Here is a 144,179-nt window from a genome sequence, read left to right as displayed (position 1 = left end):
GTCTCCGGATGCGACGCAGTGGACAGGGCCTGTTTAGTGCCAACCAGTTTCAAAAATGCCCTCCAAAATTGGGAAGTAAACTGTGTCCCGCGGTCCGTGACCAAACGGGAGGGGCTACCGTGAATCCGGTAGATATGGATTAGGAAAAGACGTGCCAATTGTGGGGCTGAAGGAATGGAAGCACATGGAATGAAATGGGCTTGCTTTGAAAAATAATCCTTGACCACCCAAATCACAGTCTTTTTCTGACTAGGAGGGAGATTCACAATAAAATCCATAGAAACCTCCTCCCATGAATCAGAAGGGCTTGCAACAGGCTGCAAAAGCCCCTGCGGTCTACCCCCCTTCCTCTTCGACATGGCACAAACAGGGCAAGAAGCAACATAATCTTTTACATCACGCCTCAAAGTAGGCCACCAAAACTGGCGTCTCACCAAATGTAATGTTTTCACAAACCCAAAATGCCCAGCCAGTTTATCATCGTGAGACCTGGTTAGAATTTCCTTTCGCAAGTTCTCAGGCACATAAAGTCGGTTTTGCCTCCAAGCCAACCCCTTGTCAAAAGTAACATTGTCTCTATTTCCCTGCAACCAAGTATTGGATTTCAGTTCCTGGAGAAACTGTTGTTGCAATTGAGAGGGAACTGACATCCTCCTCCCAACCGGCGAGAGCGAAGCCGTCGGCTGCTGCACACGGGCTTGGCTGCGAGTGACAGCTTGGAGCCCCAGCTGAGGCTCCGTCCACACAGTACCCACTATTTCAGCTGCTTAGACTGAATCTTGGGGTAAGCGAGACAGAGCATCAGCCAGGAAGTTTTTCTTGCCTGGAATAAACTTCAGCTGAAAGTCAAAATGACTAAAGAATTGAGCCCAACGAATCTGTTTAGGACTGAGCTTGCGAGGGGTGCGGAGCGCTTCTAAATTTTGATGATCAGTCCAAACCTCAAAAGGGCATTTAGCCCCCTCTAAGAGGTGACGCCAGGCTTCCAAAGCTGCTTTGACTGCAAAAGCCTCCTTTTCCCAAACGTGCCAGCTCCACTCAGTTTCAGAAAACTTCCTGGATAGATAAGCACAAGGCTTCAACCGATCGTCAGAATTGCTCTGCAGCAAGAGTGCCCCAATTGAAAAGTCAGAAGTGTCCACCTGAACCACAAAGGGTCGCGTGGGATCAGGGTGCTGCAAAATGGGTTCAGCTGTGAAAAGGCTTTTAAGTTTGTCAAACACCGCCTGGCATTCAGGAGTCCAATTGAGTACTGCCCCCGGGTTTTTCACCTTGCGTGTGTCACCCAACCCCTTGGTATGTAGTAAATCAGTAAGGGGCAATGCAATTTCAGTGAACCCCTAGATGAACTGGTGGTAATAATTAGCAAATCCAAGGAAACTTTGGAGGTGCCTTCGGGTACGAGGGCACTCCCACCCCAAAATGGCTCGAACCTTCCCAGGGTCCATCTCAATGCCCTTGTCCGAAATCCTATACCCCAGGTAGTCAAGTTGAGTCTTATGAAATTCACACTTAGAAAGCTTAGCAAACAGTTCAGCATTTCTCAATTTGCTAAGCACCTGTTTTACCAGGCTTTCGTGCTCCTCTTCAGTTTCCGTATAAATCAAACATCATCTAAATACACCAACACACCTTTGAACAAATGGTGATGTAACACTTCATTTATCAGTTGCATAAACACCCTGGGTGCCCCCGCCAACCCAAAAGGTAAGACCTTATACTGGAAAGAACCCAGTGGACAATTGAAAGCAGTTTTCCACTCATCCCCCTCCCGTATGCGGATGCGGAAATAGGCGTCCCGTAGATCTAATTTGGAGGAGATTTTCCCCTTTGACAGATGTGCTAACATGTCTTTTATTACCGGCAAAGGGTACTTGTTTGTTATGGAGACCGCATTTAATCTGCGGTAATCTGTACAGAGTCTCAGAGTCCCATCCTTCTTTCCCCGGAACAACATGGGGGCGCCAACCGGCGAATTTGCTGGTTCAATGAAACCCCTGGCCAAGTTGTTATCCACAAAATCCTTCAATGCTGCAAGCTCCTTTTGAGTCATGGCGTAAATCTTCGGCTTAGGCAGCTGAGCGTTGGGGACCAACTCAATCGCACAATCAGTTTTCCGATGTGGCGGGAGTTGGTCCGCTTCCATCTCACCAAACACATTGGCAAAGCCCTGGTATCTCTCCGGCAAGCCCTCCAGTGGTGTCACATTGAAATGCGGGGTTGCTGCCACAGCCCTCCCCACCGCAGCAGACGGCACTTGTTCCGCTGCAGGAGCTTGGTAAAAGCCATCAGAAAAAGTCAAAGTCCTGTGGACCCAATTTATGTGGGGGTTTTGCTGGACTAGCCAGGGAATCCCCAAGATGACAAGGGGATGACCCACAGGTGCTACCACAAATTGTAACCCCTCACGGTGGCTGTCCAATTGCAATGCCACCGTTCCCATGAAATGAGTCACCGGTTTCCCTCCCGCCATTGAACCATCCAGCTGGGTGAAGATCATGGGCCGCTGCAATGGGAAGCTGGGTAAATCCAAACCAGCCACCACGTCAGGGTGCATTAAACATCTGGAACACCCTGAGTCGATTATCGCCCAAACCTCAATGGCCTTAGTGCGGGAGCCTAACTTCACTTTCACATTCAGCGTGGGACAATTTGCACTCACCAAAACATCTTCATGCCCGTCATCCACCACCTGCCCACAGGTGCTTTTTAGAGCAGGTGGCTGGCGTTTCCCACCGGCTCTGTTAGATCATTTTCCTCCTCTCCCCCAAAGTAAGGAACCTCCTCCACCTCAGTCTCCGCCTTGGCTGCCTTCATTTTCCTGGGCAGTGAGGGTGATTTGCCCGCCGCTTTTCTGGACTGATCATCTGACCTGGGTTTTGGGCAAGCAGCCGCCCTGTGGCCCTCCTTCCTGCACCGAAGGCACTGCCCTTTGGCATAACGGCACTCCCTCTCCTCCTCCCAGGCATGTTTCCTGGGTTTTCCAGTCATGGTAGTGGGTCTGGATCCCTTGCTGAGCACCGCGTGTCTCAACGCCTTCCTACTGTGTGCAAAAGTCTCGTGGCATGTTCAGTCTTCCCTGCCAACTGTATCCATTCATACAAAGTATCTGGGTTGTCTCTGCCCAACGACCACTGCAGGACCTCCATGTTCAGCCCGTCCTTAAACAGCTCTATTAAGGTAGCCTGGGACCAGTCCTCAACCTTTCCAGCCAAAGCCTTGAATTCCAGAGCGTAATCGGCTACGGATCTTTGCTCCTGGCTGAGCTCTTTAAGAGCCCTCTTCGCCCTTTCTTTGGCTAACGGGTCCACAAAGTGCAGCTTTAATGCCCAGAGGAATTGTTTGAAATCCTCCAGCTCAGGGGCGTCCGCCTCATTTAACTGGACAAACAAGTAAGCAGCCCGCCCCTTTAGTTTGGTGGCAATGGCATTGATCTTGGCCCTTTCGGAACGGAAATATGGTCCGAATTCATCCATATAGCTGCTTGCATTGGTAAGAAAGAATGACAGCTTAGTTGGATCCCCGTCAAATTTGACTGTAAAGTCCTTAACCCCCGCTCCAGGCAGGCCCCTCACCCCATCTGGGCGGTCTGACTTTCTTTTGGGTACTGGGGATCTCCGCTCTCGAAGAGGGACCTCAAAATTCTCACTCTGTGAGATTTTGGCTCAGCCCTGTGCCGTCTCCTTTTTCTTTCCACCGATCGAAGGGGGGAAGAAGGGGACGGATACCTGGGGCTGTGAGGTTGTGGCTCAGCCCGGTGCCTTCTCCTACCTCTTTCCACCGAGCGAGGAGGAGGAGGAGAAGGGGACAAATACCTGGTGCTTGATTCTCCTCTTCCCCTCTCCCGAGGCCCCCAGTCCATTGACAGTTTCTTTAACATATATTCCACCGACTCAAATTTGGCCTCCAATAGTCTTATCCTTTCAGGGGTTTGAGAATCCTCTTTCCCTCCCCCATCCTGCCTCACAACGATTGGGGACATCGGGTACCGCTGCTTCCAAGACGTCTTGGACATCCCTGGTAGGAGTCCCCCTGCTTCATCCCAAGTGATCAGCTCGCCCGGCGATCCTTCAGTAGGCTCAGAGGCTCCTTTTCCTCCAACCTCCTCTTCTTCCGGACTGGAACACGACATCTCCTTTATCTCTGATAATTCTCGAGTAGGGACCCTCTCCATTCTCCTCACCGTGGAGTCGGGTTCCCCATCGCTCGTGTCCTCGCTTTCCCCGGTTTGGGGTTTTGGTTCGGTCATCGCTAGCACTACTCCCTCACAAGATAAATCCGGAAAGGGGCTAACGGTAAATTTTTTAGATTCTCAGGTTTATGTAATGATTGCCTACCCTAACAAAACCAGACTCACAAGTAGAAGCTTAATGATATCTGATTTATTAAAGAATAGTATGCAAATACAAAGAAAGCTGAGAATGAGGAAAAGCGCGCCAAATACAAACTAAAAACCCTCGGCACAAACGTAATCCCTCCCCTCACCCAACCGCTTCAAATTCCCCACCCCAGGTGCTGGTAACAATTTCTGCTGATGTCCTGGGAAGAAAACCTTGAACACACAACATAACCCAAACACACTCCAGTCCTGCTGAATACAGATAACATCCCAGGAGACAGAGTCCTCCTCCCCTCCCAACCGAAACACGCATCAGCCAAATGACATGCAAAACGTTACGATGCACTTTAACATTGAAACGATGAACATGACACCGAGGATTTTTAGTTTGTATTTGGTGCGCTTTTGCTCATTCTCAGCTTTCTCTGTATTTGCATACTATTCTTTAATAAATCAGATATCATTAAGCCTCTACTTGTGAGTCTGGTTTTGTTAGGGTAGCAAATCATTACACCTCCTGGCTGGTGAAGCCACCTTGGAGGTGACATGCAGTTGGCTCCATATTGTAGTATCTCCATCTTTGAGAGAGGGAATTGTGCCCTCTGCTTTGAAGGAAGCAGTGGTACACCTCCTCCTCAAGGAACTCTCACTGGACCTGACAGTTCTGGTCAATTTTTGTCCAGTCTCCAACTTTCCCTTTTAGGGGAAGATGGTTGCATTGTAGCCTCAGAGCGCCCTGCAAAATATGGATTATCAAGAGTCTTTCCAGTCTGGTTTCAGACCAGGGTATAGTACTGAGACAGCATTGGTCATGCTTGTTGACCTCTGGAGAAGCTGGGATGGGGGTGGTCCAACCATGCTAGTTATACTTGAGCTCTCATTGGCTTTCAATACCATCAGTCATGCTTTTCTTCTGGACTACCAGCAAGGAGCAGGAGTGGGGAACATGGTAGTCTGATGGTTCTTCTCCTTTCTCTGTGGTCTGGTCCATTCAGTATTGACAAGGGGGAGATTTCAAGCCAGAAACCCCTCCTTCATGGAGTGCTTTAGGTCTCAATGCTCTTACCCCTCCTATTTAATATCTACAGGTAGGTTGCAACTAGTGCAAGTTCAAATAATGGAAGGTTCTGTTAATGTAGCCTTACAATAAAGTAGAATTAGCTCATCTGGTTGTGTTTCCTGTCTGGTCTACCTGGTAAGGCTGACAACAATCTTGCAAGTCTGGAAGTACAATTCTCCTGCCATCTCCTTTACAGCCCGAGAAGCTAGGGAGGGTCCCTTCTGACCTCTTGCCTCACCCACTGTCCAGCTGTGGGCTATGTTGTCTCTTATCTGCCCATTTCTTAGGCAGCATTTCTTCGCTTTCCCACATACCATTACAAGCTCACAGTCAGGAATGCTTGTTTGGAAAAAGGTGGAGAAACTGAACTTCTTCTAAGCAAATCTGACTTAAAGAATGATCATTCAAAGAGGGAACTCTCTCCACACTGCCAGCACATTTAAAATAGGCTCTTTAAATGGATATATTCTCTAACCACAAGTGGAAGGAAAATGCCCTTAGGCACTAAAGCCCTGGAATCAAACAAAAATTGAAAATCAGAAAGAACAGAATGACAAAATCAGGGGAGGAGGGGAGAAACTGTGTCATCTTTTGTAAGAAAGACTCAGGAGAATCCTCCCAATCAAGTCCCATTAGGAACATGAACGAAGGAGGAGAGCAATTAGGCTGACATGCTGTGGAGAGAAGACAAAGCTCCTGCCAGAAGGAAGTTTAGCCCTGGAATGTTCTGAGTTGGGCAGTGCAGAGACATGGAATGCCCATGTGTGTGAATCAAGGCACTGAAGATTTCTTTGCATAAATGCTATAATATAACAAAGTCAGCGGAGATTGGAGTCCAGCTCATATTTGGTCACTAATTAGAATTTATCAGCACTTTTTCAGTGCCATTGGAAAGCTGGGAAGGAGAGCCAACATCATGAGATTAAACCAATGATTGAGGGCCAGCAGAAATGTTTCCTAGAACTCTAGCCCTCTGCTTTTGTGGAAAAATATAGGTCTACAGAGATTTTTGGTTGGAAATATCTGGTTCCTGCAATAAACATAGCTTTGTGGATTTATATAAAAAATGTATTGAATTTCTGTTTGTCAGGTTTACTTATGAGAGATAAACTGGAGTTGAGAACATTCTTACAGTATTTTGTTCCTTATTTATAATTATGTAGGACAAGCATTATTTACCACATATCTCTTCGAGCCAAGTGATAATTAAAGAGAGCAAATCCATAGGATGACCGAGTAATTATGTTTTCCTACAGCCCTGCACTATTTAAAAATCACAATTGGAACAAGGGGGAGAGAGAGATAAATGGCAGATTAAACTATACAATAAGCTAATAGAGATAAATTTAATTATATGTTGTAGGTACTATGTATTATAATTTTACCACCAGTTTCATCCTAAAACTACTAACAGATGGATATAATTGGGTCTTAATTATACAGAGATCTAGTAATTATTATAGATTCGAAGCCTCCTGAGGGAACCCCATGTTAATGGGCCAGTATGGGGCAGAAATTGTTGGTTAACATCATTATGAAGTATTATATAATTATATAATATGATATATTATGGAGCATTATAATTATATAATTATAATGAAGCACTAAAAGCATTAATATAATTATTATTCATCCTAAATGCATGCAGATGCATTATGTTTGCACACGTGGCAGCATCCATCTTGCAATCTGTCAAGCCTATGGTGTTACTTTTTTTTTTCAAACCAGAGTGAATTGATAAGAATTCTCTGAATATATTACGTGGGCATTTTATGTTTTTGTTTTTAATTGGGTGCCCACTGAGTCTGATGTCAAATGAAAATGTGTATTGTCCTTGCCATAAGAAACAGTGAAGCAGCAAAGGCTGCCTTTTTTTAGGAGGCTGAGTTAGCACTTTGGTTTTGTGTTCCTAGTTTGATGATTACATGATTAATAGGTGATACTAGTTTATTTTAAGAAATTATTTAAAGAAGAGCTGATAGGGTCTCTGAGGGTTTCCATATTTCCTAATTAGTCAGAATGAGAGGTGGAGCTAGAAACAGGGACTAGTACCTCGATAGCATACTAATCATGCCAAACTATTCAAAAGAGTGGACTTCAGTTCAGGGTCTCACAGACAAGTAGAAACATACTAAAGAGGGAGGTGGAGAGGTAAGCTATCCCCTCAAGGGGCTTAATTTTAAGACAAATTATCCCATTTTCTGTATATGTTCTTTTCTGTCCTCAGGTAACCTGTCCCCATGCCATGTAGGGCTTTATAGGTGATAACCAACACCTTGAATTGGACCCGGAAGCAGACTGGTATCCAGTGCAGCTCGTGTAGTAGAGGTGTTATGTGCGCCCTTCTAGGGACACCAAAAATAACCCGCGAGGCTGCATTTTGGACCAGCTGTAGCTGATTATCTATCAGGAGTAGTAACAACTGTGGGTGAGACATTTTACTGTATATGTCTGTGGGGAGCCAACCTTCACTGTGCTTTAGATCAGAAACCAAACATTAATGCCTAATCATAATCTCATCATGGTAGCAGCAGCTGCCAGCCCTTTTGTTTGTGCTCTATCTATAGGCATCAAGGTTAAGGGAAAGAAAGAAAGAGGAGAGATTCAATCTAAGTTCGCTGACTGTCTCTTCGTCCAGAGGAAGAGACAAGAGAAGACAGTGATCAGATATGCTATATGTGCTGAAATAGCTATAGGTAGTACTCACTTACTGACTGCTTGTTCAGCGACTGTTTGAAGTTACAACGGCACTGAAAAATGAGATTCACAACCAGTCCTCAAACTTGTGCCCATCACAATGTCGCTGCAGTCATGTGATAATGATTCGGGTGCTTGGCAACCGGTGCACATTTACAACAGTCACAGCATCCCTCAGTACACATGATCGCCATTTGCGACCTTCACAGCCAGCTTCCGACAAGCAAAGTCAATGGGAAAGCTGGCAGGAAGTCGCAAGTCACAGTCATGTGATGTCATGCTTAATGACCGTGGGTGATTTGCTTCATGATCACAGCCAGAACTGATGTCATAAGTCAGACATGGTCACATGATGTTTCACTACAATCATGTTGCTTAGTGACAGAATTGCCAGTCCCAATTGTGGTCAGTAAGTGGGGACTACCTGTACTGATTGCAAAGGATGGCTCCTCAGAATTTTTGATGGGTAAATGACTGACTACTTCCTGATGAGTAAACTGAGGCTGCTGTTGAAACTTTAAAAGGAATATAAAGCACCCAGTTTTCAGCGGGTGACTTTTCCAAGTGAGCAAAATGAGATCTAAGAGGGATTTGGTAGGGGAGTTCAAGGAGAACAAATCTAATTTCTAAGTGCATAGTACAAGGATCCGAAGAGAAAATAGTTGGAGGTAGCCTTGTAGTTATGGCCTATAATGATTTTGCCAAGTTTGTGATCATACCTGAAAAGAATAAAATCTACATATGGAGCCAATTATAGTGCTCAAGGAATAATTGGACTGGAGCAGTGAGTGGTTACACTACAGAAGATGTAATTTTCTTGGTCAAAACAAAGGAAATAGTACTTTGAAAAAGTGGAAGTACTGTAGCAGAAACACTGGGAAAAACTGATAATATAGTACTGAAGGTTTTGAATGTAAGAGAAATTAAAACTGAGTATATTCAAATATGTGTATTTGCTTCAAATGTTTCAAAATAGCAATTTTCATAAAACCATGGAATGGAAAGTTTGGAAGGGAACTTGAAGATCATCTCGCTCAACCTCTGCCTGGCTCAAACTGCTGGTATTGGCTTTAAATAAACCCAGAGCAGTAATAAATAAGAGTCTATGTCAGGAGAAGCAAATGGAAAAAGGAAGGAACATCTAGCTGATCTTGGCTAGTCTTCAAAAGCTAAGCTGAACTGGAGATTATTAGTACGTGGAAGGGAGACTACCAGGAAATCCCAGGGCTTCAGTCTAGAATGGGAAGAGAAAAAAGGCCCTGAAAAAGGGCATTTTTGTATTGTTGCCAGGAAAATGGGTATCTCCATATAGTCACCAGAAGTTAAGCTCAGCTCAAGGGAGAATTAATCTTATCATTTTTAATTACCAAAAATGAACATGGATTTGGAAAATGAATCTTCTTTCATTCTTAAAACCAAGTTACCACTTTACTACGTTTTGGAAATGCTGTTAGACAACATAACATATCTTACTCAGCAAAACATCTGACAAAGTATCTCATGACTTTCTGATTAGAAAACTAGTCAGGCTTGGGCTGGAGGGCATGAGAATTAAGGGGATACACAGAGGGCCTGAAAATAATTCTCAGCATTCATCAAAGATTCTGCATTAAACTGGAACAAGGTATTTAGTGGTATTCCACAAGTTTGAGTTCTGGGGCCAGAATGCTCTAACATTTTCATTAATGATTTGAATTATGTGGTGGAGAGAATGCTCGTCAGATGCATAAATGATGCAAAACAGTGTGGGATAGAAGTCTGAAGCAAAATTCAAAAGAATCTTGCCAGATTACAGAAATGGGTTGAAAATATCAAAATGAAATTAAGAGAAACAAATACAGAGTTCATCCCTTAGGGCCGAAATTAAAGGCATTGTCACCGAATAGGGGATTCTGGCTTGCCAATCATACCTGTGAAATTGGAATATTATTGGTTGCAGGCCACTTATGACTCAGCGGTGTAACATGGCTGCAAAAAATCAAATCGAATACAATAAACAAATCAAGTTTTTGATGCATCAACAATAGCATAGTTTAGAAATCACAGAAATAACCATTCTATTTTATTTTGCACTGGACAGTCTTACCTCAAATACTGTATCCCATTCTGAGCACTTAATCATTTGCCAACCATTTTGCTTTGAGGCAGAAACCAGCTAACTGGTTTTCACAGTCCTTGCTGAGGAAAAAACTCTTAACAGCCTCCCAGCCTCAATTCCACCCTTGCCTCTCCCTGGAAGAGGATAGTGGTTTTTAGAGTCACAAAATTCTCTATCAACCAGCCCACTTTTAAACTGAGATTAGGGAGTGGAAGCTAACTTCACTACCTTTGTCAAAAAGCAGCCTGTTCCATCTGAGTCCCCAGTTCAGAGCAGCAATCCCCTCCCCACACACATACATTTTCCAAGCATAGCCAGTGGCATAGCACTCCTTTTCCAATACAGCCAGTATAATTCCCTCTCTGATAACATGTTGCTGGTAAACATTATGGAAAAGTGCCAATATCTGTGAAACTTCTGTAATCAGAGTAAACGATTGACCATAGTTCGTGTTTTCAGCACAGGGAAACTGCTGCCTTCAGCTGTTCAAATGTAGCCTGCCATTCACTCCTCCACATTATAACACTGGATTTGGCATTTTTGCTTAAATCAGTGAGTGGGGCAGCTATTTTGCGAGAGTTGGGCACAGCCTTGAGATTTCATTTGGCCAGTCTTATGGCAAGGTAAGCTTCCATGTTTGATTTTTTTCAGAGAGATCTCATGACTGAGTGCGAAAAAACCCTATTCTTTCTGGAAGCACCTGTAAACCGGCACACAAGCAGGCCACAGATAAGGTATATAGGCCGAAGAGGAAGAAAGCGGGGTGGGGGTGTGGAGATGTTCCTTCTGATTCTGCAGGAGATGCTGAAAAGGTGACCAGGCTGGACACAGATTGTGAAGGAGAGAGGAAAGCAAAGAACCAGGGAGTCCAGACCATCCACGGCTGAGCACTGTGGGAGGACAGAGGAGAAAAAGTTGCGCTGGGAAGGTTGCAGTGCAGAACCTGCAGGGAGGGGGGTTGAGTAAAGGGGATGCAGTCTCTTTGGTTAGAGCAGAAGCCGTCAAGCTTCGAAGGAATGAAGCAGGAATGAAGCAGTTGTGGGGAGAAGGGAGGAGGCAAAAGAAGTTTGCAAGCTAAGAAATGCTAAGGTATTATTTAGGAGTTCACTTTGGCCCTTGTTATAAAGATACAATATCTTTGTATTGTATAAAGGTACAATATTGATTTTACACTCAAACTACATCATTTCATCATTGTAAATAGGAATAAATAACACTTTAGTTGATGATCTAGTTCTGTGTGTGTTTGCATCAGTCCCTATCCTTAACTGCCTTCCGACAAGGCCCCCAAAGACTTGATGTCTTTTCTTAGGGATGGGCACTGCAAGGTAGCTTCTACCTTGGCTCTAGAGTGTTACAAGAACCAGAGTGACACCATGTTAAGAGAAGTGAGAAGGTGACCGAGAATAACCCTGGAGAAAGTGGTCTTGGGCACAGGCCCAAGCAAGCTGAAATCAGCTGAAGCTGGAAAAGACCAGATGACAGCCAGCAAGGAATGAAAGTGACCCTCAAGCAGCAAGTCTTGCTTAACCCAGCCACAGCAACAGCCAACGACCCTGATGGAAATGACAGCTGAGGGCATCTGACAGCTGGGCAGGGCTGAGCTAGTTTCCCATTCCAAAAAAAGGGGGGGAGGCTTTTTTTTTTCCAAAAAGGAAAAAAAATATGAAGGAGGAAGAAGAGGAGGTGGAGGAGAGCAGTGGCAACAGCAACATAAATTCAAGCGGAAAAAAATACATACAAAGCCCAGCAAGTAAATTAGGAAGTCCTAATTCTGGTCTTCCTTCCAAAGCCAAAATTCCCTGAGGCCTGTGATCAATTCTGAACAATTTTCACCATTTTTGTTCACAGTCTCAAGGGACTGTAGGTACACTGGGTGGTGAATCTGTCAACCTGAATAACTGTCATGAGCACTGATGGCAAGCAGGAGGGGGCCCCTATCCAGGGGGGAAAATGCATGCGTAGTAATGAGGAGTTGAGCAGCCATTCAAAGAGACACAGAACAGACCCACCTTGACTTTTGGGGTTTATCTGTCTGGGTTTTCCCACGCTTCTTCAGTTTGTTAGGATTTTCTGTCTAATGTAGCAGTAATAAAACACTAGAGACCTATTCCTCGTCTCAGCGTGGTTCCTGGCTGTTAGGACAATAACTGTCTAGTTCCTTCTTATAACTGGGCTTATGAAAACATTCAAACGTTAATGTAATTCTTTCACTGGAAAGGAAATACCTGTAAGATGTCTGAGTCTTCCTGAGTTGCTTTATATCAGTGTTTTTGGAGCGGGGGTGGGGTGAGGGATGGGTGGGATTTGTGGAGGCTGACTGTCTCTGTTCCTCAGCATAGTTTTAATCGGCATTCCCTCAAGCAGGGTGGTAAGCCGTCCCACCTAGAAGGCTCAGAGCTATAAAACAACTCGTCCTTAGCCTCTTCTTTCAACTGCAGAATGTGTGGCTTTGTTTGGACAGCTGCTGCTCTCTCTGAACCCCTCAATGAAAATAGGTAAGGCCAAGCTGGGAATTTTAAATATGTGTGCAGGAGTCATATTGCCACTTTGACATTGTGGTTTATTTATAGAAAACTAAATATGGTAATTATTTTGCTCTGCAAAGACTTTCAGTCCACGTGCAGCTGAATGCACTGCAGGAATCTGCATAAGCATTTTATTATAATACTGTAATACATCACTGACTCATAGAGCACATGACACTTTGCTGACCTGTTCTCCTGGTGCTGTTTTTTCTTTTATATTCCGTTTCCCCTTAACTTTATTTTATCACCTCTTTTCCCATAAATGTTGTTTCCATGCTATCAAATTATGTGTATTCCAACCAAGCGAAATCTAGCTACAGTACAGTGAAAACCCTTATTAGTACCATGGCATGCGATTTAAAGCTTAGAACCAGTTGAAACATTGCTCTTCACTTCTCCTTAGACCTCAGGATGGAAGAAGGCATTTCCAGGAGGGAGGGTTTTTTGTTTTTACTTCGCCTGTACAAAACTATGCATCTTTATCTATAATTTAAAATCTACATTTCTGCACAGCAACAGATCTGTATTGGTAATTATTTCTCCAACTTAACAAAAAGAGCAAGTTGACATGCCAGTATGAATGCAGAAGAAATTGAAAATTTGCTCATTGGGCTTAACCGGGGAAGTGAACTTACAGCTCCACTTACTGCTCATGTAAAAAATCTGCATTCCACCCCCCAAAAAAGAGGGGGGGTAAGGCTTCAGTCTTTTCCAGTCCCTCTACTTCTCCTTCAGTTACAATAATATACATTGGTATAAGACACTATGTTCTGTTATAAAGATAACACACTGCATTTATTAGCCTAGACCCACCAAACAGCAATTATGATTGGTTAAATACTGGCTCTGCGGTTCCTCAGCAGTAAAAAGGGTCTCTATCAGTGGAGGCATCACCTACAGGCTCCTGTAGGTCTGGATAAGAGGTTTGGCATGAAGAAGACCAGTTCAACTGCAGAAACATTCTCAGCCATCACTCTGCACTTCGAAATGTTAAGGAGACATATGGTCACATGTCTTATTATGTCATACATGGCTATCTGCTGCTGAAGATGCTGCTTGAACATCAGGTAGGTGAAATTCTGTGGATAGGGAGTTGCTGTGAAATCAAGCATGAGGGTTGGTGGGGCTCAGCATCCACCACTCCTTCACATTTCAGTAGATGCTACTAGTGATCACTTGCCCACAAGAATTCTGGTGACAGTCTGGGAACCAAGTAAGATGGTCTTGATGTTGGCTTCTTACAGACTAGTTGCTGTAAGTAGTTGTTGCTGAAAAAGAGCACTAGACAGCTGCATGTTGGTTCCCTCTCCATAACCACAAAGCCCCAGCTGAGATTTGGATGCCCACACAGCCAGCTACCCATCTTGTAGTTATGACCATACTAACCTCATTTGCTGTGTTAGCCAAATCCAGTGGTTTAGGCTGTAGCAGCTCCCTTTTCTATCACAGCAGAACTCCCTCCGGTCTTCCCCCCCCCCCCATACACACACCAATGCACAGGAGAAGCACATGCGTGTGCACCATTCCACTTGGACCACTGAGGTGAAGTGAATGTGCTGGTTGCAGAAGTACTTCTGCATACTTCTCTGCATCACTGAGGAGGGGCACCACCTGCCTGCTAAAGGTGGCGGGCAAGGGATTCCGGTAGGCAGAGACCATGATGAGGTGGAGGAGGCATTCTGCATTTGCTTCTGTAATGAAGGCTTAATCACCCAGAGTTATCCCTTGTGCAATAGCTTACCTTTGGGGCACCCTGTTCCCTCCCTTCCCCATCCTGCCCCCCTGCTTCCACAGCCTCTTCGGTCACAATGCAGGAAACCTGTTCTGCTTGACAGCAAATGGTCTTCTGCTAGTAGCCAACACATGTTGCTTATTTCTAAACAAACCCTTAAAAGTAAAGAACACAGGGCATAAAAATCAGAACGTTTGCTAATACGTAACTTAAAAGGTACCTTACCAACAGTTTTAAAGCTGTATGTAACAAATTATGGTCAAATAAACATTCCAATAATTAAATATTTTCACCCAATATTTGGAGAAAATATGTTGAGTGTTAATAATGATTAGTACTACAACAAGCAAAACATTTGTAAAGAATAGATGTTACAATACTGTGTGCCATTTAGATCTTGTCCAGTGTGCTATTACAAATGGTGGATCGTTTCAAATTTTAGGCAAATTGAAATAATTTTATCTGCATTATGTTAAGAACTTACATGATTGTAACATCCATCATTTCATAACACTCTAGCAGCAAGACAGTTTATTTTATCTTAATACAGTAATGCTCATTTTGCCTGTAAGCTTCTTATCAAAATGTCCTTCCTAAAAGTTTATCTAATATCTGTCTGCGTCGCAGAAGAAATCTAATCTCTCCAGAGACTGCTGTTTAAAGCGTCACTATCTGCAACTACTATTTTAGTTGGTTTCACGGGACTTAGAAGTATTATTATTATCCCACCTTTTTTATATATAACTCAAGGCAGGGAACATACCTAATACTGTACTGCTGTCTACAATTACCTCCACAACAACAACCCTGTCAGGTGGGTTGGGCAGAGAGAGAGTGACTGGCCCAAAGTCACCTAGCCAGTCTCCATGCCTAAGGGAGGACCAGAGCTCATGGTCTCCTGGTTGTTGAGCCCAATTTAATTTTATGATTAAAAGACTAATACAGAAACATTGGCATCTCATTTCCCACCCCAGCATATAATTGGAAGTTTCCTAGTCATACATAAATAAAACAACCCAACTCCATCCCAGAGACTATGGGCCATTACAGAAGTGGACATTGCAGTATATACTCAAATGTTAGAAACAAAAGGGGGTTCTAACAGATGGTTAACAATTAATTCATTTTACTAATTGCATCCCAGGTAGACTTATTTAGGAAGGAAACAGACCACCTACACATCTTTTTTTTAAACAAAACTTTATTATTTTCAGAATATAATTAAGATACAGAAAAGAAAGTATAGAATAGATCTAAGACAGAGCTAAAGAAAAAAACTATACAAGTGTCAATAGAAAGAAAACAGAAACAGAAAATGACTTCCAACTTTCTCCAATACAGATATAGATAAATTTACAGATCTAATCTCTTACAATTAATTAACCTATCATAACATTATTTCTATTACAACAGACCATTTAATCACTAAAACCCAAAGTCAAAACATCATTTTTTTCTGTTACAAGCAAGTACTCTAAAAGTGGTTGCCAAGTAGATATAAATCCAGAAACAGAATGTTCTCTTATTAAAACTGTTAATTTAGCCATTTGAGCCAAATCCATTAATTTAACAATCCAATCTTCAACCGTAGGTATTTGTGGATCTTTTCATCATTGTGCATATAACAGTCTTGCAGCCATAATCATGTATAACAGCAGAACTCCATGTTGTTTCTCTAACTCCTTCTCCATCAATCCCAGAAGAAAAAGTTCTTTTTTTTTGTATATTTACTTTAAGAATCTTTTGGAAAGTAATACATATTTGATCCCAGTACTTTTTAGCCTTCTCACAAGTCCACCAAAGATGATAAAAGATTCCTTCACCTTGTAAACATTTCCAGCAGATGTTGGTTACACCATTATACATTTTTGACAACTTATCAGGAGTTAAATACCAACAGTACATCATCTATAAAAATTCTCTTTCAGGTTATAATTCAACGTAAATTTCAAACCTTTTGTCCACATGTGTTCCCATTGGTCCAACATGTTATTATATCCAAAATTCTTAGCCCATTTAATCATACAGTCCTTGACATGTTCATCCTCCATATTCATCTGTAACAACATCTTACACATCTTAGTAATAACATGATCATCATTTATACAAAGGTCCATTTCAAGCTGAGTTATTTCATTAACAAATTTGTAGTTCTTTTTGTCTAGTTTAAAACGTTCTACCAATTGTACATAGGTGAACCAGGCCAGCTGTAACATTTTCCTTGTTTTAATTTTTGGATCTCCCTCCTCAAACTTTAACAAATCTTTGTATTTTAACCAGCTTATTCCTCCCATATATTCTCTTCTAACATATGCTTCCTGAGGTGACAACCATAATGGTACATTTGGAGACAATCTTACCTTATATTTATTCCAGATTCTCAGTATGGCATTCCTAATGAAATGATTTTTAAAATCCTTGTTAACTTTAACTTTATCATACAATAGATAAGCGTGCCACCTGAATCTTAATTCATGTCCTTCAAGCTGTAGTAATTTCTTGTTCTCCAAAGTAATCTATTCCTTCATCCAAAGTAAACAACAGGCATCAAATTCAATTTCAAATTAGGCAGGCCCAAACCTCCTCGTTCTTTGGCATCTTGTAACAATTTATATTTAATTCTTGGTTTCTTGCCTTGCCAAATAAATTTTGAAATATCTCTCTGCCATTCTTTAAATGGTAAATCTGTTGACTAAATTGGTAGAGTCTGAAAGACAAACAACATCCTAGGCAAAACATTCATCTTAATCACAGATATTCTTCCCATGAGAGACAGTTGTAATTTCCCCCATCTTACCAAATCTTTTTTCACATCATTCCAAATTTTAGCATAATTATTCTGGAATAACATACTATTCTTGGTTGACAGAATTACCCCCAGACACCTGACTGTTTTTCAATCTGAAACCCCATCTTACCCATCAGTAAGTCTTGATTGGACAGGGTCATATTTTTAGTTAACATTTTGGTTTTTTGTTTATTTACTTTAAGACCCGCCAGTGACCCAAATTCTTTCAATTTCTTCATCAGATGTTCTGCAGTATCCAAGGGATCCTGTAATACCAAAACTAAGTCATCAGCAAAAGCCCTTAATTTGAACTCCTCTTGTTTGATCTTTAAACCTTTTATTTGTTCATCTCTTCTAATGTCTCTGTTAAGAACTTCCAATACCAAAATGAATAACAAAGGTGATAGAAGACATCCTCATCTTGTTCCTTTTTGTGTCTGATATGGTTCAGTTAGTTCATCATTCACAATGATGTTTGCCTTTTGCACTTACACATCTTCCAACAAAATGGATACCCACACAACTTTATCAAAAAGTGCCTGATCACTCAACCCACTACAGCACAACCAACACCAGCTATGAAAAGGATAACACTGCCATACAACAGAAACATCTCACAAACAACAAACTATTGCAACCACACAGCATCACTATAGCTCACAAACCAACTAAAGCCCTCCAAAACACCTTAAGCAAACCAAAAGACCTAGTAGCCGAAGAAGAAAAAACTGGAGTCATCTACAACATACAGTGTGAGGACTGTAACAGCCACTATGTAGGACAGACAGGCAGAAGACTAGCAGAGCACACCCACAAACGCCAACTAGCAGCCAGAAGACACAATGAAAACTCAATCTCACAGCACATGGGCAGACTCAACCAACTGGGAAACTGTGAGCATCCTAGACCAAGCTAAATCCAAAAACACTAGGAAATTCCTGGAAGCTTGGCATTCAGACAAATTAGCCATCAACAGACATATAGAGATTAACCAGATTTATACACCATTCAAAGGAGGCAATAAAAAAGCTAAGAAGGAAACAAAAATGTCAGTACACATTTCCTCCAGCAGGCAATATCCAGATAAGCAAGGATTAACACCAGGCAAACAATCAAGCAGAAAACAATACCCTCATCAAGGAACTACCAAGGAGAAAACCCCCACCCTCACTGGCTGGGCAAGCTACTGTATATAAACAGGGACTAAACTCACTTGAACTGATGATATAACCTAGTTGGGTAATGAAATGTCTGCAAGCAAACAAGCAAGCTTAGCACCAAGGACTCCACCGTCTTCCTTCCTTCCTTCCTTCCTTCCTTCCTTCCTTCCTTCCTTCCTTCTTATATCCTATAATGTCCATGTATTCTTGTACATGTTGAAAAATGAAATGCCCTTTGATTCAACATTTTACAGGCTTTCCCTTTAAAACTGAACATACGATGTGTGTAGAAATAGAGAAAGTAATTATAAGCAGTGGGGGTGGGCAAGAGATGAAATGTTGTCATGATTTGGTGATAAGAATGTGAGAGCTATAGTCATAGAAACAAATCATAGCAGCAAAAATGAGATCAAAATCAAAAGATTAACTGCACTCTAAGGATATACTTTTACATTTAGATGTGTTCAATTAGTTTTCTAGCCAGCTTTTCCACCCTCAGAGGACGCTCAGGGAGGTTAACAATTAAAATTAGCACATCTGGGTTAGAAAGCCCCAGAGGATTCCTAGGTGTCAGCAAAGAGATGCAGAAAGTCCTAACTCTGCTTCCTTTTAGAACTGCCTGAATTCTTGCAGCCCTGATTTGGTACCCCCAGAGTAAAGCCACATTTCCTGGCCAAAAAATTAGCAATCTCTGAACTCAAATATCAGTCTTCTCCAGGTTTTTTTTCCTCCAGATTAGAGACAGCTGTGTGATCCAGGGGTGGGGGAAATGCAGCTGTTCCATGAGCAGCCCCCTCCCCAGGCCCCAAAGCTCTTTCTCCCTTTGGGGTCTGAAGTGCTGCATACAGTACAGCATCCCTCCTGATTATGACATTTGGGACTTGGAAACTTTTTAGGATCATCTCTGCCCAGTCCACCTGCCTGTCTTCTAGAAGATCAGCTTCTCCATTTACCACTCCCTTGGGAGACAGAATAAGCACTGATGTCCTCCAAAGACAGCCATAGTCCACCAGCTACTGCAACTAACTGATGGTTGTTGTGGGCCATGCTAGGATGAGCATTTTGCTGCTGCTCTTAATTTACTGATGTGTATTTCCTGAATGTGCATACTGTATTTATATCTACATTTTGCTGTAAGCTGTCTTAGGGAAGGGAATGATGGGGCAGAAATATTCCTACCTCACAGGAAGAGAGACATGGATTTAGCGTGTTAATCAAGTTATGCCTTTTACCAGCACCAGATTAATTGGTGGAAGTCCAAGAATAAATAAAACCTTTCATGGCTTGGGCAGTGTTGATTTTAATAAAACCATACTACCTAAGGTAGAAGCGGCTTCATCCTTGCGCAGTGTTGATTTTAAAGAATGCCACTGAATCCCATTTAAAGATGAATTCCAAGTTTGGTAGTTTACTTATTCTCCTCTTTAAAAGTGATGGTTACATACCACATTCTTTTTGCATGTTTTTCTTGAGCATAAGGACATATATGCCATAGACAGTATAAGACTTTTGTTTTGTTTATTCAATTTCCCATCCAGAATTCAAACTGGCTGCAGAAGGCTGTATGGCTGCAGTCCAAGAAGCGGGGCTGGGGGAATGGGGGGGAGAGGGGGAGCATTTTGAAAACTTCTAAATTCTGTTCCAGAATAAACACATGTGCTTTTTGGGAAGCCTTGGGATTCTAAATACCTACCATAAACATGACCATTTTGCAGCACAAATTATTATTGCCTCTCTCAAACGCATATCACTTTTGAACTGAGGAAGGTCTAATACCTTGCAGAGGAGATTTGGATGCCCATACCAGTGAGATCCCCTCAATTTAAAAAATCCCTGCTTTACAGGCATACCTTGAGATTGCATCTTTGAAAATCTCCGTCCGTCATTTATTTGCATCAACTACTCTTCTACTGCTTGCTCTACAATTGCACAAGAATCCCTAGATAAAAATTGCCCTGAGATTGAGATGGCAATCTCTATGGCAAATCAATACACAAAAAGGGAAGTACTGTTCACACAGATACAATTTCCATTTGAAGACATTGTAGAGAGAGACTGTTTTAGCCCAAACTGGAAGAAGTCTTGCAGCACCTGTTCAAACTAACAAATTTTCTTAAGAGGTATAAGCTTTAGCAAAATCTAGCCTTTTAATAAATTGGGTTAATCTGAAAAGGCACTACCAGATTCTTTGAGCTGTTTATTTCCACTTGATGGCTCTTTGAAAGGAAGAACCTGAATTATTAGGGAGTTCATTCTCAGTGATTTCTTTAGATTTTTGTGCCATGTTATTGTACACCAGAAAAGCCTGCTGTCCCCACATATCCCAAAATAAATAACCTAAGTCATGTGCAATTCAAAAATACCATCAGACTACTAGTCTTCCAGAAAATACATAAATCAAATATGAGTTGGACTCTTCAGAGTGGCAGTATATTCTCACCTTGTGCATTTAATGAAAAATTAGGCCTCTGTGAATTAGCAATGTCTGATTCAAATAGTAGATTCAAGGTTCCGAAATGGCTTGATTCAATTTGATTTTGCTGTTTGAGATTCAAAGGCAAAATTATTTATTTCTAACTGTTTAATTGTGTGCCCATTGGGCTGGGCTGTTGACTTTGATGGTCCAAAGAATAGGCAAAGGTGTCACTGCTTGCTCTTCCTGTGTCAGCCTGTCTACTGTGTCCACTACCATCTCTTAATTCTAACTGGCATTATCTCACAGTGCCATTCTGCTCCTGCCAACCTTCTCCACCTTGCCTGATCACCAAACCTGACCCAAGAATGTGTAGTAGTTACCCAGATATGAATTCAGAACTGAGAGACTGTGCCAGACAAGCAAGTGGGCTTTGGCAAACAAGCAGATAATGTTGCTGGCAGAAGCAATCAGCTGGCACAGAGAAAGTGCCAATCATATTGGAAGATAGTGGAGCTGGCAGGCAAGTGGGTGGGTAGAAGCAGGAAAGGCAGGCAGTGAAGCTGGCAGAGGTGGGCAGGCTGGCAAAGAGACACTTTGACTGCACAAAGTGAAGCTGTACAGGAAGTGGGCCTTTGCAAGCATGGAAAAAGCAAAAAAAAAAAAAAAAGACACAACCACCCATTTCTTGTACTCTTGCAGTCAACAATCCAGCTGGATCATTATGACAAGGCAGGCACAGAGAGATAGATATTCTTCCATCACAGTTGTAGATCCTGCAACTGAACAGATCCAGCAAAGAGGCAACAGTTGAGTAGCTGTCTTTCTCAGGCTCTTTTGAAACAAAGCCACTGCAGAAGCAAGCCAATTCTAGAAAAAAAAGAGAAAAAGATTAGCAGCATAAAGAAGCAAGAACACAACTCATCCTAAAGTGGAACTGAGAGTCAGAGGATTTACTGAGATGATGAAACGTATTGGCCAGTGGGTCATGTCTGCTCAGAGAACCCATCATCCCCACTCCACTGCAGCTTTCTCCACTGCAGGAGCAACTGCTCTATTACTGTATTGCCAAGATTAGAAGTACCAAAAACTCCATTAAAGCATCAAACTGATTTAAATTGGTGGCCTACAATTCAATTCAGCTCTTAGAATGGATTCAGTGCTTTCATTCAGAAAGTCAATTGGATTTGAAAATTCAGTTGAGGCACCATGTTCTGAGAAGTCAATAATCTGCAGTAAGTATACTTTTTCAAACACTGCATTAGTATAATTTTTTTCCATATAGATATAAAGTATTTCAAAGTAAAATAATTTAAACAAATTAAGCAGTCACTTTTCTTATCATGGAATGTCCCCCAATTGTAACGTCTCATGGTTCCTTTCCTTTCTGAATCTTACAACTTTTGCAAACTGTCTGCTCCTCTGCTACCATTTCCTCTCTTTTGCTGTTATCTCACTCACTTCTGGAGTGAAGAACTTATCAGGAGGCCTTAAATTAGGCTGTTCCCTGGAATCCCTTTGATGTAAACATTATGCTTCAGGCCCCTCTAGACTGTATGAACTATGTTTATAGCTGTTATACGATTATAGAAATAGTAAAATCATTATTAGTTCGTACAACTCCATTATAAACAACAGTCAAGTAGACAATGAACATCCCTGAAATAACTGTTAAAAGACCTAAAATCAGGCTCTTTTCTGGAACCTTTTGAAGTAAAACATTCTATTTAGCCCCCCACTCCCAACCCGATTCAGGGAATTAGGCTTTTTTCCCTTTATTTTATGACCACATAATGGATAAGTTCTCCTTGCTCCACCCCCCCGTCTTTGTATTCTAACCATCAAAACAACGAATCCAGGAGGACATGGCTAACCTGGTTAAATGTCTCCCCTGATCTTCTTTTGAATAAAGGCACAGGCATGATGTGAATGAGACCTCTCTATGGTATATACAGGATCCCCGCACAATTGATAGTTTGATTACTATATAAGAGAAAAGTTAAATGTGTGCTAAAAGAGGAGCACTTAGCTTGCATCAGGATAGGAAAGAGGAGATCTTCTTGCTCCCTAATAGTAGGAAGAGGATTTCTAAGAAGTTTCTAAGCAAGAAAAAAAAGCTCAGGAGGGACAGTACATGTTCAGGGACTATGAAAAGCTGTCCAATCGCTAGAGGCAGAACACAGGAAAATTGTGAAAGAGAACATGCAATGAAATAACATGGATGAAGGAATGGCTGGTTGACTGAAATTCTAAACAGAAGTGGAACATTTTGTTACAAATTCCATTTACCAGGGAATGAGTTAACATTTTATTTCTAGCTGTATTAGACTAAAGCTAATACTGTACAGTACTGTACATCAGCTGTAGAGCCAGTTTGGTGTAGTGGTTAAGGCTGCTGGCTAGAAACTGGAAGTGTGTGAGTTGTAGTCCTGCCTTAGGCGGAAAGCCAGCTGGGGGACCTTGGGCCAGTCACTTTCTCTCAGCCCTAGGAAGGAGTAAATGGCAAACCACTTCTGAAAAACCTTGCCAGGAAAACTGCAGGGTCTTTTCCAGGTAGTGTCTGAGAATTGGGCACGACTGAACGGATTAAAAAAAAATCCTCAACTGTAGGGGCTCGTATTAAAATTAGTTACATTTTCTACCCATTATGCTGGAGAGCCTAAACAGCTGGAGACAGAAATGCTACCCAGTGGTCTTTCCGATCAGCATAAGCACTGCAATTTTTAGCACATGGATTCCTTTTCTGTTTCTCTGGCAACTCTGCTCTAATTGCACATAAATGGTTCCCTGACATATGAATGTCACCATCATATAATCTGTACAGAATCATGGAAGGAATCAGGCTCGTTAAACTAAATAGTAGCTTATCAGAATTACAAAAAATCACAAGACTGCTCAGTAGTATATATAGATTTTTTTTTAGTAAAGTAACTGACCATGTCGTGGCAAATACATTCATCCAGAGAACATCAGTTTGAAAAGCACATCCAGATTGACTGAGTCACTCAGATCTAATTTAAGGTGGAATAGGGATTGACAATGTGGGCAGAAAATTTCATACTGATCATTCTATCAACTCAGGAATGGGTGGTTGGCGTCTTAACTCAAGAGTGGAGACATGCCAAGTTCTAAATACAGTAGCTTGGATTCAGGGTACTAAGCGGGCTGTTTTTCCATATAAACTACCCCACTCCTTAATACCTGAAGGAAAAGCTATTCTGGCTACATCTGAGAGCAGACTGGTTAAGACACAGGAGAGATCCTTCTCTCTAAGTGCATTCAAACCTTGTAAACATTCCTTTAAAACTCTGTTTGCTTTTTTTTTCTTCTCTTTTTATCTTTGGTTAAAGCATTTTTATTTGAACGAGATTTTAATTTGTCTGGGCAGCTAATAGCTGACTCCTGTATTTTACTAGTTTTCATCTGCTAACTGTTGTCTCTTATATTATTATTTTCAACTTGATTTTTAGGATATATTGCTATAAAATTATACAGATGCCTCAAATACTGCTTTTGGTACACTCGCAGAATAACAGCAATGTAATATGAAAGTACTAAGACTGGCAAGTGAGCACAGGGGTGCTGTGCAAGACCAGCTGTAGCTTTTGGATGATCTTCAAGAACAGCCCCATGTAGAACAAAATATAGTAATCCAATTAGGAAGTGACAATGGCAGGAGTGATATCCTCAGGACACCCTGTTCAAGGTAAGGTCACAACTGGCACTCTAGTTGGAGCTGGCAAAGGTCCTCCTGGCCACAGCTTCCACCTGCTCCTTGAGTAGGAGCTGTGAGTCCAGGAGGACTTCCAGGTCACAAAGCTGCTCTCTCTGTTGGAGCACAATCTTGTCAAGTGTTAAAGATGGTATAATCCTTGAATCAGAAGGCTTCTGAGATGTACTTTTTGGTATCATAAAGATATTGATGATACCTTACCCTGAACCATCAGATGATCTCTTCCAACCATTTCATGTGGAGGTTAAACACCTATTTATGGATGTTTAATGGAACTTCATCTAGCTGGAGGAGCAAAGAATTCCTGAAGATCATATCCATAGGCATTCACAGGAAGGTGAAAGAGGGGTAGCCAATAAAACATGTGTTGTGATACATGTTTTATTATAATTTACGGTGAAATCTTGACTCTTGAATCAGTTCAACTCAAAATATGTTGCCTTTGAACCTCAGTCTGAATTGAATCATGCCACCGGCACGTCTCAAATTTGACTTGGAACTTGGCTCATATGTGACTAGGTACCAAATAGTAGAGTTTGGACAAAATGTTATACATGTATTTTTCTCCTACAAGGATTTCAGCCAAAGTTTCAGCTAGTCATTCCTTCTAAAGCCCCATCTATTCCATCCAAAGGATTGCAGGTTCTTGTCCAACTGTTATTTTATGTTCCATGGCTATGGAGCTTTTGAAGAAAACAGTTTTGTATGAAACTTTGGCTCACAATTTTTGTTGGCACATTATTCCTGCCTTGCTAGACATTATTTCCTTTTGGTGGGGTATTGGATTTTTCATGTGTATAATGTGGGTTGGCATTAGGTGATAAAGCGCACAACTAATAACTGGACAGAAAACCCTGAAGAATCCTCTGCCTCTTCGAGAATTTTCAAAGGCCACCCCTGTATCCTTAAATTTGATCCAGGCTCAGTGTCTGGGTAAAGGAACAATGAGGGAAATGATGTTCTAGCATCTTAGGCTGGCCTCTTGCATAGAAATGTGACTGTTGCCCAAAGTGAGCAGTTAGATTTGTTGGAATATTCTACTTGGAGTCAGCCATGTTGGCAGAGTGCTAGAAAGCCTTTGGCCCAGGAGAGATCAGAAAAGTCACACACCAGGCATTTCTATAAAAATAATTGTATTTACAGAAAGCAAACGTATTCACAGGCTCTCAGTGAGAGCTGCTTAACTCCCTACATGCCTACACAGAAGGGAAACTGCAACTACAACAAGTCCAGGCAAGATCTTCTCCCCAGGTGCAAAAATTAACATCCGAAAAGAGGACAATTAAATTCAACCTCTTCACCCGGCCAAAATGATTAGTTACCATAGTAACCTTAATCTGTAGTAGAAACCATATTAACAAGCCAGACTCCATTAAGCACTTTATTAAAGGGTGTTGGTTTTTTGTTTGTTTTTGTTTTTAAGGTATACTCTGTCATGCCAGACCAACCTGTTCTGAGCAAGGAAGAGGTGGGGCAGCATTACATGGTTACTGTTACTATTTCCCAACCTTTCCAATCCTCTATGGACAAAGCAATGGAAAAAGGACCTCAGCTTTCCCCATAAAACAGGGAAATCATATGCACAAGTGCTACCCTGAATTTATTCTGCAGGAAGGGAAGCATATCAAAGGTGTGGCACCCAGCAGCATCAGAACACTGTGCATTTGTCCCCTTCCATCCCTGCCTGTCTTTCAAGGCAGCCACCCAACATCTCTCAAATGGCAGAGAATTCAGGCAAGATTCCCAAGAATGATGAATAACTTGCCTCTGCCCGTGCTGGCTATTGCTCTTTTCCTACTAGAATTCAATGTCCTTGGTGAATAATTTGGAGAGGAAAAAGAATTAAGCTCAGGGCATTCCTCCATTGTAAACAGATTGTAAAACACTCCCTTGTCATGGGGAAAGAAACAACTGCCATGATGGATACAAATTATTGTAGATAAAAATGAGTTTTTTTCCTTTTGTTATTTGTACAAACAGTACTAATAAAGACTTTTTAAAAGATGTAAAATAAAAATATTTTGATATGATTAAAAATGGAGCCAAAAATTTGAATATAATGGACAGATTTTTCAAGATTTTTTGCTGTTGTGTTATTTTTTTCAGCAAGGACTCTTTTAAATACTATTGATGCAATGAAAAAATGTACAGCACCCAGATTTTCTTTAAATGATAGCGTTCATAAGATGATGGAGGTTTTAACTTCTTGGATTTTCAGCTTTATCACTAGACATATCTTTGACTTCATTCCTCTGTGGAAAACAAATATTCAAATTCAAACCATTATGGGCATAACTAGAAAGCAAATCTATGATCCTTCTCATACCTTCACAGATACCTTGGTTCCTTTTTTAGACAACATGCAGTTGCAGGCCCATCATAAAAAGCTGAAAGACATATCTAGAAGAAGCTGGGATGGAGATATATTTTGACCCTTATTCTTATATACTAGTCTTATATACTGTTAAGGTAAGATTCAATCACCTAAAGAAGAAATTACTGAATTTGGTTCATTTGATACCAGGAGCAGGTTGGAAAATGCAGAAAAATTGTATTCAGCAGAGATAGCTTTCCCATTAGCAATTCTACTTCAATGAAGTCCTCTGTTTTTCTGTTACTTGCTGTACTCATATTTATCTGCAAGTTTAAATTTTGGGTGATCAGTGTATGGGAGAAAGGGAGAGGAATTGGGCCACAGCCTAATTCCACTTTTGTCAAACATAAGTTTTGATGTGTTAGAAGAAAAAGGAAATGTTCCTTGAGTCAAGCTCAGTTCCTGGTGACTTCATAGATACCTCCATATAGTTTTCTCGGCCATTGTCCAGAAATAGTTTGCAATTTTTGAGATGATGATGATGATGATGATGATTTTGTTACTTCCCAGCCTTGTTTTGAGATTCTTTGGTAGTACTAAGCCTGACCTGACAGAGCTTTGCTCAAATGGCTAAGTCAATTTCTTAATAGGGGGAAACATAGTTATTGTCCTAACAAATATAATGCTATCTCAGTTTATACTCACTGAACATTTTTTAGTTCCTAACATCGTAAAGTGTTTGTTTTAACTAAAAAGCATTAAATTAATGTTTGAAGAATGGATAGAAGACTTAGGTGTAAGCCTGGAAGTACAGCTTGCAATTGTCAAGGCTAGAGACGATCAGTACATGGACCAGGAACACTGAAGCGGAGAAAAGAGAAGAAGCCGGTGGCTTTGTGCACCAAGTAATATGGTTCACTAAATTATTGAGCAGAGGAAGCAAGGAGAGAGAGGTAGCAAAGATAAAGTCAAGGAAACAATCAGGAAGAAGAATGAAAGACAGATATACATATGTAGTATAGCCAAACATGGTGTAATGCTAGAAACCAGGAGACTGAGAGTTCTAGTCCCGCCTCAGGCATGAAAGCTAGCTGGGTGACCTTGGGCCAGTCTCTCTCTCAGCCCAGCTCACCTCACAGGGTTGCTGTTGTGGGGAAAATAGGAGGAGGAAGGAGTATTAGGTATGTTCGCTGCCTTGAGTTATTTATAAAAATAATAAAGGCAGGATAAAAATAAAATAAATAAATAAATGCAGAGGAATAATTATTCCCTCTGTACAATACACTTTCATAAAAGGACATCAAGTATCTGACAACCACTGATATTCTGGCTACATATTAATCCCAGCAACCAGCAATAATATTGATGGTTGTCAACCTGTATGAGGCAGCACTGAAGGATGTGTCTGTGGGTGTATGCATATCAGAGCATATGTATATTCTTGTTTTTCTTTTATGTCTTTTTTTCTTTTTTCTTTCTTTTCCTTTTCCTTCTGCTTTTCCTTTCTTCTTTTCTCTTCTGCCCTGCTTTTCCTCTTTCTTTCCTTAATCCTTCTCTGTTGGCATAAAAAGAGAATATGTACTAGTTTCCCTTTAGAAGATACAGAATGTATAGTTGCATAAATACTTGAATGATTTGGGGGGATAAAATATAGAAAATAATGATGAAGTATAGAATGTTCTATCAGAGTTCTGAACTTACAGATTCAAATAAATGTGTATTATTCAAAAATATATTCATATAAACTGTATTTAGAGAGAAGAGGGTGTGGATTTTTGATTTTTGAACATTTGGTGATTGATATACGGGTGTTATGGTTACTTTATTTGAAACAATTAGTTGCCATGGACTAATGTATGAAAAACACTAGTATAAGATGAATATAAATCAGCTATCCCAATAATATTCCAACAATTACTCATGAGAAATAATTTTGCCAGCAGATTTTGGCCACTCGTCCAGATCTATATGCCAAAGACTTGAGAGACATCAAGCAATTGAGATTTCACCTGTGGTTCTTTTGCATTTCCTTGAGTTGTTTTAAAACAAGATTTTATTCTCAGCTTTTACCATGGTCTTTTTATTTGTTTGTTCCAAATCTGTATTCAGCTTTATAAATTAAATGCTCTGGGATCTTTTAAAATTAATGTTTTACCATAATTTCTAAGGCTGTGCAGCAGTCCAGGTTTGACAGGGAAAAAGTGTGTGGCATGTGGGTGGGCACTCATGTTGTTCTTGTTAGCAATTGCTTAAAGGAGCTGCTGGGCTGTCCTGGGCTCCCATGGTTGCAAGGAAATACTTGTTTGATTTAAGAAGGTGCCAACAGGTGCAAAGTGCACACCCATTTACACTCCAATTCATCTTTTCCTCTTCAAATTCAGATTGCTGCATTAATCTCTTCCCTGCACACAAGATTCACATAGAAATGCAACAATTTTAGCAATATTTTAGCTAAAATGAGGAAATATGAGAAGCATTGCAGATATAGTAATTGCTATATCATTTACTGCTTTGGAAATCTATATGGCAATGATGATAGGATACTTCACCCTCCAGTGCTTTCTCCAGTAAGGTCCATTTTTCTAACTAATCCATCAGTACTGCAGAGATGAATGTCAAGTAGAGTCCCATCTTCATGGATTGCCTCTTTTTCTCAATTCCAGCTAAGTATAATTTCCCACTGAGGAATCTTGAAGTATAGTTATCATCAGGTGAAAGGAAAGAACAACCATGAAATAAGCATTAAAAATGTCAAGTGGTATGCATTAGCCTGCTTAACAACAGTACTTAGGTCCTTCTGCCAATGTAGCATCTCAAAGTTATTAATTCCTTTTAAAATAGTATCTGTTTTCTTTCTCTCTCTGCTGTTCAAGAAGAGGTTTATTGCAGGAGATGAGGAGTCCCTCATCCTGTATTCTTCCATGTAGCTAGAACGCGTTCCTCTGTTCATTTAAGTGAAAGGCTTCCCCTCTCATCTGTAGATTTCTTTGAATTCTTATCATCTCACAAGATGCTTCTTCAACTGGTTAACAGTTTCACCTCAGTCTCAAGATGCATGGCTTCACAATACATAAATAAGGAATACCAAATTTCAAAACCACAAGCAAAGCCATCATCAGATAGAAGCACAGTTAAAAATTACAAATTTGAACATGCTTCAAGCTGTACAAGTATTCTGAAATGTATATGCAAATGTTTCTGCTCGGCACTAGAGGCAAAAAAAAAATCCACATTTGCTCCACTTACAGCAAATTTGACTGACCTCTGTACACTGATTGTTTTTTTTGCACAGAGCTATGAGTGCAAAAATATGTAGACATTGTCTGGAATGTTTTTATCATCTATTTTTATAGATGCATGAAGTCCATGTCAAGGGTAGATAGCCTGTGCTATTCCATGTAGGCCTAAATATACCATTCCCAGCAGTCCCTGCCAGCATACGAGTTATGAGGGATGCTGGGCGTTGCAAGTCAGTAACATCTGGACATAATAGATTGCCTATATCCCTGCAGTGTTCAGAAAGTCAGGTAGACACATAGAGAAAAAGGCCAAGGCAGAATTCTCCCTCTTTGCATTCATTTATTTTATGTCATCTACACAAGACTTTTATCAAGCCCCAATGGAGTAAGTGATAGCAATTCTGACCCTATCAGGGAAACTGATCTGAAATAAATTTCTCAGAGAAAATAAAAACCCTTTCATAAATTCTCCACAAAACTATTATTTACACAACAACCAAGAAGTGAAGATTTTTCTTAATGTTTATCTAGAGTTCTTTATGCAGAAATGGTTTGCCTCCAAAATATAAAAAGTACTATAGGAATTTTAATCACAGGAAATCCCTTCTAGATCTAGCCAACCTGGCACAATTTCTTCTCATCCCGAACCAAAGGATTGTGAAGATGGAGCACTCTTTTTTTTCCTTCTACACTTTTTAAAATGTTCCCTAATGTGCAGTATCCCAAATGGCCTACTAAATATGCTCCAGATGGTTCAATTTATGTTATAATTTAAATGATGTTTTTCATTTCAAGGCTTTAAGAAATTTGAACTCAGGCTGCAAGGCACAGTCCTCACTGAATTAGTCACATTGAGATTCTTCTGAGGTTTATGACAGAATTGTTCTGGACTAAAAGTGACTGTGAAAACCAAGGACAGCATTTTTTTTTAGAATTTTTATTCCCCCCTTTATTATTTTTATAAATAACTCAACATGGGGAACATACCTAATGCTCCTTCCTCCTCCTATTTTCCCCACAACAACCACCCTGTGAGGTGAGTTGGGCTGAGAGAGAGTGACTGGCCCAAGGTCACCCAGCTGGCTTTCACGCCTAAAGTGGGACTAGAACTCACTGTCTCCTGGTTTCTAGCCTCTGCCTTTACTAGACCAAACTGGCTCTCAATTACAATTATTTGAATTGTAAATGTACATCTTATGTTCTAATACTGGGGGAATAGCAACCATGGTCCACCTTCAAAATGCCAAATGGGTCTTTGTCCCCAAAGATTTGCAATTTCTGGGATGCTGTGTGTTGAAACAAGATGATCAAGCCAACATGGATGTCTGAGCAGAATCACATTGAACTCAAAGTAATAGATCAGTCCTTTAACCTCATCCAGCCTAGCTTAGCAGGGTGTATAATCCAGTGTGTATAACTCAGACCCTGCTTTGCCCTGAGGAGGGTGTTTCCCTCTCAGAGATGTGCCCACCTGGGTTCCAGGTTTGGCATCAGCCATGACTCAGGGCACTGGGGGTGTCATCCAGAAAGCCTTGAAGGATTTCAGGGGCTCTGCACTGCAGATAACCGGATGTGAGACCTATGGCTGAAGTTGAGCCATAGGGAGCAGCTGGGTTTGTTGCTGCTTTTTAGCTAGCTAGTGCCACCTTCTCCTGTGAGGAGATAAAACCTACTAGATCAGGTACCTGATTGACTAAAATGGATTTCAGAGGGTGCTTAGGGTGTTTCCCAAAATCTGGTGGGCAATTCCTCTGAAGCCTTAGTTGCTGTCAGGAATGGGCAGGTGATGAGGGCCTTGGATTGAATTGCTCCTATGGAGCCTGTCATTGCTAGTCAATCCTGGGGCACACTTTGGTTTTCTAAGGAGCTCTGGAGAGAAGAAATGACAGAAGAGACACCTACAGCACCACTGGAGGCAGGTGAAGAGTGAGTCTGACTGAGCATGTGGTAGCTATTTTGCTGCTCTTATTATGTCTGCTCATAGCTGTCTGGCAGCTTTTCTTTTCTCTCTCTCTCTCTCTCTCTCTCTCTCTCTCTTTCTTTTGATTTGTTCCTCGCTGGGGAGGAAAGAGCTTCAGAACTAACTGTCAGGTTGCTGTGAGGAATATTCTAATCATTTGGCAAGTTGCTTGGAGTTGGACTCTGACTGGGCCAACTGGGCCAGTTAGTGTTACAGGTACAGTCTTGCTGGGAAGAATATGGGAAGTATTCAATCCTGTAACTCCTGAAGAAACAGACAGGATCTTCTCTGCTGTTAGCCTGGCCACCTGTATACTTGGTCCCTGTCCCTCCAGGTTGGTTAAGGTCACCTGGGAGGTGAGAGGCAGCTTGCTTTATGCCATCGTGATGGCCTCTTTGAGAGAAGGAGTGGTATCAACAATCTTGAAGGAGATGGTAATGCGCCTTCTCGTCAAGGGACCTTCCCTGGGCACAACTGTTTTAGAGATCTTCTGCCCCATCTCCAACCTTCACTTTTGGGGGAAGGTTGTTGAGAAGGTAGTTGGGTTATTGTTACCCTTTTCAGTCAGGTTTCAGGCTGAGGCATAGTGCAGAGATGGCATTAACTACACTAGTGGATGACATGTGGTGGAACCGGGATGGGAGAGGTTTTTGATCTTTCACCAGCTTTCAATACCATTGGTGGTATGGTGGTTCTCCATAGCCAGTTCTAATGTTGGTAGGAGGAACAAGCTCAAGCCTAATTCCTCTGATTTGTGGGGTGCCATGCTACTCCCTTTCCTCCAATTTAATGTCTACATGAGGCCTCTGGGTCAGACCATCTTGTTTCAGCATCAGGTATCATCAATATGTTAATGATACTCAGTTATACACCTTGTCCCCAGGCCAACCAAATGATGCAGTCGAAATTGCATCCCAGTGTGAGGGTTTTTAATCTCTGTGGGTGGGGGAGACAGTCAGCTGTTGTTCCCCTCCAATGAAGCCATGTTTGGGGGGGGGGGTTATTTTGATTTTTTACTGCCTTAAATGTTAAGCTGCCCAGAGTCGCTGGAATTGAATGATCTAGAAATTTGCAATAAATAGCCATTGTTCCTTCAGTGACTTAGCCAAAAGGCTAAAACAGAAAGCAGGCCTTGTCCCTGTATCAAGGCAACCTTTCCTTATCCTCTGCCAGATGGACATAAAACTGAGAGAGTAAGATATGCCCAGAGATTTTCTTGTCCTTATGGTTTACCAGGTTTTATCTCATCCTGTATTCCTGTTGAAGGCCGGCAGCTCTATTTTTTAATTTAATTTCACTTTTAAGCTGACACATACATGTATAGGCCATGAGAAAATCTCCCCAGTTTATATAACCTCTCCAGTTAGGGCTGTGTGGCAAATGCAGAAAATAAACACTTCATGAGCTCCTTTCAGCAGTCTACATACAGTATGCATAATGCAAGCAATTCTATATAAGCAGCATAATCCTAAACCATAATACATGTCAAACAGAAGAAAGTACAAAGAACAGAGGTCTACGTCCCAAGAATTTTACTAAAGTTGGATGGCTTAGAAATTTGCAATAAATAGCCTGTTGTTCCTTCAGTGACTTAGCCAAAAGGCTAAAACAGAAAGCAGTCCTTGTCCCTGTATCAAGGCAACCTTTCAGGGGGGATGGGCAGTGGCAAAATTTGATAAATAAATAAAGTTGCCGCTGGATGCTCAACTGACCAAACTGGCAATCACCCAAAAGGATGACATATAGTTGGCATGTACAGGTGCAGAGAAGCAAAGGAGCTGGTTGGTGGAATGGGTGGGCACATGCCTGGAGCACACAACTGATGGAAGATCTTTTGAGATGAGGCCCAGAAAGAAGGACTTTTTTCTTCACAAAGTACAGGCTGCCAGTATCATATTTCCTGGATCTGGATTCCAATTGGCTGTCTATTGTGGGCCTCTTATCCAGGATTTGATGTCTGCTGCAGCCACCCAACTTCTGAAAATGGTGGTTTAGCTGGTGCACCCATAGTAAACTTGGATCCAGGTCATTTTGGAGGGCCCAGCCCAGCTCCCTCCCAAAGTCTTGTCTACTCTCTGATCCTAACAGCATCCTTCCTTACAGTTTTGCAACCTCTGTGTCTCTTTGGCTTTTTGTACCTAGCAGACTTTAATACAGTAACATGAACAAAGTCAGAAAAGAAAAAAAGTACAATAAGTATTTATCCTCCTGACCACATGCAGCTTAATATTCCAGAGTTCAGCAGGCCCTATTACAGAATTCAGAGGTATAGCATAGACCATCAGTTGGCAAATGAAATGAATGAAAATTCAAAAACTCCCAACAATGTAAGCTTCTTTTAGCTCAAGGGCCGCAGCAGACTTTGCATGGAATGTCAAGGAATACGTGTGATGTGAGGGCATGGCTATTTATTTATTTATGGCTGGGATTCAGGAATTTTAAGGAGCAAACTAGTGCCCAAAACATCTGTAAAGTTTAAAGAATCCATTTTGCTCCTAAAACCGCCCAGAGTTCCTCTTCTGGAGGGAGATGGGCAGTGGCAAAATTTGAAAAGCAAGCAAACAAACAAACAAACAAATACATACATACATACATACATACATACATACATACATACTCTTCTACCCACTGTCCAAAATTAAAAAAGAAGCCATCTATCTTCTATGGGGAACCACACAGAGGATGCTGTTGGGTAGCATGCTTTGCAGTTCTGCCATACAGTGTCCCATAGAATCAGTTTTCCCCTGTTCCATTTAATATTTATAGGAAACCAGTGAGAGACACCTTCTGGACTTTTGGTGGGCAGTACTACTAATACATTGGTGATAGCCAGAATAATTGTTTTTGCAATTTTGATCATTGTCTAAATTAAATGATGAGCTTAGAAACATTAACAAGTTGAAATTAAATCCAGACAAGACATAGGTGCTGCTTCTCAGAAAGGACCAGACTTAAGCCAATAGGTTCTAGATGGGATTATGCTCCCCCGAATCAGCAGTTTTGTGGTCTGGGAGTGTTCCTTGATCATTAGCTGTCTCTGAACTTCAAGCTGGCAGTCACTTTGAGGAGTATGTTTGCACAATTACTTCTTGTGAGCCAGCTGTACTGTTTCTGAGCTAGCCAGATCTGGCAGCCGTTGTCCTTGCATGTCACTATTAGGCTACTGCAATATTCCTCCATAGAAGAAGGCTGCTATTGAGACTACTCTTCTGTGGCCAGAAGCTTCAGTTGGCACAAATGCGGCAGTCAGGATGAGAATCAATGGATGGCACTTAAATCCCTATACTGCCCATATTGAAAGTTTTCTGGGTACAGTTTAAGGCAGGGGTAGGACATCTTTTTTCAAGCATGGGGGATCAGAATGCAAATTTTGGTCACAGTCTTGAGGGATGCATTCCAGTTTTGGTGAAACCCCTTGCCAGTGGGTAGGCACTCAAGGACACATCTCAAGGGGCTCCCAAAAGCAACAACAGCTTCTTGCGCAAAGCTGTCCAGGAAGCAGTTCAACATTACAGGCACTGTGCATGACTACTTAGGGGCAACTGGAATGCCATTCAAAAGCCTATTTCTAGGCATACTGACCCAGAACTAAAACTCGTCTCTTGCCTTAAAATCCAAGCCCTGTGCATGTCAGTGCAGAAAAGAGAAAATCAGTTCAGTACCCAAGCACAGCTGTAAGCTGGCTCAGGGCTGAGGTGGACATTCACTGTGGAGGTTCAGGCTGCTTTGGCCACACAGAAAAGGCTGGCCAAAGGATTTTTTAACAATTAGTAAGTTGTTTTGGAAAAAACAGGTGTCAACAGAAATCACATTCAAGATGTCTTTTGACCTTGTTTGGATCCTAACCACTTTTAAAAAGTGCTCTTGATTTCAAGGGCTCCCTTTTCAAAAAGCCGGGAGAGGGCCACCTTCTCGTTGCTCCCAAACTGAGGAACGCAATCCTTCAGGCTGTTTAAATTGCTTTAAGGAGGCTCTCTATACTTGGGTTGTTCTTAGTTTGTTTCTTTACCTTTAACTGTTTTCTTTTAAAAACTTATTTTATATTTGTTAGTTACTTTGCCTGCCTGGGTCAAAAGGAGCGAGATAAAACAAATAAATAATAAAATAGAAGATAAAAGAAAAGAAAACTTCTACCCTGCAGAAAATGATTTTGTATGAGCCTTTCAAGCATTATGGTATATTGAAAGGCTAACGGAAAGCTCTTTGGTTCCAGATTTTATTCTGCAAAACAGTGTCATGGTCAAGGAAGAAACAAATAAGACAAAAGCAAGAATTGTTCACAGAAGTTATTTTTGGCAGTATTCATGTAATTTCAGTGACATTTATATTGGTGCATTCACATAACACTCTTTTATTCCTGGTCCTAACAGACCTTTCTCTACAATATCTATTCAGAAGGTAGCCCTACTGGATTTTGTCCCAAGTTAAGTAGATGTTACTGGCAATCCAAGAATCTTCAACTGTATCTCTCTATAATGCTGTGCTACATTTCTCTTTCTCTTTTATTTCCTATTGTCAAATTTATCTTATAAACTCTGTGGGAACAGGTACTACCCTTCACTCCTTCCAAACTTTGCAAGACACAAAATATATGATGGGACTGTGTTTATAAGTGGGCAAATAATAACCAGAGTCCTTTGAAATAGCATCATATTTTCCTAACTTCATTTCTGCCCTCAACATACAGTAAATGTTCACTCATGAGGCATTCTTCACTTCTTCTCCTTTAATTTTCTTTAATTTTCTGTTTTAACAGAGGCTTGCTGTAATCATTTTCTCTTTCTAGGACTCAGGATAAAAGCAACTCTTCCACAGCTGTTCTATGCACATTTCTAGGACTCAGCCATTCACTGAAGACAACTCTTCCCACATTTCTGTTTCTGTTGTTTCCTTTCCCATATATTAACATTCATTCATGCACCCCATATTCTCTTCTAAGAAATTCATTCCTTTGAAGATTTAATTCCTCAGGCATAGACAAATTCTTTCCTTAAGTCATTTGATTTAGTGATCTTAAATTAGCAAACCAAAAGCTGCTCCATTCTTTGTCCACATGTGTTTTCCTTTATATGTGCTCTAATACCATTGATAATTTATAAAGTAAATTAATTTGACTTGAAAGAATCTGTTCAGCAAGCAAGCAAATATATGTTCCTGTATGCATGGAGAGATACCCTGACCATCTAGCAGCAACTGTCACTACTAAGAATATTATCATATTGTTCCTTGTGAGTTGTGTTGCCAGAGGAAAAGAGGCTGTGCCTTAAGAGAATCCTAGTCCCCTGTGGCAAAGTACCATTGATAGTTGGAGAGCACAGCAAGAGAAAGAATCAAGATTTCTATACATTGTGGAGAAGACTGATGTGCATAAAACAGTGGCTGAGTTGCATGTCACATTAAACCAAAGTCAAATACCGAAGCCTTGCACCTTAGAGAAGTTTGTGAACCCACCCTATATGTGTCAGCAATATATGGGAAATTTCATGCAGCAGCTTTGTGTTAGAATGATGAGGTCTTCACCTTGGACAAAGTATGTGACAGCAATTAAAACCACCACTTAAAAGAACATGGCATTGAAAGTAACTCTAGGAAGACTGTACGCGATGACCGTAACTCAGAAGTACATTAATGCCCCTGCTCCAGGGCCTGAGGATCAAGCATCCACTTGCTATTTAACCCTACTATAAACTCTGGTTGATGCAAGTAATGATCAGTCAAGAATCCAGGATGATCAACCATTTTATTAAATAGAGCATAATATAAACGAAGCACAATTTGTCATTTTAGTCATTATTATAAATTATTGCTAGTATTAAGCAGATAATATTAATCTTCCTCACACTCACACTGAAGACTGAGGGGAGAAAGGAGTATACAAATTTGAACTTGCTCACATTTGTTCACGTTATATTAAATCATGGTTTTGAGTTATTTACTAAATGGGCCAATCATATTAAAACACAATTTTCCAATTTAGTTCTCCATCAGGAGTTTTTGGACATATAATACGGTAATCACATCCTTAATCATAGATAATGCTGCAGGGGAATTAAAATGCCTTTTCTTCTGCTCTGTGTTTTTGTCTTCCTTCCTTTTTCTTTCCTCCTGTTTGAAGAGACTCTTGGTAAATCCTCAGAATGTGTGGACTTTTCTGACTTCAGAAGAAATATTTATTTATTTCAAGTTATGTAGCTGCTCATCTTGTTCTGATGATGAGCAGAACTACCAGAATTGAAGCAGATACCACCAGAAGTATTTCCCTAAACGATTTGTTTTTATATCCTGGCTCTTAGCCACAGTGTTTCTGTACATATGTTTGTTATCATAGACCAGGAAAAGAAACCATAAACACTATTTTGAAGTTCAAACCCATTGCTTGCTAATGGCAATCAGTATTTAGCTACTTTTAGGAACTATCCTGCTAATAATAATCTCTTCAAGCCAGCCCAAACTTAGTAAGGAAGAGTTGATGAGCTTAGATCTACTTAGCCTAAAAGGACACCACAGCAGTATATGGGCAACTGTTTTAATGGCTTCATCCAACATGGATATAAAAGCTCTGAGGATGAGAATGGAGGGCTACCTTCCCTCCAACACCCTAGAAGATGCTAAGAAGAAAGAACCCTAGCTCTTGTAAGGAGGAGAAAGGGATTGGAGAAGGGTATATAAATTAGGCCTCTGCTGTGATGCTCCAAAGCCTTAAGTCTGTCTCTCACTGAGTCCAAATCAAGGACTCTTGGTTGGCCCCTATAAAGGCTTTTTCAGGGCCAGATATGATCAAAGATTGAGCACCAAGACCCCAACAGGCTAAATACTTGGCTATTTGAGATCTTTTTCACAAAGAGACAAATCTAACAACAGGGATGGACTGAACAAGGGATCAGCTACACATCTAAGGCTACAAGGGATCAGCTCCCAATATCTAGTTTTAGCCAATATCTTCATACATGAGCCTCAACAGAGGTGAAGGCAGGCTCCAAGTGAAGAATGGCTTTAAGCATGCAACAAGGCAATTGCTTTTCATCCATTGGCTAAGATCACCTGTATTTAATTTGTATGGCAAACATTGCTTCCCCAAAATTGTCACATTTCCTCAAACTATTCTTCTCTGGAGTCAAGCTTGGATCTCATCATTCATATTTGTATTAGAAATTTAAGTTTGCATTTTGAATATACTTATTTTGATCCATGTTTCAAAACTCTTAAGCTGCTGATTGTACTATTCAGTGCCTTTTTTAGGGCCAGGAACAGACTGAGAATACTACTATAATCACCTATATTGTATTTTGAATATCATTCAATTTTTAAAAAATTAGGGTTAAAATTATTTTCATTCATTCATTCATTCATTCATTCATTCATTCACTGAGGTCCTTTGCAACTTAAATGCTCTTACTTAGTGTATTAAGAAAGGAAACATGGGTGCAAGACACCAACTCTGACCTGATCATGCTAAATAACAGGATGGGAAAATCCAGGCTTGAAATTAGCATGGAAATCCCAGTACAGATTGGCAATATCTTCCAAGCTGGATTGCAAATACTAGCTTATATGTTTATATATTTATTTTTAATGTTATTAAAATTAATAAATGTCCCATTTATTTTTTTTAATGTTCAGTAGAGTGAATTAAATATTAATAATTATATAACTAGACATGTATATGTAAGGACAGGTTTTTTTAGTATATAAGATATGTGGTTTTGTGGGTCCTCCCCCTTTTAACCTTGTCTTTTTGCGTATAGAATAACAAAAAGAAAACATTGCTCTAAATTAACAGGTTGTTCACAAAAACATGCATCAGCTTGTTGACAAAAAACAGACTGAGAAAGCAAAGTATTGAAAACTTTATATTTTGAGTGGTAAAATGTAAGTTTTTATTTAAATATGCGTCTTATATTCTGGGATTGCACATAGTATAACAGGGTCAATTCTGATCAGTTACGTCATTTTCTCCTTATAGTTATTTTATTTCTAGAAAGTGAAGTAATTGGACACAGGCAAGGTTTTTTCTGGAAGCAAGGAAGTATGTTGTGTTAGAGCAACAAAGTGTTGCTTATGTGAATTCCTTCTGGGAAGACTGAACCGACGTGCAATAATGTAGGCAGCAGAGTACACCTTGTATGGTGTTTCTCTTCTGGCTTTGTCCTAACTATATACTCTCAATTTCTCAGCTGATCTATATATTTCAGTAACCTATCATTAATGTCCCTTTTTCACTCTGCAGAAATAAAGCTGTCAACAGAAAACATCTGGACAATCATCTTAGCCAAAAGCATTCCCCAGATAAAATATAAGCAATAAGAAAAGTATGTAAATGTATGTAGTAAATTGAGAAATTCTCAGCAAGGCTGTGATGCATTACTAAGAAAGTAAAATGTGCTCCAAGCTGAATCTACTGCAGAAATAGGAGATGGCAGAGAGTAGACCCAGGGATGGTTCACTAGCCACTACTACACATGATGCCTTTCTTTTTTCCATGACATGATAGCTTAGCACAGTAATATTTCTCCACAGGGTGATGCTATCACACTAAGTTTCTGGTAGGTCCATTTGTTTCATGGTGAATTCAGTCATGATCAACAATGGCTGAGGCAAGTCCTTTTTCTCTACTCCTTCAAAATACACTGGATTAGAAACAGGGCTTAATTTGCAACCTTTGGTGGTATTCTAAATCATTATATCTATAAATTCCAAGTAATCATTGTTGGGGTGGGTGGACATTGAACAAGGGCTATAGGATGGAAGAAAAGGATAGTCCTTCAAAAAGCTGCTTCCTGTGTAGATTTGGAAGGAGAACAGGGTACTTTAGCTTTTCTTTATTAAAAAGGGGGAAATCCAGCCAATTTCTTCTGTACTATATTCCCCAAAATGCCAAACCCAACTTTGTGAAAGAGTTTGTGAAAATTACTTCTTCCCCTAATTTCTCATTGAGGTTATCTTTGTCTAGGACAGTGCAAAAGCTTCTCTGCAGAAGTTATTGTCACACTGAATAAAAAATAATGCAGATGGTCAAGGTCACAAAATAATAATTTTAATTAATTGGATTTAGAAGGCTGCCCAACTCTGTAAAACTCTGGGTGGAGTGTTCCCCTTATAGTGGTGTCCTTTCTAACTATATATGCTCAATCCCTCAGCTGACCCATAAATTTCAGTAATGTATTATTAATATCTACTCCTGATGAAGCTAATGGGGAAGCACCAACTTGATTGCAAAAAGAAGGGAGTGTTGAATATTACTGATTTTTTTTTTATCCTGCTGGAATAAAATGTAGAGAGAGAGATATAACTGCCCTCCACTCTGCTCTGGGAGCTTCACTGGAACTTCATTACAGTTGCTTCTTTTCTTTTTTCCTCTGAAAACTGTAATCTGCCCAACTGCAGGGTCAATTATTTTCTATCCTTCTCCCAAATAGTAAGCTCAGGGGCTTTGAAGTACAAAAGGAGTGGTTTTTATATGCTCAGCAAATATGTGAACTGAGAGACAAAAAAGAAAGAGCATGTCCAGAGGGCAGCTGTGGAGAGAGACAGAATGCTGAGGGCAGATGAGCAGGAAAGTCTGAAGAAGCAGCGGCTGGGGACAAAGTAAGTAGAGCTCCTCTGTTCGGTCAGATCTGCCCTGAATGTCCCAAATCACCTACAGGGCAGACAGAGATTCCTCATATTCCCTGGAAGGTGAACAGAGCACTTTGCCCAGTTAGGAACACCAGGCATCTGGCCACAAAAAAGTTTCTATTTGAGTCTATTAAACAAACCACAACTGGCTGGATACACAACACATGAAGCCATAAAACGTAAAACCATAGTATCTGACTCACACAAACAAGCTGAAGTTTTATAATGGTTTAACTAGTTGCATGAACCAGTCTTTTATATGTCACCCTCTTCCTCTTAATGAAACATGGAATTAGGCATAGGACCCTCTTGATTTTCCTCCTAGCTGTAAAGATCTGTTACAGGAAGAAAAAGACTATATCTGCAACATAGGCTGCCTTGTCACCAAGTGATGCTTTGTTTATTTCAAACAAAAACTTGGACTCTACATAAGGTCCTTCTCCTATAGTGTAATTGTTTCTTCCATGCTGTCTGCTTCATCTTCCTAATTCTGTCTTTCCTCACCAAACATAGCTGTCATCTTTTCCTGAGTGGGCTCTGCCTATGAGTTAGCCCAAATGCTGTATCATTTTTACATGTTGGTAGCTGTACTGTTTTAGATAGCAGATCTACAATGTGCCCAAATATTCTAACAGTATAGATAAATGATATCATTGTTATCTGAGTGCTGAGAGATTAATGTTAATAAGAGACATCATTTTAATGTAGCTGTCTTATTTAATAGGCATGTAGTTATGCCATAGTCCTATTTTAGGCTTTTGTAAGGACAGCAGAAATTTTGGGGTTTTTTTTTCCTTCCCTTACAAATCTTCTCTCCCACTATTGGAAGAGAAAAAATAAAGAAAATAAAAGCAGCCAACAAACAAATCAGAATAATCTCTAGTATACTATACACACATACATACATACATACATACATACATACATACATACATATATTATATATATATATATATATATATATATATATATATATATTCTATCTATCTATCTATCTATCTTCAGTTTGGTCTAGTAGTTAAGGCAATGGGCTAGCAACCAGGAGACTGAGAGTTCTAGTCCCGCATCAGGCCTGAAAGTCAGCTGGGTGACTTTGGGCCAGTCACTCTCCCTCAGCCCAACACACCTCACAGGGTGGTTGTTGTGGGGAAAATAGGAAGAGGAAGGAGTGTTAGGTCTATTCACTGCCTTGAGTTATTATTATTATTATTATTATTATTATTAATAATAATAATAATAATAATAATAATGGCAGGATAGAAAATAAAATATAGTTTGAATTAAGGCAGCCTCTTTCTAAGTCCCTGATAGTTTTACAGTGTATACAACTGTAGCTCCCAGCCTATAAACAGTAGATCAGTAAGCATGAATGTATTATATAACTAGGACAGCTGGTTCCCTTATCTAGGTAATATGTGGTATAAAATCAATGTTATAAAATGCCTTTATCACTCCCCAAATCTGTGCATAGTCACACACAGAATACCACCTGTACCTGTCTTAGAAACTCTCCTTACTTACTTTTATGGTACTGCTTCAGCTTCCTAACTAGCTTCTGAATTAAGAGAGGAAAGTGCATTTTTTAAAAAAGGAAATCTGAAAGTAAACTTCTCAAGTTTCAAAGAAACCAGAGTCTAACTCTCTGAATTGCAGAGGAGCTATACCTCCAGTCCCAATCAAGATGAGATTGTTCAGAAATGGGGCAACTGAGAGAAAAATCTTCTGTCCTGGTTTTTCCTGCGCATCTCTGGTTGCACATCTTGCTGACTATCAGCTCTGAAGTCAAGAAAGGAAGGTGAAGCAATCAATAGGCTGGACAGAGGCCACATTTTTCTGAGCTGCTGACCTGGCTTAACATTTATTTCTGAGTCTTCCTGTTCTTTCTCTCTCTATTTCTTTCTCTCAGAAAATTAAGAGAATTTTTGAATGAACCTGTAGAGATTGTTTTACCTTCTTGAGACTTGTGATGAAGGAAAGGTGGGGAATGGATATAAGCAGATACTATATTTGCAAAAAGGTAATGACTTTCAGAACTGACAGCAACTAAGTGACATGGAAATCTCACCTTTCGACTGAAAGCAGATTATCCTCCATGCTGCTAAACTGTCAGCCTAAAGCTCATGAGCTAATATAAAAAACACGCTGAGGACTTTATAATAGAGCTGTTCTGGACATTTTATAAATGTGATTCTCCTGCTGCCAGAAGCTGTGGACGGGTCCAGCCCATCACATTTTAAACCATCAGAAACAAATATCTCCTTTCAACTTTCTTTTCTTAAAGGAAAAAGGGTTCCATTTTAATTTGGCTCCACTAATGCACTTGGTCACTCCCACCCACTCCACCTCAGTCTAGCCATTGAAAAGAGAAATGTAAAAACTATTTGCAAAGTAGTTCAATACAGGCTAGTTGTTGCTTCTTTTCATTTCAGTTTGTTTTTTGGTCTTTCCCTCAGGGAGCATTGCATTGCCAATGGTAACATAAATATGGAAATATTTGGTTAAAAGGGCAATCTAGTTAAAACAACTCAATTGAGCAGTAGTAGATGAATATTTTTGAACTGGAAAAGTTTACCCTACCTGTGTTCATACATCTTACCCATCATGGGATAAAGGGTGAAGAGGGATCTTCTTCCCAACCCTGCCTTTCCATTGCCTACCTCCATTGCCCTCCACACCCTGAAGGGTGAAGGCCTGTTTGGGACCCAGCAGATTCTCCCTATGATTTAGTGCTTCTTTGGGTTTCTCCCTCCATCCATGGCAGGCAGCAGAACTGGATGGAGGAATCATAACAGATTGGACAGGGTGTCATGTTCCCCGTTGCAAGGCATATGTGCATCGCAACGGGGAACATGCACATTAGGTAAGAGGAAGGGATAAGCATAATCCCTAAAGCACCCATATCCAGAAGGGAACCCCCAACACAATAGATAAGCCCTTCAGACCAAACTTAGCACCCATAAAGAGGTAAGGGGAACGCCTTCCCATTCCCCCCGGGGATGCATTCACACCTCCCTCAGGCACGCATGTCCACAGAGGGATATCCAACATAATGGGAGCACCCATCAGACAGGAGTTAACACCTATCAGAAGATCGGGGAAACACCTTCAGGGGACGCACCCGGTCCGGATGAAGACAGGGAGACAAAGGAGATCGTTGGGATCGCCCATCAGCTGACGCATCGCGGTCTCAAGCACCCATCCGGTCCTGGCCCGAGGGTAGAGAAGCACAACGTCCGCCAGCAAAGTATAAACAGGGCACCCTGTCACCACATAAGGATTCCCGTCTTTCTCTTTGCACGCAAACCGTTCAAATAAAACCAGAAATCCTTAGACCTTCTAAGTGAGTCTGAGTCTTATTCTGAGTGTGGCTCTCCTGACACAGGGCCAGCAAGAACATCTCTACTTCCCCCTCATACCATTCCAACTGCAGCCATCAGGAAAGACAACTCATCATTTGGAAGAGCAGGGACAAGGATGCTCACCTTGTGCCAAAACATTGTTCTTCTGTTGAGGAAAGTGACTGTAATAGAGAACAGTTTACCTCTGGGGCCTGAACTGCATTGAGAGCCTAGGACTATCATATCTGAGGTACAAAAATCCAGATAACCAGTAGGTGGCAGCAAAAACTTTGGGCTGTGTATATCTATTGGCTCTCAATAATTGCCAGCCAGATATAATGTTCTTACCCATTATGGAATATTTTTTGCCAGAAAAAGTTGGATTCAATGTCTTCCCTGGGCAGAATCTTCCTTTATTTTTGCATTAAAATTCAAGAGAATATGTAATAATGGTGAAGACATTCCTTGCTTTTTATAAAGGCTGATGAATGTGCATCTAGTTTCCCAAAGGCTAGATATGGTAGTCTTAGGCTGCCCCCCTCTAAATCTGGAGCAAGAGCCAAGCAAGCATGCAAGTCCCTGCTCTCCCTCAAGGCAAGGGTCCTAAATACCTAAGGAGAATTCATTTCTGGTCTAGAATAGGACTAGCACAATACAGTGGTCTTTTTTCTAACCTTCTTCAAAGGTCTTCTTAGAAATTTGAGGGCTTGTCACTATTTTATAAAACCCAAGTTGCCCAGAAAAAAATAGTGCTTATACAGATTTTGGATGTTCTTTTTCTCCTGGACAACAGAGCTATTACTACTTCAAAGCTAAAGTTATCGGTCTCAAAACAACATTCTGTTGTACTGGAGATTTCCCTGAAGAGACTGGGAAGGAATGTGTCCATTTATGCAGATGCATTTTGAGTTCCTCTGAATCACTTATGAAGTTTGAGATGGATTCAAATATAACTTGGCCTGCTTCACTTTGATTCAGGCAGCTCCTGATTCTTTTCAAATCAGTCTGAAGTTTGTTTTGGTTCTGGATTCAGCTGAATTTGATGAGCAGTCCTGCTCTCCATTCACACTGCACTCTCCAGACTGTAAGTGAGGACATAGTGCAGTAGTCCAGCTTCAATAGTGAAAAAGCAAGGATGAATTTTCCCCCAAATCACATTCTTTTTATGATTTATCCACCACTGTTATATAAGCATTGTGTATTGGTAACATAGAAACATAGAGCAGTGCTACATTTCCTGTTCTCATATGATCTGGACACATCTGGACAGGCAGTTCTGAAGAATGTTTACAAGCCACTTTCGGAATCTTCTATTATTTGCTGAGATCAGTTAGAAAAGCTCATGATCTGATCTTAACACTGAAACTGGGTTAATTCCATTGGGTAAGGCATTATATAACCTTCTTTAGCTTTGGTGGATTACACTGGCCATCAGATAAAGTAAAAAAAACAGAAAAAAAAAACTTGGTTTAAATCAAAATTAATGCTTGAAACAGTCTGTTGCCAACTGAATGATTGAACAACTGACACCTCATTTGTTTTTCTGGGAGAAATAAGGCGTGCAAATTACTTAATATTAATAAGCATTTCAGTGAATACAGTTTAAATATCTGTTGCAAGTTTTATAAAAACTTCTGAAAGACTGAGCTTCTCCCATCACTTTAAAACAGGCAGAGAATCTGGTTCTAACCGCATGATTCTCAGAATAAATACTGGACAGATGATTCTATGGTATTCATGGGGCAACAAGAAAGAATATATTTCTAATCATTTCTAGAGCCATTGAATATAAAATCTGGCTATTTCCAACAGTTTTGCTGTATTTGCAAAGTCAGACATGTTATGGTATGACATCCCCATGCAAAGAGACAGAGAATCAATTTTACATTTTCTAGATCCTCTTTTGTCTCTATGTTAAATAGTCCAGGTAAACTAACTGGAGGGATAAATTAAAAAACTGCTTTTATGTATTAATTTTGAATTGCACTGATCTTTCCTCAGGGAGAAGAACAAGAAGCCGTACATGGAAGTGAAGCTTCACCATCACAATGAAATGGAAATCTGGCTTCTGATATTAAAGGAAAATGAGTCCCTAATTAAGAATGAATTGTGCAATTTATTCCCAATTCTGCTGCATGAAATCCTACTTTCTATATTTTGTAGAACTACTACAACTGTATGCAAAATTATATCCCCTGCCCCTCCCAAACAAACCCCTAATTTATGTTGTGTGCTCAACAAATAGCTGAACTTTTCAGCTTTGGCAACTTACAAGCATGTGTTCTTTGTTTTTCAGAGGGTAGAAATGAAAGTTGGGCCTTGCAAAGGTATCTAACACTCTGAAAGGTTCAATGAACTCACTGGAATCCCTTCCAGGAAGGAAAGCAGCTTTGGGGATCTCTTGGATGGTTATACTGAACTAAACTGGATGTACATGAAAATTGTGACAGAAAACCCCTAATTATAATTTAAACATGGCTTATGGACTGTATCGTGGGAATGATATACACATTTGGGGTTAACTAAGCAGTCTTGTGTGGAACAGTTGTCTAAGTGACAAGAGTATATGGAGAACAAAATGGGTGATGACTTCCATCTGTAATGTAGGTCTCTTTTCTGAACCTTGAGTTAAAACAGCTGCAGAGAGAGCAAATAGTGTATGTATGTCAGAGGAAGGAAAAGTGGGTTTAGGAGCTATTTGAAAAGCTAGATCTCATACAGTCATTTTTATGAAGCAAATGCCTCAAGATCTGAGCAGCTGTCCTAAGAACTTGGCCTACTCAAGAAGACCTCGAGACTAGAGACAGATGTTTTCCATTGTTCTTGGCTGCTGGGAGTCACATTAATCCCTCCCTGCCCAATTATGCTATTATAAGAAAGCCACGTACAGTATAGTTTCCTCCTATTTTAATGGACTGTTACGCTATCTATAGTGAAAGAAGTGCCTCTTTCTGGCAAATTTGTTCTTGCTACTTTGTTTAGTGAGATAGAGCAGAGCTGCATTTGGGTTAGGAAAACACTACAAAGAAATCCTGGTTTCAAAGTAGCAGCTGAGTTCATTTGCATTGGAAAGATTAAAATATAATACAGTATTTAAAGAAACAACTTTTTGACCACTTTAGCTGGTGGTTATTTATAGTGCTTGCATATAACTCAGGCAAGAGCATACCTTTTGTAATTTGACTTTATGTATTTTTTCCCCAAATACATGCCCCCAGAAGGGAGGAGGATCTATTCTCCTAAACATCAAGAAATCCTTGGCCCAATGGTATATGTTTGAATTTCAGTTGGAGAAGAAACCTGCATAGCAATATTGTTTTATTTACAATTCTTTGAGCAGAAATTAGTAAAATTAAACAGCAAAGAGGTAGGTGGAAACAAACACTTCATCCCACCCCCCACCCCCCCAAAATTGGATTCAGTGCCTTCCTGGGAGAATCATTTTCATTTATAAAGGTTGTTGTAAATAGACATCTAGTTTCTGGTGGGCTAGGCAAATCAATCCATTATAGGAAAGAGCCTAGTGCCACCTTTTCCAAGTATAGAACATTTGGGCCCAATGCAGTTACTAATTCATCCATTATGTGGTGATGGCTTCTCAGTTGAATAAATATCACTGAAGGTTGACAGGAATATATTTGTCTTGACAGATGTAGATGGAGCCTTAAAATTGAGAATCTCTGTTCCCTCTACAGAATATAATGGATTTGGGTGTCTGCTAAGACCCAAAGATGAGTATCTTTCTGTTTGGGTAGGGTAAGAATTCAGTTGTTTAGTACCAACAGCATCATTAAAGTATGTATTTTGTTCTGCTGAACATATTTTATTGAGCCATTGATCACAAAAATACCATGAATCAATAAATCAGGTACGCCTAATTTTCATATAGCAAACTGTGTGTGCTGCTGTGACTGCCCTCTCTCGGTGCCTGGGGGCTGTAGGGGTCTGGATGGGGAACAACAGGCTTCGGCTGAACCCTGGTAAGACGGAATGGCTGTGGGTTAAGGGTTCCTCCGTATCCGGGACTTTGGCATCTTTACTTCTGGATGGGGTTGCACTGCCCCAGAAAGACCCGGTGCGTAACCTGGGGGTCCTCATGGACTCACGACTCCTGCTCAAAGAGCAGGTGGCAGCCATGGCTGGAAGGGCCTTTGCACAGCTTCGTGTTGTGCACCAGTTATGCCCTTTCCTGGATCGGGAAGCCCTTCGGACAGTCACTCATGCCCTTGTTATCTCCCATATAGACTACTGCAATGCGCTTTACATGGGGCTACCCTTGAAGAGTATCCGGAAGCTTCAGCTGGTCCAGAATGCGGCCATGCGGGCTATTTTTGGTGCCCCTAGAAGGGCGCACATAACACCTTTGCTACGTGAGCTGCATTGGATACCAGTTTGCTTCTGGGTCCAATTCAAGGTGTTGGTTATCACCTTTAAAGCCCTACATGGCATGGGACTGGGTTACCTGAGGGACCGCCTCTTCCCCGCATCATCAGCCCGTCCCACCCGCTCATGCAGATCGGGCATGCTGCGGACCCCGTCAATAAGAGAATTCCATCTGGCGGGGTCCAGGAGGCGGGCCTTCTCGGCAGTGGCGCCCGCCCTTTGGAACATCTTGCCCCCGGAAGTAAGATTAGCCCCATCGCTTTTAGCCTTCCGGAGGAAGTTGAAGACCTGGCTCTGCCACCAGGCTTGGGGCAGGGAGGAGAATCGCCATACATGGGGTTGGCTAGTGCCCTGAAGTGCCCCTCCTACATAATGACTGAAGGAGATCACAGCCATCTGGATTTTATTAGATGGGGTAGTTGAGAGATTGTTTTAGAGGGATTTTATTGAAATTTTATTATATATTTATTGTTTTATATTGTAAACCGCCCAGAGTCCCTCCGGTCGGAGGAGATGGGAGGTGACAAATTTGATAAATAAATAAACTGTGGGGTGAACAAAGCATGTAAGATGTAACTTAGTGGGCCTCACATTGCTTGCAAATTGTATTCCTGTTTGTTTAAACAAAAAATATTCTTAAATTAGTGGAAGATAGTGAATCCCTTCCTTAGTGGATTAAGAAAAATACACCCACAGCTGCACAGCTTCACCATCAGGAAAAGTAAACCATAATGATTTATGATGCTGCTTCCCAGAGCAATAGGGGAATTTTTCCAAAGTATTTTGAAGTTTATAAAGCTTCTTCTTTTTCTGGGTTTTAGATAAGGCTTCCAGAAGAACTATGTACTTGATATTTCCTATAATTTATAATGAGAAACAAGGGAAACCACTGACTCATTCTGTGCAGGCAGTTTAGATTTGGTCCCCATGCAGCTCCACAATCAACAACCATCCAAATCAGTTGATTGGCAGGGAAAAAAGATCAAGGCAAACTAAATCCAACTACAGTATACGTGTTGGTGTACACAGGGGGCAAGGAGGCAAAAAGTACTTCATCATCCTTCAAATGATACAAATGACATGGCAGATTACGTAATCCACATCCTGTGTGTGATGTCACAGGGCTTCTACCAGATGCCTATGGCTGCCTACACTTCTTGCTAAACATGTGCTCCCCACGGTCACTGATGAGGCTATACATGTACCGTTCTGACTGCTGGCTTAGTTTGGGAAATTACTGATGCAGAACCTTTTTTGTGCATGAGCTCCCCAGTTCAAGAATGTATAGGTTAATGCTCCCCTTGCTAATCCAGGTGGGTTCACTGATGTGGTTTCAATGTTTGGACTTATTGGATAACAAAATAAATAAGTAAAGTAATGGATAAAATAATAATTTGAAAACTTGCATGCATCATCTACTGTTCAGTGAGTTTTCCTGATCTGCACAGCAAACAAACTTTTCTCCCTTCAAACATCCATGCAGTCAACCTGCCACCTAAAAGGAGGAGTGCAGGTGACTGAATGGATAGATGGCAAACTAGATACCTGAAGAGCTTCAGATCGGTGAGGCATGTTTTATTTTAAGTGCATGGACACCAAATGTTCACTAAGGTATATTTAGATTTTGGGTAGTGGTGGTGGTGGGGGGCAGGTAGGCATTACCTTTATAGTCAAGAACACTTTTTTCCACCTGCAGTTATTCTAACAGACCCACAACATTGCCTTGATGATCATCTACAGTACACTGATGCTGCTGTAACCTGGTACGTAACAGAAGCAAAGGCAGTCAGATATGACTTCAGGAACAGTGAGCATGAGACATTCAGCAACAACATAGTTTTTGAAGCTGCCTGCAGCTAATGAGAATTGTATGTATGCAGTATGTGGGTTTCATATCAAACTGCAGGCTGCTAATCAGACAGGGAAACCACACTCCCATGAGTAGGTATGGCTCTCAGTCCCATACAGAGTCAGATACCCACAGCCTCTCCCTTTGCTGGTTATAAAAAATGTTGGATATTTTAAGACGAGGGGCAGAACTCAAGAGAAACTGTGAATCAAGGCTGGGAAAAGCACAGGACTAAAGTGTTCCTTACAGCCTCTGGTTAAAACTTAGAATTTCGAAGAAATTGGGAAGCGCAGGGAACTGAAGCAGAGGGAACATCTATTTCAAAATCATTTAGCTTCTGTAATAAATAGGTAACAACAGCAAGGCCTTGTCTCATTGCCTTTATTTCTCTGTGCAAGTTCAGGAATTGCTTATATTTCAGTTTTTTATGCATATCTCAGGTATGCGCATAAAGAAATTATTTGTATTTAGAATATTCTGGAGATTTGTACAGTAGTAATAATTTGGAAACTTTTTGCTGTACCTCTTCTGAGATTCTAGCCAGGATCATATCAGAATGTGGTCATTCTTCGAACCCTGCATTCTCTCTGTATTTTTAAGTTGCCAGCTGTATCATCATGATCTGACCAGCTCTAACATTGACTATTTCCATTGTAGTGGCAGGGTGGAACTCAAGGAGAAAGGCTGGAGAACTCCAGCCTCCTCTTTCAGAAGCCTTCTAGGTCCATACACTCTAGCTCTGGATCCTGCCTTGATGTGCAGCTTGTTATTTCCCACTGCCGTCATTTCATGTCTAGGGCAGCGTTTCTCAACCTTGGCAGCTGAAGATGGGTGGACTTCAACTCCCAGAATTCTGAGGGTTGAAGTTCACCCATCTTAAAGCTGCCAAGGTTGAGAAACACCGGTCTAGGGATTGCTTCTCCTCCTAACCACAATGTGTGTGAGAGAGGTAGCTCCCAAGCCCTTTGTAATTTTCTGGCAATTTAAAAGGGAAAAAATGAGGAAAACTGAAATAAATTCTGTAGCAGTCCTCCTGGTTTTGTAGTTTTGAGGGGTGTGATTAGGATAACCACCCTCTATGTCTTCCTCCCCTTTTGCAAAGTATAACAATCTCATAAGAGATAAATAAAATCCAATGTATTGTTTTTTTTAAAGTCAATTAAGGATTTAAAAAATCTCTTTTGGGATTTAAGTAGTCATAAGCAAACACTGAATTGCAAAGGAGATAAAAGTATAGTTTTTTTTTTCAAATCACAGGTTGTAATTTAAAAGAATCTAGGAAAAAAATAAAGAAAAACATAACAAAAATGTAAGACCTCAAATGATACTTGTCTGTTACTAATACAGGAAATTCTGTGTATAGAAACTCCCAGTTTCATAAAACATACAGTTACTTAGCTTGTACAGAGAACATAAATAGCAGAGGTAAAATATTAGACTTTAAACACACATATTCAGAATAAAAAATTAATCTTTCCAAGAGCTGTAACAAAAGCATCATTTTACTTATGCTTTCAAATAAAACTGATTTCCCCAAGACTTTCCTTTGTCTCAATTAATCTTGGACTTCCTGTCCAGATCTCTAATGATTCCAACTACTGTAGTTAATTCTGAGGGTGCTGGGGAGACGGAATGGATCTTGTTTTTCTTCTCAGCTTTGGTTCTCAACTGTCAGCCCCATTAGGTAGACCAGATCATTTATTTTAAAGACAGTTTTTCTCTTGAGCAATGTTTTACCTCCCTGAATATGTGATCTTCTGCTATTTCTCAGTTAAAGGAGCATGAATTGAAATGCAAATACTGCTGGCTGTTAGTAAATATGAGGTGGTGGCCTGGCTGCCCACTCACTATATGCATTTTAATAACTGAAATCTTAAAAGGTTTTTACATGTTACATTTTCTTCCTTTTAAAAAAATAAAGCTTGATTTTATTTATCTCTTAGGAGATTGGTTTAACTCCAAAGGAAGGGCTGAGTCTTCTAGCCACACATCTCTACACTATGTAGCCAGGAAGTGGTGTTACTGAAATATTTCACTTTTTGCATGTTCTACCTTTTGATTGCCAGAACAGCAGCACAGGTTGTAAGAGCTCTTTCTCTCTCATACTGAGGGCTTTGGGGGGGAAGATGCCAGCTAAGGCACCACCGGAAGATACATGATGGCAGCAGGAATCATCAAGCTGCTCCCCTAAGGCAGGAGACAGGGACAGGGAGTGAAGACCCAAAAGTCTTCTGAGAGAAGCCTCCAAACTTCTGCCCTACAGACTCACCTGGTTTACTACAGCATTGGGGAAGGCTTGTCTAGATCATGAATGTTGATCCCTGCTTTAATTGGTCTAACGAAAGCTCCAATTGTACAAAATGCAGTTTCAGAAAAGTTATAATTTACACACATTCATCTTCCTTTTATTATTAGCCTAAGGGAGCACTTGTTTTTATTAGTAACTTGGCAAAATCCATAATGACGATTGTTCCTAGTATTTCCCAAATCCTTCCTTTTTCTTCTGTATTTGAAACTAGGGCTATCCAACATTTCAGAAATAATTTGGAAAAAGTGTTTTTACAGAGTAGAAGTACTTCAGATGGATCACCTGTCTGCAATTCTTTAAAGGAGCAGCATGCATGCTTTAAACATTTGCATGGAAGTGCTGTATTGGCATTCATGTGTTGAAGCATCTTTTCAAAATTATTCTGACATGCTGCACAGACCTATTTCAAACAGCAATTTTCCTGCCAGACAAACCCAGTTCAGACTATTAGTTTTTATTAGGTAGGCAATGTTCTCCTTCAAGGAGTTCTGCTTGACTTTGTGGTCATGTCCATGTACTTTTCTTAACTCAAACATTAGTAGTTTGAGATTGACTTTTTCCAGTATGTTTTTTTTTAGTTTCCCAGTGTAGCCCCAGGGCTGGTGTTTCCTGAAGGAATCCCATCCAAGTACTAACCAGACCCAATCCTTCTTAGCTTCTGAACCCAGAGAAGATCATTCTAGTGCAGCCACCTGCTAAGACCAATCACTTCTGCAATCAGAGAAAAGTCACTGTTGGCTAATAGAAAGCCATCTCTTATGATGGCTTAATAGAAAGCCATCAGCTGTGTTTGTTAACCTAGTCAGCCTGCGCTCTACAGAATTATTCTAATTTGTTGTTGTTGTTCTGCCTAAGATTCAGAAAAGCAGTTTATTAGAAAAAAAGAGAGGTTATCTTCAGCTGATTTTCTTGCTTATCTAGAGAATTTTTGGAATGTTATTACATTGCCTCATCTTAAACCTTATACTGTATGTTTGTACTCTTTATATAAACCTTTGTAATGTATGTTATGCTGTTAAACCTTTATAAGTTTATAGTGCTTTCACATAGATACTAATATATCACAAAATAGTAGAACAATATAGATGAAGAAATGACAGGAATAATTTCCACCTACTTACACTTTAGTGAAAGGAAGTAACATTATAAAAATGATATGAGTTTGGAGTTAAAAATGGTGTTCCTGAATTAAATTAATTCTTTCCTTCTCTGCAATTTTGTCAAACATCCTCTGCTACACAACCCCACACCAACAGCAGTTAATTGGTAAATCTAGGCTGGGAAAATGTGACATCACCAAACGGTACCAGAAAGAAGTACTGAATTTGGAGCAGGATGCCATTTTCAATAGCAGCTTTGTATTGAGATGTTGTTTTATATAGTGACGCATGAACCTCTCTGTCCTGGTCATGTTCATACCCCACCCCACCCCACCCCACCCCCCACCCCACCCCCCACCCCACCCCACCCCACCCCAAATCTCAAGTTTTTTCTACCTCATTTATATGAAAATATGTGAAATGTGGGAAGTCCTTTTTTTAAACGAACATCTTATTCTTCTGCCCTAGCTAAATTCAATAGGTAAAGCTACTCTCTCAAGCCTGGATAAGACAATAGGTACCTTCCTGGCATGCACTTTTTAGTGAATAGAGGTGCCAAATCCCTTCCTTCTGATGTGTACACTTTCACTCTTTTTCCATATTAATTTTTTTTACCACAGTGTAATACAATTCTTAAGTATCACTAGTTTTCTTTCTTTTTTTAAGGAATTTTAATTTCAAAATTCAAGTAAAATAGATAGAAAATAGATAGAAATTGAAGAAAGAAGACATGAAAAAAGAACTTAAAAGTACAAAAATAAAAAGAGAGACATAGAAAAAAAAATGACTTCCAACCATCTTCAATACAGATAAAAACATAAGAATACACTAACCTCTGACTCTATTTTTAACTATAGTACACATTATTTCTATATTCTTATACACTTCTAATCGTCAAATCCCAAAATCAAAACTTCATTCTTTTTGGTTTCAAGCAAGAAGTCCAAAAGTGATTTCCGAGTAGAAACAAAGTTAGACAAATTATTTTCTTTAATCAGTGTAGTTAGTTTTGCCATCGCCGCCAATTCCATTAATTTCACCACATATTCTTCCACTGTAGGAATTTGTAAGTCCTTCCAACTTTGTGCATACAAAATCTTGCTACTGTTATCATATATAAAAACAAAGTCCTAAATTTCCTTTCAAACTGTTTATCCATCAAGCCCAAAAGAAAACTTCTGGCTTCAACTGTACATTCACCTTAGGAATCCTTTGAATGAAGTATCACTAGTTTTCTGAGTGTCCCTGAAACAAATAAAATGTTTAAATGTATTGATTTAACCATAATTCTTAACAACTTCCCCAAACTAAATACTATGGAATAAAACTGAGGGTACATTTTAAAACAAATAATCATCTCAAAATTAATAGAACTCAAAACACACCATTTGGGGGCATTTATGGTATTAATGGAAACCTTGATTTTTTTTTTTTTAATGTAAACCTCTAATACTATAAACCGAGACAGGATTTTTTTTTTCAATTTTCTTGCCTTAAGTAACAAGAAATCTTAAATAAGGAGGTTTTTATTCATTGGATTAAATTTTGCATGAAAAGAAAAGAACTGAAGCCACTGGATGTTTCCTGAAAATGTATTTATATAAGTTTATACATTTTTTTGTTTCGTTTTTGTTAAGTTGGTCGGAGGTGGTTTTTTTCTCTTTTTTCTCATTTTTGGTACTTCTTTCTGTAAAACATGTTAAGATAAATGAATTTTATAGTTAAAAAAAATGCATGGGCAGAAATTAGCATAATCTGGAATATACCTGAAGTCCTCCCCCCCCCTTTTTTTTTTCTTTCCAGAAGAGGATGGGGGTTGGTTTTGTTCTGAGTGTCTGAAAACATTCCAGAACGTAACTGGCCTTCCTGTCCCTCCTGTCTTGGAATGTCCCGAGCCAAGGGAACTCACGCCACCCGCTCCAAGTCCTGCAGAACCTGTTGAGCAACTCTGCAACTCTACATTCCACACTGACCCACCCAAACAACAGAGATTTGCTGCTGTTTCCAAAGCACCAAATGATTCTCTCTGCATCTAATAATTTAACCCTATTAATGATTAAAATGTACATTGGACATACTAATATATGGATTATGTACATATTATTATTACAAATAAATATCTGAATTGATCAGATTCTGCAGTAAAGGGAAGAACTAGTGGAAAATGTTATGTTTCTTTGCTCTTTGTAGTATTGGTTAAATTAATAGCTCACTGCTAAGTAAGTTAATGCTTGCTCATCTTCATCCACTCTCTGACCAAGGCCTTCACGGCAGTTCCACAAAACTCAGTGACGGAACAGCTGTGCCAGCCTACAAGCAGCTTGTTTGCTGTTCCAGAGACAAGCCAGTTCAATGGAAACTTAACGGGCAGATCAAGATCAGCTACCCACATATTTAGAAACAGAAATTGGATTCTCCTTAGGTGCCTTGGCTGGGAGTATAATATATATTTCCCTACTAATTATTTTACATTTGTGTTAAAAGAAATCTTTTATTGGGAACTCAAAGTAACTAACAAATTTGATCTAGGTAAGAAAGTGGGGCAAAAAACAAACAAATACAAAAGACAGTTTATTGGCAGGGGGAAAAATAACCCTTACTTCAGCCTTTTGCAAAGGATTCTTTACTGGGTAAAATAAAGTGTACATATGCCTTGAGTAGGGCATTCCAGAGGGTTGATGCCACACACGAAAAGGATCTGTTCTCCCTCCACTTACCAAACCTCTTCTTGGAGCAACAGATATGGCCCCCTTACAAGAAAAGAGTATTACACTGGCTGCTTTTTTGTTTGTTTGTTTTTGCTTTGAAAGAAGGCAACTTAACAAGGAACTTTATGGCATGGAAAATGTAGATGCACTATGGAATTTGCAGTCATGAGATATGATAAAGTTCACCTACTTAGATGATTTTAAAAGATGACTTAATAAAAAATCATGGCAGAGAAGACTATCAGTAGCCACCAGTCTTAGTGGCTAAAGATCACCTCCAGATTTAAAGGCAGCATATCTTAAACGCTAGTGGCTGTAGAGCAACAGGGTGGTTGTTGTGAGTGTTTGGAATATCCAGTGTTTTTGAGTATTGTCTAAGGTTTAAAATAAAACAGGGTATTCCATGTTGTCTAGAATGTTCCACAATTCCATGCTGGCTTGTTTCATTTTTAAATTCCTTCAAGCCATAGTGACTTGGGAAACATTCCAGCAATCAGCCCTTCTACCTCTCAACCCTTCTGAATCCAATTTAATACACAGGTGAGATTTATCTGGCCTATTCTGACTATTTTCAGATCAATTAAGGCAGTGTTTTTCAACCTTGGCAACTTTAACATGTGCGGACTTCAAGTCCCAGCATCTTAAAGTTGCCAAGGTTGAGAAGCAATTAAGGCATCAGGATATGTTTACATGTTTTTGAGTCTATAGAGTACACAGAGAACCCACAGCCAGCGAGCACCTGATCTTTCTGGCTAAAGAGCACAGAGTATTGTCGGTTATCAGTGTGTACTTGCCAGCCAGTAACTGAGTGCCTCACATAGATTTATGCCTAAACAGGTATCATTGTCCAAGGTTCCCTTACTAGCATTTCCCAAACTTTGCCACAGCGGGGTCCCTGTTCTGAAAGTGCCCTGGAGCTGGAGAAAAAAACAACAACAGAAATGCTAGGCATTCAGATGACAGATCTCTCATGTCTTGTCTAATTTGATTTTAGATCATGAGACTCTTTGCTAAATCAAATCGTAACAGATCTGATTCCACTTATGACTAATTATCTGTTATGAAATACATACAAAGAGGAGCTTGTTCAAGTCACATGGAACGTCTAAAAGTATACTGATTCCAGTCTTTTATAAAAGTAATTGTAGTTCCCTCCTTAATCAAACAAGTCAATTTAGCCATTTCTGCAGACTTCACCATCTTCAGAATCCATTCCTCCATTACTGGTGTTTCTGTAGTCTTCCATCTTTATGCATATAGTAGCCTCGCTGCACTTTCCATGTATAAATTCAACTGTCCATGAGCCTTTTCTAGTTGAGTGTCCGTAAGTCCTAACAAGAAAAGTTCTGGTTTCATCTGAATGTTAACTTTCAAGACTCTCTGCATCACCATATGTATTTGTGTCCAGTATCTTTTTGCTTTTTCACAATGATCAGTTATGAAATACAAAGAGGAGCTTGTTCAAATCACATGGAACATCTAAAAGTATACAGATTCTACTTATTGAAGAGCACATATTCATTTTCAAACTTACGTGTACAGTATTTGTGAACTAGCAAAAACAATAGATGCCAGATTGTAAGAGCCAAATAGAATCTCTGTTGTCTTCTTTGCACTTACTTTTCATTCTTCCAAAATGTTCTGCCACAGTTTTTTTTTAAACAGGAAGCTTACTTCAAGTTACACTGAGCACTAAATTCAGGTGGGGGTGGATGATATTTCATAGACTAACTACATCACTTAGATACTACAATCTTCTCCAGATGTGTGAAACCTATCAGATGTGCCAGACAGACTACAACTCAATTGATGGAAGACACAGGTTGGGGGATGATACTTTACAACTTGAAATGGCTCTTTTACTTTCTGATTTACAATAAGCAGAAAAAGAATATAGAAAAAGGGAACAATTTCACAATCATACATAAAAGCAAAGAGTTTTGTCAGTGTTATTTGTGAACATGTCAGTGTATTATACTGAGAAAAATACTTCAAAATGAATGCAAACTGAAGCATGCTAAGAAAAAAAGCACATATGCCATTAAAATAATAGATCTGTGCAAATGCAACCCCATTAACCCCAAAAAAGGTTCTTAACCACAGAGAAGATAGGAATCTAAGGAATTATCAATGTGTCACAACAAAGTGTTCTTGTGGGGGGAGTCAAAAATGTCAAGCACAATTGAAGTCCCACCACTTTTGTACATACTGTACATGAAAGATCACCATCTCTCCGATCACCATCTTGACTTTCTTGACAACCCCCCCCCCAGACACCACTAGGTAGATAAACATTTTATAAACATTTTTTAAATAATGAAGTGATTGGCAGAAGTCAGCAAATATTTCTTTAAAATAAATTTGAATGATTGATGGTTTGATCACATTTCTATGCTGCCAAATTTTCACAATTCATTAGGAATCCTTAGATTCCTATCTTCTCTAATTAAAATACAGTGAAAAATCCAAATAATAATAAAACATTAAAACACAGTATCTAATAATAACAATTATAATACCTAAAAATAAAGAGAGAGCCAGTTTGGTGTAGTGGTTAAGGCACCAGACTAGAAACCAGGAGACCCTGAGTTCTAGTCCCGCCTTAGGCATGGAGTCAGCTGGGGAACCTTGGGCCAGTCATTCTCTCTCAGCCCTAGAAAGGAGGCAATGGCAAACCACTTTTGAAAAACGTTGGCAAGAAAACTTCAGGGCTTGTCCAGGAGTCAACACTGACACGAGGGCACAAAATTATTATTATTATTATTAATAGACATCCAAGTAGTGATAATAGATCCTGCAAAACTAAAGTACTCTGAATACATCTTTTCTATCTGAGTGAAATGTTACTTGATTTCAGGAAATCGTTTGACAAGTTTGCAAAGTAGTAAAATGTGAGGTAGACCTGATAGATTCTGAGCCATTTCAATGTTTCTTAGCCATGAAAAAATAGGAGAATAGAAGTCAAATCTGCAGATGATTCAAAAGAGAGAGAGAGAGATCTCTCAGAAGATTGGGATATAATTGAAAAGTAATGAAACTAGCCAAATGGAATTCAACAAAACTAAATGCAGGGGCCTGGATTTAAAGATTCCCTCTCCCACACCTTCGCACAATAAAATCCACAGGAACAAGATACAGTTTAGCAGCACACAGCAGTAAATATGGAAAGGATTTTGGGATTGCAGATCTGTGCACTACCTATCTAGCTGTAATCTGCATCAACAAGACAATGTTTTCTCACTCATAACCAGCTTGCTTCTTCATTTTTATTAAGAGCCCTACCTTCACATGGGCCTTGTGTGGAAGCCCTGCCTTGATACCAGATGTTGTCCTCTACATGACCAGGAAGAGAGCCTCCATATGCAGAACTGTACAGCACTGTTTTTACCAACACTGCTGCTGTTGTCACTGATACTCGGCAGCATTACACAAACACACAATGTCAGAAGGCAAGGCCGCTTGGCGTGGGCCCATTCCTGTTTCTATGTGCAGAGAACTTTTTGTATCATGTGAATCTTCAGAGGTCTATCTTCAGTTCTGGACAGCGCATTTTCAGAAGCGGGGAGTTATACTGGAACAGTTTCAGAAGCAGGCAATGAAAAAGGTTAGGAATATGGAAAACAAATGCTAGGAGGAGGAAAGGCTGAAGGAACCAAGTAGTTTTAGAGTGGAGGGGAGAAGGCTGAAATATCTATTCCAGACTCTTTATATTATCTGAAGGATTCCAAAGATGTAGTGCTATCTGTCTTCTGCTGCCTAGAAGGCAGGAACAAGTCTTACAGGCTCAAGATACAGGAAGCCAAATTTTGGCTGAACACTATGGAAAACCTCTTGATTGTACGAGTCATTCAGCCAAATAAATGATGTAAAAAATGCTAAGTTCTCTCAGTGGAGGATTCCAAGCCAAAACTGGGGTCAGCAGGCTATCAGTTGTTGGGGTGCTCATCTCTTGGATTTCTGCACTGAGCTGGGGATTGAACCAGATGCCTTTGGGGCCCTCCTCCATGATATATTTATGTAGGCTGGCTCAGGGTGTTCTTGTTTGTCACTGAAGAATTAATTAAAAACCAACTGTTTTACATCACTCCATATATTGCATTTATTTATATGAATATGTTCCATACAAGCTTTGCACAATAATGGATATGAGAGTAATACCAAAGCAATTCAAATAACTACCTACACAGCGCTTCCTCTTCTGAAGCCAAGTGCAGCTAGCATGAAGGCATTCCAACCATTAAGTCACTTTTCATTTTTCATTTGATCAAGGAGGCAAACAGGCTTGATGGATAGAGAGAGAAGAAACACTATTGTCAAGGCAGTGTCATCTGATTTCATTCTAAAGATAAATCAAATGTCTGTATTAATTATGCTGCACACTTACTCGACAAACTGGGAAAGTTGCAGAATAATATTGGGGAAGGTAATTGTCCACACCCAAAGAACCCCTGTGCGGTGTGTGTCACTTGCACAGGAGCAATCTGGCAGCTCGCTTTATGTGCATTGCTGATGTGTATTTTAAGGACATGAGTTTTATGCAAGGAAAAATCCAGAGTTCATCTGGTCTAGCATCCTGTTTCCAATGTGGGGAAACCAGATGCTTCCAGAAACTGAGGCAGGGCATGAAGGCAACTGTTCTCCTCTGTTGCTTTGTTCCAGCGATTTATATTCAGCGCTGCATAGTCTCTGAATAGAAGGTTTCAGTAACCATCATGCCCTTTGGCAGGCTCACGGTGTTGCTTTTTTCAAGTTCCCTTCTAGTAAAACAACAAAATGGTACCTGCTTCTTTACAGCGCACCAAGCAAAAGTCTCCTTTGCATCATACACACAACCTTTGCAACCTTCACAATCGTTTTGTGCAAAACGGCTTGCCAGCTAGCCATGCCCACTGGCGGTTGGGGGAACGAACAATGCCGGGGCAGCTGATTAACCGCGGCGCGCCCGGCCTTCTCCGTTGCCTCTGCAGAAACAGGCTGCTCTGCAGGAAGTTCACGCGGAGTCAAGTGCTAATTGGAGCATGTGATCGCTTGTGCCCGATTAGGAGGTTCGTTCTGGGGAGCTCCAGGCTAGAAAAGAGGATCGGAGGAGCCTAATGTGGAAAGCATGTGATAAAGACATTTTGTGTGCTACCCCCTCCTCGGGCAGGATTTACACCAGGGCAGAGACAGAGGTCTGAACAACACCCAGCCAGCAGAGTTATCACCAGGTAAGAAAGAGAAGCGGCCCGCGTCAGGTGAAAATGCTGTTTGTTAAAGGCGCCTGCCCAGGTGCGTCGCGAGCAGCAGAGCAGAGCAGGGGGTCGAGCGGGCAGGAGCTGGTGTCCAGGACTGCCGGGGCCCAGGCTCGGGGGGCCCAGCGAAGCTAAGGCGCTGTGGCTGACAGGAGGAGACGGGCGGGGAATCTTCGCAGTTCGAGGCCCTGCACCGCGCCCTCGTTCCCCGGGAACCGAGGCTAACTCTGAAATCCTCGCAGGGCTGGCAATGTTACGCTTGGCAACTAGGCTTTGTTTCTGTGATTTTAGGATCAGAAAAAGGATTACCCTTTTTACATAGGAAGTAGATTTCAGCCAAACGGGGCCAATGCAAAGAGCATCCAGGATATCATTAGTGACAGGTGGTTCCCCACCAGCTCTTTCTGGGCATCTGATGAGTCGGATTAAAAGACAGAAACTTTTCATGTTTTCCTTTTCTTGAAATGAAAAACTTAAATTATTACTTTAAATGTCCATTTGAACAGTCATTTCTACTTTCTCCTGGTTAATCAATGCAAATCATAAAAACAAGTCTTCTTCAAGTACTTCACCTGGAAAGCTGGTCAGAGTTGCCCTCTATGCATTACCAGGAATTAGTTTTCAAGTCCATGGAAAGGCCATCAGCAGACCATAAACAAGAAAACTGATCTTGCAAATACATTACCTTTCAAAAACGTTTAGTGGCAGATAGTTAAAAAACTGAGAGCTAATAAATGTATGCAAATTAGTTCAAATCCAATCAGTCTGAGCAAATGATCTGCAGATCCAGTATTTTTTTACAATCATAATGATGCTAATGAAAAGCAAACTATTTTATTAAAACCTAGTAATGTTTCTGCTTGACCATGTGTAAGTGGAGCTCAGCTCCTAGAGACACATTCAAGTAGTTTTCTTGTGAACAGGATGGAAGTGGTTTGCCATTGCCTTCTTCCAGCATGTTGTGGGTTTTGTTTTTATTTTTTGACTTCCCATTCTAGTCTGAATTGCTGGATTTTTTCATGGGCTCCCATCCAAGTACAAATCAAGATCAGCCATGTTTGGCTTCATGTTACTGCCTAGTGAGCCATTTGATCAGGATGAATTGTAAATCCGTCTTCAATGGAAAAACTGGATGGTCATATAGAGCTGCTGTCATGTGCAAATCAATTCATTTGAATGGGGAAAATGCAGCTTCTCAATATTACTAAGTTAGAAGGTCCATTGGGTGACATTGATCATTTCTTTATCATGCAATATACCCTCTAATCAGGTTATATAAATTTAATAAATAAATAAAATAATATTGTGAGATACAAATACTGCTTTAAGCTCACGAGAAGAATTGTTAGCACAGTAAAACCTTGATCTCATAGGGTTGTCTGTTAAAGCAGAATCTCAGTTAAATCTGGGGTTTTGGCATGTGTATTTTATGCAAGAGTAGAACGGAAATGCAGTGTTTATACTTCCTTCTCCAGTGTATTTTACCAATGTGTAAATGGTGAATGACAATTTACATGTGTACAGAAGCACACAGCAGATGGGCATATTTTGTCCATTGCATCTGAGGACCCCTCTAACTGAGGTCTGTTAAACTGAGGGTTTACTGTATTTTTTAAATTTTTATTTTAAGAAAATAACGATAGAGTGCAGTAGGCAGGAGGGGGAAAGAGATGGAGTTGTAGAAATATATACCTGGGCTTGAGTACCACAGTTGAAACGCTGACAGTTTCGGTATTCCTCTGAAAGAAAGAAAAAATCTACATCTGGCCTACAAATCACTGTAGGAGGACCAAATGGTCAACTAACTGCCTGTATGCGTGGATTTAAATATGGAAAGGCAGTCTATGAAATAACCACTTGTGGCTGGACAGTCTTCCATTTTTTAAGCATGAGTAAAAGGTAAAGTCTCCTTTAAGTGAACCGCCCAGAGTCATTGGGAGTTGAGCAGCATATAAATTTAAATAATGATAATAATTCAACTCTCAGCTATTCATGGACAGAACTGTGTACTTTTCTTTGGAACAATGCAGAAGTGGGGTTGCCATTTTGTTCCTCTGTGATATTTTTCAACTTCTAAGTCTAATTGCCATAAATGCTCTCAGAATACTCAGTTTGATTCTGGCGTAGAGAAATATAAATCAAGAGAATAGGAATATCAGTACATGTCAATTAGCGTCTCCCAGTTTCTAGCATTACACCAAACTGGTGCCTATAGTGGTGCAAAATCTATTCCACTGCCCTAACATTTAGCAGCTGTGTTTGTCTGAGTGATTAAAGGGTATGGAAAGCTAATTGCCATTACAGCATATTAACTTTAGTGTCAAATCCAGAGAGATGGAACTTAGAGAAGGAGAGGCAGCCTTCCATTGTTTTACATGTATGGAATGTAAATGGTACATTTTCTCTTTAATGGTCTATCTGTCAAACTTGATCCTGTCTAGTAATTGTTTACATAACTAGCTTGTAGCTTTGTCAGTGTGTAGCAAGGAGATAATTCCTATAATATTTGGCGAAATAGGTATAGCAGTAGTAAGATCTGATGGGGCAAAGATAAATGCTAAAAAAGGTATAATTGCAAATATTGCCACTGGCAATAGTTGACATTTTATTAAAGTATAGAAACTCTGAGTAGGGATGAGTGCATCTTACTTCTATAACTTCTGCAAGTGAGTAGTGGTGGAGTAGTGGTTAAGGTGCTGGATGAGGAGCAGAAAGACCCAAGTTCTAGTCCTGATTTAGGCAGGGAAGCCAAGAGGATAACTTTGGACCATTGGACCAGCTGCTCTCTCAGATGTAGAGAGAAGGCAGTGGCAAACCACTTCTAAAAATATTGCCTAGAAAACCACATGGAGTTGCCAGGAATCAAGATTGACTCAAAAGCAAAACAATAATCATTGTAAATATTGCTACTGGGCAATATTTGGCAGTGTATTTATTATAACTCTGAACAGGATAGTAAAATATCACCATCTGCTCTTAGGAATCAGGAATTTATTTTATGAAGCAAATACATTTAAGGAATCAGAATACTGTTAATTTCATCATTTTTTGTGTTTTAGCTATTACCATTCCTAAAAATGATAACATCATGAGGGTCTTCTTTTCCAGAGTTTACTGCTAGGATGCAGACATGTCCAGCAGGCCTCTAGAATTTGTAATTATCTGCATAAATGCAGCCCTCCAGCCATATAGTATCACCTTTTATTTTCCCACAAGTTACATGAGTTTAGACACATGTTATGGATGCGAGATGCACTCAACTATTTCTCTGTCTCCTTTTGCTTGGGAGGAAGGGTATTATAAAGGAGCTGCACACCTGAGGTTACTGTGAGATATGGACAAAACATTGAATATCTCCAGCAAAAGGCGTTTGTCCTCATAGATAAGATTTACAGCAATCTGAGATTCAAGATTCAGGCAGAATAGGTCATTCTTGCATTATCTCTCTGCAGTAACTGTTATTTAGAGTTTGTTGGCATGGTTTCAGGAGAACCTCTAACAAAGCTGGTAGCCATCGATAGTGCTGCTTCTGTGAACCTATATGGTCTCCTTTTAAAACCATCTGATGCCTTTTTCTGATTTTTCCATTCTTGCTCTGCAGTGTCCTTTTTCAGGAGTGGCAAACGCAGTCTCCCCGTAGATTTGTATCAAGGCATTGCTATCTTGGTAATTCTTCTTTATTGCTGTTGTTAAAGATGCCTAGGATGGAATGTGCCTTTTTAATAGCAGTGTGGGTGCCTTGAGGTGATGCCTTTTAAGACCTGACAAAGGAGAGTTGATAGCCAATGAGCCTCTGGGAGCACTTTCCAAAGAGGCACAGAACCCTTCCTCGGCCCTAGTCAGGGAAAAGGTGAGCCTCTGCAGGTCACTGAAGCGAGCCTCTGGTGGTCCTGGGTTTGGAAAGGAAGTAGAGGAAATCTGTGGCATTTGGGGTTGGAGTGTCAATGCTGTGAGCTCATTTCTTCACTTTTATATGGCACAGAAATACAGTAAGTCCTTAGTGAAGGGCTTCTAAGACTTCTGGCCAGTTGGCACAGTCTAAATATGTGCATGCTATACTAAACATTGCAAGGATCTATCCTGAACATGGTTCATATGAGTTTAGAAGCTGCCTCTCTACTGCTTGGAACAAAAGTGATGCTCACTTCAAGTTAAAGAAAGGGCAAGGGAGGAGAGATTCAGTGTGGTTCACTTATTCTAGGCTAAATAGAAGTGACTAGCTGTGTCCTTTCGACTGAGGTTATAGGATGACTTGGCATTCCCTGGCCAGGAACAGGGTATGTGTTTTACTGCATTGATTTATGCAGCTGAGCAGAGAGGCCCATTGATCTCTTTCTGTTGCATCCATTTATACCTGGGTTCCCTAAAATATCCAAGCCATCATTCTGCATGCACGTCCATTGAAAGTAAATATTTATTAGATTAATATAAAACTAATCTTATCCCAAGGTCATTACTTGTGTAAAGAAATTTTGGATTGATCTTTTCCTTAAAAAGAATGGATAAGACATCAGTTGATGATCATGCTCCATTTATTTATCTTATTATAATACAGTAGATGGCAATATGTTTCTTGGGTATGGAATGATCTTCTGTTAAAGCTCTAAAATCCCATTCTTGGAATTAGAGTTATATTACAGGCATCTGTAAATAATGCTATATGCCCAATATTGCATGACAAATGTACCATCAGAAAACTTATTTAATACTGTCTGTGGGATTTGGACCTATGACATAACTCTTCCCTTATCCATGTATTAACCAATCCTTACATGTTGGGATAGGTAGGTGTCTAGATACTGTACTGCTTGTTGGGAGCTTAAGGTTCCAATTTTTCCCTGAAAATTCCCTCTAACCCCCCCCTCCACTCCAAACAAGACCGAAACGTTAAGTTCCTTCTGGGACTGCAGATAGAATGTCATTGTGGAGCTTTTAGAATCTGACATATTAAAAGATGAGGAGGGAAGCCTGCAATATATTAAAGGAGCTTTCCTCTTTGAGGGAAAGTTCTCTTCTAGGACTCTGATATTTAGTTGTTCCACATAATTTTCAGGTCCAGAAATGCTCACCAAATTAGGAGCAAACTCTTGATATGTATTTGTTTGGGGTCAATGGTATTACAAGTCGTAATGACCTTCATTGTGAGGATGTACATTGATCACAGGATGTAATACAGGCACCTGACTGAGAGCTTTCGAGGTGGCCTGATTCACTTTGGACTGATCATTTCAACATCCAGCATGGGAGAATGGCAAATGGCTGTATTTTTTGTTTGGTTTTATTTTTCAGGAGAATGGAATGAACTTCGTAGGCAGACTTAGCCTTTATGAAAGATCAGTTAATGGGGGGGATTGAGCTTCTCACCTTAAAACTTTTCATTAATGTGCCTTAATTTGGTTGTTTCAGGAGAAAATTCAATAAAATGTGCAGTCATAGTATGACATTTATTTACTTAGCCAACTTCTATCTTAAGACTTTCTGTGACAGGAGCCCCCTTTTGTGGGGAATACCCTTGTTATATTTCAGACAGTTTATGAGGACTTTCACAAAAGACAATGTACTCATCTGGAATGATACCTTATCCTGATTGTAATGGGTTGTGCATGTACATGACACACAATGAAACAAGCTTATTAGACTATCCATGTTATCCAAATATCCAAAATGTGGATCACTAAACAGATATACATAGCACATAATTGAAATCGTTAGAAACTATAATGGAAACATGCAGACTCCCCATTGTTTAAAGGGCCTGCGTAAATGGAAAGTATTTGCTGGGGGCTAGAAGGATCCCAGAGATGGACTTCTTGGGCCAGATGCCCCGCTAGTGGCCATCTTTCTCCTTCATTTCTAGGAATCTCAGGGTACCATTAGATGGGAAAAGATGCTATTTCATATAATCTGACCTAAAGCAACTAGGCTTTTAAAACATCACTGTTTTATTAGGCCTGATCAAGTAGAGAGTGCATATAACAAATGGCAGAGATTAGAGAAGCCGAGAAAGCTTGTTTGATAAATTTCTCTCTTCATGTCTAAATACAGCTGCTTCCCTGACTTGAGATGTGAACATTCAACTATGTAACTCACCAGCCATGCTTAGTGTCTCATCAGAACATCCATTATGCTCTTTATTATGTGCTGTCTAATAAGCAAAAATGTCAAGGAAGTCATCACACATAACTGCCAGCAACATCTGGCTTCCTGCTGATAAATTAGGCAAACAGTTGTGTTTCTAATCCTATCCAAGTAAACAGGCAGAATGATGAATCTGAAGACCAGATTACATGTGACAATATTTACTCATTCAAGTAGAAATGTTACATATTTGTTTGTGTAGGGGCAGCTCCATTTTAAGATGGAAGGAGCACATGAGTGGCAACAACTCTTTTATACAGACTATTTTGGAAATCAAAATTATTTAGAGACTTTTCTCCCTAGTACTGATCACTTCCATATTTTGGTCTGCTGGTAGTGCAGACCAGAATTCCTTTCATTTCACACCTTTTTTTGATGTAAAGATCAGAGATTGTATATCCAAAAACTCACCCAATTCATGTGTGATTGGGGCTGTTATATGAGTAAATATGGCTGCCTCCACTTTTTCTATATTAGCTCTAATTAGGCTGGATATAAACCTGTTTTTGACAGAGATGTGCCTCACTTGCTTTCCTATTGTTGCAGATATCCCTTAAACTTCTTCAGTAGGGTTGAATTGCAATGACTGAGTGACAAATACAAAAGGAAAGAATATTACAGCATCATCAGCCAAACAGCAGTTGTGGAGAACAACATCCCATAAAGCCCTTGAGGGAGCAAGGCCCTACTTAAAACAAGGGTAGGCATTCTACTATGAAGGCTCTAGAATTGAGAACACTGTGTCTCACAAGATATCCTCTGAACAGGAATTAATACGTAGTAGAGATCCCCTAAAGCTACTCAAAACTTAGCAATAGAACAAGCTGTTTTCAGGCCTAGCTACTCAACCACTGTCCAGTGTACTACACAGCACCACTTAGTAGAGAAATATCCCCATCTCCCTCAGGGGATCTCTATGCTGCCTTCATTGATCTGAAGGTGGCTTTCAACTCAATTTCCCAAGAGAAAACATGGTGGAAAGTAGCAGCTTTATCTACTGATCACTGTCTCCTTTAGCTGAAAATACTTTATGCATGTCAAATGCTCACACTGTAGTGGCCTAATGAACCCCATTACCACTCTTAAAACAGGTTAAGCAGGATTGCATTCTGCCCCTTCTATTATTTAACTTTTATGTAATGACATTTTACCATTATTACTAATAGTAAATACTAATACTAATAGTATTAATACTATAATACTAGTGAATTAATTAGTGTTAATTAGTGTTAATTACTGTTTTCCTTTCATTCTCTTTCTATCCTCGCTACTTAATTTATGACTTTTTAAATCTAATTTCTTATTGTTCTTTGGTTTTATGATTTTAAATTCAATAAATAAGTAGTCTTCCATTAAAAAAAAAGTCTTCTAAAGGGCTATAGACATGAATAGTCTTTGGTTGAGCAGTCATCAATTCACAGACATAAAATATTTGAAAACCAATTGTAGAGGAATTACAGGAATATGTTCCTCATAACAAATAGCCCACACTTGGTAATTGGTCTTACTGTGCAGTTATTCTTACCATCAGGAATATTTTCATAGCATTAATATTAAATCTAATATTCCATCATAGGGTTCTTTACCATCTTCTGTATGATATCCTGTCAGATAGTCAAAGACTGCCACTGTACTCCCGCTCAGTTTTTTTGTGTTTCTTTTGAACAAGCTTTATTCTTCAACTGTTGTATTTGTTATCCCACAACATAAACCTAAGAAATCATGTTTGCTTTCCTATAATAAGATTTAGATCATATTTCATCTATTTCAGTATTTCCTAAAATCTGAGCATTATTATGTAAGACAAAAGGCCATTGTCTTCTTAATTTTTCATGGAACGTTTAATAGACCCCAGTATCTCTCGCACTTCCTTCAGTAGTTCACAAGTCCTTATCTGAAGTTTTAGTTAATTTCCATCCCAACAGCATTCGCTTTTGAAGAGACTCATCATGCTTTAGCTAACTCCAGTATTTCTGAGGTGAAGTTCATCTTGTGCTAGCCATCCATCACCCAGGTAAGACAGGCCCTGGTCCCAGAAACTGAATCTTTCCTTTCTGTACTATTTCTGCAGCTAGTCATTTACCACCCTGCAGGATTCTATTTTTCCTTTCCACTCCACTTCCATGGACTGGAAGGATGGATGATGACATCTGAGCTCCCTTTTCTTCAGCTTCTCTCCTTGAACTTCGAAGGATGAGCAGAAAAGACTTCCAGTCAGTGTACTTTAAGAGTCTTGGTGTCATGTTCCCCATTGCAAGGCATAAGTGCATCACAATGGGGAACATGCACATCAGGAAAGAGGAAGGAGCAACCATTGTCCCATCACCCACACACATAATCCCTTAAGCACACTAATCCAAAACCCATCACCAGATAATAGAAGAACACTCAAACAGGACATGGAACCCATCAACGGATCGGGGGAACTCCCACCCATTACCCCGGGGAACGCACCTGCGCCGGACAGAGGCAGAGAAACAAAGAGAAGACATCGGAGATAGCCCGGAAAACCCATCAGAGAGTGATACCGGCGCTAAGCACCATCCGGACCCGGCTTGGGGACAATAGGGGGTTGGCGGAGAGCAAGGTCCACCACTAAAGTATAAACGGGGCACCCTGCCACCACACCTCCATTCCCGTCTTTCTCTCTGCACGCATTCCGTTTCATTAAAGCCAGAAATCCTTAGACCTTCTAAGTGAGTCTGTGTCTTATTCGAAGCGAGGCTGCCTGACACTTGGCAGTTACTCTGACACATCCTTGATCCATGCCCCCAGAAGATAGTACACCACCAAGCCCAACCAGTACACATTTCTGTTTTTCATAGAAAGGAATCACCAACCATTAACATTCTTGTCGTTGCCCTCTTGCATGTAACTCATCTTCTTATCTGGCATTGTAGGGCTCTTGTCGCTCCCCCTTGTTTCTTCTTTGACTATCTAAAAGCTTTTGTTGCGTTCCATGTTATAAAATATCTTCTGAATCTTTTTCTGTTTCTCATTCCTACCCATTGAGACTACATCTCTGTTTTGCTCTCTTCTCCATGGAGAGTTCCTTTCTTTGTCACCTCCTGTTGTATCTCCATCTATCTTTGGTCTCAGGAGTCTGAATCCTCATTTATGGCTGAAGTATATACTGTACATTTGTTTTCCTTGAGTACTGTAATTGGTTTGTATTTACTGAATATGTTTGCGCCAGTGTTTCAAGACAGGAACAAAATGTTCCACAAGTTTTGTAGATCACAACTGCAGAGTCACCTCCAGTCATTTTCTCTTCTGTTTCCTGTGTTGTGTTGTTACCTTAGATGGAAATTTGTTAGATAACTCCTGGTTGAGTTTCCATGCTGAATTCTGTTTTCAAAATCCTATTAACTGTCCATTTGCTCAGTGAGTTTGTTCCCTAGAAATTGGCTTCCTTGTATTCCTTCTATAGTGTCTGCTTGCTCTGCTAGAAGTAATCACACACAGCAGGCAAACAGCAACTCTCATTATATACACCTTGAAAAAAAATAGTTACAGTACTCAGGAGATCGCCTTCTCCATGCAGTGGAGCCCACGGTTAGGGGGCAATACACAGCTTCTTTGCTCACTCTCTTCTCTCCAGCTGTTTGTTCCTGATTATTAACTCAATTATATTTATACATTGCAGCTGAATTTATAGCAAAACTCGTTTAAATGCACAGTGACAACTCAAATTTCTTTTTGGAAAGTGTCACCAACTTCTTTTTGGAAGGACGGAATCTTTGTGTATTGCTGGAACTAAACATTTTCAGTCTTTTTCCGTATACTTAGCTACAGCTAATTGATTAAAGTTACATAGATTTTGGCAGTGTCCAAAAGAACATAGTTCTTTTGCTTTAACTCATCCTAAATAAAGACTAATTTCTACATTATTCTGAGAAAGCAGTGTATGTACCTGTATGAAATGGATGCTTCCCATTAACATCTGGACAGTTTTAAAACAGACTAAATGTGCTTTGGAAAAAAACCAAATACCTCAAAATATGCCTCTAGGTGTGACCGATTTGATAACATTTATTCTACCTTTATTTCAGTTTTAGGGGTTCTGCTTTCTAAAAATGGGAAAGAAACTCGACCTTTCCAGATTAACAGATGAAGAGGCCAAACATGTGTGGGAAGTGGTTCAGCGGGACTTTGATCTGCGCAAAAAAGAGGAAGAGCGTTTAGAGTGAGTATTTAAAACATCTGTCCAAAAGCTAGTGGAATGAGGAGTTAGGCTGTACCAAACGAGCTTTCAAATTTCCTGACATTCATAGCAATAGATTGGTGGCTATAAAATAAAATCAGTGTTTTTTGTCTTACCTTAAATGTTGAAGTTTTAATTAAAGCACTTCATGGATGAGGTGTAAGAAATAAATAACTTTTATATCCATGTTTTGCTTTGGCTATACATCCATATCCCACCCCCATGCACCTTTTAACACTTTCTGCAGAACCTACACGTGGCCCTCATTTAAAAAAAGGACATGTATGCATGCATGTTTAAAATGTAGGACAAATCACCAGTCTGGGAAAGGAAATAGCATACTACAAGACCTGTCCCTGATCCTCATTTGCATGCTTTCATACTTCATGCTGAAGCAGTGTTCCATGTCACTATCACAGAAACTCTGGGACAACAAGATATATCTTCATCAGCAGATGGGGTTCCATAGCCTAATTACACAAACATTTAGTTGCTCATTCTTAAATAATTCATTCCATCCATGTAAAATGTCATCTTTGACAATTTAGTTCAGCCATTGACTCCAAAGAATGCCATGGACTGCCAAGAAAACAAACCAATGGATCATCAAACAAATCAACCCAGAGTTCTCACTCAAGGCACAAATGACCAGGCTCAAATTATCCTACTGCAGACACATTACGTGAAGACTTAGTTCTCTGGAGAAGGCTCTAATGCAGAAAAAGGGGGAAGGAAAGAGAAGAAGAGGATGACCAGCAGCAAGGTGATGGATGCAGAAGACCAGGTCAGGGACAGATTGTCATGGAGGAAATCTATCTAGGTGGTTGCTAGGAATTGACATCAACTTGATGGTACATAATCAATCAATCAGTTGTAAAGAGAGAATGCCTGCCCTGCAGTTATAACATACTATGCCAGCATTCCCATATCTGACTGACCAATCTATCAGCTGTAGTCACAGCATATATAGAGGGCACCAGGATAACCAAGTTTCTTTTAGCAATATAACTTAGACATGTTGCTAAAAGCAGGGTGTTTTTTTTTTCATGTAACCTTCCCTCTCATAGTAGCACAGCAAACCCGGAGCTATTTTCAAAGCATCACTTCTGTTGTCACTGTGCTCTGTCTTCAATACCCATCTTGAACTTTAGAAGTACAAGGAACTTTGCCAAAGGTTGAGCTTCATTGTCCTTTGGTTTTGGGAAGATGCTAGAGCTAAATGAAGAAGATTAGTGCCTTACATTTTCATTTCAGGTATCTCAAGCAATAGAACTGAGAAGGGACTTCTGCCTGATGTTGCAAGAGCTGGAGTAGAAAGAAGAGGCATTCATAAGGCTAATGCTTATGTTCTGGACATAGCACTTGGGTTAGATGGATTAAAAAAGGTTAGAAAAACTACCTAGGGCACTGATGAATGAGGAACATATTGGGATAAGTGCACAAAATGAGCTATTGTAGTCAGGCGTTCCAGATGTTGGACTAGGATCAGGGAGACCCAGGTTCAAGTCTATCCTCAGCCATGGAGACTCACTGGGACAGTTGCTGTCTCTCGGATTAACCTACCTCACCAGGTTCTTCTTCTTGGAAAAAAATAGATGGGTGGTACATATGCTACCATGACTTCCTAGAAGTAAAGCAAAATAAAATGGAACTCCCGAGAGGCGAGAAAGCCATTCAGAATAGTGGGATGGAACATTTTGCCTGAGACAAGACAACCTGTGCAGTAAAAGTAACAGAAATGGTCATTTGGTCTGGAAGGCAGATGTTGTGGAATTCACATTTCACAAGGAGGTTTGGCAGGAAAGAGGAATACTGACCACAACCCTCAGACTCTTCTGTTCTCACTAGTCCTTTCCCATGTAATCCTTTCTATTGCTGCATGTGTTGGAGGATAATTCTATCCTCCAGCCTATAACTAATGTATCCATGACTTATGCAAATACACAAATAAAGAAATAAGTTGGTAGGGTTATGGGTCAGAGGCTACCATGCCTGTATATATTGCTGTTTATCAAGTCTTCAAAAATACTCAAATAAACACTACAATTAGACTTAATATGATGGCAAAGGATTGTGTTTTTGCATATTATTATTTATTCATTTACTTTGGGATGATAAGTAAAATCAAATTATTCTGTTATATGGTGGGGACAATATGCAATGGAATAGGATCACAATTACAATTTTTAATAGTTAAATACAAATATATTTTATTTAGATGTTTAAAATTTTTCCATTGGGATTAATGCTCATTGAATTTTTTAAAAAAATTTGTTTGAAGTACAAACATGCATTTTTCTGAGCACATAAATTTTGGGTACATAAGCTAGCTAGCTTGCTTGCTTGCTTGCTTGAATATAAGCAGAATGCCAAGATTGCATCATGCAGTTGGGAAGAACTTTTAGCCAAGCATGAAATACTCAACACTTTTGAATGCTAGAAAGATCTGTCACAGCCATTGCTTTTTTTTTAATTTGTTTTTTTCTGAACTCTTACAAGAGGAACATGGGGGACAGGGCAGAAGAATTTGATTAACTTAGTAAGGCTTGATGTGTAAAAGCCTTGTTTGGTCTGATAGAGGCTTTGGCTAGACATGACAAGTTCCCAAACCACAAAATATATGCACTTCTATGCTCGGCTTTGTCTTGAAAAGCTAACCCAGGGATGGGAAAGAAGAGGGGCAAATACTGGATTCCTTGGAAAGAGACAGGAAAGCCTGATTCAGCCTTGTTAAAGGCTTTATTTATTTTGAGGGAAGAGTCTGGAAGTGAATCATCAAAAAGGGAGGCTCCTTAAAGCATACATTTATATTAATAACTACAGTATCCATAATCAGAAAAACAATATTTTCCTATGTCCATGGTGAGCAGACTGTATTGAGTGGTTCAGGAAGAGGAACGTTTTGGCAAAAAATGAGAGAATCATTATGGTCTAATCACCCTAAATCTTTCCTTAGAGGCACTTTAGTCTTTGTATGTTCACATTATAGAATAATTCAGAGTGGCTTATATCTTGTACTTGCTGACCCTAGAAAGGCCCCAGAGGACTTCCTCAAATAGCAGATGGATTGTTCTAGCTATCTGGAGCTCTTTGGGCTCCAGGAAAGCTACCCTTTCTGCTTCTACTGCCCACTGATTTCCAGGGTTAAGATAGGCTTCTGCTCTCCTCTGTACTTTCTGTGAAAAACAACAACGTGAATTACAGGCCACAGGTCCCGCATGGAATTCAGCCCATTTACTTATTTATTTTGAGTTTTAGCTTGTCTTTCAAGTACCAGAGCCATCAAAGTGGCTTACTCTATAGAATAAATCTATATAATAAAATCATAATCACAGTAATGTCACAGTCCACTACTAAAGAGCCAAGAGTTAAAACCAGAGCAACACTCAACATTTTGTACATGTAGAGTGCAAAATTAAAATAATTCAAAAGCCTGTTGAAATAAGAATCCTTTTAACCATTGGCCAAATGCCTTGGCGTGGCTCCTAGGCAGGGTCTCTCCTGCTTCTAAAAACAAACTCTGGTGATGATTACTTTTGTGAGAGATAATACTGCTTTCAACAGTTGGAGCACAAATAATTGATTATGTTTTAGGTAATAAGTATCACTTCAGCTATGCCTAGAAACAGACTGGATTCCCACCAACATTCTGGCCACCACAGTTTCTGATAACTGAAGTTTCCAAATACTTTAGGAGGACAGTTCTACACAGAGTTATGTTGTATCCAACGTGATTGCAGCCAGATTCCCATTCAGATATCTATATCTATATATATCTATATCTATATCTATCTATCTATATATATATATATATATTTGGATTTAGAGGCCACCCAACTCCAGACATTCCAACAAATGGCACAGCTAAATGCACCAGCCAAAGAGGAATGTTTTCCTGGCAGGAATAATGATTTGTGCATTCAGATGCAGAACTGGAATAATGACAATTCCCAAATTAGCTTTCCCATTTATCATCCGTATCTCTGCCTTTGCCTTGTTCCTTTCCAGGTTAGGTCTCTTCTACCCCTTTTTGTAATTTGTAGCTGCTGCTTGTTGCAATTTCTGTGTTGCCGTCCCATTCATGATCTGATATATCAGAATTTAACCTAATCTGAATGCTTAATGCTCACCTGTAACAGTTTGTTTTAATTCATTGGTGATACCGTTATGTTCAATGGATTTCTAGTAATATATAGTAATATATCAATTACTTGAGTAATTGAATAATAATAATAATAATTTATTAAACTTGTGTGCCAGCCGACTCTCAACAACTCTAGATGGCTCACAACAATCAAACAAAAAAGATTACAGTAAAACCAATAGAAGATAAAAGATGGCAAATGTGTTGAACCGAGCGTATGTATGTATGTATGTATGTGTGTGTGTGTATATATATATATATATATATATATATGAATATATATATATATATATATATGAATGGGAATCTGGCTGCAATCACTATATATATATATATATATCTGAATGGGAATCTGGCTGCAATCACTAATTCAGGTTGGATACAACATAACTCTGTGTAGAACTGTCCTCCTAAAGTATTTGGAAACTTCTCTCCCTCACCAAAGATGGCAGAACGGGGATATCCTGATCTCAGGGGAATCTCGTTCCAAAGGGCAGGCGCTGCTTACAGCAAAGGCACGCTTCTAGGGTCCCGATAGATGACATTGTTAATGGAAGGAGCCTGGAGCGTGCCAACCATGCAGGATCAAATTGGCTGGGCAAATGCTATAGGAGACAGGCAGTCCCTCAAGTAACTAGCCTTATGCCATGTACTTTCTCCATCCTAATTGTAGCCATGTACTTGATAACCACATGGGGCAAGGAAAGTGATGAAATGTAAGATGTGAACTACCAGATTCCCCAGCATAGAAACAAGATTTCCTTGCCTCTATTCAAGCAGACCCCACCCATGCCCTGTTCCACCAGAATTAGGCAGATGTAATGAATAAACAAATGTGGTGGTTCCCATCACATTTATTTAAGATGCAGATGGCCTTTTCCTACCATGTAATTGTGGAGCCAGTTAAACCACTAGGATAAACTTAGCTGGGGTTCATGAATAGACAGATAGTACAGGCTTTCTTAGGTCACTCAAATAAGTTATTTTCTGTACTGTAATAAAATACATTGTAAGCTTCCCAAAGTAGAGCTCTTTTTTCCTTGTTGTTCTGTACAGAGTAGATGCAAATGAATTGTATAATAGAAATTGATAGGTAATATCTTACTGAATGGAAAACATACCTTTTAGAAACAAACTGATAAATTAAAATTCAGCATTTATGAAATTATTCCTATGTAGCCCTTGCATACTTCCCTCCCTCTCCCAAGGTACTCATTCTATAAACAGACATTTTGTACAAACCTAGGATTAATTGCTTTATAGTGCTGATATCCGCAGTCAAATCAGTCTCAAACTGTCAGTTATTTAGGCACTGACATTTTTCATGTGTATAAATGCTTAATTTCTATAGTTTTGACTTGTTAAGCCCCCACGTTCATTCCCTTTTTTGTCTGTGTACACAAAGTATTTACTTATTTATTTGGTCATACTTCCAGACATTTGCAAAAACAGAAAAAGCAAACATTTCAGTGTACTGTTGCTAGTTAATGTACCACAGGAGCAACATTAATGACTATGTAGGTGAAAATTTTCCAGTCCTACCCACCTGGAAATAAGCCATCGAGGACCTGTCCTACAGTGCAAATACTACATTCCTTAATCATCGCCCCAAAGGCAAACAAAGGGTGCTGTGTATTTCTAGCTGTGCTGAAAGCAAACAGAAGTCTATCAGACAACCTGGCGGATCTGTGCTGGTAAAACCCAGCTTTAGAATGTTCATTTGTGTAAGATGCTGATTGGAATGTATTTTGAGTGACTTCAGTCCAGGGCAGGAAAGGTTGTGTTCTTCAAAGGAAGATGTAAAGCCCTGGTAGTTTATAAAGCTATTATGAACAGCTGACATGCTTTTTCCCCCCATAACTTGCTTTATTTTCTGAAATACTCATTGTTAATAGTAATAAAAATGTTTAGCTTCAGTTTTGAAACTGCAAGGATATTTCTGAAGAGATGACTGCTGTCCAATTCCTTTTCTCACGCCATAGTTCTCAAAACTTCATCTGTGTACTATTATCCTCTTTGTACATTCTCAGAAATGCTTGAGGGCTAAACTGGGCAGGAAAATGGAGCGATTGCCACTCCTGAATGCAGTTCCCAAGGGGATCTGGAGCTGTACTTGCTTTACTCAAATCTAAAGTACAAAGTGGCCCTTCTTTATAAGAGCTTCTTATATGGATCAGTTGGATGTATGGATGATATGGATCAATGCAGGAATGCAAACATTGGGGTCCCTTGAAGGATCTAGATTGGAACCACTGTGTTTTCAGATAAATGATCTGAAGTCAGGTGTCTTCTTTCAGTGTTCAAATTCTTTGATGATACCAAATTATTTTTTTAAAGGGACAGAAGTATTTCAAAAAGGAGGGAAAAGGCATTAAAATGGCAAATGTAGTTCAATGTAGGTGTAAAGTAGTGCCCACTCAGCAAAAAATCGTTACCATATATACATGCGGATAAGCCCATCCATGGATAAGCCAACCTTCAAATTTTTAACCAAAATACCATGAAAAATGTGCCACCCACAGATAAGCTGACCCTCAAAATTTTTGTATTTTTTAATTTTCACAATTGGCTTACCCTTTATACTTTAAAAAAGTATTACCATATATACTTGTGGATAAGCCCATCTATAGATAAGCGAAACACAATTTTGGGTGTATTTTGGCACCCAAAATTCTTCGCTTATCCATGAGTATGTACAGTACTTTCGATTTATATTGATGGAATCTTAGCTGTCAATGACTCTCTAGGAAATGGATCTTGGGTAGCTTAGTGTAAATGTAAACCCTTATAATGTAAAAAAATAAAACTATGTGTTGCATTATTAGGAATTAAAAATAAAATGCTTGTTCATATATCTGGTAACACTCATGTATGATCTCTGTCATTGTATCTCAAAAAGGAAATGACGAAGTTGGAGAAGATGCAGAAAGGGACAACCAAGATACTAAAGGGGCAAGATAAACTGTTCCATCAGGAAAAAAAATTTAAAGAAGAGAATTGTGGTATTAATGAATAAAAGTATACATGAACAAAAAAAAAGTTTATTAAGTTTATTAAAAGTGGGAGTAATTAGAACTGGAAACAAACTAGGGGCCAATGAAGATAACATAAAAGTAGTATTATATCCTTCAGCAAAGGATTGTTACCTTGTCGTGATGCTGGAGCTTGAGCACCTCAATGATGCCATGAGCTAAACCGTGAAGGGCCACCCAAGACGGGAAGGTCATGACAGAGAGGTCAGACTAAATGCGATCCCTGGGGAAGGTCATGGCAACCCACCCCAGTATTCTTGCCGTGAAAACTAAATGGATCAGTACAACCAGAGATATGTCAGTATACCATCGGAAGATGAGACCCCCAGGTCAGAAGATGGTCAAAATGCTACTGGGGAGGAACAGAGGATGAGCTCAACTAGCCCCAGACATGATGACGCAGCTAGCTCAAAGCCGAAAGGACAGCTAGCGGCCGACGGTGCTGGTGGTGAACGGCGAATCCGATGTTCTAAGGATCAACACACCATTGGAACCTGGAATGTAAGATCTATGAGCCAGGGCAAATTGGATGTGGTTATTGGTGAGATGTCAAGATTCAAGATAGACATTCTGGGCGTCAGTGAACTGAAATGGACTGGAATGGGCCACTTCACATCAAATGACCACCAGATCTACTACTGTGGACAAGAGGACCACAGAAGAAATGGAGTAGCCTTCATAATTAATAGTAAAGTGGCTAAAGCAGTGCTTGGATACAACCCAAAAAATGACAGAATGATCTCAATTCGAATTCAGGGCAAGCCATCTAACATCACAGTGATCCAAATATATGCCCCAACCACAAATGCTGAAGAAGCTGAAGTAGAGCAGTTCTATGAGGATCTGCAGCACCTACTGGACAACATGCCTAAAAGAGATGTTATTTTCATCACAGGAGACTGGAATGCTAAGGTGGGCAGTCAAATGACACCTCGAATTACAGGTAAGTATGGCCTGGGAGAACAAAATGAAGCAGGACATAGGCTGATAGAATTTTGCCAAGACAATTCACTCTGCATAACAAACACTCTCTTCCAACAACCTCAGAGACGGCTTTATACCTGGACTTCACCAGATGGACAACACCGAAATCAGATTGATTACATCCTTTGCAGCCAAAGGTGGCAGACATCTGTACAGTTGGTAAAAACAAGGCCTGGAGCTGACACTAGTTCCGATCACGAACTTCTTCTTGCACAATTTAGGATCAGACTAAAGAGATTAGGGAAGACCCACAGATCAGCTAGATATGAGCTCACTAATATTCCTAAGGAATATGCAGTGGAGGTGCAGAATCGATTTAAGGGACTGGACTTAGTAGATAGGGTCCCGGAAGAACTCTGGACAGAAGTTGGCAGCATTGTTCAGGAGGCGGCAACAAAATACATCCCAAAGAAAGAGAAAACCAAGAAGGCAAAATGGCTGTCTGCTGAGACACTAGAAGTAGTCCAAGAAAGAAGGAAAGCAAAAGGCAACAGTGATAGGGGGAGATATGCCCAATTAAATGCAAAATTCCAGAGGTTAGCCAGAAGAGATAAGGAATTATTTTTAAACAAGCAATGCGTGGAAGTGGAAGAAGACAATAGAATAGGAAGGACAAGAGACCTCTTCCAGAAAATTAGAAACATTGGAGGTAAATTCCAGGCCAAAATGGGTATGATCAAAAACAAAGATGGCAAGGACCTAACAGAAGAAGAAGAGATCAAGAAAAGGTGGCAAGAATATACAGAAGACCTGTATAGGAAGGATAACAATATCAGGGATAGCTTTGACGGTGTGGTCAGTGAGCTAGAGCCAGACATCCTGAAGAGTGAGGTTGAGTGGGCCTTAAGAAGCATTGCTAATAACAAGGCAGCAGGAGACGACGGCATCCCAGCTGAACTGTTCAAAATCTTGCAAGATGATGCTGTCAAGGTAATGCATGCTATATGCCAGCAAATTTGGAAAACACAAGAATGGCCATCAGATTGGAAAAAATCAACTTGTTCAAACTATTGAACAGTGGCACTCATCTCACATGCCAGTAAGGTAATGCTCAAGATCCTGCAAGGTAGACTTCAGCAGTTCATGGAGCGAGAATTGCCAGATGTACAAGCTGGGTTTAGAAAAGGCAGAGGAACTAGAGACCAAATTGCCAATATCCGCTGGATAATGGAAAAAGCCAGGGAGTTTCAGAAAAAGATCTATTTCTGTTTTATTGACTATTCTAAAGCCTTTGACTGTGTGGACCATAACAAATTGTGGCAAGTTCTTAGTGGTATGGGGATACCAAGTCATCTTGTATGCCTCCTGAAGAATCTGTATAACCACCAAGTAGCAACAGTAAGAACAGACCACGGAACAACAGACTGGTTTAAGATTGGGAAAGGAGTACGGCAGGGCTGTATACTCTCACCCTACCTGTTCAACTTGTATGCAGAACACATCATGCGACAAGCTGGCCTTGAGGAATCCAAGGCTGGAGTTAAAATCTCTGGAAGAAACATTAACAATCTCAGATATGCAGATGATACCACTTTGATGGCTGAAAGTGAAGAGGAACTGAGAAGCCTTATGATGAAGGTGAAAGAAGAAAGTGCCAACGCTGGCTTGCAGCTAAACCTCAAAAAAACCAAGATTATGGCAACCAGCTTGATTGATAACTGGCAAATAGAGGGAGAAAATGTAGAAACAGTGAAAGACTTTGTATTCCTAGGTGCAAAGATTACTGCAGATGCTGACTGCAGTCAGGAAATCAGAAGACGCTTAATCCTTGGAAGAAGAGCAATGACAAATCTCGATAAAATAGTTAAGAGCAGAGACATCACACTGACAACAAAGGCCCGCATAGTTAAAGCAATGGTGTTCCCTGTAGTAACATATGGCTGCGAGAGCTGGACCATAAGGAAGGCTGAGAGAAGGAAGATCGATGCTTTGGAACTGTGGTGTTGGAGGAAAATTCTGAGAGTGCCTTGGACTGCAAGAAGATCCAACCAGTCCATCCTCCAGGAAATAAAGCCAGACTGCTCACTTGAGGGAATGATATTAAAGGCAAAACTGAAATACTTTGGCCACATAATGAGAAGACAGGACACCCTGGAGAAGATGCTGATGCTAGGGAGAGTGGAAGGCAAAAGGAAGAGGGGCCGACCAAGGGCAAGATGGATGGATGATATTCTAGAGGTGACGGACTCGTCCCTGGGGGAACTGGGGGTGTTGACGACCGACAGGAAGCTCTGGCGTGGGCTGGTCCATGAAGTCACGAAGAGTCGGAAGCGACTAAACGAATAACAACAAGTGTTATATCACATTAGCCACTGTGCAAGACCATTATTCTGGATTTGTATTGAAAATACTCTGCAGATGCAGTTACCTCTGTGTGCTAAACCACACAAGAAGGAAACAGAACTGTTGCTGTCAGTGGGTCTAAGTAACATTCAAATTATGTGAGTCGGGCATATCCCCATACAGCAATTAAGAGCCATGAACCAAAAGCCCCTAATTTGAACCTGACTTCTGCTAATATAGCCTAGCAAGCTGCTTTCTTTTAGCCTTTTCCACCACCAACCCCCAGTAAGCAACATCATGATGATGATAGTTTATCACTTAGGACTATAATGACATCCAGAAAGTTTCTATGAACCTCCAAGTATTTGTTTTACAAGAAAAGGTCACAAAAGACAGATTCCCAAGAGTTCTTCAGAGGATGTCTGCTTTATACTTTCAGATCTGTGGTTTTACAGTATGATGTAGATACTGATAATGTTCCCTGGGAAACCCATTTTTTCCCCTCTAGATGACTCAGCTAAACAATGAATGTCATTTCAAAATAATACCCAAATGCAGTCCTTTGTTCCCACACATTCTTTGACACACTAAGCCACAGAGTTGGCGCCTAACCAGTTTAAAAAGCAAATGTAAAAAACTCAAGTGGAGGGAATGTTTCAGTGGCTTCATCTACCTCAGTGTTTCTCACCATTAGCAACTTTAAGATGCGTGGACTTCAACTCCCAGAATTCCCCAGCCAGCAGGAGTTGAAGTCCACATATTTTAAAGTTGCCAAGATTGAGAAAGACTGATCTACCTGGATTAGGCTCCCTTTCCCTACTAGTGTACTAAAGTCTAAGCTTGAAAGTAATCCAAAATCAATGCAGAATTACATCCGTGTAGTTTATTTGTGATTTTGAGAGTTCAGCTTTATATGCTCGGCTCAGTGGAGCATACCAAACCTTGGCAGACCGTAAAAAGCTAAGTTGAACCTGGCGAGGACTTGGGGGACCACTAGGAAATAACAGGCCTGCAGACTAACCTGGGAAGTTTTTAAAAAACAAATTCCAGAAGGCCGAAGCAAACTATTCTCATTTTCTTACCAAGAAAACTGGATGTATCCATGAAGTTGTCAGGAGTATTTGGAGAAGCAGTATGTGACAGTGAAAACCTTAGCGTGTTCTTGCTTTAAGAAATATGAAGTGCATGCTTTATAAATACTGTGTAAAGAAATGGTTGTGTTGTTATAGGATTCTTTGGAATATTTTAGGGGCAAAGCACTGGGTTGCTAAATATGTTAAATAGATACAAATATTAGAGTGTGTGATAACTAATAAAGCAGACTTTATTCCTAGAACACACTTGCTGGATATGGATGTGCTACTTTTGACAGTCAAGGCATCCTGCATAATGCGCTCTCAGCCTCAAGTGGTGCATCTTGCAGTGATCCAGCCTTCAAGTTAATCCTGCCCAGGGTACTCCTGTTCTGGAACACCTGAATTTGACTTAACAGTTAGAGCTTCAAAACAACGCTCCTTTCTATGCACAGCTTTGTTGCCTCCTCAGTAATATACTGTATCTACTACATAGCTGCTCTTTCATAGGAATTCACTCCCATCCAAAGCAGACTATCTCCCTGAGAAAGGGACCATATATCTTCAGGGCCTTTGTCTCACTGGGATTTAGTTTCAGCCCTTGGCCATCATTCAGCCCATTACTGTGTTTAGGTGCTGGTCCAGGACATGCAGCCTCTCCTGATTCAGTTGATACTGAGGAATAACAATCAGTGTGCTGGAATCCCTGTCTCCTAGTCATCAGTTTCAGTGGCTTTGTTTAAAAGCTAAACAGCATTGGGCATAGAAGGAACCCTATAATAATCCAGTTCAACTGCCATGAAGCCAAGGAGGGATCCCCCAGTGCTATCTTCCGAACATGGCCCACGGGTGGGAAGAAAACCACTGTATTTCTGTGCTGTGCCTCCAAATGACAAAGCCATCCCAAAAAGATACTGCAGTCACTACTATCAAAGCAATGAGAGATCCAGGAGGATCCACAGATCTGTGTTTTACAAGGAGAGAAGTAAGGAAAGCAAAAAGCTGATGTAATCCCATTATCTGCCTTAAATACAGCCTGGAATGGATCCAGATAATCAGTTACATCCAGAATGATGGAAGAGTTCAGAGCTTTTTAAGAACATTCCCCAAGTTGATAGATTGGCTGCTTTGCACCAGACTCCAGTGCAGATGACTGTATAACAGTGGCCTCTTTTCCATATCATTTCGAAGAATTATTTTTCTATAATTGTGATTAGGAAGGGAACAGATATCTATCTCCAACCCAACTTCCCCGTATGCGAAAGTTTGAAGTAAAAATTAGTGCTGGCTGAGCATGGTTCCAGAGTTTCTTTCCATCACAAAGTCTGTGACTGTGCTCCAGTGGAGGCTGTTGCAGCCTTCCTGTTCAGCTTGGCGAAGGTTGAGGATACAGCTGATGGAGCAGGTTTGGAAGGCCTGACATTATTTGTCCTGTGGCAGTGGAAGGGAGAGGCAGATAATCCGTGTGAAAACATGCCTGAATCATCACAAAGAAATACTGATGTGGGAGGGAGGGAGCCTGAACCATGGGTTGGGGATGATCAGTGGTCCTCAGTGTCACGGGCTGCCTAGTGTCATCGCCCTGGAGGTCTCCTGCTGGTTCTCAGCATTTGTGCTGCGTGGGCACAGGGCAATGGCAGCAGGAACCCAGGAACTGGCTGAAGAGCAGCGGCTCAGACAGAAAGACAAGGCAGAGGAGGGTATTTGGGGGATAAGTAGAAGGAACTGTTTTAGGAGGAAGTGAATTTAATAGGAAGAAGTGTGATGAAATAGATTTTCAGTAGAATCCAAGGAAAAAAAGGCAACCTTTAATTCTTAAAAAAAAAAAAGCCTTACAAAATGTAAATATAGATGTAGGTGCAGTGTAACTTCACACACACATAGGCAAGAAGATCCTGGTCCTATCAGTTTGTGAAAATTCTGATCCTCTCTACTTTAAGGAAAAACAACAATAATATTTGGACTGTGGATCACAGAAAACTGTCCACCACTGCTCTGTTTCATATATGGAATTTGAATTTTAAATGCCCTGTTAGGAATGAATAATTCACCTGCTCATACATTCCATCTGACTAAACACTGGAAGTTTCTTTTTTGACACCATTTACTTACGCATTCAATATGGAAATTATTTTTTTAATTATTATTTATTCCATTTATTATGGCCACCCACTCTAGAAGACTGGAGGGCTTACACTATCCAGAAATGCATGCATGGATGTATATGTGAATATATACAGGGTGTGTGTGTACATATATGAATATGAGAATGAATATATGGATTTATTTATTTCTGTCCCCCCCCCCCCAAGGGAGCTGAAAAGCAAAATTGAAAAAGAAAGCACAAAGCGGGAGCTTTTGTCCAGTCAGTCCCACCTCAACGAAACGCTCTGTATCCACTGTCTGCAGCCCTTTAAGTTCCTACTAAACGGCAGACGCCAGTGCTTGGACTGTCACTTGTACATATGTAAAAGTTGCAGCCAGTACAACAAAAAGGAGCAAGGTTGGGTGTGTGACCTGTGCCGCCTGTCTAGGTAAGTGGGCTAGGCAAGAGTTTTGCCTTCTCCTCCTCCTCTCTCTCATAGTTCAGACTGGGCACTAAATGCAAATTTCCTTGAGCTTTTAATTTCTCATGAAGCATAGCCCCCATGACTTAGCTAGTCTTACAAAGAATATTGTGTTTAGTTTGGTTAGTTTTTGTTTATTTGAGTCTACCTCCAGTTAGTAATACTGCATATCCAGGACTGAGTAGACACAGGCATCTGCACCTAGTCACGATGAGAGAAAAATGATGAAACCTGTGTAGTGATGTTGCACTGCAAACAGTACCCTTTTATCCTTGTGGCCCAATACTGGATGTAAGTACATAAGTCACAGGATATGTGTCATAGGGTCCCAAAGCACACTTCATCAGGTGTCACCCCTACTCCCCGTGGACACGTCTGAGAGTAGAAATTGGAGGGAAGAATGGATTGGAAGAGAGAGAGATGCTGATACAGACTTTTTCCATTGTTAAAAGAAGGGGACACTAAAACTATAATTATCCAAGGGACACAACACATGTGCATATTGCTTGGATGTTTATTGTAATAACCTTTGCAAGTATGTTATGCTGAGAGATAACAGTTCCTGCAAAGATGCCAATAAATTGAGACCCCCTTCCTCCATGTATGCATCTAAAAGCAAAGTAGTTTGAAGCTGCTTTCTTTCATGTTCTTAGAATACAAGAGTTTGATCCTCTTTCTAGATGGTCAAATGTTTAACGCTATGTTTAACATGTTAAAAGAAAATAGGTATAATACAGTATTTTAAAAAGTTAAATGTGCAAAGATAGGAGCTGAATGTTGCCCATGTTTGATTTTTTTTAAATTCTAAAATAATAAAGGGGGAAACTTAAAAAAAATAGATGATTTTTTCATGGATTTTCCAGTGTTGCTTATGGCCATTACTTCTCTTATCTGCCTCTTCTGCCCTACTTCAGCAGCCATTTTCTCTTTGTTTCTTATTTTCTTGACCATCACGAACTAACAATACAAGTAACTAGTTAGTGTCAGGATGTGGGATCCTGCCAGCAGTAGATGGGATGTGTAGTAATTAAATTAGCTAGCATGCTTGGGTCAAAAGTAGGGATGTGATTGTAAATCGCTGAGATGATAGTGCTTGAGCTCCAAGGCCAACTGATCTGCATTATCAGGAACCATAAGAAGGAATGCATAGCTGCCAGTAGGTTTGTAGGGAGCTTCTAGAACATAGGGAGGGGCATCGGGGCTTTTTGTATCTGTGTTGGTGGGCTTTTGGGCCAGACTGGTCTTTGAATTGGAACTGATTACTATGCATTAATAAAGATTTCTTTCATATGCTACAATGCCTTGTGTTTAAGAAATTCTGGATTAATAGCAAGAATTAGGACCCTCACAGTCAGACTTGCCCTAACTCCCTCAGCAAAATCAGCACCATGGGTATGTTTTTATACAGCTCATATGGATAATCCTCATAAATTAAGGACTATTCTGTGTCTGAAGGGTCACCAAATGAGGGGCATCATTTAGAGCTTTTCCTTCATTTTGGCTCAATATTATATTATCTGTATTTCAAAACTAAAGGCAATTCTCTTTCCTTAGAATACTTTTGGGGAAATACAGCCTTATGCTTGCATTATTCATACTCAGATAACTCATGCATAGAAGAAAAAGCCTTAATCTTGATGAGTGTACATTGAGCCAGACTTCTGAAGAAAAATGCAAGTAACTGGTTCTATAAAGAGGTTGCTCTTCAAACTCAAAATGTGAATGTTGCTGTTGGAACATGTCCCACCACAGGACCCTGGTTTTTCTCTATAGATGGCGACCCTGAATATGAATAATGTATTGACAGAGGTCATGTTTATTAGTTATATTGAAAGCACTATCATTCTCTAGAATATTTTCAACCTTCGTCACTGAAGCCAGTGGGACTATTTTAACTGATAGAAGAATGAATGCTGTTTAATGTGTGTACTGTCTCTCATCTCTTGGGCAGGATTGTCAAGACTGGATCTCTGAAATGGTATTATGAACATGTAAGAACTCGTTTCAAGCATTTTGGAAGTGCTAAGGTGATGCGATCTCTCTATGGAAGGATGCCACATGGACAGAAAATGAATCCTGCTTTGCTTGGTATGGGCAGAGGTCTTGGTGAGATCTTCTCAGTAACTTTCTTGGTGCTTGGAAGATCCTACAAACACTGGATACCGAGTTAACTGTTACTACACATCACTATAATTATCTCTGAATAACCACGGTCTATTTCCACAGATTACATTACTCCCAGGCCAAAGAATGTGGTTTTCCAGCTGGTTTGATCCCCATCAACTTTGTTTTAGAAAATTAATCACCACTGGGGAATGGTTTGGAAAAAGTGAATTGCAATGAGCTGTTTGATGGTTACTTAATTCTAAAATTAGGGGATATCCATTTGAAAATAAAGGAACATTATTTTTAAGATAGTAACATGAAAAATTTGAAAGAACAAGTTACTGTTTGCAACAGTGAAAATAGCAACCAATTGCTTAGGGGATCTTTAATATTTTGCAGCATCCAGACTTAGTGTTAAGTGCCAGGACGGATAATGGATTGTATAGTTATTATATGATGGATGGATGGATGGATGGATGGATGGATGGATGGATGGATGGATAGATAGATAGATAGATAGATAGATAGATAGAACTTTTATTGTCATTTCACTATATACCAAGTGTACATTAAAATGAAATTTTGTTGCATTGGCTCAAGCAATAAAATAATACCATAATTACTACAATATGTAATAAACATTCTTTACCCATTCCACTCCTCTGATCTTTATCCTAATAAATATCAGTCCTAAACCCAGCATGTGTACCCATGGAGTGAGAAGGATAATTATAATTAATTAATTACAATTATAATTAAGAGTCCAGGAGTCTAATAGCCCAGGGGACAAAACTGTTGCCTAATCTGGCTATTCTGCGTTGAATGCAGTGAAACCTTTTCCCAGAGGTCAACTAGGAGAACAAGCCACAATGGGGGTGGGAGGGGTCACTAACGATATTTCGGGCTCTGGACAGACAGCGTGTCTGCGCCCTGTCCTGCATGGGAGGGAGGAAGATCCCAATTGTCTTCTCTGCTGCCTTTGCCACTCTCTGCACAGACTTGTTACCCGAGACACTGCAGCCTCCAAACCAGATAGAAATACAGTTGGTCAGTACACACTCTATAGTGCCTCTATAGAAAGTAAGGATGGGAGGTGGAAGATGTGCCTTACACACACACACACACACACACACACATAATGTGACTTTCTTGAGTGCTTCAAATGAAGCTTTGTGATGCAGTCATGCTGCCTACAATACAATAATTGAGGGTCTCTGTTTATAAGTTTCCAGTATTTACCATCACCTATTTCCCCTGCTGTACATATATAAAATCTGTTCTTTTGATTGGTAGAACTAGGAACGTTCTGCTCTAAAGTATCACTGATGTTCTTGCCTAGCGTCCTTTTTCTCGATGACCACAGAATAAGCACTAGAAATAATACAACTGAAAATTGTATCAAAAATACACTTGATTGATAAGCCCGAGTTTCTGATCAACAACATTGCGAAGCATGAGAAGTTATCGCTATTGTGCTATGCTTTCCTATGCAAGTGAAGCATGTTTCTGTTGTAAATAGAATGACAGTCCTAAGGGCTGTGTGGTTCTTCAGATGCCAAGGGAAGAAAGTGCTTCAGAGAACATGGCAGTGCACATATAGCGCTTTTAGCAACTTTTCTGTAAATTGCACAGTTGCCCTTTGTAGATGCAGAACAATCCCAGGATGCTCTATTTGATTTAAGGAATTGATGATAGGTCTATGCACTCAAAAGTGTGTTTTCCCTTGAACCCAAAGCAATGCACAGCCCAACTGACAATATATTTTAAATGTATGTTTTTAGAACTGAGAATGCCACGTTGCTTTACAGATGATCAGGGTTTAAGCCAGGTTATTTAAAGGTTACAGGGATATGACACTGTTAAGAAGCAATCTAGTACTATGGAGTTGGATTAGAGCATATTTACTCTTCATATCATATACTTCACAAACACTTTAAGGATTTGTACCCTTTTTTGTTTAAGTAGCCACAAGAGAATTGTCATATAACCCACGCAGTTTTCAGTCTGTGAACTGTTGTACAAGCAGTTGTAGAACATTGCTTGTGGTTATTTTCTTTCCATTTATGGCTCTTTGGATCCAACTCAGAATTTCATTCTGTTAGTCAGAACGTACTGACTTTCTGCTGGTTTCTTGGGACACGCCAACCTCCAGTCTCTTTCCATTAACACATTCTCCAGCATGGCCAAAGTTCTCCCAAGGCTACATATTTGTGTCTAGTTAACCTCCTATTTCTTGTGTGTCTCCTTGCTTGTTGTATCCATGAACTCTCATGCTGCAGATAAGCTTCTGCGTAATGAACATTCTAATAGTTTTCAGACACTATTTATTCTACTGTATATATTTTTATATATTTGTGCTTCTCAGAAACTCTAAAATGAATTAGAATAAAAATATTTAAAAAGTAGAATCCAAATTCATGATTTGGCAATACCAGTATTAGGGAAACTAAAATGTCACAAAAAGTATGATTTGGAAATTGCAGATACAAAATACTGCATCTTTTGATGTGGGGGCACATATTTTACTAATTGAATGAATGAACAGATAAATAACTAACTAAATATTACCTGCTATAGACTCAGCCAGGTTTGAATCTAGAACAGAGTATGTAAAACCATAAGCAGACACAAGGCTGCTTAAACTGGCCCACCTCCACTGTCCTGTACCTTCTCCCTCTTTTAGTCACTGTATTAACAAGGATCAGCATTCAAGGCTAATAAGATGCTCTACTCTCATTCACCTGAATGCACATGGAACACTTTTATGGTCAAGGTCAGACACACACACACACCTCCTTTCTACATGGTTGAAACTGTTGAAAAAAATTATACCTAGCCAAAAGATGGCAGTGTTGGGAAGTGTTACCACTTTCTGAAGGCAGAATTAGCTGTTCTCTGCCATTTGAAAATCTTTGATTGAGGAAGTTCACCTAAATTCAATATAGTATTCTGATCTGGGGTAGATTTACAGCCATATCCTTCATGGTATACTTCTTTAAAATGACTTCATAATAATCTTATATAACAATTTTGAAACATTGGAATAATCTTCAATAGATACTTCTTTAGTGGACTGATTGCAGTAGCCTTTCAGCTTAAAGTTGTGTTGCTCTTGCCCTTCCCAGAATTGCCAACCAACAAAACCAATAATTGGGCCAGGGGGATTATAGCTAGTTTTCTGAATAATGAATCAGTTGAGTTAGATTATTAATAAAACACCCTCTGAATTTAGCATGCCATCTTGGTTACGAGATAATACTGAGCAAGAAAAACAAGATAAATCCGTGTTTTTCAAACTTGACAACTTTAAGATGTGTGGACTTCAACTCCCAAAATACCCCAGCCAGCATGCTGGCTGAGGAATTCTGGGAGTTGAAGTCCACACAACTTAAAGTTGCCAAGTTTGAAAAAAATGAGATAAATATACTCTGTCATTTTGATAATTTATTGGATGTGTTACATTTGTGCTAAGTTAATAGGCTTTGAGAAAGGCTGAGACAACAATTAAGTGAGAGTGTGTAGGGGAGTCACCCTCATTCTGGCGCAAGCTTCGTTGTAGTGGTGCAGAGACAACCATCCCTCCCCATTCACCAGTGGAATAAATGATGCCCCTATCATGCTCCAAGTGATAACACTGCAGCTATTTTACCACGTTCATTTAACTACTTGGCTTGTAGGCCATGTCACAGAAAAGAGCTGTTATTATCTGCTGCTTTTGTTGATTAGCTATGAACTCCAAAAAAGGAAATTCATCTTGGACTCTGTGTCATGTTTACTGTAAAGTCTGATTTAAAATAGCTTAATTTCTGTTACTCTAGGTCCTCATGGCAGAGTACACAGCTTGCCAGATGTCACCAGTAAGTTGCTTTTTTTTCATAGTCATTTACAAATCCTTTAGACCCTGAAACAGTGCTGTCCTTTCGAAAGAACCTTGAAAATTGTGTCTCTTAATGTTGCAGATTTCAGACATTCTTTTATGTGCAGATGTAATATAAGAGAGTCCATACTGTAGGCAGCAATACATCCATTCAAAAGAAACAACTATAAATGTGGGCTGGATTTTGATGTCCTGAGCAGAAGTGGGACAAAGACTGTAACAGTGCCTTTGAATTGATGATTTACATGGACACATCAGCACAGTTTTCTTGGCATGAGACAGGAGTGGTTTGCCATTGCTGTCTTCTAGGATGTTTTTCAATAGCTTACTAATGCAAAACAGGACTTTGGGGCACTCTGAAAGGGAGACAGTCCTCTTTTAAGAAAGTAGCTTCTGCCTGGGTGGGAGAGCAGTGTAAGGTATTGGGCCAAAGGGGCCATTCCGTATACAGCATCTGAAGTATGGAATATTGATTCCTTGATTGGAATTGCCCTGGGGGTTTGTTCCTAATCTGTCAGCTTTGTCATCATAAACAGTTGCTGTCTAAGCTGTTATTGCACCATGCAATGGTTGGTCCTGAGATCTGATTGGTGTTTTAAGTGGTCTTGTTTTACTTTTAGTTGCTTCACCTTCCTTTCAGTTTAGTTTAAACAAATGATTGATTTCATTTTTCTCCCTTTTTTCTCCATTCAACACCTTGTCTCTTTCATTAAATCTCTTCCTTTCCCTTAATCGCTCATTCCTCCCAGCCCCCAAAGCAGCCCCATCATATTATTTGGGAATCATTTTCCTTTCTTGGAGACTTTTCCATAGGAAGAACAGCTATGGTTGAAAATGTAATCAAATTCTGTCCTCAAACAGCCTAGGTACAGGCACTTTCTGTTCAAACAATCAAAAGTCAGAGAAGTATAGCTCAAAATTCCTAAGCATATTTCAGTGAATTTTGGCAGACTGCATCCCCTCATGCATTTTAATGTGTCTGAAAAAAATCCAAGTCTTTTATAAGATGAAATTTAGAGCTGTTTATGTTGTTCCATACTTACCAAGGGAACAAAAAAAGGCCCAATCTCTGAAACTCATTTTGGATTTGGGCAATATCTCAGAGTAGACTGCCTCCAACTGAGCCCTGGTCAAAAAGAGGCAAGCCTCTGAAGGGAATCCTGTGGTCTGTCTGTAGATCTACAAAGTACACATTGATTCACCATAAGTGGTTAGGGAGTGACAGGTACATTCACTGTGACCTTGAGGGAAGTCATTATTTTTTTCTCCTGATAAGGTGCAACATTAACATGGTTAATTTTAGGTGGTAAGGTGCAACATTAACATTTAATATACTCCATAAAAAGTCATTCTCTAATATAACCAGTGGCCATGAATATCATGTATTAACAGTATCATCATGAGATGTCAAGGGCCTCTTTGTGGGTAGAGTTTAAGTGTCTGACTAATTTATATGGGAGAAGATAGTATCGCAGGTAACCTGCCTTCCAAGTTGCTTAGACTCTTCAGCCTAACTAGTCAGCAGCAAGGACAGTTCTTTCAATAGTAGCATTAAATGGGAATAACTAGACACATACATTTTTCACTAGCTGTAGCTTGCAGGGCAGTTAGACCAGATTACAGTAACTGAGAAGTGAAGTTACTGGTGGGAAGGAAGATACAGCAGTATCAGTTTCTAAATCAACTCAATCAATGAAATGAAGATGGCAGCAATTGAACCTGACATCTTCTGGAACGTAAAACCTGTGGTCTGTCACTGAGTGGTAGCCCCTCTCCAGTTGTATGGTAGGTATCTGATCAACATATGGTTGTTTGCATATATGCATGTATCTTTCTTATCCAGGTGATTATCACCTGTACAGGAATGATGAGAGTGAGGAGGGGGAGACCAGTGATGATATAGACGGAGCGGAAGCTGAGTGTTATACCAGGGTAAGGATAATTCAGACACCTTTTTTCCATGCCTGTTTTACATAATGTGGGACTTACATAACGATTTCTCCCTCTCCCTTCCTCACCCTCCCCTCTCAGTTTGTCTGAGGAAAGGTGCTTCTTTTATTGTAGCTGTCTGACACTAATCTCCTTTGCTCTTGCACAGTTTAAACAGAGCCCTAGTGACTTGGATACACCTCCAGGAATGTGCTTTGCATGTCTGAATTCTCAGGGAAGGATTCTAATTTCCACTCTTTTTCTTTCTGTCATTAATAAAAGTAAGTCTTCTTCAAGTTGGGCTCAACTCCTGGTGATTTCATGTCCATGTCCATGAAATTGTTTTAGCAACAATATGGAGGTGCTTTTTCATTGCCTTCTTTCAGGATATTTTTCGATTTCTCAGTCTAGCCTACAGCTCTGTTACTCCCTGATAGTCTCACATCCAGGTATTAACAAGGCTTCTCCCAACTTAACCTCTGAGTCCAGACAAGATCAGCCAGATATAACCACCTGCGGAGGCCTGATGAAGATGATAAATATCCTGGCTTTCTACACAGAAGGCGTTAGAGCTAGTAAAATATAAAGGAAATAATTAAGCATGTAGCCATTCTGTAACTGCTGAGACTAAGTGTGCAAAAGTCTGCCATGTTACTAAATTACTTATCTCTGTTGAGTGAATCTTTGTGCCTAATCACAATAGGGTGATCTCTCCCAGATAAACGAGTAATAAATCTGCAGATAAATCAGTGAGAGTAGGAAAATAACACATTAATTGTATTGTTCTGAAGACCCTTTGCCCTCTAGAGTCACTTTTCATTACAACAACACTAATTTTAAAAATGGTTCTTGCAAAGTTGGCTAGAAGCTAACAAATCATAAAAATTGTTGGACTGGACAAGATATTTAAGAGAAGACTTTAAGAGATAAATTATTTTTAAAAGATATTTAAGAGAATATCTTTGCTCTCCCCTCCCCATGCCCTGTATACTCATAAGTGTCACAGAGAACTCTGCCCTGTCCATACGGATTTTTATGTGCCAGAAGCCAAGAAATCTGGAACTATCATAGCAAGATGAGACAGTCCAAGCAAACCTACAGATGTGAGGCACTCTAGTAGCTGAAGTAAGCAAATGAAATTTTTTAATGAGAATGCCCACCTCTGAGACCCCATCAGGTGCAGTCCTGTAAGGACAGGCCCTGGAGGGAGTTTACCATATTGGATCTGGTTGGATAGGCAGATGAATACAAGAAAAGGCAATCTGGACCCACGTAAGGGCCTTAACAGTGATAACCAGTACCTTTAATCACACCAGAAGTCAACAGGTAACCAGTGAAGGTCCCAAAGCAGTGGTGCCACCTGAGACTATCTGAATCTGGACCACTGCATTCTGCACCAGATGTAACTTCCAGAGGTTCTTCAAGGGCAGCTCCATGTACAGCTTATTACAGTAGTTCAGTAGGGGACTGGGACATGAGTGACTGTAAGCAGGCCATCTGGATATAGGAGAGGTTGCAATTGGTGCACAAGATGCTCTCTCCAAAGGTAATCTACAAGCATGAGCAGTGCAGTTTCTGTGCTATATTCTGCCCTGAATCCTGATTGCCAAGGGTTGTAAATGATCAGATAAATGGCATTATGACACTATCATAAATATCAGGAGAGATGCTCTCTTTATTGACGATCATGTGAAATGCAGTCTCTTGTATTTGCAATGAAATTTGGAATCTTTAACTTTTTGTGCTTTCTAAGATGCGCAAGACAAGGCGCCTACTTTCTGTCCATCCCTTTGATTTTGAAACCGACTCAGAATATTCTGCCCAATCTCGCCGTCAATCTGTCCAGCTTTCTTCAGGTCCTGGGAAAGAAGGCTTTCAGGTATTAGGGATCTGCTGCTGCTGGTGGTGGTGGTGGTGGTGGTGGTGGTGTGAATTTCTGATCTTTCCTTTTCTCCTTTTTCAGTTTTTCTCCATTCATTAAACTTTGCTAGTCCAATGTGTAGCCTAAGAACTTTTAATCTGAGAAATATATTAAAACTAAGGCTGTTGAAAATGTATGAGATGCCTGGGGCTCTTGGCTTTTTTTTTTTCCAATCAGAATGCCCCATGCACTCAGCACTGTGGGTCTCAGCAGAAGCTGTATCTTCTTCATAGCACCTCCTGGAATGGCCATTTGATCTCGTAAACTGGGCAAAAAAACTTGATTAGATTTATACAAATCCATACCTCCATTCTATGAATCAGTGATATGGAAGACTTTAATTCTTACACAAAAAGTGGAAATGCAGCTAGGTAGAATTAGGTTTGCAGAGGAAAACTCAAGAGGAAGACTTCCCTTGGTGGAATTTATTACAAGGAAGCAAGCTCAGATAACCAGAAATCTCTTGCTCATCTCTTGGGTCATAGAGAGGTAAATCTCTGGAAAAACATTAACATGTCTGTTCCTTTTTTTTTTTTGGCTTCTTTTTTTATTCACGTTTACGCTACCAGGAATTAAGTATTAGGATTGTATAAAATTCTGAGAAAAAGGAAAGCTTAGCCATCTGTGATTTAGGCCAAGTAACTGTTTTTAAGACCCTTTCATGATGCGACAACATAACCTGGGTTTGTGGCTTCTTCCTACGTCAGAGCTTGCTGCCTTTGGCATCCTGGATGGGTTCAGTTTTGCTATAGTTTTGAAGTGTATGTAGACGGGGGTTGAATCTCTGTCAAATGTAAGAAATGTGGCTTGAGGGCAAGCTCCTTCAGCTTTTAACATAACCCCTACCAATGTCAGTGACTTTGCCCAATTTCTGCCATGTCTGTGCCCCGTGAAAATGTGTTCATACATTTTTGGCACACAGGGTTTATTGCACCACAACTGACTAATGCTAGATTACAATGCCCTTGGATTTAAGAAGCTGTTGGAAACGAAAAGTCTGAGTGTGCAGATGAGAGAACATGCAGCCTGCTTATTAATACTGACAGATGATCCTTCTTCTTAGAGTCCTGAAGATTTTCCAAATGGTGAGGAAGCCTCTTTGCAGAAGGACTCGATGATAGCTGAAGCAGACTTGGCTGCTGTCTTCCATCGTATCTTGCAAGAGCAGGGGCAGCACACGTCTCTTCCAGAACAGGAATTCAGCACAGAGGTCCAGTTTACAGGCAACTCGCATACCAAAAACCTGGAAAGAATCCCCAGGGCTGGTAGGTGCTTCCGGCATTAGAGGCAGTCTTAAATGCAGCTTCTAAGGAAGTGTTTACTTAACAATATGTCTTGTATTCTCAGGACAACTGAAAGGCTACAGGTCAAGCTTTCAGAAATGTATCATCTTCTGATTACATATCAGAATATGTATCATCTTATATTTTATTCATTATTCAGAGAAAGAACTGATGTCCCAGCAAACCACCATTAGCAGTTTACTTCAAAATCTTTCCAGCAAAATAAAAACTGGCATATAACTGACTAACTGGACAGTTTTAAAATTCCAGATCCTTTTTATATTAGAATTTCTTCTCTGTTATGTGAGGACATTTGGCCAAAATAGTAGACAGAAGGTATTCAGAAGTGGTTGATGTGATGGAACTGAGCAATAGCAAATAGAAAGATGCAAGATACTAAAAGGGTAAACTAAACAGGAAAAAAGAAAAATAGAAATCTCGAGAGAGAGAGATTCACACACACAATGTAGATCTATTCATATACATATATACAAGAGAACATTTGGTTTCAAAATTCCGATTATAAGTGATCCATTTAGTTGCCAGTTTGACCTCAGAGTATTTTATGGAAGGGAAATAAATTAACTACCTACAGCCAGTCAAATGCAGCTCTTAATGTCACAACTAATATTGTCACTCAGTCTCTTTTAGCCTAACCTATTGCCCAGGGATGTGGTTGCAGGGACAGATAGGAAGAGGGAATATTATGTATGCCCCCTTGAGCTCCTGAACAGAATTTAAATTTAAATCCTGAATTTAAAAAAATTAAGCTGATCCAATCCAAAAAGAATTTGGGTGTTCTATTTGTGAAGAGGGAATTCAAATCCTTCCCGGGATGAGGGACACTCGCTGCCCAATTTTGAGCTTCCGTGTGTGCTCTTAGCACCTCAGGGCTCCAGATCTTCCGAAATGATGAGCTTGCTACTGATTCTGTTCCTACCAACAATTCTGCAACTTCTAGGATAGCTGTCTGTGGTTGGGAAAATTCTCTTCCCTGGTTTTCCAGCTTTGTAGCAGGCTTTCCTACTGAAAACAATCTCACTCAGCCCCTTGTGCTTTTAACTGCCTGTGGGAAATAGCTGCATGAATAGCACACTAATGCACATCCAGATTCATGACAAAAGCAGAGGGTGAAAAATTACTGCCAGTGAAGATGTAGATCGTTGGTTTGATGTATACATCATAGAACAGGACAGAAATATTTTTCTTATTTTCAGACCGATGACTACATTGCAGAGTTTTAGGGGATTAAATGTTCTATGAAATGTTGTGTACAATAGATTACAATCTAGTTATGTTCCAAATCTTTGCTGCATCGGAGGGTTCAGTGTTTTACAGATACTATAAATATCTAGGAAATGAAATTATCAGAAACTAAGTTATCCCTAATGTTGTTTCTCTTACAAGGTGACAAACACTGGAAAGTGCATGAGCAGTGATCAGCCATCTGCTTTTCCTCAGGTTGCAAATAATGTCTTTTTAATTTGCTGTAGGTTTTGTCAACCTGCAGGTGATTTAGATGACTGAAAGCTAGCTACAAACTACAGGGACAGAGAGACAAAAGCTCCAGAACTTCTAAATTTCTAACAAAAGCTTTAGTTACAGAGCTTGTAAAGATACTTGAGATTACTCGCATGGAGGTGCAGTATTTGGAGATCCAGGCCCAAACAGATTGCTCGGACGGTTCATGTCAATCTGCTCTAAACTCCTGCCTCGTATCATCGGATATTTGAGAAATGGAATAGGGAAGGAAGAAGTTGGGCATATGTTTTGCATGCTGAATAGAACAGATTCTGCCTCTCCTGTCTTCTGCACTTTTCTTCGATGGATCAGTGGTGAAGATCAGTAAAAACAGCTTCATATATTCAAAGTCTCCTTAAGACTGGAGCCCAAAGTAGAAGTGCCCTTAATTGCACGGTACTTTAAGGTGCGTGCTTTCAAACAGGCAACAAACAAACAAACAAACAAACAAATCACCATAGAGCTCCCTGTGAATAGAGCTAGCATAAATGGCTTTTCAACATTCTCCATCTAAATTCCTAATTTAGAAATTAGGTGGGGAATTGCTCCAGATTTCTTCTGGGAAAGAAGTTCTTGAGTGCAGGATTCTGTTAGTAGTGAAAATACCACCGCTGCTGAAACTGTTTCCTTATGATTTCTTCCTTTCGAATTTCATTTAAGTGTGGGAAGCTGGGGAGCCTACAGACAAATAAAAAGAGATGATTGTACATTAAAAGGCAGAATATTCACACATACACAAACACCTTGGCGGCCCTATAATTAAATAACACCCCCAGATTTCACCCAGGAACATTTCTCTAAAACTTTCTTCTTTTTCTCAAAGAACTTCTGAAGCAAATTCTCTTGGATCATGCTGAATAAGAACTGGTAGGGGGAAATGCAGATTTATTTATTTTTTACTACAGAGAGTGAAAAAGAACCCTGCTTTTTCATATCCTTTGTGATATCCATAATAACTTACTTGCACAGGAAAGAAAATCTCCATCAGTAACTTTGGAACCGATCATTAGGCCAAACTTGGGGCTGGATCTGTTTTAAGCACAAACCCTTCCCTTACTCAGCCAACACACAGCGTACCTGTCAATCGGTCCTGCCCTCTTGGAATCCCCCTCTTAAGTATTGTACATTTACTGTGGGTTTGTCAGCCGGCCCTTTGCTCTGGGAACATCTTCCCATATGTAATTGCTTTAACCTCTGAATAAATTATTGATACGGCTACCTGTATTTACCACTGATGTCCGTCAGTGGACCACGCGCTGAAATTGCCCTTTTGGATTACCCCATTTAGCAGCTGGACTTATCAGTCACCTCTTCCTTCCATGAATATATCCTTTCAAATATCTTGCATGTATTTGATCTACACCTCTATTCTCTTTTTCATTCTCTCAAACACAGACATGCTACAAGCCTGCAGAACACACCCCTTTGAACTGTGAGGGTAAAGTTTAAGAATCACACAAATTTAACTCTTCGTTTCTTAACTTAGCTGATTAATGAATAACAATATTGAGCATTTGAAGTTTGGGAAATAATTGCAAAGCTCAGTGTCTTAAGGGGAGGAGAAGAGAGGAGAGAGGGAAGAAGGGCATGAGGGAAAAGTCTCAAAAGGTATTTCTGAGATGAAGGAGCTTCTGCATTCTGAGGTTAGTTTCTTGCTATTGGTGATACTTCGATCTCTCAGAGACAGGGTCAGGTGGAAAGGGGGTGCTGAGGAAAGCGGGAACCAGTGGGGACAGCTTGTTCCAGGAGGCCAGGTGTCTTCTTCCTGTCCCTTTCCAGTCACCTGCCCTTTTGGCCCTTGGAGGAATTACATCAGTAACAGAATCGTTTAGAGCGCCCTGTCCCAAATTGTAGCATGCCAGTCTGCTCCAGCCCCCAAGTTTATTAAAATGGAAGAACGGTGTCTGCTTGACTTGAAAATAATCTCACCACCACGTGCCCTGTCAAAAATTTTAATCTGAAAACTAGCTACAGATCAAGGAAGTAGATCTTGCTCTGCCTCTCATATTCATTTCCATTACCCAGTGTTGCCTTTAATCTGTGCATCGATGCTTAATTTAGAATTTGCAGGATGGTTACCAAAGAATAAGAACGATAAGGGAGATGCTAGTATGTTAATAAATCTTGAAAATATTTTATTGAGAAATCACCTCTGAACATACTTACAGCATCAGAAGAATAGAACCCCAAACAGCTGGGTGAGCCCTAATGGCAGGGAATGTTCACATTCTGGAACTCGACTCACGAGGAAGCTGGGAAAAACGGGTAAATCTTATAGCCCTGTTCCCCACTCCCCCGCCCTTTGGAATCCTCACCTCAGTTCTGGATAACTAGCAAGGGGAAATTAATGTTTGCATTTACACTCGTTAGAGAGGAAGAGATTACAAGAGAGTAAGCAGGCACACAGTGGGGAATACACATTGAAAGGAATGCCTCAGTTCCAGCCTTGAGCCACTTAGGAGGCAAAAGAAAGCCTTTAAGGTAAAACTGATTAGGGTCTTGCCAATTTCAGATAGTAGGTCAAGCTGGTTAGGGTGCTAGGGAAGCCTGGGCTGGGAAGAAAAGGAGTTTAGAAAGAGATAGTTTGTTTGAGCAATATCTCCCCTCTGCAAGGGAGGAAATTCTGCAAAGGAGAGGAAAGGGAAAAAAAATACGGGTCAGGCAGTCAGGCACAGGACACCCAGCAAAGTCAGATCTCCAGAAACCCAGTTCCTGACAGGAAATAATCTTGCCTTTATTAATTATACTACAGTTTAAATTTATAGGTCAAAGCATATTTCTCTCCAGTCTTAGCATCTGTAATGGGTAAAAACACTTCTTCTAAATTGCTTAATGTTTGCAGAGGGTTTTTTGTTTTGCTTTTTGGGGTGCCTTCAAGTCAGCATTGACTCCTGGCAACTGCGCGGGCCAAGTCCCTACGCTCTTCTTGGAAGTGGTTTGCCCTTGCCTCCTTCCTTGGGCTGAGAGAGGAACTGGCCTGAAGTCACCCAGCTGGCTTTGTGTTACATAGGCACCAAATGTAATTTTCTCTTAATCTGCATTATACTTTGAGTTGTCCCTGTTGGAAAAAACGAACAAACCTGAATATTACAATACCAGTTCAAGATAATTTTCAATCTCATGTGAGCCCTACAACGTCATAAAGTGCTTTTGCTGATTTTTCCCTGTTGTTCTCATTCCTGTCTTTTGCCTCAAGTTCTTGTGAAGCAGAAAATGTTACTTACGAATCGGGGAATTATTGATCTGAACCCCAAGTTGTCCATCCCTCTTCTGTTCCCAAAGGCAGTCCATGGAACGTGCAGCCCCAACCCCAGTACTCAGCTGAGCTGGGTACTTCTGGTGAAGATGAAAAAGGGGCTCAAGAAATCCTCATCTATCAGCCACAGTACACAAAACCCAGGAGCCAAACATCCACACAGGAAGATGTAAATCACCCTGGAAATCAGGTAAATTGGATATTGGGTGCCTTCCTTCCCATGTGTCACAGTTTTTTCTCTTTTGAAGAGTGTGTTATAGAAACTGTGGTTAAGGCTCATTAAATCAAAATGAAAGGACACCAAAGAAAAACATCAAGGTGGAGAAAGTAGGGGATAGTAGAACAAAACAGAACCACAGATAGCAGTGTAACAGGTGAGTATGAGATGTATTTAAGAGCATTTCCATAACATTTTCTTGGTGAGATTTTTACAAGGTAGGTCGCCAGGTCTTACCTCAAACCTCCCCGTTTATCCAGGCTTGGGACCCGCATGCAAGTGCGTGGCTGGGTTAGGCTGCCGTAAAGCATGGTGGCTAGACGCCATCAAAGTTGACACCAGCCAGAGCATAAAACAACTAAAAGAAAGCGTACGGGATTGGAAAATGTGGAGAGAGCTGGTCGATAGAATCACCAAGAATTGGGCATGATTGAACAGGTAGCAGTGGTGGCGGTGGCGGCATCATCATCATATGCATGAAGGATACTTAAAGAAACTTAGTTTTTGCTCTACTGATTGCACTAAGCCCACAACAAATTGTAAATAGCCCTTAAAATATGGGAGTATTAGACCCATCTCTTCTGCATATTGAAGAATTTAAATGCTAACCAATTAGAGGATTGGTTTAATTATGAAAGGATTACTTGGTTCAGAGTTGGGAAAGGAGTGGACAAGACTGTGTCCTGTATCCTATTTAGTTTATATGCAAAACATATCTTGAGAAATGCTGGAGTCTAAGAAAGGGAAGTTGGAGTTAAAATTGGAAAAAAGATTAACAACTTCAGATATGCTATGATACTATTGTGGTGGCTGGAAATGGGCAAGATTTAAGGAACCCTTGTTGAAGGTGAAAGACAAGAGCACAAAAGATGCTCAGTATTAAAATATAAAACCAACTTTGTCAACTATGATTGCCTGTTCAATGCAAATAATTGTAATAGTGGAAGTAGTAATAAATTTTATCTAACTGGGCTCAAAAATCCAAGGGGAAGGTAACTGTAACCTTGAAATAAAGTGATGTCTATTTCTTGTTAGAAGGATAGGGGAAATTTAGGCAAAATATTAATGTGTAAAGATACTACATTGGCAACAAAGATACGTATTGTAGAAAACAAGGCCATGATTGTTTTCTAAGCATGCTCACTCAATATTAGGTTCATAATATTTTGGTTTTCATATATGGAAAAAAGTGGAAATGCAGGTAGTCTTTGACTTACAACAGCAATTGGGAACAGAATTTCGATCGCTAAGCAATGCAGTTTTAAAGCATGACCACATCACTTAGTGATGGCAATCCCTGCAGTCCTGGTTGCTGTCATTAATCGAATCCCATGGTTAGGTGAGGCAACTTCCTGCCACCTTCCCACAACCAAAGTTAGTGGCAGGAAGTTACAAGTCCCAGGCCTTCAGGCAGGTAAGTAGCTGCTGCCAGGTGGAGGAGGGAGTGAGGGGGTGCGGAGGAGGGCATGTGAGGGTGCGAGGGAGGGTCGGGGAGGGTGCATGAGAGTGTAAGAGGTATACAAGAGGCACATGTCAGGGTGGGTGCACAAGGGTGTGAGGGAAGCATGGCAAGGGTCAGGGAAGGTGCGCAGGTGGGGGAGACTTACCCCAGTGTCTTGTGACCTCCCCTGCTGGCTTCCCCATTGAATTTCTGGGGAAGTCGGCAGGGAAGGTTGCAAATGGCAATTACATGGTCGCAGAGTACTGCAACTGATTGTAAGTGCAAACCGGTTGCCAAGAGCCAAGATTGTGATCATGTGACTGCAGTGTGCTGGGATGGCCAGAACTCCGAGGACCAGTTGTAACCACCATTTGTTCAGCACCATTGTAATTTTGAAGGGTCATTGAACAAATGGTCGTAGGTCAAGGACTACCTGTACAAAAATTCATTAATTGGTTGACTAAAGTCCAGGCCATGGTTCTAGGGACAGTCCCAACAGAAAGCATGTTTCTCAACCACATAAAGAATTAAATAATTTCTGGTGCTTCTATTCATCCCTCACATGACAAAACCTTTATCAAAGACAAAAGAATGCAGTTCATAGATTGAAATGGGGCTATAGGCTATAGATATGTTTCATCAGTCTGCTGTTAATCTCATTCTTTTGTATTCAGTCATTTGTTGGATTTTAATGACAATGCATATCCACACTGTAATTAATCTGCAAGGAAGCAGAACATAGATTTAATTGATCAGTAAAGCTACAAGTGTAAATCTAGTTCTATTTTACTGAAACTGCAGGAGGAAATCTGCTTTTATTCTGAATACACCCCAAACTAGTGCAGCATGCAGAATATGTTTATAAGCTAACTTTTAGAGTTAGTATACATTTTAAGTCAGTACTATCTCAATGCCACAGAACCAATGCAACTCATAGTTTCCATTATAAAATTAGATTTACAAGTCAGTTCTGTAACAAACAGTGCCAGTATAATACTATACAATATTCATTCGTCTGTGCATGAATTGCAGTTTGCATATCTTAAGATTTCTTTGTTGTTGTTTCTATATTTGACTACCCCAAAGCAATCTGTAGTAATAGCCATGTTTGCTGGAGAATTCTGAGAGTTAAAGTGCACCCATCTGGAAAGCACCATTTGGGAAAGGCAGCCCTTGCTATCTACCTGTCCCATGACAGGTGAATATTCTCAGACGGAATTCCCATGTTCAAGGTTCAGAAAGGCAGTGACTTCTGGGATCTTAAGGCAACTATGTTCTTGAATAATTTCCATCTGGTCTCCAACCACCCCTTGGGAGTAGTGTCAGGCTCTGCCTGCTACCCAGTAAAAACACAGACGCTAGTGTAGGCTTAGGTTCTGGTTTTATTTGAGTAACAGTATGCGTGCCCTTTAAGAAAGCTGAGAGTGAGTGGAGCGCGCCGGAACGGAATTTAAATAGCCCGCGCCGGTCAGCGCTCCACCCCTTCTTACTTCGGGTGCGCCCCGAGCCCCATCGGTTCCGTTGCCGGTAGGTGAGGGGTCGTGGAGCCCCTCCTGTGCTCCGGGCGTTTCCTTAATTGCTTCCCTGGCCGGTGATGGTTCATTGCCGGGCGATCAGGTTCGTAATCTCATTGACAGCTCGGGCGCGCCTCGTGGTCTGGTCTTGTCAATTACCTTCTTTGCAACATTGTATCTCTCTCTTCCGCGCCTCCGGCTAGAGTCCATACTTTGTTGCCAGCACCTGTTGCTCTCTTTTGTTAGCTAGTTGCCTTTTCCCTTAATCCGCCCGGTACCCATTTCCCTGCATTGTCATGCGAGCCGTTGCGATGTCACAAGCATCGCAACGGTGATCATGACAAGTAGGTTGTGGAGAAGGTTGGACTGCAGCTCCAGAGGGCCTTGTAGGAAACAGATTATCTGGACCTTTTTCAGTCAGATTTCAGCCTGGGATATAGGAGTGAGAGAACAATGATTGCTATTGTGGATAGCCTCTGGCAGGATCAGGATGGATTAGATGACTCTCCTGGTCCTTTTTAACCTCTTAATTGATCATGCTATCCTTCTGGACTGATTTGGGGTTTGGGGAGTGGAGACACTGTTTTTCAGTGGTTCTCCAATATCCAGTTGTATATTCTAACCCCTCGCTGATAAAGTGATGCTGTGGAAGTGATTTCCTGGCACCTGGAGGCTGTTAGTGTCTGGATGGAAAGGAATAGCATACACTCAACCCTAGCAAGACTGAGTGACTTTGGGTTTATGGATTGTCAGTGCCTGGAGATTTTTGTCCTCAGTGAGGTAACACCTTCCTATACAGAATCAGTATAGTCCTCCTGGACTCTCGGTACTTGCTAAAAGAGTAAGTAGTACCCTTGACCAGGGGGGCTTTTGCACAAACCCATCTCATGCAACAGTTGCATCCTTTACTGGATTGGCAGACCTTGCTTATGGTTACTTATGCTTTAGTCATCTTGTCCTTAGATGTAACCTGCTTTACATGGGATTGCCCTTGGAGACCACCCAAAACTTACAACTGGTCTAGAATGTGACTGCACAAGTAATTAGGGGTGCACCTCAATATGCTAAGTCATAGTTTTATTCCCAAGCTACAGTGGTTACCAGTGGATTTCCAGGTGCAGTTCAAGGTGCTGGTTACAATCTATGAAGCTCTGCATGGCTCAGAGCTTGGTTATCTATAGGATCACCTTTCTCCCATTGCCTCTGCCCATCCTATAAGATCTTGCAGGATAATCAGTGCCATCGTGTGGGATCCTGGAGGCATGTCTTTTCTGTCACCACTCTTGCCCTCTGGAGTACCATCCTCCCAGAGATCAGTTCAACCCCATCATAGAAAGTCATTGAAAATTTGGCTTTTCAAAAAGGACATGAGCTGAGGAGTTCTGTAATTCTGCCAAGTCATGACTGGTGAGGGATGGCTGAAATCGTTTTTATGTGCTTTCCCATAGTGTCATTTCATTTCTATACCTTTTCCATTTTGAATGCTTATTGAGTTTTTAATGAAAGTTGCCTTGACTCTTTCTGACTTGGAACCATACAAGTCAAATAAATAAATCAATATAGAGAGGTCAGTGAAATAGGGTGGATAACTCAATTTCTGTCTCTTAATCTAGTGCCAGTGGCAGATTCTATTCTGGAACTAACAGCTCTTTGGGTTATTTGTAGGAATACATATGAGAACATACCAAATTCCATTTTTGTTCTTTTCTGCTCCTAAAATCACACCATATTCCATTTTACTTTCATCCTTTTCCTTTTTCCCAAGCTTCCATGGATTTTTATGGAAATGCTCATTTTGTGGAAGCCCTTAATTCTACAATTTTTTGTAGTTTTCTCCATGTGGCCTGCTATGGGGAGAGCATCTTGAATAGTAACATGATTTTGGACTAGAAAAGGAGCATCTTGAAAAAAAACCTTTCCTCCCCCACTCCCAGTTACAGTACAGCCAGCCCACAGAGATTGCCCACATGTTTTAACTTAGTCAGACTGGGGAATTCATTTTTCCCAGGAAGAGAAAAGAAAGTATATCTCTTTTACACAGAAATATGAAGCAACTTTGGGGAAAAAAAGATGTTGATTCAGCAAAGATAGCAAATCATGTTTTAATAAAAATTGAGCAACAACTTCCATAATTTAAATTGTCTTTTATTCTATGGCCCAAAGATCTCCTGGGATTACTGTAGTTATCACATATATTTTAAGCATTGTTTGGTTAAAACAGCCAACTGAATGAGAACATGTTTTTGATATGAACATCATTGCACTTAAGTATGAAAAGTTTTAAGATGGAACTTGTAGTATAAAGTGTATAACCTTTTCCATGCGTTTATCTGAGCAGTTTATCTGTAATACAGATGACAGTGGAGAAAGTGCTTCAGTCAGAATCAAGCTTCCATTATATACTTATTGTACCTCATAATTTAGATTTATGAGGAAAGAACCAGCCGTGTTCTGGCTGCAGAGATATAAATGCTAAGATTTAATGAATTGGGTTAAGGTAAGGCTATAATCCAATTATTCCTGCTCATAAATTGCTTAGTCTTTGCAATGTTATTAGCGTTTAGTTGTGTATATAACCATATTATTTCCCATGTTCATCATCTAGCTAAAGCACCAAAGGCAATCCTGCACTCCAGATGTTCACTGGCGGGCCCTGACCTATTCAGAGCTTTCCAGATAGAGCCTCAGAAATGATCTGTGCCTGGTTTCAGTTGGAGGTGTATTCAGAACAGAATTTCAGTCCCATAGGACATTCAGCTGTGTAGGAAACCCAACTTTTGCTCCAAGGAAGAGTCAGAGGTGCAGAGAATATCAGAAATGCATTCTGTATAAAAAGTTCATTGGTGTGACTTCTCCAGACCAGAAGAGAAGAAAAGATGCAGCTGGTCATAAAAGACAACATAACTATATGAGGAAACCTCTTTCCTAATTCACATTGGATTTTAAAACTAAATCTATTAACATTCAGTTTTACAGTCCAAATAAAAGCTGTGTTGGTCTTCTGTATGAAGCTCTGGGATCATGTGTGAGAGTAGTTTGGCCTAAAACCTTGGAAAACTTCAGCTCTATAAATAATTCTTACTTAATATTAAAGTGTGTAAATAAGCAGCCTTAATGCATGTTGCCAGTAGTGTCAGCTAAATATCAAAAGTTGTTTATTGCTGTTTGTAAAAGCAAGGCTTATATAGAAAGCTGCCTTCCTACTTGGCAAGTGAGCATGTTATTTCTATCCTGCAAAGGAGAAGTCTTGATTCAGAGGTCAGGTACAAAAAACAATATGGGAAGAACTGGGAAGTAGAGTTAAATGTGTACATTCAGTATATGCAGCCTTCCTCCCTGACAGTTACCAAATGGTCACATTCTGGTATTGTTAATTATTATGAAGAGTATTCCAAAAATTTTCCAAAATCTTTCCTTTCTATTCAGTAAAATCCTGATCTTTGGTCCATCAAGGTTATGAGGGCTGGTGTTTCTCTGTATTTATTTATTTCTCCTTTAACTGCTAAGAAAAATTGTGGTGGTGGGCTCTGTCCTTTGCTATCTTCTTTCTTCTCTCTTAGATGCTTGAACTGAACAAACGCATCTCTGTTATTGAGTGCATGCTCAGCCGCCTTGAGGAAAAAATCCTAGTTCACTCTGAGAAGGTAAAATCAAGAACAGAGTTGTATGTACTTCCCGGTTGCCATTTACTCAGCTGTGCTCAGTAAGCCAGATCTGAGCAAGGCTGTTCAGACATTCTGGGCTACTCTTAAACAGACCTTGATGCCAAGGTGCTCTTCATTCCTGGCTGTGCTTCAGGACTTTGCCCACCATCTGATTTTCAGCCCAGAGCATTCAGGGGGGCTAGATAGTTACTGTATATTGGTGAGGACATCAGAGTCCTGGATTGAGGGGCCCATGATAGTGGGGCAGGATTTGGTCCAGGTCCTTGCCACAGCTCGGCTTTAATTGGTGCAGAAGCCTCAGGGCAGTTGCCTGGTTCCATCTTCCTCTGAGGAGTCCCAGGGCCAACATTCCTCAGCACTGCTCCCAAGCTTAACTGTTAAGAAGCATTTGGGAGTTCATTTTTTAAACTGGAAAAATAAGATGTTTTTATCATATAAATAGAATACATCACCTGGGGGTGGAGGCAAGAGGTGCCAAGTGTAAACAGGTACTTAACCAATTGAGACTTTCTACCTTGGTGTGGGTCTTTTCGTTTAAAGTAGACGAAAGAGAAATCCATTACTAGTCCATCATTGTGTCATTTCTGCTATTCATAGGAATGGATATCTCAATATTTCATGTAGTTAAGAGAGTAAATCCAAAACAGTCTTGGCGAATTCACTTATGGTAACTTGATCAGTTAATTCCTACCACATGATGAGGTTTAGGTTTTCTTAATCCCATGTTGAAAAGATACACATGTATTTACCCACTGATGTATGTAAACTTAGAATAAGCAAATTAGAACATATGATTGAGTATTGCTTGCTTTTATTTTGCTAGCCCCTGGCCATTGAGCCCCACATTGATTGTAACACAGAAGGGAAGGAACTGAAGAGAAAATTAGAAGGAAGTAACATAACTGAAAAGGCTGTTTCTTCTGATGAAGAAAATGCAGGAAAGAAGACTGGAGAATCCAAACAAGAAATGAGCTCATCCAACGATGACCTTCCTGCTGATGCTAAGGAGGTATTGTCTTCTGTTACATGTGGTGGTCTTTACCCTCCTTTCACCAGAGCTCTGGTCGGGCATCCACCATGCAATGTGCCCTGCTCTCCTGTAAAACCCCACTTTTGACCTTATCGACAAAGGCATCCATGTGTTCAGTGAGGACGTGTGGACCAGAAAAGCATAAAAACTTCCATGCAAGCTTAATAATGGTGCTATCAGAATTTGAACAGACATATAGCTGTATTTGAATGTGAAGGTCTTTTTGATGCGGATATCCTTGCTGAACATGGGGCTCCCTTTGTAGATTAGATCTCACAAGCATGACTTTGTGGGAAAGGCCTCATCCCTGGTATGCATATGGTTTATGTTAAGCTTTTTTGTAATGCCTGAATCAAGCTTTTCATGCGTTTCAGTTTCTATGTTTTGCTTGAAGAGTAACCAGCTTGCTTTGGTTGTGTAGTTCAGCTAACTGTGGCAATCTGAGTATGGATTACTTACGATGTTACTAATAATAATTGAAAAAAATCCATTTTATTTTAATCACTATGTATATAAATAGTTTGTAAATACAATTCTTGTGTTCCATTGATGAATAACAAATGAAATGTAACATTGGGGGATCCGTGATCAAATTCTCCTGCTGTTTATTTTGCAAAATTCAATAGCAGTCAGGATTGCTTGAGGATTGTATGCAATTGTTCCCCTTTGCTGTTTTAGTAGTGAAGTTGCTCATTCATTGTAGCCCAAGAGTGGAACTTCAAAACACATTTCTCTGAACCCAGTGGACTTTCTTCTCAAAGTGAACAAGGTTGTGTAAGACCAAAGTAATAGTGGATTCATAATAAAACTTCTCCAGCATAATTTTAGAAATGCTAGTCAATTAGCCTTGGCTAAAAAGAAATATAATTTAGTATTACTACTTCAAGCAAGAGTTAATGAGGTATTTCTGTTTCTGATTCCATGGGTCTGTGGACATGCCTTGGTAATTTAGGCAGATCTGTTTCTGATTACAGTAGAATCAGATTTAATTGTAGGATGGAAGTGCTTGTGCATATTTATTGCTTCCTAGCCTCTCAGTGGATGTTCTTCTTTTCTAATCTATTAGACATAATAAGTAATCTATTAACACAAAGTAGAGACGTTTGCATGCTGTACCTTTTGAGTTCTAATGGCTTTTTCTTCCTATTGCTGATGTTCTTAATGAACAGCTTTAGCATGTAGAAATTGGTCTTGACTTAGGCTACCTGCCTCCATCTGGAAAAGGCTCTTCTCTACCCTGCCCAGTAGGTAAAAGAAACATTTTTCTTTCATGGGATATTTTATATTGCAAATCTATCTTATGGCAAGATGGTAAGAAGTTTGTTGGGTTTTTTAATGCATAGATCCCTTAGAAGATAAAGCAGGTCCTGCTGCACAGCACTCACATCATTGCTGCATTCCAGCTCTTGGGACTCTTGAAGTAGTAGGGAGGGGGGAAATATGTCAGATAATCCAAAATGCTAATCTGAATTGAGTTCAGTTTTGGCAAACTCTTCAGCTCATCTGATCTATTCCTGAATTAACAGAGGTGGTTAACAGATCTGTCTGTGCCAGCAATTCATTAATACTCTCTTTAACTTCTCTCTGTTTTGTCTTAACGCTCAAGATTATGGCCAGTCTTGTCAAGTATGGGACATTCATTCATTCATTCATTTTATATAGTCGCCCATCTCACATTCGTGATGTAATACTGCTCCATGTTAACGTAAAGGAATTCTGAAAACTTTTGCATGGTTATTTTATTGTTACTTCCTGCATCTTCCCTTAGTTCATTAATCATGCTTTATTCCCATTGCAGTTGTAGACTGATGTGAATATGGACAGTGAACGAGAAAAGGCAATTATTTTTGGAGCATTGAACAAAAAGCCACAACTATGTTGGAAGTTAAGGCTTTCAGCAGTAACTGTTACAGCCTTTATATTTTCTCAGTGCTTACAGTCTTAAAACAGACACAGATACAGCTTTCAACAATTTATTACCCTTGATCATTCATCCCTGTAGAGGCTCTGCACATTGCAAAAGCAAGATGGACTTCATCATCTGTATCTTTGTTTCTGTCTCCTTCAAAAGACTTTGTTTGTGAATGGGTGGGCTACAGTCTTGAAACATGTGTTCAATGAGAACTAGATACTAAAAGGTTCCGAAAAATGGATGTAGACTGCTCTGGCCTTCCTGAATTCATCCAGAACCTCATGACATGGAAAGAAGGCAAAGCATCTAGAAAACACTGGTTGAGCAAGACTCATCAAGCTATTCATGATGATACTGAATGCATTGCTAAATTGCCGCTGACTGACTACATTACAAAATAATACACAGAAGCCTAGTGGGGAGTTGTCATAGATATATAAAACAAAGCAGATTCTAAAACATGATTTTTAAAAAACATATCAGCAAACTAAATAACCATGAAAGTGAAGGTGGTATGCTTTGGGTGGGACACTGGTGGGACGCTCTGACTTGAAATCCCCAGTTTGAAGATACCTTGATTTTATTTTATTGGCACTCCTTAAGTCAGTGCTTATATTCCACTTCCTATAGTTTGGTTTTCATTGCTTTCTGAAGATACCAATTTGTTCATGTATCAGCATGTCATTGTGAACCTTAGCTCTTCCACTTTCCTCTTCAGCACAGAGACTGCTGAAGGAAGAGAACTGAGAGTAGCAAAAAGGCCCAGAAAACCCTTGGACAATGGTGAAAAATGCTACAACTTCCAACTCTAGACAGAAAAACCTGTGATCCTCACAGCTATATGTCTAACTTATTAGAATGTCAAGTTCTTTGTATGTATGTACACAAATACAGAAGAGTATTTCCTCTCTAGCTCCAGGGATATGCTAATCCCCATAGCCTTCATAGTATTCTATTATGCCCTATCTTTGTGCATTTTATTTATGTGGCATTTCTCGACCTTCTGCCTTAGTCTGGTGACCAGCTGTGTTCAGCCAGCCTCCTGACCATTTTCCTGCTCTTTCATTCCAAGTAGGAAGTCCTAGGAACAAGAAGTCAGCAGCATTACTGGCTTCCCCAGATTCTATTCATTCCAAATTCACCCAAATTTACTAATCCTAGCTAGTATTATTGACAGAGTACCAATAAATAGTGCCTTCCAAGATGTGAGACAGTTACTTTAAAAATGCTAGCAGAGGATGCCTCTGAACAGAGTTCATTATGTGCAGTTGATCTTGCACAGCCTACTTTGGCTACACAAAAATCATGACAACAGTTAAATCCTTTTCATCAAAGCTAAAGCCATGTTAAGAGATGTCTCCTAGTATAGACACGCAGCGTCTGTCTGTTCAGCATGAAGACCGATCATTGGAAGAAAGCATTTCCTAATCCAAACTGGTAACAGAGCTTAAAAGGCAGGCTGGACCTAATATAGCGAGTTACCTTCAGCTGGGTGATGAGCAGCCACAAGTTAAGCACAAGGAACCCCATCAGAAGTCAGAACAAAACCGAAGAGCACAAGATTATGCCAAACCCCAAGAATCCATACTTGCAGTAAATGGTGGAGTTTTTTTTAAAAAAAATCTCAAACAGGAAGCGGGGGGGGGCAATCTGATGGCAGTTCACCTTCTAACATACCCCCTAGAAGAAGAACAAATAAAGAAAATCATGCAGATTTGCATACCTGGCAACACTGAAAATGGAGTAATGAATGCTTCTGTATTCTTCTTTGAGAGATAGTAGAGACTGCCTCTGAGATGTGGTGTCACATAAGAATGTTCTGAGCATTCCTTGAGAGCACGGCTTTCTGGGAAATACAAGAAGGAAGCCGGCACTTCAAGCTCCCTCGGTCTTAGCAAAGTGCAAATTTTCCTCCTGGGGGTGAAGCTGGGCCTAGCAGGGTTATCATCTGTTCATGATGGTCACTTTTTGCAAACACTGTTCATAATAAGCAGAAAAGTACCCACCCAGAGCTTTAGTGGGTTGGGGCAGCCTATAAGTCCCATAAATAAATTAGCCTGTGTTCTCTGTGAAGGACAATCCATATATTTAAACAATATTGATCTGTAGTGCTACAAGTATTGAAATGTGTTTCAGGAGAACAGGTAGCAAATAGCAGGTTAAGACTTGCTTAAAAAATAGTAATAAAGATAAGTTATTTTTAGAAATACAAACTATATTGCATTTATGTTACTTAATGTTATTCCCTGTGCATGAGAATGAAGTGTAACGATAATCAGAAACTCATTTAACAACTCCATATTTAGCTATGTGCCTGTTAGGATGGTGGTTGATTTCAGCAAACCCTTTGATATCGTATTTGGCTTACTTGACAGCATTTATGAGATTAAAATCTGGCATCCCAACGTCTTGGTTCCTGTTGGCATTTGCCCATTAACTAGGAACTTGAGGTTTGTTCAGAATCTAAAAATGGACTGTAGTGCATATATTTTCAGCCTGAGAAATTACTGGCGATCATAACTCAGGCGCTTCAACAATCAAAGTCATAAAGTGTAAAATAGATGGAGAAAATGGGCAAGTGTTAAGGGATGTGGTAACCCGTTTTCACAGGCAGTCTGGTGCACCAAGGGTGCTCCTTGGAGCACTGGCAGTGTTGTGCATTGTCCACAGAAGAGCCCGGCCCTTAGTATCTCAGGCAGAATTGATTAAAAACTGAACTGAACAAAGTCCTGAGCTGAAGAAAGCAACCATCTGATATAATAGAAGAGAACCTCCTGTATTCCAGTCTTCAGTGAAAATCCTATTCTTGATAGAACAAGAATTTTGATGTACCCGTTTTGTCTGTCCGTTTTCTAACTAACTGCGGCAGCTAGATTTTGGAGCAGTTATGTGTTTTCTTTGTTAATTAAAAGACAAGAATATATGAAAGAAAGGATTTCTGCATGCAAGATGAGAATGTCTCTTGACATTGATTTACACTGCATATGGTCAGACTGGGGCAAATGTGGTTTCCCTGTTACTGCCTCTCTCACTGAGTTCACTCTTGCTGTACCAATGGCTCATAAGGTCCTCCATTTCACTGTCCTCCCCAGTGATCTTTTCCCCTGTTCTTGTTTTGGTTGCTCACTTTGAAGGTCTAGTTTCCAAGGGGCAAGGGGATGGTGCCTACTTACTTAAACAGACTTTGGCTACCAAGGGTACCAACTCCAGATGGTTTGTGATTTCACCTCCCTTAGAAATAAATTGCACCATAAAAGCAAGTTCTGCTGCCCAGTCCTAATTCGGATGGGGTCACAGGCTGTAGGCAGGATCATTCTTTAACAATGCTCACTCATTCCAGCAGGCTGGCAGGAGCACATCGATTGATTCATTGGATACTAAATGCCCTCTGGCCATTATTTTCATATATTGAAATCATCACATGGTGCATAGGGAGAATCATTCTGAAAAGCCTTTTCACAAAACAGTGATGATTTTGGTAGTCCAGAAGGGGTCAGTTTTTCCCCCAATCCAAAAGATTAATCTGCTGGGGACTGTGTTCAAGCCCAGTTCAAAAGAAAGGTACAGCAAGGCACTGGATCATATCTGTGCACATATCCCTGTATCCCACCCAACTATATATTCATTGCACTTTCTAGATCTGAAACAAGATTAATCAGAATTTTTGGGAAGAAAATGCTTGCTTTTAATCTCAAAGAGTTGGCCAGAAACTATTTGCATTATAACACAAATTTAAGACAAATATGACACTACCTTAGGAAATAAAAATCTAAAATTATATTTTATACCAATATACATCACAAATTATACTTGAATGTTGGGGTTAAAGTCTGAGTGTGAAGTATGTGGAATGTACGAATTCTCATACGGTTTCCCGGTTCCGTTCCCCCACATGGATATCTGGTTCCTGAGACACCCTCTGGTTTTCTCAAGAGCAGACTTTCCCAAATAAAATGTACCGCACAGAATATGGATGGTCACCTTGGACAGTCCCTTCATGTCTTTTGCCTCTGAGGGCAAAAGTGGTTCTCACACAGAAGCCATTACCTAACAAGAGCTTGCATTTTGAGGTGGCGCCTTTGTCACTGCTGTATTCTGTGAAGCATTATCCAGGATCAATGTGCTATCTGACTGTTCCTCTTCTTCAGGCTAAGAGTCCTCCACGGACAATGAACCCTTTAATTAAAGCAACTGCACATCTTCCTTGCCTCCTGTTTTCTCTCCTTCCCTCATTTCCCTTCTACTGCACACAAAGTAACTTTGTAGTTGAGCATAAAGCTCACAGAGATCACAAGCTAGGGCTTTTTGTGGCATCACAGCCAAAGCACTTGAGACCCATTAACACAATATAGAAAGCCCTGAATGTCTTCTTGAAAGGATTAAGACATTGGATGATGATTCTGTCTTCTGTGGAGCTTGAGAAATGGGAAGAAGGTGCCCCCAAACCTAGGAAGTACTAGAGAAATACATGAAAGCACAGCTTAGATCAGAGGTGTACAACCTGTCTCCCTCCTCCCATAAGTTACAACCACTGTAGCTAATGATGAATAAGTTGGGAGTTTTAGTTCAGCACCATCTGGAGAACTGGAGGGAAAAATACTGACCGCCTCAGAATAGATTGTTAAAACAGTAAGGGCAGTCAGGCTGCACAAACTACTTTGACCTCAAAAGTTTGAAAATGTGTCATGAGAAAGTGTCACGTAGGAATCATGTAATTTGTGTGTATACACTGCCCAAATCAGTCTACTGCTGGATGAAGGCCTCTTCATTGAAGGTTATGAACTGTACCCCCTTGGTCCAATACAGTTTGGTCAATTTTATTTTTTTTACTTTCCAGTCTAGGACAGAGAGAGTGGTGCAAAGTCACCCAATTGGCTTCCATGCCTAAGGCAGAACCCAGGTCTCCCCACTCCTTAACCACCTCACCCCACTGGCTCTCATGTGTGTATCAAATCCGTAAAATTAAGCATGAGGGAAAAAGAATCCAGCTGTTTTGTGGTGACCAAACTGTCAGGAAGTCCCAAGTTTTTATCTCAGGTCAGTCTTGAATTTACTAGGTCGCCTCATGCAAACAATTATTTCTTGTTCTCAACATTTACCCTATCCTCTGCAATATGGATATAATAAAGTTGTCTATCTCATAGGTATGTTGCAAGATTTTCTGGGATACAGTATCTAAAATGCTTTAAACTGCTGCAGTGTAGGGTGAGTTGGGATTCACATTTGCCACACAATTCAATTCAGATCGTAATATGGTAACTTGTAAAATACCCTGTTTCACTTCAAAGCAGTTTGGCGGCCACCCAAATCTTGGTCTGGAAATCAAAAACCCTGCAACCTATTTAAATTAATAAATGGTTGTAACTTTTTTTCTGTCTGATAGAATTGGATCATACTTGAAAGTATATTAGCTCCTAAGGAAGAATGTTTACCAGATTTCAGAGAAATTAGTAGGATGCTGAAGTGTAAACCTTTACATTTTATTTGTTTTAAAAAGAGAACTGCTGATAACTGCACTGTTCTCGAGTACCCTGGATGGCATTGCAAGCATATACTTCTGATGGGATGATTTTTTCACGTTTCAGATGATAAAGTGCAGATCTCAATGGGAGTACTGTGGTTACGATGTGAGGGTCTCCAAAACCAGTGGGCGTAATCCCATGATGTAAATGAAATGGAATGGTGTTCAGATCTCAACTGGACCTCGCCCACCTCTTTGTTCTGGCCCTGCTGATTTTTGGGGTGCCACTTCCAATACGACACTCAAATGACAAGTGTGAACCCCAGGCTGGAAAAAGTTGTGCACCCTTATCTTGCACTTCTATATAATTACTACAAGAAGTACATACAGCTGCATAGAGGAGATTTGGCTTTAAAAATGCAAACTTTCTGAAGTCTAAGTTCAGTTGGCACTAGGGTCATAACTGCAATAGCACAGTGGATGCACCTAGCATGCAATGACGCAGGCAGAAGAATTGAACATCTAACATTTTTCTAAACAAAATCTCAGGTGCCACAAATTCACTGCAGCTCTCAATATTCCTGCTCTGGGAGACCGAACTAGCAGAGCACTTAGTATCAAAAAGAATCACATCAACATCCTTGCCTCAGAACACTTGATTGGACAGTCCTGATGAAACTATTCACTATGATCTGTCAGTCACAAAATTATACACCTAGACACACACACTCCGTTTTAAGAACAATCATGACAAGTTGATCAGGAGACCCTTTATGCAATCTGGACTGGGGGTTGGATTGCCTATGGGCCAACAAGCCAAGGTGCAATTCAGGCAAAGACAGAGGTCCTTTGGTAACAGTCAAGCACTGCCATGATTGGGGGAACAGCCTGTTCTTGATAGGACTGGGTTCCTTATAAAAGCTGAGGACTGTAGCGTGGAACCACTTTCTGAATCCAACATTGTTTGTGGACGATCAAGTGGCTATCGCAGCTAGGAATATTTTTATAGCTTTGATTAAAATGCCCGTTGTACTTCTTTCTGAAGAAAATGATCTGGCCAAATTCTTAATCACCTGTCATTTAGATTAATGCATTACCCATAACTTTTTTGCCCTATTGGGCAGATTTAGAATTCTGAAACCATCTTGCAGAACGCCTTTAAGGAGGGCAGAATATGCTTAAAACACTGCTGCCCTGGCAGACAGCCTGTTACATACTTCTAAACAAAGGTTGCACCCACCCATCAAGCTAATAGGGCCCCATCTGCAGTTCAAGAATATTTGTCTCCCTGTTTAAGTACTTTAATCCAAACACCACCACCCCCAAACCAGATACAGGGAAGGCAGGTGCTGTGTTGCAGACTTTGGCTTTATGCTGCACTGACCTATAAAGAATATTCAAAGCTACTGTATACCTGGTTAAAAACCACAGCAGCCAAATTCAGTATCCTAAATAATACAGTCGTACATTGTTTCTACTAGACTTTGTTTCTGAGTCCAACTGAAGATGTCGACTTTGGATTACTTAAAAAGCCTTAACCCGGAGGTCCCCAAACTTTCTCAGTTCGCAGGGCCCCTAGTGGTTCCCAAACTGTGCAGTGTGGTGCCCTGGGGCTCCACAGCGAACTTGCCAACAGTTCCGTTTATTTAATAGTAAAATATCTCACAGACCCCTCTAAGCATGGTTTGGGAATCACAGTCGTAACCAATATGAGGCCAAGAACCTGCTTGGACTTGATAGTTTTAATTGGACACCCTATTATAAGTTCCCCAACCAAGAGATGTTTGGCTGGTAGGACATGAGAAAAAGCTCTTTTCCATAGCATCATCCTGCTCCTCCACACCTTCACTGGGGGCAATATTGGTTATAAACACTGTTTTTTTTAATGGAGTTTAAATTCCAATCTCTGATTTGATGTTAAAGAAGTTTCTGTTTTTTTTAAAAAAAAGATAGCTTTAATGGTACATTTGTAATAGCCTGGTAAGCCCAACAGTTCTGAAGTAGTTTTATAAGTAAATAGTACTTACAGTACTATTAAATATGAAAATACCCCTCTATCTGGCCTTTCCCCTATCAGGCTTGAAGATGATAACAGCTCCTTGGGGACTAGGATCAATTTTGTTGCCCCTTTTCTCAGATTCCCAACTTCCTTTTATGATTCATAGCACATAGACCATGCATTCTTGGTTGGGATGTGGTGGTGCTCTGCCTGAAGGCCATACGTGGCATGGCAGAGATGATATGCCTCATCTTAATGCTTGTGAGCAGAGGCAAGGCACTCTGCTGCATGAAGCATGCGGTGAGGCTGATCTACCTTGACCAGAGGCCTCACCTCAAAGGAAGGGACTTTGGTGCTGTAAATGCACAAAAGCCACCTTTGGGAGTCTAGCAGTGGAGCTAGAAATGGGGTTGGGAGAATGGCTTCACTTGCAATTTTTGTTCAAAGGTTTTCCTTAAAGGTCTCCTGAAGCAAGGCACTCTTTCCAAAGCATCGCACCCCTCAGTTGTTGACTCTGTGATGCTCATAGCTTAGTAAATGTGCTTGAAAAGTCCAGTTGGGTTCTGATTGTTTCTATCAGAGATTAGAAAGTGGGATGAGGGAGAACACTTTTTGAAGTTAATTGCCACAAGTTCATTTTTATATGGTGGTGGTGGAGGGAAATGGCTAGATTAAGCTGCCATTTCTAAGTCCAACCTTGAATCACTGTCATATATAGCTCACCACCACCACTGGATCATCTTTTTTCTAACTAAAAAGTCATCTTTTTCCTTTCAGCTTCCTTATATCCTTGAAATTAACCTACTCCACTCTATTCCAAATGCAGCTATGGACTAGGATTTTGGGAGAGTGATCTGGTGCTGACCATTTCATTATCATTCCCTTTCCTAATAATCTGTAGCAGAGAAAATACCTTTATTGCTGAACTGAGATCATGTTGATCAAGAATTCAAAGAGATCCTTGACAGTAATCTAGCTGGAAAGTAACTAGTCCTGTTGGTTGCAGGTGCCTATTCCTGTGGAGAAGGTCTATGGATTGCAGAAAAGACTAAGAGACTTAGGCGACCAAGCCCATCACAGTGCAACAACAGACTCAGAACTGTCTGAGCTGGAAGACAAATTGGCATCTGATATGGCTGAAGTGCAACCCAGAGCGACTGAGGTAAATCCCTGTTGTCTTTGTTAAAAGGCTGCTTGGGTTGATTCTAAGCAAGAATTCCGCAGAAAATTGTCCCATACAAAAATCAGACCCATAGAACAGCTTTAAGTATTTTAGCCACAGTTGAAATGTGCCTAAAAAACCATATTTCTTTACATTTCTCAGATAAATGATAGCCACAAACTTTATGAACACCGATAGCCTATCAGTGGTTCAGGCACTATCATCTGCCTAATACAGAGCAAGGAATTTTAAATGAGTTATCGGGATAACAATATCTTTTTAAAAAGATTTTAAAGCATAGAAGCTAGAATACAGCCTTATTGGATTCTCCTTGGCAAGGTAGCCTTATCTTTGCATACAATTTGACTGAAGTCAGTCAAAAAAAAAAGGCATAGTTAATAGAATGGTAGCAACTTTGGCCCAACATTATAAAGGGGATTCAAATAAAATGCAGTTCTTAAACCAAGAAAAGTAACATATAATCAGTTTCCTTTCTTAATATATTTCTCTATGAAATAAGAGAGAATATGATTGCCAATAGGGAGTTGGTCGTGCCTGAACTTTATTTTGCAAGCTAGTGCAGCACAGTTGAAGGCAAAGCAGTTTTGCCTCAGAAATCCGGGAACTCGTTAATGAAGGCAGAGAACAATTGGTTCTGAGAAGAGTCGTTTTTTCCATTGTTAGCACCTGGTTTGTATGTTGCAGTGAAATCAGGGTGCAGTCTGTTAAAAAAAAAAAAGCCCAAGCCTGAGGAAGTTTGGAAAGCCACGATCATGTTACATGAAGCATGGCATTGCTTGTTCCCTGTATTATTTTTATAGCACTGAAACAGCTGAAGACCATCATCCCCAGACTCCAGTCCATTGGCATGGCAAGTGCCAAATGCAATAGCACTACTGCTGCACTGTCTTAAATTAGGGATAGTTGTTTGCCTCTGCATGTGTGCATATAGACAACCATGTATTGGCATTGTGCCAGGAAAAAGTCCAGTTGCTTTTATGACAGAATAATAAGTGCTACTTTCTGTAAAGGTATCTGATATAGAATCCCGAATCGCTGCACTGAGCGCTGCTGGGCTGACAGTCAAACCAGTGGAAAGGCCTAAGAAAAAAAGAAGCATCCAGGTGAGTATACTTTTGCAAAGGAGGGCAGTGGCGCATTTTTTCTCACTGTTAAATGGCCTCTGGATTCAAGTTTATAATCATAAAAAGCTGGGGAGATCTGGACACTGTCCTTCCAAGGACAGCAGGAATTCTAAGCACTCTTAATAGGCAGCAAATCTCACTTGTTAGCTGTATTGTTTCATCTTTCCTACCTGTTGGGTTGGTTCTCCGGTATCTACGTGTTGAATGTATGATAAGGGAAGATATGCCCCAGGCTCCTTGCTCCTTCTTGGGCTTTAGTGTGTTTTTTCAATAGTTTGTAGACCAGATTTATCTCTATGTATCTGACTGTCAGAATGCCAGGCTCCCAGGAATTATCTTACATTTTTGGATGTTGCTTGAACTAAAATGGCTAGAGTTGAATCTGTGGTTAAATTGGTCCATGAGTTATGAAAGTAAAGAATTTTCAGCATGTCTTCTAGTGCCAACTAGTGCGTTCTGCGAATCCTCTGCCTATTTGTCCTACATAGTAGCTTTCACAGTCAGTGCATTGTATGTTGTAAATAATTCCTGTTCTGTCTTTTTTAGTTGTTGGATCTTTGGGTTTGTTTAAGATACTTTGGAGGGATTTTGTTAGTTTGTAGCTACTTTGATGCTTTGTGGCTGATGTAATCTGCTGGTGGTTTCTGAGATATTTTTAATGTATGGGAGAATTATTCTTTTTATGGGTTGTGGTGCTTGTGTTCTAGTGGGTTGCATGGAAAGGCACTTCTAATGACATTCTGTGGCTACATATTACATTGAAGGATGCTGTTAAGGTTGTCCTGTTCCTCCTCTTTGGAGTTCTGGGCTGCCTCAGTATGTTTTTCCTTGTCTGAATAGCCCTCTTATGCTGAGCAGTTGGATTGTTGCTCTGGTAACACAGCACTTGGTTTGTTTGTGTTGTTTTTCAGTATACCTGAGTATGAAGTCTGCCATTGTTACCTCTGCTGATGAGAATATTTAGGAATGGTAGTCTGTTATTCTATTCTTCCCTTATAAATTTGATTCTTTTGAAGACTGATTTTGTTATGTGTGTTTTTGGTTACGACAAAAGTATTATCCATCTAGCATATTCATATTTAGAGTTGTTTATGGGAGAGGGCTATTATTTGCAGACACTGCATGACTGTTTCTGCTATGCATCCTGAAATTGGTGATCCCACAGAGGTTCCTCTGATTTGTTTGTATATCTACCCATCAAACTGAAAATAAATGGTGAGGCAGCAGTCTATAAGTTCCATATGTCTTAAGTATTTCCATTTTTGTTTGCTTCACTTGGCTTGGTGCTTTGTATAGTAAGGTTTCAGTGCATTCTTTTGCCAGTTTTGGATCTATGGGTGTGAAAAATGCTGTGATATCAATGAGACCAGGAATTCATCTTCTTCAGCTATTAAGCTATTTGATTTTCTGAAGATACTTTAATGGTGAATTGATCACATCTATGAGATGGCCACATTTTTTAATGAGTTCTTTGGCAAGGTTATATGTTGGGGCCCCGATAGCGACACAGTTGGGTAGGGTGGTATATCTGGTCCGTGTATTTGTGGGTGTCCGTAAAAGTTTGGGAGATGGGTCCATAGCTTCTTGTACACCATTGTTCTTCTTTTGTAATTTGTCCTCTGTTGGCTAGATCATTGTGGGTTTTCTTGATTTTGATTATCTAGCTTCTATATTGAGCTTTTTTTTTAAAAAAAAGGGTATAAGCTTCTTTGTCATTCAATGGTTCTTTAGTTTTTTGGATGTGTTGTGCTCTGTCCATGATGACTTCATTTTATACTTTGTCTGCTGGTAGGATGATGTTTTGATCCTTCTCTAATATTTTTATGGCTAGGGAGGGGCAGTTTGCTGTAAGATGGTCCTGTTTTTTATTGTTTTGGTCAGAGGTATGATTGCATGTCATACATTTTCATGGATCTCATTGGAGAGCTGAAGTATTCTGAGTGCTGCTCCTAATGCTGTGAAGAATTACAACAAGGCCGTACGTGCTGCTTTACAAAGTGACAAAAAAAAAGTATCTTTGCCCTGAAGGAATGATGACACTATGAATTTAGGCAGGAGTGGAGCAGAAGAAGATGAAAAGCAAGGATGAATGAAAACCAATGAGTAACCTGTATTTAAAGGGAGCAAAGGAGATGGAGAAGAATCCTGGCAGATGGCAGGTTTCATGGGTAAAAATAAAAGCAGTTGATCTGAAGCACTTAAAAAAAAAGCACTACAATGTTAGTAGTAATACTCCATATTGGATCACTTCTGAGCCAGGAATCTTACAGCATTGGCTATAATATAGGGATTAGTAAATAAAGTCCACCAGTAAAAAATAATTTGCCACTGAGCTAATTACACAGCAGAGACAAATAGAAGGAAAATGGTTAAAGAAAGGAAGAAGGATGGCTAACACAAGTCTATACCGGAGAATACTGGTAGAGTAGCCTCAGATATTATAAATAATATAATTACTCTATTATATAAATAAATAAATTACTCTACTAATAGAATAGCCTCTTCATGATAAATTCATCAATTATATCTTACTTTTAGCCATTTTAATTGCCTATTTTGTCACTTTTGCATGAATTTGCCATAGAGCAGTTTTTCATATCCTCCATTCCAAGGCATTTAACCTTCAGCCTCCCAGGAATGCATATAATTGTTTATTGGACTGAAACTCTCCTGATAGAGCATTACCACATGATTTCAAAGTATGTGCAAGACAAGATGAGAAATGGCAAAGATGCCTTTCTTGTGCTAGTCGAAGCTATGTTTTGGCTGCTCACTGAAATTCATCCCAAGAAGATTCCCTAAATTTTAAAGTCTAATCTTGGATGACTCAAGGACAAGAGACAGGCACCTTTCGGCCCAGCTTATTTTTTGAAGCAAATACTCTATTTGCTCTGAAATCTATTAGGGATTGCCTAGATAATTTTGAAGGTATCACCATAAAGGTTTAAACCTAGATCACCATAGCTGTTGTATTTTTTTTTTAACTTCCATTGCATGATTTTTCCAACATACCCAGCAACCAGTTATAATAATTACCAATTATAGTAATGAAAATTCTGACCAATAGGCAATGTTTAATTAAGACTACAAATTTAAAGAAGGATACATATGGAAGAATAACATTTGAAGTATTTACCAAATAAAACTGGTGAAAGATCAAAACATAAATCTTGTTTGTTTCCTTTAAATTTTTACATGCTGATTTTCAGCTATGCTTCTACATGCTGGAGAAGCAGAAGCACATAACTCTGTAAAACTGGGATCTACAAATCAAACTCTGTTCTAGAAATTCAAAAGCTATTCCTCAGAACCTCTCTTTCAGTACTTATTGGTGGTGATTAGTGATAGACATGATCCTGTAGTCCTAAGAGATATTTCTCCTGGCCTTTCTAATGTGACATTAATAACTGCATATTGCAAATGGCACTGTGATAAAAGGAATTGGCGCTGTGTAGCATTGGAGAGTGTTAGGGGGAAATAAGATACTCAGCTTTTTAAAAATGTCTAATCCAAATAGAAATAAATATTGCACTGAAATGAATAAATCCAAGCAGATGAGTACATCAGCCAAATAGATGAATGACTCACAAAACAGATGAGTGGACTGACATTTATTTGTGGGCCAAAATGCTGTCCTGCTGAGGAAAAGTTGGGTGTAAGTTGCAAGGGTGACAATTACAGCCAACCCTTATTTACATGCTAACAAGATTTTATTCCTTTTAGGTCATGTCTATGCCGCATGTGTTGAGGAGGAAATTCAATATTTCCCATGAAACTGCAAGTAAGGCCTTTGCTCATTTTTGCAAGAACTGGAGAAAAATGCTCAGTTGATTGTCAGCCCCTGCCTAATAATAGTTGCCTTAGTTAAAAGCAGAGTTGAGTTACTTTCTGCATCAGCGTACCTGGAATGTACGGGTCAGTCTGTCTCTGATCTATGTCATTTTCATACACATTCAGCTGTTACTCTGCCAGATTTTCTGCATCATGCTGAAAGAGCCTCGAAGACAATTCTTTTCATATGCAACTTTCCTCATGTTGTTTGAATCTTTCTGTAATGTATATATTAGTATCAAAAGATCACCCGGGCTAGTAAATCCAGATGCATTCAAAACAAAATCCCAAGTAATCATCTTTATGAGTAATAGAGGCACCGCAACTTGGTGTGCAGTTGTGGTGTCATCATATGAGAATGGTTTAAGATTACTTGGTAAATTGTAGAACGTCTAATCCTGCAATATATCAGTGACTCTAAGAAACTGGAAGGGTGGAGGAGACACCCAAAGGGCCACTCAAGGAAGACCAGATTGGAATCTAACCAGTCACTGGTAAGCGTTGTGTGGCAATATGAGCAGAAAAAATAAATATTTTGCTGCTTTCTTCATGTCTGCTGAATGCTGCCCAGCAGCTCTTTTTAAAGCGACTCAGTCCTTCCTAGGGAAGAAGAATTGCCAACTGTTGACCTTTGGAGAGATGGGGACCAGGACAGTTCAGCCCTCCTGGTCTTCTTTGATCTCTCAGTAGCTTTTAATATCATCAACCATGGGGTCCTTCTTGACCACTTTCAAGGGATTGGTAGGGGGGAACACCATTATTTGGTGGTTTTCCTCTTTCCTAAGAGCTCAGTTCCAGTTAAGAGGGGGTGAGAGATCTAACCAGAGACTTCCGTCCTACGGAGTGCCCCAGGACTCTGTACTCTCACCACTTCTCTTTAACATCTTTAACAAAATCACTGGGAGGTAACACCTGTCAGCATGGGATCAGATATCAGCAGTTTGCTGGTGATCCCAAGTTATATATCTTGGCCCTGCCCCAAACAGGATGCAGTAGAGCTGCTGACCCAGTGCTTGGAAGTGGTCAGGGTCTGGATGGGGAAGGACAAACTCAGACTGAACCCCTCCAAGACAGAGTGGCTTTGGATCTGTGGGCCAATTGATTCCAGTGTAGCACCATCTTTGACTCTGAATAGGGTTGTACTCCCCCTAGGTCACTCATGCCTTAGTCATCTCTCATTTGGATTACAGTACATAATGTGCTCTATGTGGGGCTGCCCTTAGAAAGCATTTAGAGGTCACAGCTGGTACAACATGTGGCAGCCTGGGCAGTTGTGGCTGTTACCTGTTATACTCAGGTGACTCCACTGCTGTGGGAGCTGCATTGGCAGCTTGTTGGTTTCTGGATGTGATTCAAGGTGTTACTTGCCACTTCTAGAGCCTTCCTTGGCTCTGGAACAGGTTATCTGAGGGTCCACTTTCTCCCATATTCATCTGCCTATCTGATCAGATCAAACAGGCTCAACTCCCTCTCATCTTTCTGAGAAATCATCTAATACAACCTAGGAAATCGGCATTTTTACACAGTGGAACTCCCACCCTGCAGACATCAGCCTATCTCTCCTTCCTAGGCTTCAGGAGAGCAGTTAAAGACTGGTGTTTCCATCTAGTCTGGGAGGAAGGCATGCCTTGAATGCTGGGATGCATTGGAGGACATATAACTTTATTATTATTATTATTATTATTATTATTATTATTATTATTCCCTTATAACTTTATTCCTTCAGTGAATTTATTTTTATTGATTTTTTTTTCTCTATGGTGTTTCTGCTGCTCAGAACCTTTGAGAAATAGTGGCATACAAATGTCAAAAATAAACAAAAATGTATTTAATTTGTAATATCAAGAACTATTATCATTGCCAGGCAAAAATGCATTTCCTTTATAATAATTTAGAGGATTCTGCTCCTTCATTTTTCTTGTATGCTGTTGTATTCTAACTGATCATTGATGAATCTTTGCAAGAAAAATTTAACTTAGCAAATGGCATGTTGTTAGATGTATGTGGAAAGTCAGTATTAAACTAAAATGTGGAATATATCATAATCAGGAATATAATATTTCAGGAAATACATATTTGAATTGGATGCAAATTACATTAGTCTCCACTATTTTATGCAATGTGGTTGTAAAATGGTGCTTAAAAATGGACTTTGTGCTGTTAGAAAGGACCCTGAAGTAATGTTAATGGGAAAGCACAAGGAAGCTAATCGGCTGGAACTTAGGCAGCCTCAAGCAAGCGGAGTAGCAGGGTGTCTGCATAATAACCACCATCCTGCAAGATGGTGTAGAAGATTTGGCCACACAGATGAGTCTGTTCTTGAGAACATAGAGGAGGAGGAGGAGGACCACCTAGCAGTTGGACTGAATGTTCTTGCAAGGAAAAAAAACGGAATTGAAGTCTGACTATTGTTAAAAGCCAAAGAGAAAAAGCAACATTTTTTCCTGTGTTTGAATTCAAATAAACCAGCTGCACTTGGAACTTACTTTTTCAGAGGTTTGTATGCCCGCCCCCCGTGCCAGTCAAAGCAAAGGGTGGGAGACGCTACTTTGTAACGTTCATAGAGTGTCCCTCAAAGTACTGCACCTGTTTCTCAACCAATAAGAAGTGAAGAGTGAAGTGTGAAGAGGAACTGAAACTTCACGGTGCGTAGGTAGCGAGCAAGTTCAGCAACAAGAGCAACCAAAGAGACTAAAGTCTGATCATGGGGGAGAATATTGCAACTGGGAATTTGAAAAATAAAGGCATCAAACATGAAAAAAAACCGTTAAATTATAAGCCCTATGGGGTTGCAGAAAGAAAGGCTCAAAGCCTGCTAAGCATATGCAAGATGATTTGCGGGGAGAGGCCCTTGACGTAGCTACCTGTCTGCAAAACCGGCTGTCGACAAAGGTGCGATTTTATGCAACGGGAGCAAAGCCATTCAGTCACACCTAAAGGTATTGGAATGCAAAACTTACGCATATATCTGTAAGGAAAAAGAACAAATTAAATTGCAGAAGTCAAGAATATTGCTGGGCTGTCAAATAGGAGCAAAAGGCTACAGGGTTTTGGTTGTCAGTAGCCGAGGCACAGTCACGGAGGGAAACGGCATGGGAAGGAACCGAATCCTTGCACAAAGCCAAAACAGGGTTTTCAACAAAAAAAAAGCATGATGCCCATGGAAACGTACACCGCCAGAAAGCCAGGTCAGTGGCAGAGCGTTACACACAAAAATAGACCGTTTGAAGTAAATGGATCTGTTGGAACGGAACAAGGGATAATGGGGAAAACTAGATTTTCTACATAAAAATACTTGTACTGTACCATAAAATCAATGCCACTGCTATGGCAACTTAGCCTTTGCATCAGTAATGCATATCATCGCCAGATATTGATTGATTGATATGCTGCATAAAGCCGTCTTTCAAAACAACTGTGAAATCAGTCTATTGTTTACCTGCAGAAATATAAAAAAAACCTGGTACGGCACTGCTGCGCTGTGTATTGTTTCCATCTGTGTCTAACTAATTTGAAGTTAATCCTCAGACTGTCAGGCTACTTCGTGAAGTATTTCTCCATTTTGTACCTCTCTGTTGTCTTTGGCCTATGGCCGAAGCATGTTTTTATTCCCTTTTTTACAGAAGGGGCATCCCTTTGAATGAAGACCGTAGGCCTTCTGGTGGGGGTCCCTACACTTGGGAACTCTGCTGTGAGGGAGGCGGAATGGGCAATTACACTGTAACCGGTTCAGCTCTAGGGCGAAGCGTTTTGCATTAAACCGTTTTTCATCACCTTGTCTGAGCAGCTCCTGTTACAGTACTGCTTTATCGTGTGACAGTTGAATGGCATTAAAGCAAGCAGATCTGGGTCGAACTCCTTCCTCCACCCTGCATGCAGACAGACACACATGCCATGGCATTTATCACCTTATTGTGATCGGTTTCTCAGCCTAGCCTCACAGGCGTGTTGGGAAGATAAACAGGAACCCGCTCCGTTTCGCAAAGGGAGAGTGCAACTCACTGGTCTGATTTAAGTATTGGTATGCCCTCTAAACTTTAAATTTGGTAGAAGGACATGTTTTAATTATTTCTTTGGTTACTATATTAAGGATTGGAGACCATAATATTTAATTGGGGTGTGAATGCTTCCAAAAGATTCAGAAGTGCTTCCAGGACTGCAAGCAGACCTTCTTCCTGCTTTTTGCTTCCATGTGAACCTGGACAAAACGTGTGGCTACTTTAAGAGTCACGTTGTCTTCAATGAGGGAACTCTGCTACTTCAATGACTGGCAGAACCAATTCTTCCCAATCATTTTCGGAGATATCACAGAGCTCAAGTTTTCTGACTGACACCTAGTAATGAGAGGATGCTAACCAAATTGTGACATTTGGGGCTGGTATAAATAACTGCATGGAAAGAGAATTGCTGAATAAATGCTTGAAAATTTGTTAACCAGATGTTCCTTTAACTATAGAAGATTTACTTAATTCCACTCTTCCCAAGTATCAGCTATCTCCAGTTTTATTACCTATATCAAATAATCTATGGAGTTGTCTTTGATATACAGGTAGTCCTCATTTAGCGACCATACTCGGTCATTAGGCAAAGAGGTCGCTGAGTGAAACTGCAACTGTGCTTATGATCTTACTTCAGCTTTCCTTTGCTTTACAGACTTGTGAAGGTCATAAATGCAAGGATTGGTTGCAAAGTTACTTTTTCATCACTGCAGACGGTCACTAAGCGAGGACTAGCTGTATAACCTTGTTTAAGTATTAACAACTGCTGAATGACAGTGACTAAAATACATTCAGGAAGAACAGGAAATCCTCAAAGGCCATTTGCTCAATGACCATTTGAAGTTACGATGGTGCTGAACGAATGGTAATTACAGCCGGTCCTTGAAGTCGCAGTACCCCTGGGGTCAGGTGATCAAAATTCAGGCACTTGGCAGTCGGCCCACCTTTATGACCACAGCGTGTGCTTCAAGTCCCCCCACCCGCCTATCTCCCCCACCATCTCTGTCCTTTCCGCTGCCCTGCACTCTGCCACCACCTATCCCTGCCAACCCCCGCTGCCCCCAGCTGACCTTCGCTGGCTTCTTCCTCCCGCTGCTGATGAGGCCACGCAAAGGGGCAGCAGCCGCCTTGTCAGTAGCAGGAGGAACGCTTCAGTCCTTTCCCTATTCTTACCCTTTGAGAGTAGCTAAACAGGAATAAAATTATTCCAGCATCTTGCCATCCACATAACTTCCTTTAACTTTTCCAGGCAATGCTGAATCTTTTGCTCGGAACTCCTATTACAGAGGTTCACTGACACAGCGAAATCCAAATGGAAGAAACAGAAAAGCAGATCACATCTTTGCGGCAAGTACTCAGAGTTTACTTCATTGCCTTCATGCTGTCTGAGAACAGATGGCAGAACAGGGGCAGCAGCAGACGGGTAGAGGAGTTCACAACAGATCTGATTGCCTTGAAGTGCCAAATCCCAATTGGCAGTTGGCTTTTGCACTGACTGCAGAATAAAGATATGTGGTCAGTTCCAGATAGGAGGCTGCTATTAATATGAAAACACGCAAATTAGACAGAATCCAGAATCAGACAAAGTGGAATAATACAGCCAATAACAATATAGCAAGCTTTGGCATAAGCGTAATCATGTGATGATATATAACCATATAATTGCCAACATTTTTATACAAGCAGATAAATGCATAAACAGTAACTTTATCCTGACAGGCTGATTTCTTATTTTAAAATTGAATTATAAAACCAGCTAGCTGTAGTAGAGCTAGCCCACTTCATTGGCAATTCCACATTATGTGGTGTCCACGTGAAGGATAGAAAACTCCACAGGATCTTTTTTTCTTTCAGCCATGGCCCTAAGCAAGAGGGCTGTTCTCGCAACCACAAAAATACCAGTTCCTGCTTCTGCTTTTTCTGCTGCTGCTTCTCTGCAGCAGCATACTGTTGCTAAGTCTGGTTTGCACCAGGGAGCACTCTTATTTTTAAAAGATGTGTGAAGGAGTTGGAATTATGTAATACATCCATTTCCAACCATATCAAAAAACTTACCCTTCAGCAGGCCTACATGGTTCACACTTGAAACTGGAAATGACAAATCATAACAAAAGCTCTGGATTATGTGGACGGGGTGGGAGTGCACTGGTTTGGGGGGCATACCAGCTGGCTTTTGGGGAATAAATGGGTGAACTCGTCTTAGTCCTTGAGAAAAAGTCTGGGTTGGAAGTTCTCTTGGAATTATAATCCAAAATAATGACCTGTATCTTTCTGTTGTCTTTCAGTATTGATTAACATTTTCAAAATGTTACGGATGGGACAACCACTATCAGGGAAGGGTTAATTCCTGCAGATAAACAGATTTGTTTCGTCTTACCCTAATGTGTTTTTCTTCCAGCATAATACATGTCCGAGTATGTATGTAAATGTAAGGTTCTCCTTGTCATCTTTTTTCCCTATCATTACGCTTACAGTTCTCTAACAGTCGTCATGTCTTTTTTCCAAGAGGCATCTGCAGCTAGAAAGTGTTGGCCTCACTCTTTGGTTTCATGACAACGTTTTGCATTGTTCTGAAGCCAGTCAAAAGGGGGACACTGATTGCTACGAGCCATAGGAGCATCCAGGAGCATTTGTGCCCAATCGGCACCCACCCCCCTAAACATTTAACTCCGTAAATGGCCTGGGGAATGTTGTTGAACAATCTCAGTCCAGCAATTTTTAAGTGTGGTATTACTGACTGGTTCCCAAAGGCTCACATTGGGGTTTTGATATTTTACAGAAACCTGTGATGACCCATCGGTCTTGAAAACAGTGGAATCTTCTGAGACCGATACTGCAAGATCTTGGCTCAAAGTTTCATCCTGGTTGCTTTTCTCCCATCTGCCTGTCTACTTGTTCCATGAAAGAAGGAAAACGAAAATGATTCTCTCAGCAAGAATCCTCTGGAATTGAGGCTCTCACTTCTCTAGCAGAGCAGCCAACTTATGAGACAACTTATGCTATGGAGTCCCTTCCTCAACTCCTTCCTTAGTTACCAATTCACATATTTTAAACAGAACTTGGGCTCAAGCATTTTTCTTCTTCATCCACTCCTTAAAATATGTTTATATTCTATATGGCCAAGTGGATTAAAGGCATGTTTTCCAGGCCACTAAGCCCCTCATTTAGCTTTGTTGGTCCCGTGTATACATCCTCTAGTTTCAGTGCTTGGAACTGTCCAGGATTCATGTTATGCTGCTAATTACTAAATGATTGTGTGATAAGGAGAAGGATTTGATTGTTTAATTTTTGATGCTGAAAAATCAATAATTCCTGCAGGTAGCTTGTACTCTTTTAATTAAATCTTTGTGTTCTAATTGCAAAAATAGATTCAGTAACACTGTTTAAGACTAATTCATTAGCATAATAAATGGATAGCTGCAATTTTGTCTAGTGCAACTAATTCTGTTGACCCACTGGATTATAGTCCCTGGAAATTTATGCCACTATAGACTTCCCTCATTTTATGCTAGGATTATGTTCCCAAAACCTTGCATAAAGCAAATTTGCATAAATTAATAACCAGTGGAAAAAAGTAAATTGCTGAGTATGGTGGCAAATTTTGTAACCCAAATGCATTGTAGAGAGTAAGGAAGATAACCTTGACAGAGATACGCAAGATCTGTGGCCCAGGAAAAAGGGGCTGAAGCATTTTTAAAGTCCAGAGCGAGATAAGATTGGGCAGTGGCTCAGGCAGACGCCTCCCTATTTCTCTGAATTTTAAGGAGGAGGAGGAGGCACAGCACTATCAGACTTGCAAGATTTTATTACAGTCAATCTCAATAAAGTATAGTTCTGGTCTTCCTGTGGAGTTGACTTCCTGGTCTGGCCTCCCTAGTGCGGCTGACATGCATTGACAAATGTGCTCATAAATATTTAGAGCCTTGTTCTTAGGCACTACATTACTCAAACATGCATTCTTTGTCTCGTGTTCTGTGTACAATGGAAGTATTTTCTGCATCTTTTTGATAGCTGGGTTTCTAATGCACAAGGTTTTCATGGCAAACCAAGGGGAGGAATGCATTACAAATTTTATTAGCATTCATCATCATTTTACACACAGTAGATTCGCTCAGGTTAAAACCTTGTCCTAGGGCTGAGGATCCTTCACCAGCTTCAGGGCAACATAATATGTCCACTTTTGTTTCTAGTGTTAGGTTCTTTTCATTGTCATTTTGAGTAGAGGGTTGGACAAAGTACTGATAGTCTTTTTGGCCCTGTAGTAAGAGTAGCAGCTATTGTAGGTATGGAAGTAGGTGAGAGAGAGGATGCACAACTAGCACACAACACAATGGTAAACTTGTGAGTGTGGACAGAAAGGGATTTGGGCAGGAAGAAGTCTTGGGATGTTTTGCAGATTCATGTAAAGTGAGGGAAACTTGCATGTTATTCTTGGCTTTAAGGTTCACAAAACTTTTATTCCTTTCACTACTCCAAAATAATCTGATATCATTTTGGAATATGTTCTGTTAGCTCTTTTAGGCTAGCCAGTTATACAAACATGGTATATGATGTACAAACATGACATAGGAAATTTTTTTTTCTCACTAGCGCAAGAGGTCTTCCAGAAAGTAGCAAAGACCATGGATGGTTCACATAAAAAAAATAATATCTGCTGTAAATCTGGAAGGCCATTTTCAGTCCACGTAGATAATACTACCATGTAGTGTGACAACTTTCTACTACTACTACTACTGTGCGGGATAATAAAAAGTTATAGGCTGTTAATTACCTCATTTATAGTTTTACCTCCCTCCCCCCCAAAAAAATATAATGAAGCAAATCAGTTGTTACATTTTACTCAGTTGAACGTATGTTTAGATTTTAGCCAAATAAAAGTGCATTGGTATCTGATATTCCATGAATTTAAATTCTTTTTTTAATTCATCTGAAAGGTTTTTTGGTTCTCTAGCCAAATCTAAACTGTACTATAAATCTAGAATCACGTTTTCAAACTCTGAAATTTGAATTTTTATGATAGTTGTGTATACCAAATATTCGTTGTGGTATGCCTCACATATAATTTCAGAGATTGTATCAGGTTTGGGCACAGACTTTCAGAAAATTAAGGTATTACTGACTGAAATGAAAAACTTGAACTCTGTTGGAGATCATGACCTATGTATCAAGCAGCCATTGAAACTCTGAAGTCATTGCCGTGCTGTGTTCTTAGGCATTTGTTTTCAGGGCAGAAAAGCAACGTTCAGGCCACTTCTACCACAACTGGCTGAGCGACTTTATTCCAGTATGACCAAGTGGTATTATCCTGACCCTAATATAAGTGTATCCAAAATTTATCTGCAATGTATTGATTTAGGGCTGGGCAATGCTTCAAGTGTGATTCCCAGAAGGTGCTTTGGAGCACATGAGAAGGCAAATGCAACTTTCTGCAACTAACAGTCACATCTTTTTGGGGGGGTCACATGACTGCTTTAAACCATTGCAGAGAGGTGCTATGTTTATGCCTTCGTGCAGTGCAACCTTTTGAAATCAAATCTAAAGTGTGGACAGCCCTGATATTTATGTCTTTGGTAATCAGTTACAGTACATGTGTACCCATTTTCTCACATAGTTAAAGACACACAAAGGAACTGAAAATCTTTGCTCCTATATCTGTTTCTCTGATTAATGTTTTTCCCAAGCTGTAGAAAAAATCTTGAGTTCAGACCAAAATTCTTAGTTTTAATGCTAATACATCTTTGCTGAATTGTTTGCAGTAAATAACCAAATTAGAAGCCATTTTCCAGTTACAGCTGTGACTTTTCAATATCCTGAACTTTTAATGCCTCCTGTAAGCTATCTTTCATTACTATGTTCTCATCAACCATTATGTGTCCAGATCTCTTCCAGTTAATATAAATTAATTTCATTGATGCAGTCAGGAAGAGAAGTCTGTGTTACATGTAGTTTCATTATTCTTTCTTCAGGGCTATGTTTTCTCAGATAAAGCAATTTGGGGACAATGTAATAGAGTGGGAGGGGATTTTGGATAACCTTTTGGAAGAAGAGACACCCACACCCCACATCCATACACGGTGACGGAACTTCATTCTAAAGCAATCGTAGCTACTGGAACTCTTAACAAAAAGAATCAGGTAACCCCACCTAATGCATCCCTTTTGCCCTGAAGAAGACATTATACTCACTCTGTACATCTTACCTATCAGCTTTTATCTTGATTCAGAAATATAACCAGGTATGCTGCACTTTAAATAAACGATGTTGTATTCCCCACGGCAAAATGTCCTGTTTTCCTTCCTCACTTTGAGGGAGATGGGGTTTTCTGCCACTCCAATTAACTACTGAAGGCTTGAGATCAATACTGCCTCCGGTCCACTTCTTTGGGCTGTGGAAAGCTGAGCCAATTAGCTCAGCTCCTAAACCAGAGCAACCGTTAGGAAGCTCTTCCAGCATTATCTCTGAAGCTGCAGGGCAGATTTCCCATGGAGGGGGGATTCCTCCCCCCCCCCATCTTAGTATTTCCTCCCTCCTGCCATGTGGACCTTGCCACCATCATCCCATTCCCCAGAGTGGCGAATGTGGGCAGCTGAAGGAGGGGGAGGTAAGGATCCCTGCTGAACCCAGTGAAAATCTTATGCCTGGGGAGCAGAAAAGCCAGCCGCCCCATGGAAGGAACTTAACCAGAAAAGAAAGTAAGATCAAAGAGAGAAAGTAATACCAAATGGAGATGTTTAAAAATGTAGAAATACATCATTTATTAGATGTTCATCCATTTCATGACAGGTTAAATGAGAACACTGAAGGAGACCATTTCAAAGAGATTTAGATCATTTCCAAAATGAAGTGGCTCTGATTAGAAGCCCCTCAAGGTGAACCCAGTATTTCTGGAGTTCTCCAATTTGCTTTGGAGAGTGATTGCTTCCATTATTGCTTGCACCTAATGTCATTGTGAACCTCTCATTGGGAAACTTCTCATAGAAAACACCAGGAAGGAGGGATCAGGCCCCTTCATACATCCCCACCATGCTGGGTGGAGAGGCATGTGATTTAAATGGGAAAACTTCCCCATTTGAGGCACGAAAGCAGTTCCTTCAGCTGATGAGAAGGCAGCTATTCTGAGGAAGAGGTCATATGTGGAGTCCTGTATTACAGTGGAGCAGAAACCAGAATGTGTTTTCTCTGTTACTAGGTTTTATTAGTGACTGCAGAACCATAAGAATTCTTCAACTCCTAGGATATGAGCCACTCTCCACTCTTCCCTCACGTACTGCAGATGCAGAACTACCTGCCAGACTGAGGCTCCCTGGAGGAAAGGAGACCAGAGCTCTTCCATCCAAAAGAGCAGCCCTGAGGTCCCCATACAGAGCTGCAGACCATGATCCCACCAAGCTCCCTGTGCCTATGAGACTCATTGTCACTGAATGCCTCTCTTGGTGCCCCTGGCACAGCTGTGGCCTGCTGCCCAGGGAACCACAACTAAATTAGAACCAGAAATTTTGAAATCCAGGAGCAATTGGGAAGATGTGCCATTTTATTTGACTTATTTTAAAGATACAGTGTAATTTAGCTGGACATAAGATACACACAGATCAAAGTTAGTGGCTCAAACATTAAATTAAGTCAGATGTAGATTCAGTAGAGTCAGATGTGTGGAAGGAGGAAGAGAGGAGAAAATTTGCAATTTAAATGTAAACATTGTCTTTCAATTATCAAAACCATGTTTCAGAATATCTCAAACTTGTAAAATCTCAGGTGCCACAATAATGAAGGAACACATCAGTCTAGTTTCCCAGTTAATTACCTAGTTTGCTTAAAGGAGGAAAATGTTTCAAAATAGAACATCTCCTTCCTTGAGTTGATGAAAAGGAGCCAAAGTTGTGATGGGAGGAGGGAGAGATGCCCTGTCCTGATGCTGATGTCACAGGCTGCCATGCATATACAAAAGGAAGGCATAAAAGGGGGAAAGGGACCATCAGCTTGCACTGAGCCCAGCCACTGAAGGCATAACCTGGCTGTGCCACTCTCCAGCCCCTCTTGGAGGACAGGTGAGTATTGCCCTCAGGGCAGTTTGCCAGCTCTACAAAGGTCTGCTTTCGGGAAAGTGGGAATAAGGAAGGCAAAACAAAGCCTGGCGTGCATGTTCTCAGTAGCCTCATCCAAGTTATTGGGAGAAATGCTAAATAAAGGTGTCTTCCAGATCCACTTTTTTCTCTGCATTTTCTAAGTCTTTGTTTGTATTTTATGTTTGCTTGGTAAGCAATTTCATTTTACTGTTGCCAATGGTTTGTTACTGTATTCTACTACTGTAGTAATTTCCTGTTTTCCAATTCCATTGTTTTTTAAACAAAACAGCATTGTTCCTTGTAAAGCAAAAAATATTGTAGATGTGAGATCCACAAGAACAGAATTTCCAGTGTGCTTATTTCAGACATACAATGTAAAAAACAACTTGTATTCAACAAGTAGTAAAGGTAGATTATGTTATTCCAGCTTTCCAGTTAGGAAACTAAGGCTTAAAGTTAGCCAGTAGACTCCGTCATGAAGCTGTGACTGGATCGCAACTTTCCATTCATTTGGTGTTGCTCTCTCTAACTGCAGCCAATAATTATCCCATTACATTTGGCAAGACATCTACACAGTTCAGGTAAAAGAATGGAAGGGTGTCAGCTGACATTCTGCCAAAGAAGGGAGAAAAGGAACAGCTGTTTTTCATATAAACGAATGGGCAAACGTACATTTACAAACAATAGGGATAGTAAATCATCAGAATAATAAGCTATTGATCTTGCAATACAGAATTCACAAGTTTAGTGTAAGGGGCTCTGCAGTTGAAGCCTAGTGTAACAATGATCAGTTGTGTTATTGGGCGTTGGCAGGAAGCAACAGCAGGGCTGGTACTGTATGTCCAGCACTTCCGGGTTTCCAGAACTAACGAGCAACCTATTCCTCATTAGCCACTGTAAGTGACTTCTCTTCTTTGTTCTCCACTGGTTTCATATTACTAGATATTTAAAATGGCATCACAAGAGTTTGAATTAAGACCCCAGCACTGTTAGATACCTGCTCTCAGTTGCTTGTAACATAATTACTTGCTCAGCAGGGAAGCACTATTGGAGCTATTTATTTAATTAATTTAGATAAAGATGCTCCAAATAGATTTAGATAATTGTGAGATAGTTTCATGAGTTTTTGTTGACAATAAAAATGTGTTTTTATTTTACATTATGTATTTTATTTTAATCTGTTTTATTGTAAGCCCCCCAGAGTCATGTATGTGAGATGGATAGCTATATAAATCAAATCAATCAAATAAATATGAAGCCCATTCATGTATCCTAGACAAAACATTGTTCTGCTGGCGAGGACTATGTTTAAAGGAGAAAATGCATGCACCTAAATACAAGCGAACTCACATATGTACTGTCAGAAACTGGTACTTTTAACTGAAATGTAATATGTACTTAACAAATTTACACATTCATTTTTTGCTATTTGGAAAACAGCTACATTTGATTTTGAATGGGCTTGATTAGTTCAAACAATGGAGAATTGTTTGCTTAACAAATATTTACAACCCCCAAATGATCCAGCAAAGAGCCTATTGAGAAGTTGAGCTGAACACATGCAAAAGAGTGTTCACTGCAACTTAAAAATGAAAACTTACAAAAATTGTTTAAAAAGTAAACTCTGACTTGCTTCTCCAGTATGCCAGGCTTGGCATGACAGACACTGAAGAATGCTAGTTGAGTTTTCCAGGGTGTGTGTGTGTGTACTCCTGCATCCCCCCAGCCTGGGGTTTTATGGGTCCTAGGGCAGATGGCAGAGCTGGCTGTCCAGCCTGGCCTCTTTTCAGCAAAGTTGGTCATCCTGGGCTGGTGCCCTGAGATCACTGGTTTCTGCTGAGAGGCAGGCTTTTTGCATGGCAACCAGGAAGAGGACTCCCAGGTTTCCAGAAATAAGCTACGAAGCCATGCTTTCACCCTCTGATCACTTGCTGTACTGGCTGCCAGGCTAGCATGACTCCTTTACACAGAGCAAACATATTTCCTTATGGATATGACCCAGAAAGACGCCCAATGGTCTCATTCCCAGGGATGGAAGGTAAAACTCCCATGGGTGTGGCCTGTTGGCAATCCTCTGTCTTCAGGTCAGGCATAGCCCAGGAACGACGAAGAAATTCAGCCGAACTTCAGTTCTTTATTTGCTCACACCGTATGGACAGAATCTTGCCAGACTAAAGCTACCCTACCTAACCTAAAGGGAAATAACCCGGGGGGCTCTTAGGCATGGCTACTCTGAATCTCTTAGTCTTCCCATGGTCCAGCTCCAGACTGTGTGTCTCTTGTTTTGCCCCCCTCCTTGGAATGTGCTTCCTCCTTCCTGACAACCAGCTGCATTGCTGAAGTCCATCACACTTTGCGAGAGAACATTGAAAAACCCCATGGTCAATAGGTGCTAGGTTGGCAATATGCTGGTCAGCTCTGGGGAAGGTAGGCAGTGGACACCTACAGGGCCAGTCAGATTAAAGGAACTACCTGGTAGCAGAGCTGGCAGACAGATGGAAATGGCAGTGATGAGCAGCTGGTGGAGTAGATGGGGAGGCCTCTGGTGTGTTGGGCCAGGCAGGCTGGCACGAGACTGCAAAGGTAAGTGCTGGGGACCGATGAATGAAATGGAGAGTTAGGAGAGCACGTCTCCTTAAACCAAATGCATCAGTAAATCTTAATCCCCATTCAATGGGATCGCTTATAATAAGGAAATGACGATCAATTTGGAGAAGTTTGGACTTTGGAAGAGCAAGTATTCCTGGGCCTAATTTTTGTTCCGCTTTTCTCAGGTGCTGGCTGTGGCCTGACAGAGGTGAAAGTGAGAGGTTTGCTAAAGGCAAATTTTGATTTGGAAAAGTGGCAGGGCCAAGAAGCTTTCTGATGCTGGGCCAAAGTAGACATGGTGTGAATTGCATGTTTCTAAAAGTGTAACTTGGAGCTCTAAAGGGGACTCATACAGCAGTGGAATCTAGGGTGGGGTGGAATAAAGTGTGCTTTAATTAACTGTTTTCCCTACTAAAGATCTCCATGAAAATCATCTTCAAAACTGCCTTTTGTATTTCAGGGTTGTGGGTCAACAGAACATTCTTGTTTCAATAAGCTCATTTTCAGCAAAATGGGGAAAAAAGGTGAAATTCATCCACTGTTTTTATTTCTAAAAACTGCATACATGAACACGATGGTTAGTTTGGCCCTAAGAAACCACATAGCATATTTCAGATGGAAATACAAGAATTAAAAAAATAATATTGGAGAATATGAATATAAAAAAGAAACACCCCAAAGCAGAAAACCCAGCTTATTCAAGCAGTCAAAACAATGACCATGCCTTTTATATCAGTTTGATGGCAACAGTATGATGTTACCAAGATGTTATTTTTCAGGCAACTAAATTCTTCTTGAAATTCAACATTCAAATTTGGTTTGCTTTTGTGGAATTTTGCAGTGATTCCATCCTTTACTTAAGTAATCTTTTGAGGACTGCTTTTCTTGTATGAAGCCAGTAACATGCTTTTTCTTCCCTGTTGCTATAGGCCACCTGTGTATTTTCTTTTTTTAAAATCAAAGTGCTTTGAAGAGTGGGGGAAAGACCTGAAAGGAATGAGACTGCTAGTTGTCTGCCTTCTGGGCTTGCTGCTGGCCTTTATACCTGGGACTAAATGCCGAATCCTTGAGCGATTCATGGAGATCAGGAGTAAGTTCCTACATTCAGGTGACTGCGTGTACAGAGATCTTTTTCATGGCAAATTATCCAGGCATACATTCAAACCTGAGAACTTGCTGGAGGTAGAATCTGGGGTGGTACCTAATGGATGACAGCTGGGTATCATTTCCCTCTCAAGACCTTCTAATGTGAATATATTGTGTACCATATCTGGGCTGCAAAAATCTGGAAGACCACCAGATAGCAGTCAAAAGTTGGATTTGCTGCCATCTAGTGGTTGTCCAGATTTTTGCCTCCCAGATATGCCTGATAAGTGTTACTCTGGACGTATATCTCACTATGCAGCACCTGCAAAAGAATTTTTCACTTAACCTGTTTCATTTTGTTACACAGACTCTGGAAATCGTCATCCATTTTTGCGCTCAGGGCACAGGAAGTCCCTGGGCTATGGGTCATAGATGTTCCCTAGACTTTTTTTTGCAGCTCTCAAAATCACACTGCTGAAATCTAACAGCAAAACACTTAAATATGATGGAGAGATTTTCCAGGAGCTTTAAAAAAAACAATAGGTGTGTTAGCTTAACACACTTCTTTTACTTAATTCAAAAACTTGAAAAACTCTACAGCCACTACCACTGTTTTAGTGACGTTGCTGCCATGACCCCTGAGGTTCTAAGATGCTGGGGAAAAAAATAGAGAAAATGATTGTCCCTGGCTGAAAAAGAGCATTGCCCATCCTTGCCCTAGGCCAGTGTTTTTTAAACTTTGCAAGACCAAACAAACAGAAATAATATTATAAACATATTTCTCTCATGTGTCTTTTCACCATTCCACCATTGAACAGCTGTGCATGCATATAATATTCCTTTCTCCAGGACTACATTCAGACATCCAATGATCTCAAGATGGAAAGCATATGCTATCATTCATTGGTTAGTCCAGGACTCTTCTCTTAACTCATATGCTTTGATGTTCCAAATATTGCAGCACTAGCTGGCAAATGCATCTTTTGAAGGAAACGTTTTGAATCCTAATCTCTTCCTTGTCAAATAGTTGCTTAGTGCCCAAACTGAGAGTTTCCTGAGCATGAGATCCTATTAACATTCATCTCCAGAGAGGCAAAAGACAGACTAGAGGTTAGAAAGAGAGCCAGATTAGCATTGGCTTTTGAAAGTCAGGCTGTGCTCTTTGAAACTGGAGAAAAGTTAGTCCAGTCATGCTCCAACTGCATATTTTCCGTAGACCATCTTTCTTCCTTTCCCAATTTCGTTTATTATTCTATTGTCCTGGTAGATTTGACACATGCTGCCCTGAGCTTCTTCAAAAAGACTGTTTTCTTTCTTTGTTCTCTCTTTCATTGTTGAGGAACAAATTGTGCAGCTTGGCCTAAAGATGTTGTGGTGCCTTGATGTAAATATGGACTCATTCGCTTTTTAAAGCTGCTGCTGCTGCTGCTGCTGCTCTTTCCATTCTGAAGACCAATAGCAGGTCCCTTAGCTTGGCCCTTTTAGCAGACAGTTTAGACCAGGGTGCCCCAAAGTAGTCAATATCAACCCTCAGTGGTTGATGGGACTATCCATTGTTGTTGTTGTTGTTGTTGTTGTTGTTATTCGTAGTACTATTAGATAAAGTAGTATTTATTAGATAAAGTAGTATTTATTACATTATTTTCATATAAATAAATGTTTGGGGATTGATGAACAATCTGGAACTTCATGAGGGGATTGATGAGCTGAAGAGTTTGGGGACCCCTGGTTTAGACCCACCATTATTTTATCAAAATTCAAAAGCCCAGTAAATGCAGTTATTTCTAGTAACTGTTTAAAATACAGTTCCATAACATGATGGTAAAACTATGCAAATGATCGCACACCTAAAAAAAAACGACCACAACCATGCCTATCTTTGAACAAGTGTGAGGAGCACCTGGGATCAAAATAGAAAATGAGGAATTGTTTCTCTTAATTCTTTCTTGCTTTCTGCATGTGTTTTTGCAGAGCATCAGATTTTCCTCTAAACATGACAGTGGCTGCATTTTAGCACTGCACAACGATCTCAGAAGAATACAACTCACACTCATAGATACCAAGTGCCCATGTCCTTATGTGCTTCCCTTTAATCAGTTATGACGATGACTAGCATTATTACATACGCTAACCATTCTTATACATGGTATTCTAT

At 40.2% G+C, this 144,179-nt stretch overlaps 2 protein-coding genes across 5 annotated transcripts in view; both read left to right on the top strand.

The window, feature by feature from the left end:
• The first annotated feature begins 62,448 nt into the window (after positions 1 to 62,448).
• On the top strand, positions 62,449 to 134,126 carry MLPH (melanophilin). Of its 4 annotated transcripts, XM_063317833.1 has the most exons (16): positions 62,449 to 62,569; positions 72,784 to 72,917; positions 86,764 to 86,985; positions 88,970 to 89,106; positions 92,943 to 92,981; positions 94,845 to 94,933; positions 96,684 to 96,809; positions 97,915 to 98,116; positions 102,938 to 103,101; positions 109,644 to 109,727; positions 110,572 to 110,757; positions 121,157 to 121,312; positions 122,344 to 122,436; positions 126,181 to 126,238; positions 131,536 to 131,633; positions 133,066 to 134,126. In XM_063317833.1, exons 2-16 carry the CDS (start codon positions 72,808 to 72,810, stop codon positions 133,090 to 133,092), a joined length of 1,791 nt encoding a protein of 596 aa, XP_063173903.1. In that variant the 5' UTR covers positions 62,449 to 62,569; positions 72,784 to 72,807; the 3' UTR covers positions 133,093 to 134,126. The 4 variants fall into 4 exon arrangements, with proteins under 4 accessions (XP_063173903.1, XP_063173905.1, XP_063173904.1 ...); XM_063317835.1 differs by lacking the exon at positions 96,684 to 96,809; XM_063317834.1 differs by lacking the exon at positions 109,644 to 109,727.
• A 7,049-nt stretch (positions 134,127 to 141,175) lies between these two features.
• PRLH (prolactin releasing hormone) overlaps positions 141,176 to 144,179 on the top strand; it is a 3,401-nt gene continuing 397 nt past the window's right edge. The window contains exon 1 of the mRNA XM_063291624.1: positions 141,176 to 142,028. Coding sequence (XP_063147694.1) covers positions 141,842 to 142,028 — 187 coding nt within the window. The 5' untranslated portion in view covers positions 141,176 to 141,841. The remainder of the gene's footprint in view (positions 142,029 to 144,179) is intronic.

This window comes from Candoia aspera, chromosome 1 (genome assembly GCF_035149785.1).
Source record: "Candoia aspera isolate rCanAsp1 chromosome 1, rCanAsp1.hap2, whole genome shotgun sequence".
Classification (NCBI taxonomy): Eukaryota; Metazoa; Chordata; class Lepidosauria; order Squamata; family Boidae; genus Candoia; species Candoia aspera.
The sequence above is the reverse complement of the archived record's forward strand: the minus strand, read 5'-3'. Positions and strand labels throughout refer to the sequence as shown.

Excerpts from the sequence above, each read along its gene's own strand:
- MLPH (XM_063317833.1), top strand. The coding sequence starts at position 72,808 with ATGGGAAAGAAACTCGACCTTTCCAGATTAACAGATGAAGAGGCCAAA. Across the intron at positions 121,313-122,343 it reads TGCAACCCAGAGCGACTGAG|GTATCTGATATAGAATCCCG; the intron begins GTAAATCCCTGT and ends CTTTCTGTAAAG. Across the intron at positions 131,634-133,065 it reads AAGCAGATCACATCTTTGCG|AAACCTGTGATGACCCATCG; the intron begins GCAAGTACTCAG and ends GATATTTTACAG.